Below are 144,179 nucleotides of genomic sequence, written 5' to 3'. Positions count from 1 at the left end.
AAAAAAAAAAATAATAAAGAGAAAGACCAAGCCTAGAAGACCAAGCCTAGAAGACCAAGCCTAGAAGACCAAGCCTAGAAGACCAAGCCTAGAAGACCAAGCCTAGAAGACCAAGCCTAGAAGACCAAGCCTAGAAGACCAAGCCTAGAAGACCAAGCCTAGAAGCCCAAGCCTAGAAGCCCTCTGTATCCACACCTTTCCATACACCAAGGCTAAGTGCAGTAAATACTTCAATCTATGGGGAGAGGGATCATTGCATATATCCCAGATGTAGATTCCCCACCCCAGTATGTCATTTGCTTTTACCTGGCTGGCCCCCTTGTTTGTCCCCATCTGTAAGCTTATAGTTGTCTGATCGAATGGTTTGTCAGTCTGCATCTTTGGGTCATACAGATGTCTCCTGGTCCCGTAGGCGGTCATACCCGCTTGACTTGCGCATTTGTTGGTTCCCATCTGCAATGAAAGTTATTACAAAAAGGCTACAAATCAGTAGCGGTTCCTAATACAGTTACTAGAAACACGGACAGAATGAAAATCTGATTACTATCGCAACCGGAGCAGTGGCGGGGAGCCAGAACTGGAGAAATGGGAGGCAAGTGCCTGCTGAGTTGTTTTATGTGTGTTAGTTTGGGGTCCACGATACTGAAAGTAGACAAGTCCTTTAAAACAGAAATCTGTCAGCAGGTTTTTGCTATGTAAGCTGAAGCCAGCATGCTGCAAGGGTTAACACAAAATTCAGGGATGCCTGTCTTGTCAAGTTCTAATTTATTTGCTATGTTTAAGCAGCAGGACCCTTATCATTGCTGGACTACAACGTCAGGTGCACGGCAGTCCGACACGCCCCCTCCTCAGACACCTGTCAATACACAGTCTCTAAAGAGACCCTGTTGTGGGTGGGGGCAGCTCTCAGCTCTGCTACATGAGTAAACTTCATTCTGATTATGTCAGAACGGCTGCACCCAGTAATGTAAGTGACACATTGTTGGATTCAGGATCTCTCTACGTACATGATGCTGCTCTCAGATGAGGTAGCAAAAACCTGCTGACAAATTCCCTTAAAGGACTCTGCAGTTATGAAGAAAATATCCGCTTTACACAGTCTTAATATTTAAAATTACACAACTTACTAAATTATTTTGCTGCTGTGGTATGTAGAAGTCAATTATCTATCCGAGTGATCTGCAAAGCTGATACAAATCTAGCAGGGCTTCTGTTTTGACAGATCTCTGCTCACCCTCTCCCTTCTCTCAGGGTTAGAGATCATAAGCTTGGGAAGACAGCTGGGAGTAGACAGATCTCCAGTGAGGGCAGGGAACATGACACATGTACGGTGCCATGGGCAACATTTTTTTTTTTTTTGAGAGTGCAAAGCCAGCATAAGGAGACTTCTAGGCCATACAATGCAACAATACTGTTGCTTCCTAGTATCAGCTATGTTGGATGATGCCCTGCCCCTTCTGGTCACATGGGTATGACATCAGCACAGGTCCTTCTAGGCACTTAGTAAAATGATTCTATAAGAGCATTAGCATAAATAACAGGGAGGACGTTCAGGCAGGGGGCAGGAATCAGTATCAAAAGCCACCCAAGCTATCAGCAGATCGGCAGCTGCTGTCATTCAAAAAGCTGCTCATTTTACAAACTTTACTTGCTTGTGTTTCAAAACCTATACATCTGAGCTGACAACTAAAGGTATGTATAGAATCAGCCTGATAGTGTCAGTATAGCACTGGCTTTATAGGAAAATCCTGGTGATTGATCAGCTTTAAGATAAATTCAAGCTAGTGTTTGACCCTCATCACTGCTAAGGAAGAGGTCTTATTTGGCTAAGAGAGGCCTCTGAAAAGGGATCCAAGGAAGAATTTCTCCTTGTGGAGAATGCCAGAAAAAAAAAAAAAGAAGCCTATAGAAATAGTGCAGGATAGAAGCTGTGCTGGTATACAAATGAAGACAGCAGCACCTAGATACACACAGATCAGCCTGTATTACTAAGACATTCCCACATGAGAAAAATCAAAAACATTGGTCCGGCTACCCACTGTATAACAGGAGGCCTGAAAATGAATGAAGATTACTGACAAACCTAATGCAATGTTATCAACTGCAAGGTAACCACTACCATTAAAGAAAAAAAAAAATTCCTCTGTTTCAAAAGGGATCCATAGCCTCTAAAGACCTGGAATATGGAAGCTTCACTAAGGCATTTCCAAGGACTCACTTCAGCCGCTCGCTGGTTTTGGGGGTTCAGACTGTGCAGAGAATGGGGTGGAAGGTCAAAGACGGCCCCTTCTCCAAAATCTTTAAATATACGCTAAACCATAGCCTACGTTTGGGGGGAGGTGGGGGGGGGGGGAAGCTACAGAAGACATTTCCCAATAAAACTGGGAAGTTTCCTTTTACGCTCAGGATATGCCATCAATAATGAGGAATATGAAGTGAAAAAAAAATAAAAAAAAGGTGTGTGGTTTCTTTTAGATGATCATTAACTATTTACTGTAAAATAACTAAACGGCTCCATGTATCTTGGCCCGATCTGCAGCTGCACATACGTGACTTGTATCAGCGGCAGAGAATGAGGTTAAGGGAAGTTCATAAGGAAACACTTTCAGCCGTCAGGGAAGAGAGGCCATTAGCCAACAATATCTAGAGCGATAAGAGGAGCATGCAGCCGTGTGAGGCAAGAAACCGCCGCACTCCACACACCGCCGCACTCCACACACCGCCATCTTACCTGTAACCCAATAACGCTCTGTCCAGCCTTCAGCTTATCGTCATCAAACTGTCTCCTCTGCTTCTCTGCATACTTGACTCCAATGTCTATGGTGGTGTGGAAGCCTTTTGTTTTGGCCTAAAAAAAAAAAAAAAAAAAAAAAAATTACATTTTTGGGGGGGCCTAATAAAAGAACACGCACCAAATTTGTGACAGTCCCCAGATTTTACCATTTAAACTGCATACATTAATGGATCTCCAAAACCTGGCACGACTGTTGTAGCGAGTAGGAAATTCCATGCAAGAATGGCTTTATAATCCTTTATTTTGTTTGCCCACCTAGCCGGAGTGACAGCTCCTCTGTGTCCTTTCTGCTGCTGCTGAAATCTCACACTGCCCAGTACAAGCTGCAGCTGTCAATCAGGCTGGGTGGACGGAGGCTGAATAAAATGCTCATCTTAATATCAAGATTATTCAGCCAATCTGACATAGAATGTAAAATAAGTACACCAGTCCCATCAGTGCAAGATCTATATAATAGTTTATAATCTGGTGACAGATCCTCTTTAAAGAGATCCTGGAATCATGATTTAGCTTGTTAAAAAATAAAGGAATGGCCATAATGGCACGGATATACTGATTCAGTAGATACCTTAAGTGAAGAAATCTGTATCCTGGGTTGTTCTTTAATTCACACTTGAACTTTTGGTGTAATAAGATTTTGGTGCATTTAGGCAGGACTGCGAGTAGGGTCTTTGGCGCTTCCCCCGACCCCTCCACCTGCCTCTGGGTGTCTGTATGTGCCGTCCTTACTGCAGGGGACACTTCTGCAGATTCTTCTTCTGCCAGTCCTTAGTAACATGGTTTAAATAATGGCGCATGTGCAGAGTCATTTCCCGGCAGTCTTCAGTACAATGGTGTCAGTGGTGGCGCATGCACAGAGTCATCTCCAGTCTTCAGGACCGTGATGGCGCATGCGCAGATTGAGACGAAATCTGAATCTATGCATATAGAGAGAGACACACCATAGAGAGGTGGAGGGGCCGGAGCCAAACTCATTACACCCAAAATTCAAATGTGGATTAAAGAACAACCAGAAAGCGGATTTTTTTTTCACTAAAGTTACCTACTGAATAGTTGAACGCCGATATACCTTTACTTTAACATACTAAATCATAATGTAAAACAAAACAGCACGAACAATCCCTTCATTATTTTTCTTAAAGCTATACGAATTTTACAGTAATTATTCTGTGATTTTGCCAAAAGCATAAAAGTTTCTGAGGCTGGAACATGCCACAACAATAACAGCTTTATGTAGTTGCCATTTAAGCAGTTCACTGGTTTATTTTTTTATGGTAAGTTGCCCTGTACTGAATGTACTGGGGGATTTCCACTAGATTTGTGAGTGGAAAATCCACAGCATAACTTCCCAACCAAATGTTGCATAAAAAAAGCCATAGCGTAAACCGAGAACACACGGATTTCAAGCTACCAGCTGCTTTTCTCATTCCGGGGACTGTATATCCCTGCACCTCATACCAGCAGAGTAATACAGATAAGTAATGCCGAGTCTTGGGTTGGAGATCTGGATTGTGCACCGTCTGCAGGACACACAAGGAAGTCATGAGCGTGACAGCAATAAATGGGGCTAAGGGGACCAAGCTGTGCGAGGCCTGTGTGCACACCGGGAGCAGGTCCAAGCAGGAAACCTTCCCATCCGTTATATAATAGTGACAAGATGAGCAAAACACTAGAAGACTAAAGCGACAGCCTCAGCTGATCACAGATTGCAAAATAGGTGTCCCCGCACATTATATAGAGGTCATCTGACACATCCAAGATGCTGCAGAATTTCTTTAATTCCAAAAGAGACACTTTGCAAGGGTCTGTATTATCCCTTGTGCATTCCATATTATATACTGTATTTTTCGTTTTATAGGACGCACCCACCCCAAATTTAGGAGGGGAAAATATAGTATAAAAAATAGTTTTTAATATTAAAATAGGATCAGTCTTACAATCCTAGTGTGTCTTATAATATCACCAGGGGGGAGCGGTGGCGGTGGTGGAGCGGCTCAGGAGGGCCATAGGAGGTAGGGTCGGCGTTGCTGCGGGCTCGGAGGATGGAGTGTCATGGCTCAAGAGGGTCAGTGGACGGAGGGTTGTCGATACTGCGGGCTCGGGAGTGTGGCGGCAGCAGGCGCCATTGATCTGCCAGCGGACTGTGGGTTCCATTGAAAATCGCCCGCAGTTGATGAAATTGACTTCAAGATAATAGGATGCAGCACATGTGCAAATAGGACTCTGCGGCCATTTCCTTGAAGTCCATTGCATCAACCACTGGCTATTCAATGGAGCCCGCAGCCAGAACAATGGCGCCAGCTGCACTGCCGACCCGCCATCCTGTGACCCTGCTAAGCCACTCCACTGCAGTGACATCCTCTCCTCCGAACCCTCAGTATCACCGACCCTGCCTCCAGTAACCCCACTCCACTACCCCCTCCTCCGGTAAGCCATATTTGGATTATAAGACGCACCCCCATTTTACCCCCAGTTTTGGGAGGGATAAAGTGCGTCTTATAAGCGGGAAAATACGCTATATATTTCATTAGCTCACGATTTTATCCCTTACAGCAGTCACTATGAGTCTATATACATTGCAGGACTTACCAGACCAGCGAGGGCTACCAGGGAGATCTGAACTTGGGTCATGTTTCCGTTCTCAAACAGATCATTGGCCTCAAAAATGTCGTGCGGCTTCATCCCATAATCCTGTATGGCTTTGATGAAGTTCCCGATATTCTCCAGCTGCAGAAAACCAGAAGATACCATAAGCTTCCACTATCAGATATACAATGCCATATAGTAATATGCGGATCGTCTGGAGACTGCTGGCTCCACGCTTACCTTGTGCCAGTTTATTTTGGCTTCATTAATTTTCTTCACTGCTCCTGGGTGCAGCTTATTAATGAGACTAGAGGAGGGAGAAAAGGGAATAAAATAAAAAATTTACAGAGGGGCCACACTGCGCACACACCTACATTACCGGGGTTGTCCAGTCCTATGAGGATATAGTGCAACGTTCATAATGAGGAGTTAACTTTCTAAAGACTGTTTCACTACTTTAACCCCCTCTAGTAGATCTCGGCTTGTTGTCAGTAACTGGAAACTGTTTATGTACCCCAAAATTGTACAACCCCCAAGACAGCACTTTGGGGACTGACTGCTTCTATTAGCGAGATAGTAAGGTTTCTCACCATTGTCAGTTCTGAAGGCCTTGGCCAACTGAAGCTTTTCTACCAAGCACCTGCTGATGACCACCACTGGTCCAGGCTCCTAGTGTACTTACTGGCACAGAATGACACCATCCCTCAGTCCGACCTGGAAATTTTCACCAATTCTCATACCAGTGACCTCTTCTATCCATAGCCGCAGCTCCTCTTCTACTTGGGGGTCATATTTCTGGGCAATCTGGAAAAAAAAACAAAAGCCTACATTTAGAAGTGATCATGGATGGTCCTCCAAACTATGTACCAAACACAATGCTGCTACTACAGGGGGTTTTAGACACATATGGTGACTGGCATATTGAGACCCCCTTTATTCTATACACTTCAGACAAGTGACATAGGTTTGGTCCCCGTAATGTTCCCCAATTGACAATTCCAAATACAGCTACACGAAAAATGCAGAACACGGACTGCAAAGAATGAGTCCGCAGACATTAGGTAGAGGTCATGAGTTATCCCTCCTGACTTCCCGATACGGCCGAGTGTTAATGTGTTTTCAATAGGGAGAGTGAAGTAAGGCAATGCCGACAAAATTTGGTGGCAACTTAACACCTTTGGGAACGAGAGGCCCCCAATACACACCAAACAGGCCCCACTAAAATTAGCGGGTTCAGATATTAAACTATATGAAGGCCACTAGTGCCGCTGCACTTCACAACTTTCAGCCAGTGTAATACAGGCCAAGAATATAAAAGAGGACATCGCACAGGTTTTAGGTAAAGGGAAAATATTTGTAATAAGTTCTAAAACCAAGCCCCAAATTTACACAGCATGGGCAATACAAGTAGCAGGAATGATCAGACCAACCGCACGACTGAGCTTGTACATTATGAATATTGCGAATTCAGCATTAATAAACCAATCTGCCCCATACATCGTTCACTGTCAGATGCCATTAATTATGCAGAACACTCAACACAACAGGTTAATGGCAGCTTGATGACTCTTTCCATGTGGCAATATAATATATATATATATATATATATATATATATATATATATATATATATATATATATATATATATATATATATATATATATATATATATATATATATATATATATATATATATATATATATATATATAATCACCAGTCTCAGACACACCGAGACCTGATCGTCCCAGTGCACACAGTATATAGAGGTTGGGGGAAGGGGGGGGGGGTGTTACCTATAGTTCACAATTTCAACCATACATGTTCACTTTATTATTTATAACCCACAATGCCATTTTAATAAGAAAATAATTCAGCTTTTTTTTTTTAAAATATACTGTTTTATTATCTGCTATTACTACCTTTTGAAGTTGGACGTTCCACAGTCCGCTTTCACTGTAAAGAACCCTTTCCCATGTAGATGTCAGAATCGCCTTTACTCCACATGTAATGAGCGTCTCCTGGTCATTTGGAAGGAATAAGTCATGTGCCAGTTCTTTGTATTGACTACATGAATTTATAAATATTACAGTGCTGGCCAAAAGTATTGGCACCCCTGCAATTCTGTCAGATAATACTAAGTTTCTTCTTGAAAATGATTGCAATCACAAATTCTTCGCTATTATCTTCATTTTTTTTGCTTGCAATGAAAAAAGAAAACAAAAAAAAAACAAAAAGAGAATGAAACAAAAATCAAATCATTGATCATTTCACACAAAACTCCAAAAATGGGCCAGACAAAAGTATTGGCACCCTTAGCCTAATACTTGGTTGCACAACCTTTAACCAAAATAGCTGAACAACCGCTTCCGGTAACCATCAATGAGTTTCTTACAATGCTCTGCAGGAATTTTAGACCATTCATCTTTGGCAAACTGCTCCAGGTCCCTGAGATTTGAAGGGGGCCTTCTCCAAACTGCCATTGTGAGATCTCTCCACAGGTGTTCTATGGGATTCAGGTCTGGACTCATTGCTGGCCACTTTAGTAGTCTCCAGTGCTTTCTCTCAAACCATTTTCTAGTGTTTTTTGAAGTGTGTTTTGGGTCATTGTCCTGCTGGAAGACCCATGACCTCTGAGGGAGACCCAGCTTTCTCACACTGGGCCCTACATTATGCTGCAAAATTTGTTGGTAGTCTTCAGACTTCATAATGCCATGCACATGGTCAAGCAGTCCAGTGCCAGAGGCAGCAAAGCAACCCCAAAACATCAGGGAACCTCCGCCATGTTTGACTCTAGGGACCGTGTTCTTTTCTTTGAATGCCTCTTTTTTCCTGTAAACTCTATGTTGATGCCTTTTCCCAAAAAGCTCTACTTTTGTCTCATCTGACCAGAGAACATTCTTCCAAAACGTTTTAGGCTCTCAGGTAACTTTTGGCAAACTCCAGCCTGGCTTTTTTTATATCTCGGGGTAAGAAGTGGGGTCTTCCTGGGTATCCTACCATACAGTCCCTTTTCATTCAGACGCCAACGGATAGTACGGGTTGACACTGTTGTACCCTCGGACTGCAGGGCAGCTTGAACTTGTTTGGATGTTAGTCGAGGTTCTTTATCCATCCGCACAATCTTGCGTTGAAATCTCTCGTCAATTTTTCTTTTCCTTCCACATCTAGGGAGGTTAGCCACAGTGCCATGAGCTTTAAACTTCTTGATGACACTGCGCACCGTAGACACTGAAACTTTCAGGTCTTTGTCGATGGACTTGTAGCCTTGAGATTGCTCAGGCTTCCTCACAATTTGGATTCTCAAGTCCTGAGACAGTTCTTTGGTCTTCTTTCTTTTCTCCATGCTCAATGTGGTACACACAAGGACACAGGGCAGAGGTTGAGTCAACTTTAATCCATGTCAACTGGCTGCAAGTGTGATTTAGTTATTGCCAACACCTGTTAGGTGCCACAGGTAAGTTACTGGTGCTGTTAATTACACAAATTAGAGAAGCATCACAGGATTTTTCAAACAGTGACAATACTTTTGTCCACCCCCTTTTTGTTTGGTGTGGAATTATATCCAATTTGGCTTTATGACAATTTTTGTTTGTTTTTTTTCGTTGAAGACAAATTAAATGAAGATAATACCAAAGAATTTGTGATTGTAATCATTTTCAAGAATAAACTGAGTATCATCTGACAGAATTGCAGAGGTGCCAATACTTTTGGCCAGCACTGTAGATGAGATCTCCTCTGAAGCATCCTTCTCTAAGCTTTTCTAATTTCTCACACGTCCCTTTGTTGCTGTCCAAGTATGGACCCCAATGCACAGACTGGCCTCAGACACCCCCCCCCCCCCCCTCGACCCGAACTTGACCGCCTCATATATGCCTGAGGTTGTGGAGAGACCTATGACCGGTTCATGAATCGTGGACAGATGTGTGAACCTTCCATCCCATGTAATTAGTTGCCGCTTTTGAACTTTCCAATATTTTCTTTAGATATTCAACATGTGGCCTTACAAGTGATTTATAGTTGGGGGGGGGGGGGGGGGGGGGAGTGTAATACATTGGGCTTTTGGCATTTTATACACCCTAAAGTCTTGTTTGCTTTTGCAGCTGCTGCCTGACATTGAGTGCTGCTGCTCAGGTTACTTCTAACCGGAATGGCCAAGTCCTTCTGTTCTGTAGTCCTGAATTTACTTCCATTTAATGTATACGCAGCTATAGGATTACTCCGTCCTAGGTGCATTACCCTACATTTATCAACATTAAATTTTATCATCCATGCAGGCATCTTATCCAGATCATACTATCTAGCACAGTTTTTACTATCCCAGCACGTTGTGTGCCATCAGTGAAGACTGACACGTTTCAAAGTCTGAAAGCTGTTCGTACAATCTTCTAAAAGCCACAAATCATTTTGCAGCATCATCAATGTAGTGTTCTGCTCCGCTCACAAAAAAGAGTAAAGCAAGTGGCAGGGCGTTTTTGTTTAAAGAGTCAATACTAACTAACCCCAACAGGTGGCACTATAATTCTTGTCCTCTATTACTCTCTGAAAAGGCCATTTGCATGTTTAAAATACCAAGAGCAGCATTGCATGCCCTACAAGTCTCCTTACACCAGCTTGGCATTCTCCACAAGGAGAAAAGTTCCCCCTCGACCTCTTATCATAGGTCGCCAACCCAGCCATATCAGATCTAACAATTATTCTGAGAAGGAAACACAGGGCACTGCTCAGCAACAGATAGATCCATTGAAACAGCCGTTCATATTGAAATGTAGTTGCAGCTTTTCATCCATTCAAATGATCAGGCAGGATCTTGCTACTGCATACCACCGCCATATCAGATCTTCTGCTTTGCACTGATGAGGGGCAAACACCTCAAAACATGTCTCTGTAAATGGAAAGTCTGGCTTGGATTTTTATGCCAAGTCATATGGCAAGGCTCATAAATTTTGACTTTTAGGATAGTTAATCCCAATAGGTGGCACTAGAGTTCTTGTCTTCTTGCTCTCTAAAAAGAGGCCATTTGCAAATGGAGGGCAAAATGCCAAAACAACCACCAAGTGTGTATTGTTGAGAGTCTGATACTCCCAAATACACAAGACCAAGCTTTAAGTAGACAAATCTCAGGAGAAGACTACACTTTACTTGGTAGACAAGCAAGACCATCCATAGACAAAGAAAATTAGGAAATAAAGGCCTCACATCTGTAAATGACACCTACAATGAATGTTCTTATGATGTTGTTCTCAGTGTAAGGATTCGTTAATAATATAAAATACTTCCCGTGACCTGGTCATTTACTAAGAAAGCGTTAATAAGCTATAAAAGGCTCACGCTGAGTCTTCAACACAATCAAGAACAAGGACATGGAAAAAATCGGTGGCCCATTGAAAAGACCATTTTCACTTTAACTTTTGTATGAAGGAACCAAAACGAAAAGTTTCACATGAGCTAAGTGAAGAAAAATCTGCTTCAAATTTCACCGCCAGCGCTGGCCACGCGCCAAACCTTATAAAATTTTCCTGCCCGGTTCTACGGCTGGGAAGTTCAGAAGCTCGCCATAAAAGGATGTGTCCCCATATGTAAGCAGCATCCACGTACAGAGCCCCTCTGCCCCGATCCCGCACAGGTCACAAGAATTACACATTTCATCTACGTCAATATTCCATGAGCTTTGCCAGCAGCTGCCTGAACCATTACCAAAAATCACAAGTGCTTTCTTCAATGCCTGTCAAGAAGATTTGGCTTCATGAAGCTAAAAAGTAAAAAGAACTTAAAGGGAATTTGTCATCAGAATGTCAACCTTCCCCCTACCTTCACACGACCAGTCTGTTCCTTTATTACTGAGAAATCAGTGTTTGAACTGATATGTAAATGAGGCTTGAAGAACTGTTTGTAGATCTGAAGCCTCCGTCACCCCAGCTCTATTCCCTGCCCAGCACGGCCTCCTCCTGCTCGACTTCACAGCCTCTATGTTGTGTGACCAGGCAAAGGAGCTGTCAAACAAGGAGGAGGTGGCAGGGCTGGGTGTGGAGTAGAGCTGGAGTGACAGAGGCTTGTACTTCTACAATTCGTTCTCAGCATCATTTCAATATTAATTCAAATGCGGATTTCTCAATAATTGAGGGATGTACTGTCCATGTAAAGGTGTTGCTGGACTTATTTTTGAAAGATCTATATGCTATATGTCAGGGCCGGCTCCAGGTTTTTGTGGGCCCTGGGCGAAAGTTTCAGTGGGTCCCACCCACACAGACATGCACAGATATATACACACACACAGGCATACGTATACATACATATTTAAAGGGAAATTCACAAAAACACAGACAAATCTATACACTGTCATATACACTGACATACATAGATACACATCATACATGCACACACAGACAGAGATATTTCTAATATTGGGAAGCCAGCAACAGCCTCATTCACCTCCCCGCTTGTCTCCATCCAGCTCCTCCTGGGCATGGGTTGATGCCACGCTGATTGGTGGCAGTCACTAACAGACATGGTCGCACATAGAGAACACTAACACTGCTATATATATATATATATATATATATATATATATATATATATATATATATATATATATATATATATATATATATATATATATATATATATATATATATATATATATATATATATATATATATATATATATATATATATATATATATATATATATATATATATATATATATATATATATATATACACACACACACACACACACACACACACACACACACACACATCACAAGAGAGGCTGGGGACATACACATTACTTGGGGGCATACATATTAAGAAAGGGATATACAGCAACGGGGCCCATACAGCTCTAGAGGGGGGCAGTGACTCTGGGGTGTGGGGACAAACAGTTCTGAGGTGGGGAGGTGGCATGCAGCTCTGGGAGTATACACAGCTCTGAGGAAGTATACAGCACTGGGGTGGAGGTGACATACAACTCTGGGGGTATAGCAGTATGCAGCCTCCATATATAGTGTTATGAAGCCCCCATAGTTCTCTATGCAGCCCCCATATGGCACTATGAAACCCCCATATAACATTAAGCAGCCCCATATAGCATTAGTCATCCTCATGTGGTATACAGCTGCCATATAGCACAATGCAGACCCACATAGCATTGTGCACCTTCATGTAGTATACAGCCGCCATATAGCACAGTGCAGACCCAGATAGCATTAGGCACCCTCATGTAGTATACAGCCAACATATAGCACAAAGCAGAGCCAGATAGCACTAGGCACCTGCATGTAGTATACAGCCGCCATATAGAACAGTGCAGACCCACATAGCATTTGGCACCTTCATGTAGTACACAGCACCTATATCATTTAATGCACCTCCATGGTCGTCTGGCCACCACAATTTCATTAAGACTCACTTCTCCTCGTTCCCCCCGCTGCTCCAGTCTCCTCGGCCGTCCACCGCTGTCGCTCTGACCTCTGCGCTCCGCTGCTGAGCTGTCAGAGCTTAGAGGCTCAGAATGCCGACAGTGTCAGACACAGTGGGGAGAATGATGACAGAGGGAGCGCGGTGCTCAGTCTCTCATCAGCGCTTTCAATTGTATCGGCAACTGCGATGCCAATACAATTGAAACTACAATCCTCGGTGACCGCGCGGGCACCGGGCCTTCCTACCACCGCGAGTGGGTTCCCCCGGCAGCCCAGGGCCCCCGGCATTTGACCGGGTTTGCCGGGTGCTAATGTGACGCTCTGGACAAGCTAGGGGTCACAGGTAATGACATCACCACACCCTACACCCCGGTTAGGCACAGCAAAGCTAAACCAGAAATCCTTGTTGCCTTCCCCAGGGGCTGATGTCCACACCAGGGGGTGGAGCCAGGCGGTTGGTCTCCACCCACCAAGGAGTACACAGTCCTGGAGGAGGGAAAACACAGGCAGTTAGAGGGAGAGTTTAGCTCAGGCAGAGCTTGAGTGCAGAGGAGTTAGTTGAAGTTGAGTTTGAGAGGTGGAAGTGAAAGGAGGAAAGTGACAGCTTAAGAGCCTGAGAACGTCCGGGTGTGTGCCCCGGACGGAGACAGCAAGGTTAGCAGACGGCGGTGACCGTCTGCAGGAGTGGCCTATCGGAGGTGCCATGAGGACCGTGGACGGGTGGTGACCCGCGCGGTACCGGACCGGTACACAAGGAGAAGCCAGCACCATTGGCAGGGGCCTTTCGGATCCCGGCAAGGCTAGGAGTCGCCGTAAATTTGCCAAATCCGTCAGTGAAGGGGACCTCCGGGTTTCCAAACAACTAAGTCCCGATTGAAGGCAACAGTCCAACCGTATGAGAGAGACACCGCCAAGGCACCAGTCTCTCACGGCCAGCGCCTACGGGCAAAGAGGGGCTCCTCCGGCCCATATCAAAGTCAGGGAGCGGGTTACCGGTGGGAACCCATCGCTACCAACATTACACAAGGTGCAGGGAAAGAGACAGTCACCGTTAACTACCGGGGAAAAGCAACAGCAGCCGTCCGTGGGAACTGTCTTTCCAGCCGTGTGTTTTAGAGAGAACTGTGTCACCGTCTCAGGCTGAGTGAGTACCACTGTGCCGTGAGGCACAGCGCTGCCCCCCCCCCCCCCCCGCGACCCTGCACCTCACCAGGCCCCACACCTGGCCTGCCATCCCTCATCCTCCACCCCATCACTGGGCCCCGGGACAACCAACCCCTACCCACGGAGGGGAGAACTAACAACTCTGCTGCTCCCTGTCACCGCTCCCGGGATCCCCATACAGAGCAGCGGTGGGGTTACCAAAAATCACCACAACCGTGGGTGGCATCATGGACAATAAATCCCCAAAACCAAACACCTTTTCACTCACGGGCGAGGAGCGCCGCTCGAGTCCACGGGATCAGGCCCATCGCTCGAGCCACCGAGCAGCAGCTGCCGCAGCAGCAGCAGCAGCCGGACCCGAGCAGTGGGAGAGCGCGGCGTCCCCTGCTCCGCCCGAGACACTGACGCCGGGCCTGCTATGTACATATTTTTTAGAATTAAATCCTGTTGACAAATTCCCTTTATGGGTCCCAATCAAACATCTGAATAAAACATGTAAATGGAAAAATGTTACTGGGGTCATCAGTGTTTTGGATCATCCGTGTGTTCGTTTTTACCATCAGTGTTATCAGTATTTTCCCAGCATGGATGAAAAAAGAATGCAAAAGTATAGGCGAAGCTTTGTAATTTCAATGTTAAACACGTACAAGCAGACAGATGCCATCCATAACTTGTACATCTTTTCCACTGAACCATAGACTTGTATTTGCTGTTCTCATTCGTGCTGCTTTAAAAGAAAACAGACATGTGAGCAACACCATTAGGTTATAATGGGTACATGTGATATCCGTGAAAAACAAACATGCCACACATACCGGAAACATGGACATGTGAAGGAGGCTTAAAGGAGTTGTCCACTACTAGGACAACCCCTTCTGATTCCCCTTTTCCCCCAGATAAAATAAAAAAGCCTATATTTCCTCTACGGCAGGCTTCCAGTGGTGTCTGTGCTTGCAGTGCATGTGGGGTTGTGACGTCATGAGAGCACAGAGTCCAATAAGTGCCAGCTTCTTTCTTCCCGCCTTCGGACTAAACAGGTTAATCAACAGGAAGTTGAGCGCTGCAGCTGAGCTCACTTCCTCTTGATTGCTGCTTGGTCCGAAGGTGGGAAGAAGGAAGCTGGTGCGGATTGGACACGCGTGATGTCACATGAGCCTTGGAACGGTGAGCCTGGACATCACTGGAAAGGCACTGGTATGGGAGAGGAGTAAAGGCATTATTGTTTTACCTTGGGGAAACATCTGGAATCAGAAGGGCTTGTCCTAGTAGTGGACAACCCCTTGTGCTTGTCCTAGTAGTGGACAACCCCTTCAATAGATCTCACTTTGAAGACCAGAAAATACCTCATAAGTCACAAAGGCAAATGCTTTATTTATGTGCTGCTTCTTAAAGGGAAAGTCCATAAGGAAGGGGAAAAAAAACTAAACACATTTCGAAGGAAATTCTCACTCAATACTTGATCTACATTCTTTCAAATGTTTTCTGTCACTGAGTTACAGAATACAATGAAGACATCTGTAGATTATTATTGGGTTTTATCCACTGCTAAAAGGGGCAGGTCTTATATTACCACATTAGGGAATTTCATGTAAGCGGGAATATTATAAAATGAGTAGTGATCCAGAATGTCCAGTAGCATCCAGTCTTTTCTCATCCATTTACACCTTGTCCAACCAAGAAAAACCAAACCAAGAAAATGATTACAACGCTGATTTGAGATCATGGCTTGGGGGATTTTCCGAGGCAATGGCTGATCTTGTGAATGTACGACAATCTCCTCTGGGCAGTGACATCAGCTCCGGTTTTGCATAGATAGACTTTGTATTCCACAGAATTTGATCATTGTTGAAACATTAACTTTCTTTTTATGAACCTGGCGCTGGAGTGTATGCTTCACAATGGGGATTTACAAGCCAAGATCCAACAGTGACTAAAGCGGACAACACTGCACCATAGGTTTGGTGCTGAACAGTGGTGTAACTTTAAGCCCATGGGCCCCACATGTTTACAATTCAACTATCATGGGTCTTTGATAGCAGTGGTCTTCTCACATGGGCTACAGAGACCTATCGGGACACCAAGTGTCCATGGGACTTCAACACATGCACCCGCAATAGTTACACCCACGGTACTGGACTAGTGCTCCTAAGAAACCAAGATTATTGGTATTTTTTCTACTTATTTTTAAGACAGAATAGCTAAAAACTTTTCCAAGGATACTCCAGATGTATAAAACATCCAGAAAAAAAAAAAAAAATTAGAGAGAATTTGCACAACATGGAGTAACACAAACCAAAGAAGTGATGCGCACCACAAGAAACGCGTTGCGACATGTCTGATGGGTCACGAATACCAAGCTGAAGCGAGTACTGGTATGTCTGGGCTGTCACCGACCCACAGAAACAAGACGCAAAGTTGAACTGGTGGTCACATTCTTCAATACAGAAGAAGTCCATGCTCGTACCCTTTACGGTTAAAATCGTGATTGCTCCTGGATTATAATCGTGTTGGAGAGCCAGGTGACAAACTGGGCCAGTTTTATAAAGTAAGTAAATTATAAAGTGACTAATTAGGTAGGATACAGAGTTCGAATCCTGAAAACCTTGCTAAAAATGAGACATCACCGACTTCAGCCACAAATCATAATACCATCGATTCAAGCCGCAAACCAACTCCTCCGGCCTTCACTGCTCCTTCTCTTCTGTATAAGGAGACATTACCGCCCTATCCTCTTGCAGCCAACGCGGTGTACCAAGCCAGAAACAAATGTGTTCCTGAGGTTTGGGGAATCTGGAATTTATGGTTCCCCACCCAAACAAATGATATTCTCAAATATCTCCCTCAGCATTCCCGCCATATGTCCGTCTTATGTTAGGATCTCAAATATACATTTCATGCCGGAAAGTAAAACCACAAACAAATGTAACGTTACTCGTTTCTAATAACTTGCCCAACCTCTGTCTGGAGCATTCGTCTGCTGATTTCACACAGTATATGGTACATTCTGGTAACATTTTACTCTCCCCCTTCATAAGTTACATCTAAAAATTCTGTAAACTTCAATCCTCAAGAGTTCTCTAAGGCTATATGCCCGCTTAGCAGATGTGTGCAGATTTTCTGAACACAAAACTGCATGTTTTGGCAGGAAAAACAGCAGAAAAAACATTTTTTTTAAATCCTTTTTGCATTTCTTTTTTCATGTGTTTTTCATGTTTTTGAGACCCGACTCTCACTGTCCAGAGCGGTGCCTGCGCTGCTCCCCGGCAGTTTAACCCCCTTTAATAGGGAGACAAATCACTTACCTCTCCCTGGCGATCGGATCCCTGTAGTTTGATTAAAAGGGACCAGATAGCTGCCATGGCAACCCTGGGTCTCACCATGACGACCCCGGGTTACTGAGCTATGGATCATCTCTCACACCATGCCGGTTGCATGGTTTTGAGGTGAAGTGTCAGTGCTGCGAGTGCAGCACTGACAGATCTAATCCACTGCTGTGGATTATATCAGATGCAGGAAAAAAAAAGAAAAAAAAAAAAAAAAGCGGAGAAAGAATTGAAATGCTGCAGATTTTTTCAGCACCAAAATCTGCAAGGAAGAAATCTGCAACATGTGCACAGCAATTCAGGATTCTCAGACTTCCTGGGATGCGATTTTCCTTGCAGTATTTATTAAAATTCGCAAAAAAAATAAAAATGAAACCATGCCGCAAAAAGCACAGCATAGGCCTTATCCCCTCGTCAGCGAGTGATTTTCCACTGATGGGGGGAATATTAAAATAAAGAAACATATACATACACATATATATATAATTATACTCTGTGTGTGTGTGTGTGTGTGTGTGTGTGTGTGTATGTATATGTATATGTATATGTATATGTATATGTATATGTATATGTGTATGTATATGTGTATGTATATGTGTATGTATATGTGTATGTATGTGTGTATATATGTGTGTATATATGTGTGTATATATGTATGTATATATGTATGTATATATGTATGTATATATGTATGTATATATGTATGTATATGTATATATATATATATATATATATATATATATATATATATATATATATATATATATATATATATATATATATATATATATATATATATATATATATATATATATATATATATATATATATATATATATATATATATATATATATATATATACACATATACATACATATACGTATATGTTTCTTTATTTTAATATTCCCCCCATATATATATTATATTATATATGTGTGTAGTATATGTATGTGTACATATATGTATGTAAACATATTCACACAACACACATCCTGTATACATGCATACATCTCCCAACAGTCCATGTAAGACTGACAGCACATGGATGACATCCGAAAGCGGCCCAATTTTTATTTTTTCATGCTCCCATAGACTTATTGCAGAGTTTGATCAGACTCTCGACTCAATATCAGACACGTCTCTGCAATTATCCATGGGCTACTTAGTCCACAGATAATAAAGGCCATGTGAACGGCATCACACACCATCATAGGTGGAAGTGCTATCCAAGAAGATATCCGTCATTAGGACGTCTTTGAGCTCTCAGAGAGGGGAATGGGGGAATATATATTACAAAAATATATAAGATAGAATATCGTGCATTTTTGTATTTCCTGATGTTATAGAGCAGAGGACATTGATAGCCATTTTTGTCCAGTGATTGTATGCGGAGCATGCATTGATAGCTGTCAATCACTGAGCAGGACCACCCACATTCAGTCACCAGGGATTTCAATGAATCTTTGCCAATAACCCATATATCATTCTGCTCAGCTTCTCTATAACATGCTGTTCAGACTGAACTACATGTACAATGTGAGGTTCCCTTTAAAAAGGAGTCTGCCATATCCGTAGACAGGAGCACCTCTTGTTGGTGCTACCTGCGTCTAGCTAGAGAACAGGCCCCATCCTGCACAAAAGGCTCTCTGCTTATTTATACAAGATTTATGAAAAGTAATTATCAATCTTTCTTGGCAATATTAGGCATTCCACATATTTATAGACAGTGGTATGTCACCGAGTCCAGTGATGAGACAGGCATCCATCAGACATTTATGGGTTAAATGTTTCCGATGGGAATAGCCCTTTAAAAAGGGAATCTATCACCAGGTTTTTGCTTCCCCATCTGAGAGCAGCATAATTAGAGATAGAGACCCTGATTCCAGCAGTGTGTCACTTACTGAGAGGTTTGCTGTCTTTGATACAATCACCGTTTTCTCTGCTTCAGATCTAGGAGTTATACAGAGCTCATGAATATGCTGGACTACCTGCAGCACGCCAAGTAGTCCTGTAATGATAACCTACTGCTGATTAATCAGTGATGTTATCTAAACTACACTAAGCAGCCCAGTAAGTGATACATCTCTGGAATCAGGATCTCTGCCCTTACGTTATGCTGCTCTCAAATTAGATGGCAAAAACCTGGTGACAAATTCCCTTTAATAATCCTGTGAAAAGGAACCATAAACACGAGAATAAATCTGGATAACTAGAAATGAAAACTTTCAAGATGGAGAGAGTAGCAGGAAAGTTGTAAGTCTTGCTATGGGAAATATCCGGGCACCTAGTCGTATGAGAACAATATGACTTCTAGTCATGAGGAGAACAAATACTAAATGAAAGCATCTGCCCCATTTCGGCTGAGCCTGCCAGGCGGTGCAGCACATCACAGGCTGCAATCTGATCCGCTCTCCATGTACAGGGGAGGGCTCGCTCTTTGTGCCGCTTCACGTACAATCTTCTTAATTCAGTTCACAGCCAATTATACCGCTATAAATCTCCTTAATACAAAAGATAAGTCCAAAACGTTTAGCTAAATGTCCCGAAATCTCTCTGCTTAACAGGCGCTGCCATGAGAAAGAGGCCGGGCCTGGGATTAGGCCTCGCACAATAACACTACACGTAGCAGCTGCGGAGAAGGTTCTGGGAGAGAGAACACTAGGACCCAGACTGCTTCATCCCAAGGGGCAACAATGGGGGGGGCACAGATTTTACCCAGGCAGGGTAATTGATTACCCATTATATGATTTCTTTTATTTTTAGCCTTTAATGGCGTGTGTTGTAGCCACCAGTGAGGGCTAGATGTTATTTACAGAGCCAGTACCAGGTTATAGTCAATGTAATCCAGTGCAATATATAATGTATGTGGTAACTAGACCACAAGGGCGGCCATTTTTTCAATGCAATGACGTGGATTTAGCAACAACAATCTTTCTTGCCCTTAGCAACCAATCACAGCGAAACTTTCAATTTACCAAAGCAGTTTATAAAACGAAAGCAAAGCTCTCATTGGTTGCTATGCGCAACAGTGTTGATAAATGATACTAAAATGGCTGACTTACAGCTCGTTGGGTAATATAATGGAGGGCGACCGCAGGAAACTCCTTGTTGAGATCAGTGGGGACAATACTAGAATGACTACTCTGACCAGATATTGGATATAACATACAGCGGGTAAAATAAATATTGAACACGTCATCAATTTTCTAAGAAAATGTATTTCTAGGTGCTATTAATTAACATGAATTTCTTACCAGATGCCAGTACTGAGCCGGATGAAGACTTGAGTAGGCTCGAAAGCTTGCTATTTATTACCATCTTTTCAGTTAGCCATTAAAAACGTACCACTGAGGACTCAGTTCTTTTAAACAATTTTTTCAGATGCCAGTAACAACCCATCCAATCCACACAGGCAAAGAAATCAAACCATAGATATCCATAAATTTAGTGGTGTGTAATGGGGAAAAGTATTGAACACAGTTATTGAAGATTAATACTTCGTACAAAAGCCTTTGTAGTGACAGCTTCAAGACATCTCCTGTATGGAAAGACTAGTTGCATGCATTGCTCAGGTGGGATTGTGGGCCAATCTTCCACACAAACACTGAATCCTGAGAGTCCCATGTGCTCCTATGAAGTCTGAGCTTGATCCATAATTTGCCTATTAGTTTCAGGTCAGGTGATCGGCTCGGCGATTCTAGTAGCTTTATTTTTTCTGAAACCAATTGAGAGTCTCCTTGTCTATGTGTTTTGGGATCATTGTCTTGCTGAAATGTCCACCCTCATTTTATCTTAAAGGGAACCTGTCAGCAGAAATTTCCCCTAAAACCTAACAGATTCCCCCTCTGCAGCTCCTGGGCTGCATTCTAGAAAGGTCCCTGTTATTATTGTGCCCCCTTTCTGACCAAAAAAAAGAGTTTATAAAGAGGTACCTTTTTGGCTTCGGATTCTATAAATCTGACACGGGGGCGGGCAGCCTGATGGCCGTTATTCTGCCCCCTGGTCCTGTATGCCGCCCCCATCGCTGATTTCCATACTTTTGGACGCCGCCCACTGCTCCAGCCATCCCCGCGCATGCCCAGTGCCAGTCTCACGGGACTGAGCACTGTGACTGCTGGTGACGTGTGCGCAGGCAAGTGATTATGGGCGGGACTGTGACTGTTATCAGCAAGTACCCGCCCATAATCTCGTGAGCGCGCAAACCTCTCCAGCGTCACACTGTGCTCAGTGTAGATGCTAGACTGTATGGGCTGCTTCCAGGGATGACGTCCCTTTGTCACGTGATAGTATTTTGAACACGCCCCTATCACGTGACAAAGGGACGTCATCCCTGGAAGCAGCCCATACAGTCTAGCATCTACACTGAGCACAGTGTGACCCTGGAGAGGTTTGCGCGCTCACGAGATTATGGGCGGGTACTTGCTGATAACAGTCACAGTCCCGCCCATAATCACTTGCCTGCGCACACGTCACCAGCAGTCACAGTGCTCAGTCCCGTGAGACTGGCACTGGGCATGCGCGGGGATGGCTGGAGCAGTGGGCGGCGTCCAAAAGTATGGAAATCAGCGATGGGGGCGGCATACAGGACCAGGGGGCAGAATAACGGCCATCAGGCTGCCCGCCCCCGTGTCAGATTTATAGAATCCGAAGCCAAAAAGGTACCTCTTTATAAACTCTTTTTTTTGGTCAGAAAGGGGGCACAATAATAACAGGGACCTTTCTAGAATGCAGCCCACGAGCTGCAGAGGGGGAATCTGTTAGGTTTTAGGGGAAATTTCTGCTGACAGGTTCCCTTTAATCATCCTGGTAGATAGCAACAGGTTTTTATCAAGAATGTGTCAGTACATTTAGACATTCATTCTTTCTTTAATTATAAGACGTTTGCCAGGGCCGTATGCGGAACAACAGCCCCATAGCATGATGTTCCCAACTCCAAACTTCACTGTTGGTATGGTGTTTAGGGGGTGATAATGTAGTCTTTTGGATTCCAAATAATAAAATAGTGGTCTCGTCTGACCAGACTATAGTCTCCTAGTATTTCACAGGCTTATCTAAAGGTTATGGAGCAAACCTTAAAATGTATTTGAACATGACTTTTGCTCAGCAATGGAGTCTTGCGTGGTGAGCGTGCTACAGGCCATGGACGTTGAGTGCATTACATATTGTTTTCTTTCATTCCAGGTCTTTCTGTAGCTCTCCACAGGTTGTTGTTGGACAACTGATAATTCCCTTCAACTCCTCTGAAATCTTGCGGGCAGCACCTGGCCATGGCCGGTTACTGGTGAAATTATGTTCTTTCCACTTCCGGATTATGGCCCTAGCAGTGCTCACTGCGACCTTGAGCAGTTTAGAATTTCCTCTGTAACGAATGCCATCCATATGTTCTGCAACAATAAGGTTGCAAAAGGTCTTGAGGCAGCTCACTGGTTTTACCCATAATAAGATGTTTTTTGTGTGGCACCTTGGTAAATGAGATACTTTTTATAGGACATCAGTTGAACCAGCTGATATTTTTCACCAAGTGTCAGTATTGCTTTCTAATTACTGATGGATTTCAGCTGAATATTATTTCACAACTTAATGTACGAACATCTATGGTTTGATTTGCCTGTGTGGATTGGATGGGTTGTTACCAACATCTGGTGAAAAAAATCATGTTATTAGCACCTTTAGGAATATATTTACTTAGAAAATTGGTGACGTATTTCATACGCATTTCACCCACTATAAATGTCACTTCGGCATCCGATTTAACACCCTGGAAATAACTCACTTACAGGGGTCCCCAAGTTGCCCATACAGGAGAGATTGGATATTTTTCCTGAATCCTCATCACACGAGCACTGAGCTGTGCATTCATGCACTTTCAACAAAGGGGAGAAAGCTGTTGACAGACCCTCCTGCCAGCGACTTTCCTTCCCTGGGAACAAAAGGATCAGGTGGGGAAATTCTGACTGCCCCATCCTTCTCAGAGGATGTCGGGAAGGAGCTGGGAGACCCCAATACACATCGCTGGTCACACCTTAATGTATTAAGCAGACTTCCAGCTTATGTGTCTGTCATTTAGGCTCACCAGTTACCAACAAAGAATAAAGAAATACTAACATACATACATATATATACATATATATATACATACATACATACATACATATATATATATATATATATATATACACACATATATACATACACACATACATATACATACATACGCACACACACATATAAGGTTAGTATTTCTTTATTCTTTGTAGGTATAATATATATAATTGCAGTGACTCATCAATAAATTTCATGTCAAAATAGCACTGTTTCTGGAGTTACAAGAACTACGTGGGTGGTTATGTTCTGGAAATGCAAATATACAACATGGAAAAGCGCAGGTTATCTATTTTTGGTCAATTATTAACATTAAAGTAAAAAAAAAATTAAAATAATTTCATTTATAATGTATAAATACACATGTGGTAAGTATGAAAGACTGACATGACTTATAACTTCCATAGACAATACTAAGGACCAAGGCACACTCATAATGGGTGGAAGAAAGGTGATTGTCAGCTAAATAGGAAAGACTTCTTTACAGTTAGAGCAGGGTAAAGGGTAGAGTAAAGGACTGGCACATTACTTATTCCTTCCTAAGGCAATACTAAGGACCAGTGGGCATACACTGCGAGTGGAAGAAAGGCAATTCCGGCAGTTAAATAGGAAAGGCTTCTTTACAGTTAGAGCAGTCAGACTGTAGAATGCCCTACCCCAAGAGGTAGTAATGGCAGATACTTTCCAAATGAGATTTCAATTTTATCAACCATAATAGGTGGTAATAAAGGGGTATATTTGCCACCAGCTATTAAGGTGAACCTCCAGAACACAGGTTGTACAAACATAAAACAGGATGATCAGGTCATCTCCCTTTACTGCAAGTCAGATTTTCCACTAGAGCAGCCAATGGAAAGCTAAAGTTATGGGATCAGCCGGAACACAGCTGTGTGATGTATGAAGTTTAGATCACCCACCTTATTTATGACAAGCAGACAACTTTTCTGAAGTTAATTGACAAATGACCCAAGTGGAAAAACAATTACCTCCATCCTCCAGACACCCCCATTATATATTAATAAAGAGGCAGGTATAAAAAAGCATTGTCATCATTTTCCAAAGGAACAGGGAAGATTTCCTCGCCTGTCTCATGAACGTTCATTGGATAAAATGAACCCTGGAGTAACAGGATTTTCGTTTCTGAGATGTTTAGAAAACATAATGTGGCACAAAGATCAGAACCAGAAATTCCAGTTCATATAGCACGAGGCTCGGCCATGTCACCTAGAAGAACGCAATGGGAAGCCTGTGGGAAAAGTTACTGCAAAGGCACCTGCCATATACGAGTACAGAAATAAACCTGCACTAAGAGTCAAAAATAGGTCCACAAATCAGAAGATTAAATGGTGAGGTCCACATGGAACAGATCTGTGCAAATTTCATTATGGAAATACTTCAAAGGGTGAAATTTTGAAGTAAGAGGCGGCAGAATCTGTGATAATCCACAGCACAGTCTGAAATGTGCCAGGTAAAGTGAATGTGTCATCAGAATATTACTGTTTATGGGGAACCTGTCACCAGATTTGGGGCCTATAAGCTGCGGGCACCACCAGTGGGCTCTTATATACAGCGTTCTAACATGCTGTATATAAGACCCAGGCCGCTGTGTAGAAGGTAAAAATCACTTTAGAATACTCACCTAAACGGTCGCTGCAGTGGAGTTGGGTCATATGGGTGTCTTCGTTCTCCGGTGCCGGCGCCTTACTTTCGGCCATCTTTGTCGTCCTTCTGAAGCCTGGGTGCATGACGCATCCTATGTCATCCACACTTAATGGCATTGAGGTCCTGCACAGGCGCATTTTGATCTGCCCTGAGCAGGGCAGATCAAAGTATTGTAGTGCGCCTGCGCCGGATCGGCGATTGTGTATGACGTAGACGCATCATGCACACAGGCTTCAGAAGGAGGATGACAAAGATGGCTGAAAGAGGAGGCGCCGGCACAGACAACGGAGACGCCCATATGGCCCAACTCCACTGCAGCAACCGTTTAGGTGAGTATTATAAAGTGATTTTTTTACATTCTACACAGCGGCCTGGGCTCTTATATATAACATTCTAACATGCTGTATATAAGAGCCCACTGGTGGTGGCCACAGCTTATAGGCCCCAAATCTGCTGACAGGTCCCCTTTAAAATCAGACTTCTGTGCTATATGGATTTTAATAAAATATTGTTTTTTTTTCTCCATATCACACCACCTGAATAAAACATTCGTAATCTTTCAATTTTCATATTGACCTCTATGGCTATTTGAGGCTCCTACTGACTGCCCTTTCAGGAAGGGTTTACAGTAGGCACATCATCATCAGAGGCAGGTTTATAACGTGAACAGATGAAAACACGTGATCCACTAATCACAATAGGTGATGTCACAGCTGACCTGCTCTCCCTCTTTTCACAATGACCTTTGCACACGCTCATTAGACACATCGGCAAAAAAAGATGGGGCTGGAGTTATTTTATTGCTGCCAATTTAAATATATTTTTAAAAAAAGGTACTATTAACATTAATTTCTTACCAAATACCAGTAACAACCCATCCAATCTACACAGTCGAATAAATTAAGCCATAGATGTCCATAAATTTAGGGATATGTAATAGTGAGAAATGACAGGGAAAAAAGTATTGAAAACAGTTATTGAAGTTTCTCAAGAAACGGGAAGTTCGAGCCTAAAATATCTCCAATGTCAAAACTGCAAGATCTCATGTTTACTTATACAAATTGTGATATAAAAAAATAAAAAAAAAAACAAAAAAAAACATTGAAAATTGTGGGTTTTTTTTAAAATATTTTAACACAAAACGCGATTTAAACAATACATCATTTTATGATGACACATTCCCTTTTATTTCCGCTGGAAAAATTTCTCCAGTGTATAGATAAGATTTCTAAAATTGTCATTCACAATGCTGGGCCTGTTACACACAGTATTTTCCACACGCAGCGTATCTGATCCACATGAACATACTCTTACAGTTCAGATATCCAGCTGTGAAAATACAACTCCCACCATGACTTGTGGTGTCGATGCATCTAAAGTATTCCAGGATGAGGAGCACTGGTCTTCTTTCACTTTAAAGGCTATGGACACCACTTATGGAGATTTTTTTTCTTTTTTTACATAGTGCAATGTTATTAACAAGAGGTAACCTAGGTTTCAAACTGCATGCTTATTCTTTTACAGACTCCTGGGATATGCAAGTTGTAGCCAGAATCAGATTTGATATTTTTCTCTTGGAGTGTCTCTCGCAGTAATACAGGCTGGATGTGACAATATGAGCATCTCTCCCAGTAATACGGGCTGGATGTGACGATCTGAGTGTCTCTCCCAGTAATAAAGGGCTGGATGTGGGGTCTGTGTGTCTCTCCCAGTAATATAGGCTGGATGTGACGATCCGAGAGTCTGTCCCATTAATATGGGCTGGATGTGGGGTCTGTGTGTCTCTCCCAGTAATAAGGGCTGGATGTGATGATCCGAGAGTCTCTCCCATTAATATGGGCTGGATGTGGGGTCTGTGTGTCTCTCCCAGTAATAAGGGCTGGATGTGATGATCCAAGAGTCTTTCCCAGTAATAAGGGCTGGATGTGGGGGTCTGTGTGTCTCTCCCAGTAATACGGGCTGGATGTGACGATCTGAGAGTCTCTCCTAGTAATATAAGCTGGATGTGAGGTCTGTGTGTCTCTCCCAGTAATACGGGCTGGATGTGACGATCTGAGTGTCTCTACTAGAAATATAGGCGGGATGTGATCATTGTCTGTATCCAGGGTGCCAGTCTCATTTGCTTTCAGCCATCAGCTCCTCAGCTCCAGGACTATAGTTTGCTCCTTGTCTATAGCCCATTTTCAGTGCCCCCTGAGATACTCTTTCCCTTCCATTGCATTTATGTGTAGAATCCCCTCCTGCTATCACTAACACTAAAAGAAGAGGAGAAAAGGGAGGAAACGGGAGAAGGAGCTCTGAGGGATTTGTTAAACACACAAAGAACACAGCTAGTTACAGTTACAGAGACTGCAGCAGCAAAAATACTTGAATTTAACAAAACTTGGCTTATTTTTGCATATGAAAAATAAAAGTAATTCTGTCCAAAGCTGCACAATACATAGGCTTTAATGGCATTTATCAGATAGGGCTGGGCTTTAGTGTCCTTCAGTGGGATAACTGAAAATGTCATCGCTACCATGTCATAGATCCCCTGTTTTGAGAAAATTAGAAAACACCGATCTGTATCAGCTTTTGGTCTAGGGGAGCTTAAAATATATACCAGAGATCACATTCCATACAATCTGGACAGAAGAGGCTCCCGTATGTTACACAGATCTATAGGGAGCAGGGTCTGGACAGCCGGTTGCCACCAGTGATGCTGGACTTGCCTCCTGGAATTTTTCCGGCACAGCTGAAGGTTTTGACTTATTTTTTTCCATTGCTGAACCGGTTCCTTTGCCTTCATTATTGGACATGCGATCTAACTTTAAATGGAAAGTTCATTGTCTTCTCAACCACCCCAGGGAATACACGTTTCTAAGCAAACCAACTGTGGTCTCACCAGAAACGGACAGATGGAGAGAATGCAAAAACTATTTAGGTATGGATTTGCCCTAAAGCTGCAGCGGTGCCTTTGGTGAACCCCACAAATCAGTTTACGGGTGCTGGTACCCCAGAGAGGTCTCCTTCCTGATGAGCAAGCACACCATGGTCAGACATGGCTCATTTTCAGTACAATTGATGTGGATAAGTCTTCAAAACCAAATCCGCACCAAAAATGTGGCGAGTGTCAGGACTTTTTTTTTTAATAAAAATAAAACTTTTCCCAACACTCCGAATGCATTGAAAGATTTTATCGCATTATTCAGGGCGAAAGACAGTCTCACAGCTACAGGACACCGCTTTGTTTAGGCCTTGCTAAGCAACAGGTTTAGAAGGAGCAAGATGCCAATCTTGGATTTGCTAGGACTTTGATCGACAGTCCTCACAGTAGAGGTTAGGACTGTCTGCAGGACTCAGGGGTACTTCACACACAGCGAGATCGCTGCTGAGTCACGTTTTTTGTGATGCAGCAGTGACCTCATTAGCGATCTCGCTGTGTGTGACACTGAGCAGCGATCTGGCCCCTGCTGTGAAATCGCTGCTCGTTACACACAGTGCTGGTTCATATTTTGGACGTTGCTCTCCCGCTGTGGAACACACATCGCTGTGTTTGACAGCGAGAAAGCAACAATCTGAATGTGCAGGGAGCCGGCGTCTGGCAGCCTGCGGTAAGCTGTAACCAAGGTAAACATTGGGTAACCAAGCGAAGCGCTTTGCTTGGTTACCCGTTATTTACCTTGGTTACTAGCATCCGCCGCTCTCAGGCTGCCAGTGCCGGCTCCCTGCACACGTAGCTGGAGTACACATTGGGTAAATAAGTAAAGCGGTTTGCTTATTAACCCGATGTGTACTGTGGCTAGGAGTGCAGGGAGCCAGCGCTAAGCGGTGTGCGCTGGTAACCAAAGTAAATATCGGATAACCAAGCGCTTGGTTACCCGATATTTACCTTAGTTACCAAGCACAGCATCGCTTCCACGCGTCGCTGCTGGCTGGGGGCTGGTCACTGGTGAGATCTGCCTGATTGACAGCTCACCAGCGACCATGTAGCGACACACCAGTGATCCTGACCAGGTCAGATCTCTGGTGGGATCGCTGGAGCGTCGCTAAAGTGTGACGGTACCCTTAGGTTACAGAGGTTTAGAAGACAACTGGTCACCACTCCTTTGTGTCTTAGTAACTACTTATATTCTTCATATAACAACGCCCTCATTATCTTCTCCCTGGGCTACTGTAACCTCCTGCTCTGGCCTCCCTTCTAACACTTTTACTCCCCCCCCCCCCCCCCAAGTCTATCCTAAATTCTGCTGCCTGACTTATCCATGTCCCCCCTCGCTATTCCCAGACCTCTCCTCTCTACCAATCTCTTTACTGGCTTCCCATTGCCCAAAAACTCTGTTTCAAAACACTCACCATCGCATACAAAGCAACCTGTCTCCTCCATACATCTGTGTCTTAGTCGCTTGGCACTTACCTACATGCAAACTTCGATCCTCTCAAGATCTCATTCTCTACTTCCCTCTTCCCATAATCGCATACAAGATTTCTCCTGTGCTTCCTCCATACTTTGGAACTCTCTACCTCAGCACACACTCTCGCCCATCGTGGAAACCTTCAAAAAGGAACCTGAAGACCCACCTCTTTTGACAAGCCTACAACCTTCAGTAACCCTGAGTCTACCACTGCGTTGCACAACCCGCTCTGCCCTCACCTACTGTATGCTCAACCCTTTCCATGTAGACTGTGAGCCCTCAGGGGCAGGGACCTCTCTCCTCCTGTATCAGTCTGTGCCTTGAAATGTTCACGATTATTGGAATTGTCTATAGAGGACCCTTTTTGACATGTAAAGTGCCATGGAATAAATGGCGCTATAAAAATAAATAATCTTTTCTCAAAATTCTGCGTTGTGCTGATCCCTTGTTATTCCTCCTAGAAAATGATGAATAAATTAAAAACTGGGTGTTACCATTTGGTTGTCAAAGGGGTGTTCTCAAATTATTAAATTGCTTTAGTCAAAGAGTGAAAATAAGCAAGTTTACAGTTGACATGCTTTGCTATCTGCTGTCATTCTCCTGCAGTGAGAGCTTTTATTCTACATAGTGTAAAGCAGATTTCCATGGCGTTAGGCCACAGATAACTGCTCAGAATCTGAGCACACCATAGTTATAGTCCAGGAGAGAAGGTAACACCGAATATCCCAGTTGGCTCTCTTCATCCCATCTGCTCCACTCACTCATCTCCTGACTAGCTACTGTTCTAAATCTCCAGCCAGCAGCTTCTCCTACAGCATTTCTCCTAATCAGGGCTCTCACTTTCCTGAGCTGGGTACTTGTTATCTCTTTTGTAGACACAGTTATAGAAGTGTACACTCTGGAACAAACCACTGATAGCTGAATATTTAACAGCAGAACATGTGTTGATCTTTATAGCAGTTTCACTAATACAGCTCTGCTGCTCAGCACAGCTGTCACTCAAGCAGGAGAGCCAGCCCTGCTGGAAACCAGGAAGTGAGGAGGCCAAGGAGCCTGCATAGCTCTGAGCTGCTAAAGAGACATCTTAAGATTAAACACAAGATCTATTTTTGGTAACGAAAAATTATTATTTATCAGTAGGCTAGGTGAAAAGATGATTTTTGCTTGTTTTTTACTCATCCAAGAAAAATTAGATCAATTATGGTAGTCAGATTTTTTGGGATGTGGAGTAGATGTATCTTTCTTCTATCTTCTCCATTGTGTCAGTCCATGAAATGGACCGGACGTCATTCGAAAGGATAGGATAACTGAAGTGAGCACTAATATATATATATGAGTGCAAGCCAAAAAATGCATACTATATAAGAATAAGGCTGCACATCAAACTTAGATAATAGTATAATGCCTCAAGCATATGGAAAAATATTGGAATATACAATGAAAAATGCTACTTGCTAATTTGAACATGTGAATAATGAATTGCATACCTGCCATGAATATTAGGAAAAAGGAGATATTTAGCAATCGCATTGATCAATGTAACTGAGCCCCAAGGCCTCGTCAAGGCATATCTCTATATTGGGGTCCCTAGCTCTGTGACCCTAACTGTGTGTCATCTCATTGCAATTAAAAACTGCTATGGGTGGAGAGGGGTAACTAAGGACTTTCTTATATAGGAGATGGAAAAAACATATATATATATATATATATATATATATATATATATATGTTTTTTCCATCTCCTATATAAGAAAGTCCTTAGTTACCCCTCTCCACCCATAGCAGTTTTTAATTGCAATGAGATGACACACAGTTAGGGTCACAGAGCTAGGGACCCCAATATAGAGATATGCCTTGACGAGGTCTTGGGGCTCAGTTACATTGATCAATGCGATTGCTAAATATCTCCTTTTTCCTAATATTCATGGCAGGTATGCAATTCATTATTCACATGTTCAAATTAGCAAGTAGCATTTTTCATTGTATATTCCAATATTTTTCCATATGCTTGAGGCATTATACCATTATCTAAGTTTGATGTGCAGCCTTATTCTTATATAGTATGTCATTCGAAAGGAGTCCGATTTTTCCCACTGACGTGCATGGCTGAGTGCAATTGGATTTATGGAAGCAACTTGGGCTTGTAGCAATTTTTTCCTTGGCTGGACCTGATTCGAGGGGGTGGGGAATGGCACTTGTGCATGGCCCCATAGAACAACATTGATGTGAGCGTGATCCTGTTTTGTCGGATCGCACTCAGACCACAAAAACCTTCCTCGAAGGCTAGGTGCAGACGACTGTAAGGCTATGTGCGCACGTTGCATACTGTCACTGCAGAAATTTCTGCAGCGATTTGAACAGCACACGTGCGCTTCAAATCGCTGCAGAAAAACAGTCCGTAATGAAAAAAAAAAAAAGCCGATTCCATGCGATCAGACTGCAGCCCCTGCCATAGACAGAGCGGGGGCTGCATGCAGAGCGCAGGAAAGAAGTGACATGTCACTTCTTAGATTGCGCACTTCGGGCAGCAGCTGAAGCGCTGCGCTCTAATACGCCACGTGTGCACGGCTCCTGCACAATCTCCATAGATTGAGCTGGGGACGCAGGACGCATGCAATTACGCAACGTGCGCACATAGCCTAAGACATCATTAGGGCATACAATCTCTGTCTCACAGGGAGATCATTAGTTTCTCTGTCCATTTAAAACGATACTTTGAAACCTGATCGATGACACTAACAGCAGGAATACCAGAAAGTATTACATTCCCAAAATCTGATACAAAGCCGATTCCTTCTACCATTACAATGTCCTTCACAAATAGCCTACTTGACATCTCACAGAAATAAAAAAAAAAAAAAAAAAAGTTAAAAAATATTCAGGAATGTACCAAAATAAAATATGCTGCTGATCCAGTACAGGATTCATTCATTTTAATGGGGATGGAAATGTCCGCAAAGGTCTTTCGCTTGACTGGAATCCAGATGCAATCCATTACTCCGCTGGGTCAAAAAACAAAAGTTTGCATAAAGTATTTTTTGGTCGGCAAAAAAGAAAAGATGGAACAGATCATAACGAAGGTGATCATAACTGATGGTCATCTGTCACGTCATCCATTGATGGATCCATTATTTCAGCAGTGCCATGTCCAGAGCTCGAGAGGGGTTTAAAGACAAATACTAAACGAGCAGAACAAAAACTGATGCAAAACGGAAGACAAAAGCGTACATCCGATTTACTCCATTTATAAACAGATCGTGTTTGTTTTTTAGGCTAAGTTCACACTTCAGTTGTTTTGCATCAGTCACATGTGTCGCTTGATGCATGTGACTGATGCGCTGTACAACGGATGAGAAAGGACAGAATTCTTTGTCGGATTCCGTTGTGTGCGGGGGGCGGAGTTCGGGGTGGGTGGAGCCGAGCGGGGCCGTGGCATTGAGTACATCAGTGCCGCGGGGACTGCAGGACAGGTGAGTGAGTGTGTGTGCGCGCGTGCGCTGAGTGGGGGAGGGGGCGGAGCCGAGCGGTGAAGTGTCTGGCTCCATGCACAGCCAGGGTAAATATCGGGTAAAAGGAAAGTACTTTTGCTTGGTTACCCGATATTTATCTTTGTTACCAGCATACACCGCTTAGCGCGGGCTCCCTGCACACGTAACGTGTAAATAATGGGGAACTAACCAAAGAGCGCGTTGCTTAGTAACCCGATGTTTATCCTGGTTACCTGTGCGGGGAGCCAGAGAGCGCATGCGCAGTGAAATCCAATGGATTCCACTGCACAAAAAACGTTACATGCTGCGTTGCTCCCGCCCGGCGGTCAGTCAAAAAACAACTGACCGCGACGCAGCGGATGCAACGCAGCATCATCAGTCACAATCTGTCGCCAATAGAAGTCTATGGGGAAACACTGGAATCCTGCAAAATATTTTGCATAATACCGTAATTCCTCAAGGCGACGGATTGTGACTGATACAAAACAACGGAAGTGTGAACCTAGCCTTACACTGTTGGATCTGTTACAAACTGATAACTGCGCATGTGAACAGGGACTAACCGAAGAGTCGCGAAAAATGTGTTTAGTTCCTAAAAACTATAACATTGTTCACTCTAAAGAGATGAGGAGATCTCATTTATATGTATAAATACAAGTGTGGTCAATACAAAGGACTAGCACATGACGTATTCCTTCCAAAGACAATGCTAAGAACCAGTGGGCACTCACTGCGAGTGGAAGAAAAGCGATTCCGACAACTAAATAGGAAAGGGTTCTTTACAGTTAGAGCAGTCAGACTGTTGAATGCCGACCACAAGAGGTAGTAATGGCAGATACTATAACAGCTTTTAAAAAAGGGCTGGATGATTTCCTCAGTACACAACATTGTGGGATATAAGTGACTTCGGGACAAAATGTAGAATTGGTGGAGGAAGGGTGAACTAGATGGACCGAGGGCTTTTTTCAACCTAAGTAACTATATGAAATAAAATAAAAATGAAGATTAGTCCGCTTTTCTCAGGAGCAGAGGTCTATAACGAGCTCCAGCGGGAACAGTCACACAATGGACTGCGGCTGAGACATTTGCTTTCAGTTGCAACTGCTCCCCCCATCCCCAAAACACGAGCCCACAGCCGAAATCCCAGAGAAGGATTTAATTGTGTTCAATACATGAAGAAGCAGCCTACATACAGGCAAAGGCGCAGGAGCCCCACCCCCACTCCTTAATGACCCCTTTCTGTCAAGCTGCTACTAGGTCTATTCAGCCATTGATTATGGTTATCAGATTCTGGGCAAACTATGTGCCTGACAACCAGCATAGCTACAATCCTGCATCCATAGTGGTTGTCAGCTGCTTTTTATACTGGCCAAGGGTACAGTCTTTACGTCTCCAGATCTGTAATATGGGAACGTAGTATTTCTAAAACAAAAGACTGAAAGCCGAGAGACAACCTCCGTGATCTCCGCACTAACAGAAGAGATTACCCAGAACAATCTGATACAAGGTTTACCGAGTTTGTGCCACATTGTAACTTTACAGCCGAGAGTCCAAGAAGGGGTTTCCTTCACTTGCAAATCCACGTCCAAGTGACTGGGATTTTCCATCCAGTTCAGAAGGTTTATCTTGCTGATTTTTGGTGCCAATGGGGTTAATCCGGATACAGATCCACAGCCAAAAACTGTTTCTCTGCTGCCGAAAATAAAGATCAAATCTTATCCCTAAAGAGATTGACCTAGAGTGCTTGTCCAAGAATGATCTCAGGCGGCACATGACCGCTGCAGACAATCCAACAATTAGGGTTATGGTGAAACTGGATACATTGGAGGTGAATGTATGAAACCTGGGGCAAAAGTGGGATCATTGTGCAAAGCGGCTGATTGGCTGCCAGGAGTAACTACTTTTTAATATATGTATATTATTGTAGAAATATGGAAACTGTACAACACAGATCCAGATTTCTGCATCGTAAAAACTGGGAACACAGTTTTTTCTGTCCGATTTTTGCCCATCTGTAGAGATAACGGACAGACCCTGGAGAAAGTGGCCAGAATCTTGAAGAGCTGAAGGGGTTATTGAAATGTGAAAGCCAGCAGCGGAGTCTTTGTGCTTCTGCTGCTTGGCTGGAGATGCTGGAAACAGACAATGAGCATTCTGTGCGGAGTCCACAGCGCTGGATGCGTCCCCTGCCCAGAAGCCATGAGGTAATGCCCCAGGAATGTGATGGGGGAAGGGGCGGCTGAGGGAAGGAGAAGAGCTTTTATTTTTCCCCCTGAATTTTCCCAGACTATGGAGGCAAAGCTAATTATCATCCAGCAGCCGGCAACAAGGTCACCCTCTACAGGGAGGAAAAAGAAGAAGGTGCGCCCAACAGTGATGGACCGCGGCTGCCCCAACCTACCCCAAGGGTAAACCCACATAAAACCCCTCAATCCTGCCCCACGGTCCAGGCGGGCTAGACCTGACCCTACAGATTAGTTTCTGTTCTTGCTTTAAGAGCACAGGTAATAGCGGAAAGTTCAGATCAAAGGGCTGCGAGCGAGAAACATTAACCAACTGCCCAGGAATGATCTCTGCACTTCCTCTACGACACACATTTTATTCTAAATAAAAAAATATTTTCTTTTTTTTTTCTTTTTTTAGGGGGGTGGAATGGGGGGGGGGGGGACAGGGCCGAGGACAGTCAACATTAAAATGTTGCCCAAAAAAAAAATTTCAAATGTCAAAAACATATATAATTTGTTTAACAAAATTTAGTTGAGCTTCCCCCCCCCCAAAAAAAAAAGGGAACCATGAAACCCCCCCCCCCCCAAAAAAAAAAAAAATATATATATATATATATATATAATTTTTTGGGGGTTTAATATTTTCCCCTCCCTGTGTCTACTCCCCACCCCCCAAAAAGATTGAAAGAAAAAAAAGTACATATTTTTTATTTACAACATTTTCTCCAACTCCCCAAAACAAAAAAAAAAATGAAAAAAAATTTAAATATATTTTTTCCCCCTCACCCCAAAAAAATAAAATTAAATTATATTCTGTGTAATATATGTATATATTACACAAAATATAATTTAATTTGGGGGGGGGGTGGGGAGAGACACAGGAAGGGGAAAATATTAAACCCACAAAAATTTTATACACACACACACACACACACACACAACTATACACATTTTTCCATTCTTCTCAGCTTGTGTAGAACTTCCTCCATAGCCTTGGATAATTCCTGAGTTGATCATGGTTTCCCCTACATCGCAGGCAAATCACAGAATTAATTTCATCTTACAAAAAGAAAAAAAAAAAAATTTACAATGTAATGTGCTCCAATTCATTCTACTGGGAAAGACACCCCCCCCCCCATTGGAAAAAAAAAGAACAAAAAAAACCCCAAAAAACTTCTTCTGAACTGTCCCATTATGGAAAACTACAAATCCCCCGATACATTGTTGCACTGGAAGCACAGACATACAATACATAAACAATGGATGATTGATTGTTGGATCCGGCTGTTTTGCTACAAAGGAGCCATCCTAGCGCTCCCGGGTCTGCTCCGGGGGGAGGTGGGATCCCCGGGAGGATGCGGGGGTGACTGCTCCGGCAGAACTACAGCCCCCATCATGCTCCCCCGGTCACAGGCAGCCCAGCAGAGGATGAGCCCGCTCAGGATAACGGTCCGCTCCGGACTCACCTTATTCTTCACCTCCGCGGACAGTCCGTACGCCGGGCCCCGGTTGAAGTTCGCCATGTCGTCCGCCCTCTTGCTGTCACGCACGGTGTCCGGGTCACTGGTCTCCGGCAGCGGCTCCGACACTGAACTCCCGGAGCGAACAGAACCTTCTAGCGTCTGCGCCAACAAGGGACCGCGAGGGGCGTGGCCTTCACCACAGGGGCGTGACCCTCACCAGAGGTAGGCGTGCCCATTCGGCGGAGGTGGGCGTATCCGTTCGCGTTACAGGGATGACGCTTCTCAGCCAATTAGAACCCAGCGCTTTGTGAGAAGGGCGTGGGTAAAGTGAAAGCGCTCTGTGATTGGTTATCGCCTTGAAGAGATTGCTGGATTGTTTGTCGGATCGAAACTTTCCCATCGTTAACCCTTCCTTCCCCGCTCGGGATAGAATGTGGATTTCAGCTCTGAAGCTAAAGAGGAATCTGCAAGTTGGACGAGTGAATCCATTTAGTGTTCCATATATCATGCAAGTGCTATGCGACTGTGCGATGTTTTTCTACCTAGCAACTGTATGCCATCCGTATGCCAAGCGTCATCTGCTGCGAGCGTGAGCCGAGCGTCATGTGCTGCGAGCGTGAGCCGAGCGTGTTCTCCTACGAGCGTGAGCCGAGCGTCATCTGCTGCGAGCGTGAGCCGAGCGTCATCTGCTGCGAGCGTGAGCCGAGCGTCATCTGCTGCGAGCGTGAGCCGAGCGTCATCTGCTGCGAGCGTGAGCCGAGCGTCATCTGCTGCGAGCGTGAGCCGAGCGTCATCTGCTGCGAGCGTGAGCCGAGCGTCATCTGCTGCGAGCGTGAGCCGAGCGTGTTCTCCTACGAGCGTGAGCCGAGCGTCATCTGCTGCGAGCGTGAGCCGAGCGTCATCTGCTGCGAGCGTGAGCCGAGCGTCATCTGCTGCGAGCGTGAGCCGAGCGTCATCTGCTGCGAGCGTGAGCCGAGCGTCATGTGCTGCGAGCGTGAGCCGAGCGTGTTCTCCTACGAGCGTGAGCCGAGCGTCATCTGCTGCGAGAGCGAGCCGAGCGTGTTCTCCTACGAGCGTGAGCCGAGCGTCATCTGCTGCGAGAGCGAGCCGAGCGTGTTCTCCTACGAGCGTGAGCCGAGCGTCATCTGCTGCCAGCGTGAGCCGAGCGTGTTCTCCTACGAGCGTGAGCCGAGCGTCATCTCCTACGAGCGTGAGCCGAGCGTCATCTGCTGCGAGCGTGAGCCGAGCGTGTTCTCCTACGAGCGTGAGCCGAGTGTCATCTCCTACGAGCGTGAGCCGAGCGTCATCTGCTGCGACCGTGAGCCGAGCGTCATCTCCTACGAGCGTGAGCCGAGCATCATCTGCTGAGAGCGGGAGCCGAGCGTGTTCTCCTACGAGCGTGAGCCGAGCGTCATCTGCTGCGGGCGTGAGCCGAGTGTGTTCTCCTACGAGCGTGAGCCAAGTGTCATCTACTGAGAGCGTGAGCCGAGCGTGTTCTCCTACGAGCGTGAGCCGAGTGTCATCTCCTACGAGCGTGAGCCGAGCGTCATCTGCTGCGAGCGTGAGCCGAGTGTCATCTGCTGCGAGCGTGAGCTGAGCGTGTTCTCCTACGAGCGTGAGCCGAGTGTCATCTCCTACGAGCGTGAGCCGAGCGTCATCTGCTGCGAGCGTGAGCCGAGCGTCATCTCCTACGAGCGTGAGCCGAGCATCATCTGCTGAGAGCGTGAGCCGAGCGTGTTCTCCTACGAGCGTGAGCCGAGCGTCATCTGCTGCGGGCGTGAGCCAAGCGTGTTCTCCTACGAGCGTGAGCCAAGTGTCATCTGCTGAGAGCGTGAGCCGAGCGTGTTCTCCTACAAGCGTGAGCCGAGCGTCATCTGCTGAGAACGTGAGCCGAGCGTCATCTGCTGAGAACGTGAGCCGAGCGTCATCTGCTGAGAGCGTGAGCCGAGCGTGTTCTCCTACGAGCGTGAGCCGAGCGTCATCTGCTGAGAGCGTGAGCCGAGCGTGTTCTCCTACGAGCGTGAGCCGAGCGTCATCTGCTGCGGGCGTGAGCCGAGCGTGTTCTACGAGCGTGAGCCAAGTGTCATCTGCTGAGAGCGTGAGCCAAGCGTGTTCTCCTACGAGCGTGAGCCGAGCATCATCTGATGAGAGCGTGAGCCGAGCGTGTTCTCCTACGAGCGTGAGCCGAGCGTCACCTGCTGCGGGCGTGAGCCAAGCGTGTTCTCCTACGAGCGTGAGCCAAGTGTCATCTGCTGAGAGCGTGAGCCGAGCGTGTTCTCCTACAAGCGTGAGCCGAGCGTCATCTGCTGAGAACGTGAGCCGAGCGTCATCTGCTGAGAGCGTGAGCCGAGCGTGTTCTCCTACGAGCGTGAGCCGAGCGTCATCTGCTGAGAGCGTGAGCCGAGCGTGTTCTCCTACGAGCGTGAGCCGAGCGTCATCTGCTGAGAGCGTGAGCCCAGCGTGTTCTCCTACGAGCGTGAGCCGAGCGTCATCTACTGCGGGCGTGAGCCGAGCGTGTTCTCCTACGAGCGTGAGCCAAGCATCATCTGCTGAGAGCGTGAGCCGAGCGTGTTCTCCTACGAGCGGGAGCCGAGCGTCATCTGCTGAGAGCGTGAGCCGAGCGTGTTCTTCTACGAGCGTGAGCCGAGCGTCATCTGATGAGAGCGTGAGCCGAGCGTGTTCTCCTACGAGCGTGAGCCGAGCGTCATCTGCTGCGGGCGTGAGCCAAGCGTGTTCTCCTACGAGCGTGAGCCAAGTGTCATCTGCTGAGAGCGTGAGCCGAGCGTGTTCTCCTACAAGCGTGAGCCGAGCGTCATCTGCTGAGAACGTGAGCCGAGCGTCATCTGCTGAGAGCGTGAGCCGAGCGTGTTCTCCTACGAGCGTGAGCCGAGCGTCATCTGCTGAGAGCGTGAGCCGAGCGTGTTCTCCTACGAGCGTGAGCCGAGCGTCATCTGCTGAGAGCGTGAGCCCAGCGTGTTCTCCTACGAGCGTGAGCCGAGCGTCATCTACTGCGGGCGTGAGCCGAGCGTGTTCTCCTACGAGCGTGAGCCAAGCATCATCTGCTGAGAGCGTGAGCCCAGCGTGTTCTCCTACGAGCGTGAGCCGAGCGTCATCTGCTGAGAGCGTGAGCCGAGCGTGTTCTTCTACGAGCGTGAGCCGAGCGTCATCTGCTGAGAGCGTGAGCCGAGCGTCATCTGCTGCGGGCGTGAGCCGAGCGTGTTCTCCTACGAGCGTGAGCCGAGCGTGTTCTCCCACGAGCGTCAGCCGAGCATCATCTGCTGAGAGCGTGAGCCGAGCGTGTTCTCCTACGAGCGTGAGCCGAGCGTGTTCTCCCACGAGCGTCAGCCGAGCATCATCTGCTGAGAGCGTGAGCCGAGCGTGTTCTCCTACGAGCGTGAGCCGAGCATCATCTGCTGAGAGCGTGAGCCGAGCGTGTTCTCCTACGAGCGTGAGCCGAGTGTCATCTGCTGAGAGCGTGAGCCGAGCGTGTTCTCCTACGAGCGTGAGCTGAGCGTCATCTGCTGAGAGCGTGAGCCGAGCGTCATCTGCTGCGGGCGTGAGCCGAGCGTGTTCTCCTACGAGCGTGAGCCGAGCGTGTTCTCCCACGAGCGTCAGCCGAGCATCATCTGCTGAGAGCGTGAGCCGAGCGTGTTCTCCTACGAGCGTGAACCGAGCATCATCTGCTGAGAGCGTGAGCCGAGCGTGTTCTCCTACGAGCGTGAGCCGAGTGTCATCTGCTGAGAGCGTGAGCCGAGCGTGTTCTCCTACGAGCGTGAGCCAAGCGTCATCTGCTGAGAGCGTGAGCCGAGCGTGTTCTCCTACGAGCGTGAGCCGAGCGTCATCTGCTGCGGGCGTGAGCCGAGCGTGTTCTCCTACGAGCGTGAGCCGAGCGTCATCTGCTGCGGGCGTGAGCTGAGCGTGTTCTCCTACGAGCGTGAGCCGAGCGTGTTCTCCTACGAGCATGAGCCGAGCATCATCTGCTGAGAGCGTGAGCCGAGCGTGTTCTCCTACGAGCGTGAGCCGAGCGTCATCTGCTGAGAGCGTGAGCCGAGCGTGTTCTCCTACGAGCGTGAGCCGAGCGTCATCTGCTGCGGGCGTGAGCCGAGCGTGTTCTCCTACGAACGTGAGCCAAGTGTCATCTGCTGAGAGCGCGAGCCGAGCGTGTTCTCCTACGAGCGTGAGCCGAGCGTCATCTGCTGAGAGCGTGAGCCGAGCGTGTTCTCCTACGAGCGTGAGCCGAGTGTCATCTGCTGCGAGCGTGAGCTGAGCGTCATCTGCTGCGGGCGTGAGCCGAGCGTGTTCTCCTACGAGCGTGAGCCAAGCGTGTTCTCCTACGAGCGTGAGCCGAGTGTCATCTGCTGCGAGCGTGAGCCGAGCGTCATCTGCTGCGAGAGCGAGCCGAGTGTCATCTCCTGCAAGCGTGAGCCGAACGTCCTCTGCTGCGAGCAGGAGCCGAGTGTCATCTGCTGCGAGCGTAAGCCGAGTGTCATCTCCTGCGAGCAGGAGCCGAGTGTCATCTCCTGCGAGCGTGAGCCGAGTGACATCTGCTGCGAGCAGGAGCAGAGTGTCATCTGCTGCGGACGTGAGCCGAGTGACATCTGCTGCGAGCAGGAGCCGAGTGTCATCTGCTGCGAGCGTGAGCCGAGTGTCATCTGCTGCGAGCAGGAGCCGAGTGTCATCTGCTGCGAGCAGGAGCCGAGTGTCATCTGCTGCGAGCGTGAGCCGAGTGACATCTGCTGCGAGCAGGAGCCGAGTGTCATCTGCTGCGAGCGTGAGCCGAGTGTCATCTCTTGGTTTTAACCATGATAGATTGGTCAGCGTTTGATCAGCTTTTTTTCATCTGAAAATAAATAAAAACCTGATGAAGGTTTCTCCAGCTTCAAACAGTCCATGCAAATCAGACAGCAGATCTATGGCAGCCACGTGCTGTGCAGTTTTCTCCATTAACCCATAGACTTGCATTGGTGAGCTCCGATCAAACTCAGTCAGATCTCTGTGATTTTGTGCCGATCACTCGGCTGCAAAACTACAATGACATTGTTTTCTTTTGTTCCTGCGCCTCTTCATTCCTGAGATATGGTCACCTCTTGTATGTAAATTAAGTCTTGTTAGTCAAGTGGGCCTGGCCACCAGCTCTTCTCCACGCCCACTTGACTCCACATACACAGAGAAGAGGGGGCTATATCTCGGGAACGCAGAGGAGCATGGATCAAAGAAAAGCCACACCTAATTCAGGAGAACGGCAGCATCTACACCAGATCCAAAAATTATATTTTTATAGCACGTGACAGATTCTTTTTAAGGCTGAGTTCTCATGTCCTGTAATCATCCGTTAGAGTGGATCCTGCGGAGATCCGTTGGGGAAAAAAAATGTGTAAACACAACTTTTTTTTTGTCCATTGTTAAATAACTGATTTCTGCCAGATCCGTTTTTTTGGGGGTTTTTTTAAACATTGGAGTCTATGGAGAACGGATCCATTAACTATTTAGTCATCTATTTTTCTTGCATTTGTAACAGATCTGTTTTTTTCTTAAATAAATAGTGATCTGTTAACAGATCAATTTTCCATTGATTATAATGTTAAAAAAATGGCTCTTGCAGAAATGATTGTACCAGTGGATCTCTGCAGGATCTGTTCTAATGGATGATTACAGGACATGAGTACGTATCTGTGACAGAGGTGCCCCTTATTTTTGGGGGTGGCAGATTCTATTCTCCGTCCTCCATGCAAAATATATTTGGTGCTATTCACCCAGTGAAAAGTAAAAGTGGATCGCTGTCAGGGAGAGTAAGTGACAATAATCCCTAGTCAGAATCCACATTTTGGGAGGGGTACTCAGCAATTTGTGAAGCCGGGGGATGAAAAGGACTCATCAAAAGGAATTTCCCTTTAAACAGCAGCGAGGATGAAGTTGGCTGTGATCTGCCCAAACAATCCAACTCCACTTTCACATCCCCGCTGTGCCTCTGACAATGCTGCATCCAATATGGGGCCCACCCATGTCCTGTTGTGTCACTGAGGAGAATGGAAGGTGGATCCCACTAGGGTCTGTCAGCGCCTCACCTGCATTGTGTGTGATGGGGAATCATCAGGAGTCATCCACAGTCATCCAGCTCGCTCCATTGTCACACCATTGTGATGAAGTGTTTGGCCGATTATCCTACAAGACAGAGCACAAGACGTATACAGTAGCCACAATCCGCAGATCAAAGCCGCTCCAAGTTTTTAGATTGACAGAAATTCTACATTTTTGTTTGCAAATTCCATCAATTCCATTGGCTTTATTGACAATCTGGTGTGGTTGGGGTCAGCGGATCATCCACATGTCCAGTAATCATCCGTTAGGTCGGATCCTGCAGAGATCCAGTGTTAAAAAGTTCTGCAAACACAACTTTTTTGTCCTTTGTTAAGTGATTTTTGATCAATTTTTTAACATTGGAGTCTATGGAGAACAGATCAGGTAACTGATTGCTATTTATTCATCAATTATTCTTGCATTTGTAACGGATCCATTATTTTCTTACAGGATCCTTTTAAAATAGAAGATAAATAGCGATCTGTTAATGGATCCGTTCTCCAGACTCCCACGTTAAAAACGGATCCAGCAGACCTCATTTTGCCAACAGATCTCTGCAGGATCCATTCTAAGGGATGATCACAGATTCACAGGACATGTGAACTCAGCCTGAACCTGACAAAATCTTCACTCTATTCCAATTCTTGACATGTATGGCAAATTTACAAAATATTATAGTGGTGGGCGTCCCAGTGAGGTCTCAGCTTATTAGGAAATTCTTTCAATTACTCCCATAGAGTATGATGGAGGAAGCTGCGCATATCTGTGACCGGCTCCCTACTTCCAGCACCAGGTGAATTGGATGGCTTTATGGGGATCAGGAGACTCCTGTGTTTCCAGTACGTGGGGGTCCCAGAGGTTGTCCCGGAACTAGGAGACTCCTGTGTTTTCAGTATGTGGGAGGTCCCAGAGGTGGTCCCGGGACCAGGAAACTCCTGTGTTTTCAGTACGTGGAAGGTCCCAGAGGTGGTCCCGGGACCAGGAGACTCCTGTGTTTTCAGTATGTGGGAGGTCCCAGAGGTGGTCCCGGGACCAGGAAACCCCTGTGCTTTCAGTACGTGGAAGGTCCCAGAGGTGGTCCCGGGACCAGGAGACTCCTGTGTTTTCAGTATGTGGGAGGTCCCAGAGGTGGTCCCGGGACCAGGAAACTCCTGTGCTTTCAGTACGTGGGAGGTCCCAAAGGTGGTCCCGGGACCAGGAGACTCCTGTGTTTTCAGTATGTGGGAGGTCCCAGAGGTGGTCCCGGGACCAGGAAACTCCTGTGCTTTCAGTACGTGGAAGGTCCCAGAGGTGGTCCCGGGACCAGGAGACTCCTGTGTTTTCAGTATGTGGGAGGTCCCAGAGGTGGTCCCGGGACCAGGAAACTCCTGTGCTTTCAGTACGTGGGAGGTCCCAAAGGTGGTCCCGGGACCAGGAGACTCCTGTGTTTTCAGTATGTGGGAGGTCCCAGAGGTGGTCCCGGGACCAGGAGACTCCTGTGCTTTCAGTACGTGGGAGGTCCCAGAGGTGGTACTGGGAAAAGGAGACTCCTGTGCTTCCAGTATGTGGGCGGTCCCTTAGGTGGTTGCGGTGGTGATCCTGGGACCCCTCCTATTATTCATAAATGTCTGTACTTACAGGGGCAACTTGGTAGTTGGTAAAGAGCAGCTGTGGTGAAAAGATCATTATAATGCTAGTGATTGACAAGTTAGAATTAGCCGTCCTTGGATACTCACTACTGAGCACTTTCTACATCTGCTGTTTTCCTACAGAAAGTTGGTGATAAACCCTAAAGAAAGCTCATTGGAATTATATAAAACCTCTGTTCACTGTTCACACAGTTTTCAGATTTTTGTAAGTGAATTTGCTCCCAAATCTTTGCTAAAAAACTTAAAAACTACTTGAAAAATGCATGGAAAGCTCTGCCTAATTCTATAAGTAATCTATCATGCTGTTTATATGAAGATTTTTTTGAGTGTTTTTTTTTCTGAAGAGGTATAGAAAAACTGGTAAAGTAAAAAATTGCATGTCACTTTTTTTAACTGGATCCTAGTGGAATCCGCCCCAAGCTAAGCACTTCCAAAACTCTTTAAAGGGAATCTATCAGGTCCAATATGCACTTAGAACCACGAGCAATTTTGGGTGCGTACTTCTAATCCCTGCCTAACTGTCCCTGTATCTAGTAGCATACGTAAAGAGATCTTTACAAAAAGTATTTCTAAAGATCCCTTATGATATGCTAATGAGGCCAGGGACTAGTTGCAAGGGTGTTACTTTCCTTGGCTAGTCGGCCCCCTTAGCATGTAAGCACACCCACAAGGGCGTGCTAACATGCCAATGAATGCGCAGCATCAGAGGTATGGTTGATCTCACCACTCTCTGCGGACGCTGGATTTCGGCTCCGTGCGCATGATCAGAAGTCCCAGACTTCCAGTCATGCACACTATGAAGCAGGGTGTTCGTGTCTCAGCTTCAAAGTGGTGTAGTGCGCATGACTGGAAGTCCGGGAACATTCTGATCGTGCACACTGAGACGAAAACCAGCAGTGGCAGCAGAGGTGAGTCCGATCAGGCCTCTGATGCTGCGCATTCATTATCATGCTCGCACACCCACAAGGGCATGCTAACCTGCTAAGGGGGTCAACTAGCTAAGGGAAGTAACGCTCTTGTGATTAGTCCCTGCGCTCATTAGCATATCATAAAGGATCTTTAGAAATCCTAAACATTTCCTCAAGTTTTCCTTTGTCTGATTATACACTGTGTTCCAAATTATTATGCAAAAAGAGTTTAGGAGTGATAAGGTTAGAAATTTTTTGTTTGTCATTTAAACTCATTGCTGGTGATGTGTGCCCGGGCTCTTTATATCACTGAAAGCAATTGCAGATACCTGTGCACATTAGTTTGGCGTTAGGTGTGTCCAAATAAAGGTAAGACTACGTAAGAAGGCTGTTCCACATTATTAAGCAGCCTACATTTTTTGCCAAAATAGGAAAGAAAAAGGATGTGTCGGCTGCTGAGAAGCAACAAATTGTGGAGTATTTAGGTCAAGCCATGACTACAATCAACATTGCCAAGACACTTGATCGTGATCATCGCACAATCAAGAAGTATGTCGCTGATTCCCAGCAGTGCGTGCTGATAAGGAGAAATTGAGGACTCTTTCCAACAAGCAATTGCATCAGGTTAAAAGAGCAGCTGCTAAAATGCCTTGTTATAGCAGCAGACAAGTTTTTGAAGCTGCTGGTGCCTCCAACGTCCCCCGAACAACAAGATGCAGGGTCCTTCAGAGGTCATAAGAGCATAAGCCATCCTGTCGACCACCTCTATCCACTGCACACAAGCAGAATCGGCTCCAGTGGGCCAAACGATACATGAAGACTGACTTCCAAACTGTTTTGTTCACCGATGAGTGCCGTGCAACGCTCAATAGTCCAGATTGATGGAGTGGAGGATGGCTGGTTGATGGTCACCCCATGAAAACACGGCAAAGGCGCCAAGAAGGAGGTGGAGTAATGTTTTAGGCTGGAATCATGGGGAGAGAGATTTTTGGCCCCTTTAGGATCCCAGAAGGGGTAAAGATGAACTCCATAATCTATGTGGAGTTTCTAAAACAGAACTTCCTGCCATGGTTCAGGAGGAAGAACCGTGCATTCCGCAGCAAGATCATTTTCATGCATGATAATGCACCGTCTCATGCTGAAAATAACACATCTGCATCTCTGGCTGCTATGGACATAAAAGAGGACAAACTTATGGTGTGGTCACCATCTTCCCCTGACCTCAACCCCATTGAGAACCTCTGGAGCATCATAAAAAGGAGTGTCACATCTAAGCAACAGCTCTGGGAGGGTATTCTGTCCACATGCAAAACAATTGAAGTACAAAACATCCAAAAACTGACAAATTCAATGGACGAGAGAGTTCAGAAGCTTCTTTCAAACAAGGGGTCCTATGTGCAAATGTAACATCACCTAGAATTAAGTTTTGACTTGAAAACTGTTTGATTTCATTTTGCAATAAGCTGATAATGCTTATAATTTCACAATTGACCTTTTTATTTTTCAAAATAAAAATAAAAAAGGTTGAAAACTCTGCTGTGCATAATAATTTGGAACATGCATTTTAAGTGTTTATTATTTTTAAAAATATACTGTTTTCATAGGCAGTTTGATCAAAAACATTTCAATTATACTCGAATAGTAGATGACTGGAAAATAACAATGACTGCAATTCAGAAAGTTAATTTAGGAAAATATGAAAAAATATTTTTTGCATAATAATTTGGAACACAGTGTATATATATTTGTACTTATAAAATTATAAAGAAAATCATTCCCGGGAATGCTCAACAAGAATAACAATTATTTAAGGTGTAAAGTAACAGTGATTCAGCAAAGTGTCACCTCTATGTAATCATATACAGACATGAGATGTCTACTACAGTCCTGAGCAGAGAAGTTATACATCTCCTTATATGACAGTCTGGAATGTTTCTTCACCTGATTAATGATTTTACCGATCGGCCTTTTTACCATCTTGATATCCTTACTCAGGGATTTTTCTTCCCTTTTAAGGCTATGTGCGCAGTAGAAAGTGCCTTTTTCTTAAGAAAAAAATGGACCCTCTTCAAGAATCCCGCACCCGCGGTAAAAAAAAAACGCAACAAAATCCGCATGCGGTTTGCCACGGATTTTGTGCGGATTTACCGTGGATTTTCCGCAAGTTGGTCCCTACAGATTTTTACCATTATTTATGGCAAAAACCGCAGGTACCTCCGGAAAAGAAGTGACATGCTCATTAATTCCACAGCGGAAAATCCGCGGGTAAATCGGCGGGTATACAAAAAATGCAGTGTGCGCACAGCATTTTTTAAAACCCATAGGATTTGCCGGGGAATGACTGCAGCAATGTTAGACACATTTTCTGCAGCAAATCCGCGACAAAATCCACGGTAAATCTGCAGCGTGCGCACAGGGCCTCACAGAGTCTTTTTGCTGAGTTTTCGAAGCAGAAACTCAAAGGCTTTGAGGAGTTTTGGGATTCGGAGAGTTTCCAATCAGTGGCACACAATGTCTTTAAACTCAGGCAAAGCCGACGAGTCAATCAAGCAGAAGATATTTCAGGAAATTCTGGAGCTTTTTCTTTCCTGAGGCGTCTTTTGTGTCGAGGTCTCTAACATCCACCAGCTCCATGATGTCCTCATGGAGGAAGGAAGAGGATTCAGCGGCTGCAGTGAAGCTCTGGTGGAGTTGTTCTTTTGTGAAGAGGGTTTTGAAGCGTTTTCTGAAACATATTTGCTGCTATGTGATAGGGCACTGTCTAGTTTGGAGCGGATTCCATCAGGATCTCGTTCAAAGAAGCTCAATTCACTTCTTTTTTCTATGAATGTTTTTTCAAAATCTTTTCAAGTAAGAAAAAACATGGAAAAAACCTCCTTATTTGAACAGCAAAATAAATGTCTCATTGAAAGGAATAAGACGATTTTTCAAGCATTTTTTGAAGCGGTTTTTAAAGATGACTTTGGAGCAGAATTGTTCCAAAAATGTCCTAGAATTACTTCATTTGAATGTAGCCAAAAAGGTTAATTTTGTCTCATTCTCTGCAGACATTCTGTGTTGTCCTTAAAGAGGTTGTCCACTACTTTTACATTGATGGCCTATCATTAGGATAGGTCATCAATATCTGATCAGCCGAGGTCTGACACCCGGCACCCCCACAGATCAGCTGCCCTCAGTCCCGGCTGCGGCAGTAGGAAATGCTCATTTCCGGAGCTGCTCCATCTTCTGATAGAAGCTGCAGCCGGGAACTACATATCTGCCTCCCATTCTAATCAACAGGAGATTGATATGCAGTACTTGGCCGCAGCCACTATCATAGAGTGGGGTAGCTCCGGAACTGAGCATTACCGGCTGTTTGCTGCCGTCGGGACTAAAAACAGTTGATCTGTTGGGGATGTGGAATGTTGAAACTGTTGAACCCCAGCCGATCAGACATTAATAACCTATCCTAAGGGGGCTTTGCACGTTGCGACATTGCAAGCCGAGGCTTGCGATGCCGAGCGCGATAGTCCCCGCCCCCGTCGCAGATGCGATATCTTGTGATAGCTGCCGTAGCAAACATTATCGCTACGGCAGCTTCACACGCACTTACCTGCTCTGCGACGTCGCTCTGGCCGGCGACCCGCCTCCTTCCTAAGGGGGCGGGTCGTGCGGCGTCACAGCGACATCACACGGCAGGCGGCCAATAGAAGCGGAGGGGCGGAGATGAGCGGGACGTAAACATTTTGCCCACCTCCTTCCTTCCTCATTGCAGGCAGGACGCAGGTAGGAGATGTTCCTCGCTCCTGTGGCTTCATACACAGCGATGTGTGCTGCCGCAGGAACGAAGAACAACATCGTACCTGTCGCTGCAGCGAAACTATGGAAATGACCAACACTACACAGATCACCGATTTTGGACGCTTTTGCGATCGTTTATCGGTGCTTCTAGGCTTCACACGTTGCGACGTCATTACTGGCGCCGGATGTGCGTCACTTTCGATTTGACCCCGACGAGATCGCAGTAGCGATGTCGCAATGTGCAAAGCCCCCCTAAGCATAGGCCATCAGTGTAAAAGTAGGGGACAACCCCTTTAAAAGGGGCACCCAACATGTATGTATATGTGTGATGTGTAGTTGGACAATAGATGACTATTATTTGGGCATTGTATAGCAAGGAGTCATGGGCCAGTGCCAAATGTTCTGCTCAGGGTTCTCTATAGACCTTTCTCCATCCCTGCGGGTCCTCATGATCATTTATTGCAGTTTCTCAGCCATAAATCTGAAGATGTTAGTTTCTTTATATCCTTGAAACAAAACAACCTCTTAACTCAAGCATTAATTCCACCTTGAACCTGCAGGGATTTATTAGATTTTCAGTAAGGCTACGTGCGCACAGTGAGTATTTGGTTGCAGCAATTTCTGCACCAAATCTGCATCTCTTGGCAGAAAAAAACTCGGGTTTTTCGAGTGTTTTTGGTGCATTTTTTATGCGTTTCGGTGTGTTTTTGATGCTTTTTCAGTGTATTTTTTATGCATTTTCAGTGCGTTTTTTGTGTTATTTTCCATGTATTCTGGGGAAAGAAAAATGCTGCAAAACCACTTAAAGAATTGACATGCTGCAGACCTATTTCTGCACCAAATCTGCAAAAAGAAAAAAAGCAGCATGCAGAAAACTTCAGGATTCTCATTGATTTTCTTGGCATAAGGATTTGCACGCAAAACTGCACTCAAAAACACATGCAAAAATTTGATAAAAACGCACTGTGTGCACAGGGCTTAACCCAGAAGTCTTCATTGCAGACACATCTTTTGACCACACCGAATCTGTTTGTTTTCCATCGTTGTCCACGCCTTACTAGTAGGCAGCATGTCTTGGACCGGATTCTGACGACTACATACAAACATAATGGGGCATATGGCAGCGTAGCCCATTGACAAAAATACCAACAGCAAATTAAGTGTCTGATTGCTTAAATGGATTTTCCACTTTATAACACCGATGGCCTCAGATACCCTACTAATTTGTGAGTGGGAGCTGTGTAGATTCTGTGATCATAGCTGCGGCTCTATAGGTGAGAAGTAAAAAGTCACAGATAAACAGTACCCATCTATTCTCCTGATAACCTGAATCTCCATGATCACTCACCTAATCTGCTGGTAGTGGTTATCTATGTGGCATAAGGTGGCCACAAATGTGCCGCTCTGCAGGGAAAAAAGCATTGAGTAAGTATAAGCCTTTTTTTGTTGTAAGGGATGGCACAAAGGTGGCTATATAACTTTTAGGCCTCTTTCACTCATCCGTGTTTCCGGTACGTGTGACGACTGTTTTCATACGTACCGAAGGCACGGACATACGCAGACCCATTAAAATCAATGGATTTGCGCACACGCATACACAAGGACCATGTGTCTGTGTGGAGCACATGCGTGTCCATGTGCTTCACATGGTGACATATCCGTTTTTCTCCTACACCATGGATGTCATGCGGACCGCACACTGATGTGATCTGTGTGTCATCAGTGTGACACGTACCGGAGAAAACACGTGTCACATAAAAATAAAGAATTTATATACTCACCTGTCTCCGGTGCTGCTGTCTCTGCCTTTGCTGTTACTTCCAGGTCCCGCTCATTATGTTCATGAATATTTACTGCACTGACCACGGACCTGGAAGTAACAGCAGCACTGGAGACAGCAGCGCTGTGGACAGGTAAGAATACCAGCTCATGCTGTCCGTGTGCTATCTGGATGTCGTACAGATAGCACAGGGACAGCACACGTAGAACACACACGGACACAAGAACACACAAACGCACCTACACCATTGACCGTGAAACACTTGTGTGTTTTATGCAGAAGTGTGAAAGAGGCCTTAGAAAGGCTTACTTCATGGGGGCATCGTTACTTTTGTATCTAACATTAATACATTCTATAGGAGGCACTTGAGCATTGATTTTATTGGGCACTTTGGGGACATTATTAAGTTTGGGGGTATAATACACGCCTTGTTCCTGGCTCTGACATCCCATGCATGATACCAAGTCAATATCTGAAAGGTTGAGGAGGAACAAAATCAACATTTTGGATTAACTTAGTCAAAGTCGTGACATGAAAAAGATGAAGATTTCTAATTATTTATATCCTGGGTTCTCTTTGCTCAATTACTGTAAAACAAATTGAAACAGAGGATGATAGGAAAACGTAAATGATCTTGTGCCCACGTGAGGTTTATTTTTACCAAAACCAGAAGTGGGTAATAAATCCAGAAGTGATGCCCGTGTTTCTATTATACTTTTCCTCTGATTGTTCCACTCCTGGTTTTGGCTACAAATATTGAGGTAAAACCTCACCGAATACTCAAGTGTGCACGTGGCCTTACACCCTCTACGGACAAAATGGTGGTGAATGTCTAAGAAGTTTCAATTGATCATTCTCCAAGACATCTGTGCACTATAAGGACGTAAAACTAGTCTACAATTACCGATGGTTTTAACCATAGCCAATGAACCACCACCTTTGACCCCCTCAGTGACTGACAAGGCTGGACATTGTATATTCTTGCCAGACAATGTAGGACATGGGACTGATTAGACTTTGGAGGGATCTTGTGTCTTCTCCAGATGTAATAGCTTCATAGAACCTTGAAGCTAAAACGTAGGACGTTTGTGAGAAAGTCTCAGACCAAGTGTGTAGGAAGTTTAATGAAATGTAATTAGCTTAAGCTATAAGTGCCCAAGTCCATGATACCAATAAGTCGCCCATCAGACCTGACTCACTGCAATTTGTCAGACACCTATTACACACTGCACCTATGACTCAGATCTGCCACTTTTCTGTCCTCTGACAAATCCCATGATCAGGTTTAGCGTCTGGGGTTATACTGGTTTCTCAAACATTCGGTCAAACTCCTGAGTCTAAAAAAATGCAAAGGAATTTTCTACAAAAGCAGCCGTAACCCCTGAGGCCGGTAACATCAGTACATGTCAGACGTATTCTCAGACTTTGTCTGCCAAGTTCATGGTGTCAGGATATTTTTTTGGTTGATTTTGTAAATAAATCGAGGCTAGACATAGTTAATATGCTGGCTAATCTGAGCCAAATGGTTTAAGAAACTTAAAGGGGTTGTCTAGTCTTGTGATAAACGTCTGCAGTTACTGTGAATGCAGGCCTATGAGTCCTGATGTAACTCTCACAGCCATGTAGGGGCAGCAAGAGGAATTAGTGGACCCACTGGACCACAAGGGGGAACCAGGCTTACCATTTAGTAGGAGGGGCTTAAGTAAGCGCTCACCGCAAGGTGGACGTCAGGCACCACTCCCAGGGCAGTGACCAAGACTGTGGCAGCTGACCCCCAGGACAGGCGAAGGAATCAGATATAGACAAGTACAGGCGGGGTGACTGAGGCAGAACAGTACAGATAGGAATGGTGGGTATGGCAGAGACAGACAGGTATGGGAAGGCAGGTACAGGGTGATGGACACAGGGATAACGGGACCTGACAACTAGTTAGGCTAGCAGACTAAGACACTGACTAACTAGGTGCATTGCACAGGCACCTTCCCTAATGGGAAGATGCCTTAAATACACAGTGGCTCTCAGCGACAGGCTGAGAGGCATTTCTGGGAAATGGTGTGCCGGACCCTTAAAGAGGAGGGCCGTCGTGCGTACATCTTAGGTGCACTCCTGGGAACCCTGTGTGGCATGTACAGGGCCCTGGAGGGGAGGAAGGCAGGAGAGCATGTGGAAGGCCACATGGCAGCAGGGGAGAACGGGATCCGGCCGGGCCGGTGACAGTGCTACACCTGATAGTGTGTGGTGCACACACTGGCCACATGACCACAAGTATGCAATTTGAATATGTCCGGCCACCTTTTGACTAGATATGTTGAACTTCTTTCAATATAAGTGATTTGAGAGAAGCTAAGAACGTCTGGTGTCATGTGTCTGGATTCGAGCCCTTGAGTCTGTGGTCTGTGGTCGGCTTCTCTGTCCCCCTGAACACAGTAGATTAACCTCTTATTCAGGTATCTAGTTTATATTATCCTTGCTTTGTTTCTATTAGAGTTACAGGTGTATTCATTTACTCGTTTTCCTGCCCAATCACCTTTTAGGTGAAGCTTTAAATACCTTCCTACTATCGGTATTTCCTGGTGGTGATATTCTCATGTTGAAGCCCAACCATATTGCTGTTAGTTTCTGCCAGTCAGTGGAAGATCAGCTAGGATATTTCTCTCTACTGTTTATGTTCTCCACTTTGCACCTATCTTATGTTTGTTGTCAGTATGTAGGTGGCATATTCTTTAGCAACATTCACCCTCTTTGGTATTTTGTATGTTGTTCGTCTTACTCACTCTGGATCACTTTCTACTTCAGCACACCTTCAGCACACCTTCCCTTCTGTAGGTAATTTGCACTCTGCCCTGCCCTCTGGTTCCTTGTGAAGAGCTCGATGGCCAATCAGGTAGCATAGGCCTGAGTTGCCATTGTTTAATCTGTTGCCAGTGCTATTGCAACTCCAGTAGGAACTATGGTACTAGGGACTCTAGAGTTGGAATCTCTACTCTGTACCAGAACCTGCGGGGTCAGTTGCAGGTTTTAGTGTGTTACCTTTACCCTATTGTGAGTTGTTGTAGGAACATAACATCTAGTCAGCACATTACCTCGTGTATACAAATTGCATACTTGCAGCCATGTACCCAGTGAACTAGGTGCAACAGGGAGATCAGCTGGAATAATAGAATCAGTGCTGGCAAAACAACAACAGATCTGTGGGATCAGAGGAAGCAGAGTTGAAATAACAGCAACAGGTGTAACACAGCGGAGGAAGGAAGCTGAGAAGACTCAGCCATGAGGAAGTGGTGGAGCAATGATGTGACAAAGATGAGTTAGGACCGAGCAGGAGCTTGCCTTCCACCCAGCTGCTGATCATCAGTATTCCCTTGGTGCTTAAATGGTTCCTTCTTCCCCGGACTGGTGCTTGTGATATTATTGAGTTCATTCTAGCTCTGGTTGCAAGCAGGTGGTTTGTACTCCTCTGTGGGGTTGACGAAGACCTCATCTCGCCTGTTCCCTATTTTGGCACTAGCACTAGGGATACTTAGGGTCAGGTATCCGGCTCGGCACATAGGTGGGGAGCCTATAGTGGTGAGGGACCCCTGGGACCAATAGTAGATTTGGTCAGGGGTCACTATCTCCCCTTCCCTTACACCGCTCACTTGGAAATTCCCCGTACCTAGCGTGACATGTGTATCCAAAGCCCAATGACCCTTTTACATGAGCCAATAAGCAACAAACGACCAATTATAGGATCACTTGCTCCTGATTACTTGCTGCTGTAAACATGCCGGTAACCAACTGATGAACAAGCAAAATGCAGGTAATTTCAGTTCGTCCTGTGTAATCAGGCGACGTTCCGTCAATAACAAGTACAGAACAATCAGCGATAATTCTGTCCCCATCACTACTCACCTGCCAGTAATTGAGCGACAAACGAATTCTGCCAAAGAGACCAATTTGGTTTGATCATAAGATCTGATGACTATGTAAAAAAGCGGAGAACTAATTCCACCTTCTGAAACGTGCAAGTGAAATCTCAAAAGCATACTTTGCGGACAGCAAGAAGAACGAGTGGTGCTGTATTGTTTACAGAGGCAGCTGCGTGTTGGCACCATGTTTTCTATGATCATCCTTTAATGTGGTTTTGTCATTCTTCAGAACAGCTTGTTCAATGTGTTTGCAGCTTATCATAAAGAACAAAGGCACACAACCAATAAAATACTAAGAAAAACATACAGTAATCCCATAACAACACCGAATCCACGCCGTGCATTACATTTTGCACCTAAAACACTTCTTTGAAGTGGTGAGAAATGTATTTCTGGCTTGCAGGAATTTCAACTACAAAATTTAGGTAAATGCACACAATTTTCTATACAAAAAGAAGGTGCAGGTGACTTTAGGAAACGGACTTATAGCCAGCTATGGCAGGGTTGTTTTACAATTGCCTTTATCAGTGATATTCAACCTACCACATTATGACGGGATCCAGACTAAACCTTTGACTCCAGTGATGTCACACTGGACAGACAGCCCCATGGTTTCTGGCTGTAGAAGATCGCAGCGTTAAAAAATCTTGAATTTAGTTGTTTTTGAAGAACTGCTCCTTAATATTCTCTTCTTCTCTGCTTGGGGTTAATCTCTTTCCCTTTACGACCCTGTGAATTTCGTGACCTTTCAGCTGTTAATCATCAGCACTTCCCTTTGTGCCTTTAAATACTGTCATTACCCCTTTGTCTTTGCTGGTGATAGAGTTAAAAACCTATACAGGCCTTACATGCAAGCAATCAGCTTGTATCCATCTGAAGAAACATTGGTGTTCGTTGCTGTACCTCTCCCTGAGTCATCCTGGAGGTAATTTGTTCATGTGCTTTCCCCTGTGTGTACTCCGTGTCTTCTTTAGAGCTTAGTGGGGTTGACTAAGCGCTCATCCCATCCGTTCCATACCTAGGGCCATGTTCTATGGTCCGTAAGGGTCAGGTATCCTGCTCGAAGCATAGGTGCGGAATCTATCTAGGGTAGTCAGGGGAGCAAGGGGCCAGTGGAAGGCTTGATCAGGGGCACCATCTCCTCCTTCCCTAGACATAGGGTTTTCCTTTGTTGTAAGCATGGTACTTCTCCATACCTAGCGTGACAAGTAGTGACCTGGTTGCACATGATTAGCTGTCCTTTATTATTTACACAGGGCTCCTACATCTGGGCCCCCTTCTGTGACAGCAGCATTTCCAGAAATTTTCATATCCAGAGATGAGATCTGAAAGTGTTTGTTATGGTACATAACTCAGCTGTGCTCTGTCTCTACACCGCAGCTGTAGACATCAGTGAGGAGAGGAGGGCGTGTTCTTTTCTCCGCTGTGTATTGCTGGTTGCATATGATTGGTCAAACTTATGCAGGGGAAGAAGTACACACCCCTATAGGCAATTCTCTGGTAATGCCCAGTTGAACTATAACAAATTACAAGTTAATATTGCTGCAATGGAGGAGAAAAATTAAAAAAATAGAAACTCTGTTTTACTCAGCTACAATATGGACAATTTAACTTGCTGAAACTGGTGAAAAATCCTCTTTAAAGGGTAAAAAAACAAAACATGTTATGGAGAATGATTTATAATTTTGACATTCAGTAGACTGGCTATCAAATAAGGTTATTAAAATGAGTAAAGGCCGCTTTACACGCTGCGACATCGCTAGCGATGTCGAGCGTGATAGCACCCGCCCCCGTCGTTGTAACGATGTGGTGATCGCTACCGTAGCGAACATTATCGCTACGGCAGCGTCACACGCACATACATGTGCAGAGACGTCGCTGTGACCGGCGAACCGCCTCCTTTCTAAGGGGGCGGTTCGTTCAGCGTCACAGCGACGTCACAGCAGCGTCACTGAACCGCCGCCCAATAGAAAAGGAGGGGAGGAGATGAGCGGCCGGAACATGCCGCCCACCTCCTTCCTTCCTCCTTTTCCGGTGGACGCAGGTAAGGAGATGTTTGTCATTCCAGCGTCGTCACACATAGCGATATGTGCTGCCGCAGGAACGACAAACAATATCGTTACTGCAGCAGCAACAATAATTGGGAAGGGACCCCCATGTCACCGATGAGCGATTTTGAACATTTTTGTGGCGATTCAAAATCGCTCATAGGTGTTACACGCAACGACATCGCTAATGCGACCGGATGTGCGTCACAAATTCCTTGACCCCAACGAGATCGCTTTAGCGATCTCGTAGCGTGTAAAGCGGCCTTTATTTAAATGAATGATTGGCGATCTGACCTTTATCCTGCAGATGTGGCGCACAAGCTGATACCCCATATACAAACATATAAAGTCAGAGCCATATATAGGTATGGTTAAAACAGTTCTTAATGGGTATTTTAAAGAATATGTTTTAAGGAACAGTATATTAACCAAGCATACTGCTGAAATGGGGTGGTCTTTCCAAGTTCTCAGGGGGGAGATTAAAGTTATTGGGAGACATGCAGACAGACATATTGTATTTTCTTTAGTGTTGGGTATATGTCATCAGTGTGTCGCGTCCGCAGGTTACATCTTGTATTAAAATGGATTTACTTTCTTTTGATGCTGAAAGGTTTAAGAATTTTTTCCCTGCTGGCTGAGATTACTCTTAGCCTTAATCACAGCTGTAGCATTTTGTCATCAAACCCTTCCGTTATATATATCCACTCCTGGCTTTACTCCATGTCGGTGATAGATTCTCTGTTCTGACCACATTGAAGGAGCTTGTCTCTGTATAGCTGTGGTATCCTTTCAGTTGCAGCTGTTAAGTTTCCTGCTGAAGAAACCGAGGGGTGCATTTTGTTGTATCGTTCCCCACCTGTTAGTCCTACCTTCCTTGTGTTGTTTTATTGTAGTAGTCGGACTAGTGTTCCGCTTGCCAACACCCTAGTGAGGGTATTGGCAGGTTCAGGGTCACCGAGGACCTAGGCATGTGACGGCGCATCCGTCAAGGGATGTTAGGGAATGGAGGGATCAGCTACAAGTAAGTGTGAGGTGCTGACCCCTCTCTCCTCTCCCCAGGGCCTTAATTTACATCATCCCTGCTTTTCTCTTTGTGTTGCGCCACACACTGGGCGTTCTGTCGCCCCGACATGACATGATACTGGTGTCAGCAGCACCTTTTACTTTTGCCCTTCGCAGGAGGAGGATAGCATTTCCCTATCATTCACGGATTCCTTATCATTGACACATACATTTTTGGGTAGGCGCTATACGTTTTGTCTCTGCAGGACTTACTATATCTTAACGTTTTTTATAAAATTTTCACCATTGCATGTGTAAAGACAAGAACTCTAAGTGAACTCTAAATATTTCATGGATCAAGCACAGTTTACATCCCGATTATGTGAACATTGCTAGCATAGTTTAAAAATGCCAGATTAAACATTAGGTTGTTTCCATATAGATTACATATGGAATTTTAGCACCAGGGGGAGAAATCTGCAGACTGGATAGACGACATCTGGCAGGAGCTGCACCAATCCTGCTACATTGATTCTTGCTAGTATAATATATTCACAAGTGTGTTTAGATATTAAGGTGTTGTGCAAATGATAATCCATCACATGTAGAGATCCAAAATAAATTTACACATAATGATCCATGTTAATACGTCTATAAATCTTAACTGAGAACTAGCCTACAATTCGCTACATAGGTGTGATGCTAGACACGACAAGCAGTTTGAATAAAAGGGTAGTCAGACAAGCCGGGATCATAAGCCAGAAGGTAACGTATAGGGTTCAGGGAGCAGACAGAGACGTGGTCAGGAAGGGGTCCAAGCTCAAAAGCCTGGAGATAACGTATAAAGTTCAGGGAGCAGACAGAGACGTGGTCAGGAAGAGGTACGAGGTCAGAATCCGAGAGGTTACGTATAAGGTTCAGGGAGCAGACAGAGACGTAGTCATTAAGAGATCAGAGGTCAGAAGCCAAGATCAGAACACTTATGCCGGCGTCACACGGTACGATATATCGGGCGATATGTCGTCGGGGTCACGTCGTTAGTGACGCACATCCGGCATCGTCAGACATATCGTAGTGTGACACCTCGGAACGACTGTTAACGAGCAAAAATACTCACCTTATCGTTGACACGTCGTTCATTTTCAAAAAGTCGGTCCTCCTTCTGTGGTCTGGTTGTTCATCGTTTCCGTGGCAGCACACGTCGCTCCGTGTGACACCCTGGGAACGACGAAGTGCAGCTTACCTGCGTCCCGCTGGCAGTGCGGAAGGAAGGAGGTGTGCGGGATGTTATGTCCCGCTCATCTCCGCCCCTCCGCTTCTATTGGCCGGCCGCAGTGTGATATCGCTGTGACGCCGAACGTCCCTCCCCCTTCAGGAAGAGGATGTTCGCCGCCCACGCGACGTCGTTTGGATGGTATGTATGACGGGGGTAAACGAGTTTGTGTGACACAGGCAACAAATTGCCCGTGTCGCACAAACGATGGGGGCGGGTACGATCACTCGTGCATTCGCACGAAAGATCGTCCCGTGTGATGCTGGCATTACACCTGACAGGAGCCAAGAGCACACTGAGCAAAAAGGAAGTACAACTGGCGAAGTTCAGACAGAACAAGCCCAGTAAAGAAACAGAGCATTCACCAGAAACGAGGTGCATCTGTAAAGGGACCTTCCAAAACCATCGTGGACCCAAGTGCTGAAACATAATACTAGTCTGGGACAATTGTCTTGTAGTTTGGACTGGGTTCCTTTACTCTACTGAAAAGAAATCTTAAACATCAGATAATCACTTATGGTTTATCCTGAAAATGTCTAAAGAATGTTCTATAACGTTAATCAAAGAACGCAAGATAGAAAACATGGGATACATTGGATCCCATCTTGTGATCGGATCACAGCTGCAGAGAAGATGGAGCGATTACTTTCTCCCCATCTCCTCCACTGCCTGTCTCGCCGTGTATCGCTCTACACTCTGATGCCATCAGAATGCAGATGCACCCATAGACTTGTACGGGTGCGTGTGAGCCGAGACTCACTGCCAATATGGCATGAGAAATCAAATGCAGATGAACACTGCTTCATAGTTTTGCACTGGTGTGAGTGCAATCTGATGTTTTATCGCAGAGGTCCCCAACTCCAGTCCTCAAGGCCCACCAACAGTGCAGGTTTTTGGGATTTCCTTAGTATTGCACAGGTGTTAATGTAATTACCTGCCCAGGTGCTGGTTCCAACAGCAGTGCAATGCTAAGGAAATCCTGAAAACATGCACTGTTGGTGGGCCTTGAGGACTGGAGTTGGGGAACCCTGTTTTATCGGATTGCACCGGTCTGTGCAAAACTCAAGTGGAACCGAGGCCTTAAAGTGCAACTACTGTGGTACAATAATAAAAAAAAAACACTGGAAGAGTGCTTTAAAAATGCCACCATTGTATGTATAAAGATAGAAATGCTAAATGAACCCTCAATATTTTATGGATCAACCAAAATTTACATCCCCATGATGTGAACATTTTTCCCACACTGGCTCCCATTGACAAATTCCGGCCTGCTCATGGATTAGGAGGGTAATTCTAGTAGACTTTATTTATTGTTGGCTTTCTAAAGTGAAAACATTTATTATTAGGCTATGAGCCCACATTGCTTTTTTATGTTCTTCTTTTCTGCACATAAAAAGCATGTTTTGGCAGGAAAAACGCAGCAGAAAAAAATGCGCATTTTTAAAGGGAACCTGTCACCACTTTTTTCGCCTATAAGCTGCGGCCACCACCACCGGGCTCTTATATACAGTATTCTAACATGCTGTATATAAGAGCCCAGGCCAGGGGTATAACATAAAAAACACTTTATAATGCTTACCTAACGGTCGCGCAGTGGGCTTTATGGGCGTCTCCGTTGTCCGGTGCCGGCGCGGCCTCTTTTGGCCATCTTTGTGCTCCTTCTCTAGCCGCGGTGCATGACGCGTCCGACGTTATACAAACTCGCCAGCATTCAGGTCCTGAGCAGGGCAGATCAAAATATTGTACTGCGCCTGCGCAGGACCGGCAAGTGTGTATGACGTAGCCACGTCATGCACACGGACTTCAGAAAGAGAACGAAGATGGCCGAAAGAGGAGGCGCCAGCACCGGACAATGGAGACGCCCATAAGGTCCACTGCGCGACCGTCAGGTAAGTATTATAAAGTGTTTTTTATGTTATAGCATGCTAGAATGCTGTATATAAGATCCCGGTAATGGTGGCCTCAGGTTATAGGCCAAAACAGTGGTGGCAGGTTCCCTTTAATTGCATTTGCATGTTTTTTTCCTGCTTCTTTTTGTGCTTTTTAAAGTCACGGTGATTGCCGGGATTGAGGCGCTTTACCTCCGCGATCGCTGCCGGGTTTCTGGCTGATGTTACAGCTGGGACCCGGCTGTCATTGCCCGGAGTGGTGCTTGCGCCGCACCCGGCAGTTTAACCCTCTGTTATGCTCCGATCAGTGCAACCTCAGCATTCAGAAGGCAGGGAGAGGGATCTCTAACCTCTCCCTGACGATCGAGTCCCTGAAATGTGATCACAAAGACCCGATCAATGCTGTAGTAACCCTGGGTCATCATTAGGACGACCCCGGGTTAGGGGTGCTTCACACATAGCGAGATCGCTACCGAAATCGCTGCTACGGCACGGTTTTGGTGACGCAGCAGTGACCTCATTAGCGATCTCGCTGTGTGTGACAATGAGAAGCGATCTGGCCCCTGCTGCGAGATCGCTGCTCGTTACACACAGCCCTGGTTCGTTTTCTTCAAAGGCGCTCTCCCGCTGTGACACACAGATCGCTGTGTGTGACAGCGAGAGAGCGACGATATGAAGCGAGCAGGGAGCAGGAGCCGGCATCTGGCAGCCTGCGGTAAGCTGTAACCAGGGTAAACATCGGGTAACCAAGGTGGTTACCCGATATTTACCTTAGTTACCAGCCTCCGCAGCTCTCACGCTGCCTGTGCTGCCGGCTCTGGCTCTCTGCACATGTAGCTGCAGTACACATCGGGTTAATTAACCCGATGTGTACTGTAGCTAGGAGAGCAAGGAGCCAGCGCTAAGCAGTGTGCGCGGCTCCCTGCTCTCGCGGTTATGATCGCTGCTTCGGCTGCTGTGTTTGACAGCTAAGCAGCGATCACAACAGCGACTTACAAGGTCGCTGTTACGTCACAGAAAATGGTGACGTAACAGCGACCTCGTTGTCGCTGTCGCTTAGTGTGAACCAGCCCTTACTGAGCTACGGATCGCCTCACAGACCATGCTGTATGTACGGTGTGCGAGATAAAGTGCTGTGATACAATCCCCTGTAGTGATAAAGCATTGCAGGGGATTATAGAAACACAGGAAATAAACAACACAATCTGCAAGAAAAAAGAAGCAGAATGTGCACAGCAAGTCACGATTCTCAGACTTTGCTGGGATGATTATTCCTTTTATTGATTAAAAAAAAAAAAAAAAAAGGAAAAACAAATTAAAAAATGCAAAAAAGCCACATGGGCACAAGACCTTACTGTTATACCTGTACAAACTTTGTACTATTAATTACCATGTAGAGCAGGAGTTGTGACACAATTCTAACTATACTAGTAATTGGCAAAAATTTAAAGTGACCTGCGACTGCAGGGAGACCTCAGTAAGGGCACATTATCTATGAGCGTATATAGGGAACACTTTCCTCTAGAGCACACAAATTATGAATCCTTTATCGTGAGCCTTGTAAATGCAATTCTAGGTTTACTATCAATCACCTAGTTTAATGACCCGAGTGTCCATAAAAAGGAATACATATATTATTGATTAAGAAGAGAGGAACATTATTAGTAAAATCATGCAATTAGGAAGCCATTGGCACCCAGTGTTCATGCACTAGCTTTGATGGTCTTACAATGGGCGGTCTATAAAACCTACTGTGTTACAATCCGGGTCATATCCAGTTCCAGCCATTAAGACCCTCATACACATACCCCAAATTCATGGGTTCGATTGATTCGTCTGACTGTCTAATGTATATGGGTGCGCGAGCTGATGGTCGGGGAAGATGCTGATTGCATTGTTCTCACAGGGATAGGTCATCGGCCAATATGTCAGCCGACAGCTATCTCAAAGAGCACACAGGAGCATTTGGATGAACGAGCGCTCCTGTGTATGGAAGAGTCGTCTGGGATCGCTGTCGGACAAAACACCTGCCGATGCATTGTTCCCAACAGTCATATAATGTGTATGGCCAGCTTCAGTGCTGGATGTCACCTGTATAATACAGCTGGCGCTCACAAATAACGCCGCAAACTGATCTCTCACTGCAAAATATTCTTATAGCAATATAGAAATCTAGTTAGTTAAAGGAGTTGTCCACTACTTGGACCACACCTTCTCATTCCCCTTGTTTGCCCCCATAAAAAAAAATAAACCTATGCCCAACTCCGGTGCGGCTGCGGTTCTAGCGATGTCTGAAGCCACATTTCCAGGATGATAAAACTTTACATTTATTCCACATACTTTCCACTGATGTCAACACAATTCTTACATCGGTATTCCAACCTCTGTAAGGATTTTGGTTGTGCCTCAAACCAGGCATCCATAGGTAGCCATGGCACCACAAATGGTGTGAAATTTGGTATCCTTGAGGTGTTTCTTCAGGTTTGGAAACAGGCGATAGTCGGAGGGAGCTAGATTTGGTGAATAAGGTGGGTGATCAAGCAGCTGAATGCCCAACTCTGCCAGTTTTGCCATGGTCACTTGTGCAGTGTGAGCGGAGACGTTGTCTTGCAGGAACAAGATTCCTTTTGGCCTTCAATTGGTCCAAAAGTTCAATGTAATACCTTGCATTGATGGTGGAACCCTTTTGAAGGTAGTCCACTAGCAGCAGGCTCAGAACACAGATGCTGTCACCTTAGTTGCTGATTTTTGCACTCTGAACTTCTTTGGACGAGGGAAACCACTGTGCCTCCAGTCTTTTGACTGCTCTTTGTTTTCAAGGTCATACAAATAAATCCAGGTCTTATCCATGGTGACCAGTCGATCCAGGAAGTTCTTATCAGTCCGGAAACGCTGACAAATGGACCGGGAAGTTTTCACTCGCATGCCTCTGTGATCTGTCGTCAAACATTTGGGGTCCCACTTTGCAGATAGTTTCCTCATGTCAAAATGTTCATGGATAATGACACAAACACGTTCACGGGAAATCCCCATGATGTCTGCTATTGCTTTAGCTGAAATTCGTCGATTCTCCAGTATGAGGTTGTGCGCAGCATCGACGATCTCCGGAACAACAACCACTCTCGGTCGTCCAGGACATTCCTCATCATTGGTTCAGAAGTGGCCCGTTTTAAATTTGGCAACCCAGTTCTTAACTGGAATATGAAGAGCATTGATCCCCCAATGTCTGCGACATATGACCATGAATATCCTTCACGGACTTTCCTTGCATAAACAAGAATTTTATCACTCCTTTTCTCCCAGATGCTGTGAATATCGCATTAGACTCTGCCATTTTGTTTTCCCACGTGCGTAGAACACTATTGCCATAAGTAAAGGCCTCGTCACACTAAGCAACATCGCTAGCAACATCGCTGCTAAGGAACAAATTTTGTGACGTAGCAGCGATGTTGCTAGCAATGTTGCTGTGTGTGACATCCAGCAACAACCTGGCCCCTGTTGTGAGGTTGTTGATTGTTGCTGAATGTCCTGGACCATTTTTTATTTGTTGCTCTCCCGCTGTAAAGCACACATCGCTGTGTGTGACAGCGAGAGAGCAACAACTGAATGTGCAGGGAGCAGGAGCCGGCTTCTGCGGACGCTGGTAACCACAGTAAACATCGGGTAACCAAGAAGCCCTTACCTTGGTTACCCGATATTTACCTTCGTTACCAGCGTCCGTCGCTCTCACACTGTCAGTGCCGGCTCCCTGCTCCCTGCACACGTAGCCACAGTACACATCGGGTAATTAACCCGATGTGTACTGTGGCTATGTGTGCAGGGAGCCGGCACTGACAGTAAATATCGGGTAACCAAGGTAAGGGCTTCTTGGTTACCCGATATTTACCTTAGTTACCAAGCGCAGCATCGCTTCCACGCGGCGCTGCTGGCTGGGGGCTGGTCACTGGTTGCTGGTGAGATCTGCCTGTGTGACAGCTCACCAGCAACCCGTGTAGCGACGCTCCAGCGATCCCTGCCAGGTCAGGTTGCTGGTGGGATCGCTGGAGCGTCGCTTAGTGTGACATCTCACCAGCGACCTCCTAGCAACTTACCAGCGATCCCTATCAGGTTGTATCGTTGTTGGGATCGCTGGTAAGTTGTTTAGTGTGACTGGGCCTTAACACACACAAAATTTTGAAAATATATTAGACACATAACGCTTTGATGTGATGTAACATTTGTTACCATAGAAACAAAAAAAAAAAAGATCACAAAGCTAAAGACTTATCAGCAGCCCCTCGTATAGACAGATGACTACTCTATTTTTTGTTTTTGGGAGGCCATTCTGAAAGAGCCATTGTTTTCAACACTGGGATCCTTTTTACTCTTCGGAAACATTACTTGCATTATTTCCAGTTCTTGTCACGTTGTTGAATTATTGCTACAGCAGAAGTGTTGACTGCCGACTAAGGAACACTTGAAAGCATGGCTGGTTAATGTTCTAGCTAATGGAAAAGATTCTATTGGAAGGAACCATTTGTATTGCTTTGAAATATTTAAAGAAAATGTTTAATGATCGTTGCAATTAATTGTTTCCTTAAGAAAGGCGTTAGTTGTTTGGCCGGCCAGCTGAGGACCATATTGTGTCATTGCCTCACCGACTGGTTTTAGAACAAGAAGGGTTGTGTTGACTCACATCAAATGAAAACATCAGATGATCCACAGATGTTTTGGCCGAAAAAAAGTCCTGTTCATAGCTGGGGGGTGGGAGGGTGGTTCTGGATCTCATATGAAGTCAGAAAACTGGGTACTCAGGACTTTTCTACAATTCATAACCCAACAGGTCAATATGGGAGCAAAAGATTTTGTGTCAGGGTTCAGTAGTTTCGACCATGTACTCCCCAGGATGCTTGACCTCTGCTCGGCCTGAAAACATTCCATTACCTTACCCTTGAAGGGGATGAACAGTCAGGAAAAATACTTTTTTAAGACTTCATCTGCTTAAAGTGACAGGTGACATAACATCAGCAACTTCGCTTCCAGCTTCATTTTTACATGTGTGGGGACGGCTGACTGTCTCACTTCACCATGCAAAGCAGCTACTTCTATGTCACGGCTGATGCAAAAATAGAGAAAGGGCTGATTTAACCTTTGATGGAGTCAGTATGACCCTTCCTTCACCATCACAGGGAAGAAGTGGAGTGTCGGGAACCCAGGGCCAAGATATCTCAACATTGGGATGCAACATTCAAGTGTTAAGGGGAAACGTAAATGTATTGGAGTGGCCTAGTCAAAGCTGTAACACTTACGGCCGGTGTAGAGGCAGTGAGCAGGGTTAGTGGACCCACTGGATCACGGGATGACCCAGGGCTTACCCTTTAGTGGGAAGCACTTGACTAAGCACCCACCATGAGGCAGACACCAGGTACCACACCCAGGGCAGTGACTGGGACTGTGGCAGCTGACTCCCCAGGACAGGTGACAGGCTCAAGTATAGACACTGGTACAGGCGGGGTGACTGAGGCAGGTTGGACAGGCGGGTACGGATAGGTATGGTGGGCATGGCAGGGACAGACAAGCATGGGAAGACAGGTACTGGAGATGGGGATAACAGGACGGTAGCTCAGGACCTGACAACTAACTAAATCGCAGACTGGAACACTAGCTAACTAGAAAAGCTGCGCAGTCACCTCCCCTAATGCGTTAAATACAGATGCCTTAAATATAAAGTACCTCTCAGCCATAGGATGAGAGGCATTTCCTGGAAATAGCACACTGGCCCTTTAAAAGGAGGGCAGGTGTATGTGTGCACGCGTGTTAGGTGCACTCCTGGGAACCCTGTGCGGCATGACAGGGCCCGGGAGGGAAAAAAAAGGCAGCAGCACACGTGGATAGCTGGGGAAGTGCGGGGGAGGACGCGACTCGGCCGGGGCGGTGAGTAAGTCGGCGCGCTACAAAAGCCCAGACCTGACTCCAATTGAGAATCTGTGGTCAGACGTGAAGATTCCTCTTCACAAGAGGAAACCATCTAACCTATAGGTGCTGGAGCAGTTTTGACTTCATAAATGGTGAAAATCCCCAGTGGCAAGATGTGGAAAACTCAAACTTATCCAAAGCGACTTGTAGTTATAATTGGCAAAAAAGGAGGCTCTACAAAGTACTGACTATAGGGAGATGAATACTTATGCACACTGAAGTTTTCAGTCATTTTGTCCTATTTGTTGTTTGATTCACAATAAAATGAAAGCCAAATATTCACAGTTGTAGACATGTTCTTTACATGAACTGATGCAAAGCCTTAAAAAAAAAAAAAAAAAAAAAAAAAAAAAGTGACATTTCAGGTTGTGATGTAGCAAAACAAGAAAAATTTCAAGAGGGGGGAATACTTTTTCAAGGAATTGTATGTTTCCTATTCTGGTATATATGTCCCTCATCATGGTACATATGTGTCACATCCTGGTATGTCTCCCATCATGGTCCCTCTTCCTGGTATATACGTTCCCCATCCTGTTATATACCGTATTTTTCGTTTTATAAGATGCACTGGATTATAAGACACACCCCAAATTTAGAGATAAAAAAGGTTTTAAAAAAAAAAAAAAATGGGGTCTGTCTTATACTCCGATGTTGTGTTACTGGATGGAGGCAGCAGGGGTGGTGGAGCGGGGTCACAGGAGGCTGTGCTGGCAGTGCCGGTGGCTCAGTGCTGGCAGCGGAAGCTGCCGTGGTTGTGTGGTGGAGCAGGCCGGTGTGGCGAGTGTCCAACATGCTCTGTCGGCTGTCTGGTCTTGAAAGAAATAGCGCCCGGAGCGGCATGTGTGCAAATAGAGCTCTCATCCAAGAGCTCCATCTGCACACATGCTGACTCCGGGCGTCATAATTTGAAGCCCGAACCGCGGACACTGACCATCTGGGACACCCGCCACACAGCCACTGCAGCTTCCACTGCCAGCACAGCCACCGCAGTTCGCACAGCCAGCCAGCCTCTGGCACAGAGTGGCAGCCAGCAGGTTGCCCGCCCGCCCACGCGCCCAGAGAGGCAGCCGCCCGCACGCACCGACAGGCACCTGGCTGCCCGTGCAGACAGGCACTTGGCCGCCGGCGCAGAGAGCCGCACAGACAGCCCCCTGTAAATTCTCCACCTTCCTGTAAGCTATATTCAGTTTTTAAGACACACCCCTCATTTTCCTCCCAAATTTTTGGGAGAAGAGTGCATCTTATAATCTGAAAAATACGGTATGTCCCCTATCTTGGGTACCTATATATCTCCCATCCAAGGCCCACCCTAATATACATGTCCCCCATTCTGTTGTATGGCTCCTATTCTGTCACTGTTTTTAATGTATAGAAAAATAAGAAACTATTCTACTCATCTTCCTTCCACTCTCATAGCGTGCGGTGTCCTCTTCTGAAGCAGACAATTGACTTCAGCGTGCACGCGACGGACAGCACATGACATCACTGCCATGCGCCCCCAGTCACAGGCTAACGTCAGCTGTTGGCCTTATTTTGGCTGGCAGCTTGTATTGCTGTGCAGGGACCCGCCGAGTCTATGTACAGCAATACACCTCAACTGAATGTATGTCTGAGGACACACATCCAGCTGAAATATGTGCTGGCAGGCCCCCGTGACTCCTGCTACCTCTGTGACTGCGATTGTTACGCCCCTGCCTACTACTCAGATGTCATTATGCTCTTTACTAAAGTAAGATATACCTGCAACCATAGGGTCTGTAGAGGGTGCAATTGTATCTGGTGTCAGGAGTCTGACAAAGCCCAAAATATCATTTTTCCTAGCTTTCCTATATTATAACATCAAGGTTCAGGCTGGGTGGACATATCATTGGTGTAACCTGTGCAGTTGCACAGAAGCCCAGGAGGTAATTGGGCCTACTCCTATCTCCAAAGAAGGTGGAATTGTGCATTATGATGAGCTATTGAACTGCAAAGGACCAATTAATTGTTCTTGCACATGGGATCCTCTTTTGTCTTTTTCCATCACTGGTTTATATTGTGTACTACAATTCACATACAGATCCATTATATAATCCATTATGGAGTCCTCATGGACCATCACGTCATAAATAAATAATTTCCATGTGAACAGCTATAAACTAGGCAATTAGCCTGTCTCCCATCAATTTCTATTTATTTGTGAGGACTTCATGAGTTGCCATATTGTTAAATAGAGATTCCTATACTCTGCAGGTTGAAATATGCAGACACAGATTTTAGCAGACTAATATGATGGAAGACCACCTGCACAAGCCCTTGCACCCAAACCTTTGCATCAGAAGATGCTTTAGATCCTGTGAGTTTTATGTGGCCTTCATGGATCGGACAAGTTTTTGCAGCACGTCCCACAGATGTTCGATTAGATTGAGATCAGGTCATCACTGTAAACCCTTCGTCTTATTCCTCAAATACTTCCTCCTGAGAGTTCTGAACCATTTTTTCATGCTGAAAGAGACCACTGTCATTTCGGACAAATCATTGCCATGGAAGGGGTGTACTTGGTCTGCAGCAGTGATAAGGTAGGTGGCCCATCAAAGTAAAATTTACATGAATGCAAAGAACTAAAGTTTCTGAGCAAAACATTGCCCCGAGCATCATCCTGGCACAGACTGCTAGCTTTCTTCCTGAAGTTCATCCAGGTCCACAAATGCCTGGCCGTCCACATGAAGGGAATAGGATTCATTAGACCAGGACTCCTTCCATTGCTCCATGGTTGATCCTTATGCCCATTGATGGTGTTTTCAGCAGACCACGGTGGACCGGAGTCAGTGTGGGTTCTCTGACCAGTCTGTGGCTACACAGCAATCTGCGATGTACTGTGTTCTGACATCTTTCAATCACAGCCAACATAAAAAAATAGCATTTTTTTCTACAGTAGCTCTTACAGTGCCTACAAGTAGTATTCAACCCCCTGCAGATTTAGCAGGGTTACACATTCGGAATTAACTTGGCATTGTGACATTTGGACTGTAGATCAGCCTGGAAGTGTGAAATGCACTGCAGCAAAAAAGAATGTTATTTCTTTTTTTATTTTTTTTTTAAATTGTGAAAAGTTTATTCAGAGGGTCATTTATTATTCAACCCCTCAATCCACCAGAATTCTGTTTGGTTCCCCTAAAGTATTAAGAAGTATTTCAGGCACAAAGAACAATGAGCTTCACATGTTTGAATTATCTCTTTTTCTAGCCTTTTCTGACTAAGACCCTCCCCAAACTTGTGAACAGCACTCATACTTGGTCAACATGGGAAAGACAAAGGAGCATTCCAAGACCATCAGAGACAAGATATGGAGAGTCAAAAGGCTGGCAAGGGGTACAAAACCCTTTCCAAGGAGTTGGACCTACCTGTCTCCACTGTTGGGAGCATCATCCGGAAGTGGAAGGCTTATGGAACTACTGTTAGCCTTCCACGGCCTGGACAGCCTTTGAAAGTTTCCACCCATGCCGAGGCCTGGCTTGTCCGAAGAGTCAAGGCTAACCCAAGGACAACAAGGAAGGAGCTCCGGGAAGATCTCATGGCAGTGGGGACATTGGTTTCAGTCAATACCATAAGTAACGTACTCCACCGCAATGGTCTCCGTTCCAGACGAGCCCGTAAGGTACCTTTACTTTCAAAGCGTCATGTCAAGGCTCGTCTACAGTTTGCTCATGATCACTTGGAGGACTCTGAGACAGACTGGTTCAAGGTTCTCTGGTCTGATGAGACCAAGATCGAGATCTTTGGTGCCAACCACACACGTGACGTTTGGAGACTGGATGGCACTGCATACGACCCCAAGAATACCATCCCTACAGTCAAGCATGGTGGCGGCAGCATCATGCTGTGGGGCTGTTTCTCAGCCAAGGGGCCTGGCCATCTGGTCCGCATCCATGGGAAGATGGATAGCACGGCCTACCTGGAGATTTTGGCCAAGAACCTCCGCTCCTCCATCAAGGATCTTAAGATGGGTCGTCATTTCATCTTCCAACAAGACAACGACCCAAAGCACACAGCCAAGAAAACCAAGGCCTGGTTCAAGAGGGAAAAAATCAAGGTGTTGCAGTGGCCTAGTCAGTCTCCTGACCTTAACCCAATTGAAAACTTGTTGAAGGAGCTCAAGATTAAAGTCCACATGAGACACCCAAAGAACCTAGATAACGTGGAGAAGATCTGCATGGAGGAGTGGGCCAAGATAACTCCAGAGACCTGTGCCGACCTGATCAGGTCTTATAAAAGACGATTATTAGCTGTAATTGCAAACAAGGGTTATTCCACAAAATATTAAACCTAGGGGTTGAATAATAATTGACCCACACTTTTATGTTGAAAATGTATTAAAATTTAACTGAGCAACATAACTTGTTGGTTTGTAAGATTTATGCATCTGTTAATAAATCCTGCTCTTGTTTGAAGTTTGCAGGCTCTAACTTATTTGCATCTTATCAAACCTGCTAAATCTGCAGGGGGTTGAAGACTACTTGTAGGCACTGTATGTGGGATTGGACAGAACAGGCTAGACTTCGCTCCATATGAACATCAATTTAAGGGGCTATACGACTTCTGATGAACCTATCCATAGGATCGGTAGAGATGATTCCAGGCTAGAGATGAGTGAACCCATGGAAGTTCGGCTTTGTGGGTTCAGCCAGACTTTAGATAAAATTCGATTTGTTACCCGGACTTCACCTGAACCGCAATGGAAGTCATTAATTGGGCAATCCGGGACTTCCACATGCAGCCAGCCATAAACAGATCACTTCCGGAGGATGGTGGGCAGGATTTTTCCATTCTCTTTTTTTTTTATGCACACTGCATCTGATCACATTGTTGTTACCCCCAGGGTGAGCCAGTCAAGCACTGCAAGCAGCTCACAATGGGTTGATCACCGAGCTTATCCGAGCAAAGCAATGCTCAAGCGGGTGGTTTGCAAACATAAAGCACCAGAGCTAATGTTTTTCTTTTTGTGAAATCTGTGTTTGGTACGAACACAGAACCTTGGGTTGGCTCATCTCTACTCCGGCACCTTCATAGATCAGCAGTTAAAAGCTCCGATGGCGGCTGGATGTAAATTGTATAAAATGGAAACAGCACCACTCCATACATTAGTAGCTGCTGTTGGGTACTGCAGCTTAGCTCTTATTTCCAATACCACATAGCAGCTGACCACAGGGTTGTCAGGAATCAGATGTCCACCGATCCAAAGGATAGGTCTTCAATATCAAAGTAGTGGACAACACCTAATCAAGTCACAGAGAGAAGTGACTTAATTAATTTTTGGTTACTCCGATCTATAAATTATCGGTGATTTGTCTAGTGCACAACACCTTTAATATCAGGAGCCCATTACCAGTTATCCCTTTTTAAACTTTGGTAGGAACAAAAGACTGCCTGTCAGTAACACCCGAGAAGATCTGACATTTTTGAGCTGCTCTGACTACTTGGAAGGTGCCATTGTTACGAGCTAATCATTTCCCTCGTCAGTGGTTATTATGTTAAGATTGATCAGCGTATTGTTGCTTGAATATAAAATCTGCTGATGATTTGCCGGGTGAAAGTGAAGAGCATGAAATTCCCTGGAGCCATTTTTTTTGTGTATATTGGAAACAGTCCAGATGTTCCAGAGAATTATTCCAAATAGTTATATCTCTATTTTAGCCATTGCTGTTTCCACTACTCCCTAGTATATTCTGTCCGGTTCCCCAAAAGTTCATATAATCAGGGGCTGACGGGAAAAAAATAAACTTTTATATTAAATTATATATTCTAAACATATAGCTGCCAGTTATCCTGGTGCTTTTTCTTTTAGGTCTCTCCACTCCTAGCAATAATGTGAAAACCTCTTTAAAGTAGAAGGCACAACATTTGCGGATTTCCTATAGTTGGGGGAAAAAACTAAACAGCGGGTCCTATTTGTGCCGTTTGTATACATCTGTTTTATTTGTACCTTTCATCCCTTAAGTATTTATGAATAGGAAAATAGATGACACCAAAGCTCAGGAAGGAAGATAGCAGATTAAAATAAGAGCCTGTATTCCCGTAGGACGAAGGAGGAGGAGGCCTTCCCGGTCTCTGCTACGTTCCTGTGTCTCTAGGATTATGGATGAGTCAAGGTCAGAGTTTTCACACTTGTCAGACACATTGTAGAAAACACTCAGCTAAATTTTACAAGTTTGGATTATTTCATTACTAATGTATAATCTTGTAGAACAAGGGTAAATGTTCCCTTGATCTTTTCCATTTTTGTCCGCCAGACCTGGAGAGGGGAGAGCTCCTTCTGGAGCCAGGAGCCTTACCGTCAGGCAGAAGATTGTGACAACGTCTGAGGTTGTCTTACAGATAGAGACAGCTGGATTATGAAGACTGTGGAAATAATTATTTCTAAGCAAAGATAATAATCTTTATATCTTTCCCAAAATTTTGTTTGATCCTGCGTCAGTATAAAGTACAACCAAGAAAAAGAATTGGAGAACATTTTTGTGTATATTCTCTCATTTAGTGTTTCTTCAATACTTACTTAAAATTCTTCAAGTGAGCATTTAGTTACTCCAGGATACTGCTTTCCAGATCTACGTCACATATTAACAAAACACACACCGCCCGCAATAATAAACATCATTGTCCTATCTCAGCGGTGTTTATAATGACCCGCGGCGATTATTTACCTTCATTTTCTTGCTTGGCCGGTTCCAGCAAAACAAATATGTCAGGTCTTCTCATGCAGAACACAGACCCACATTACCATCTTTTTATTTTTAATAAGCATATACTGTACATAAACCTCTTTTCGATAAATATTCTATATGGATATGAGATGTGGACACCTCCACATTTCCCGTACATGAGCTAGGACGTTCCATTCTAAAAGAATAGTCGTTCATTTGAAGTTGGTTCCTCAGTTGCATCTATAACATCTCTCACTTTCCTGGGAAGGATTTCTTCAACATTTTGTAGGGGAATCTTTGGGAATTTTTGCCCCTTCATCCAGAAAATTTGTGAGGTTACACACGGATGTTGAAGGAGAAGGTCGGGCTCACAATCCCCAATCTAGTTCATCCAGGAGAGCATTTGTGAGGTTGGACACTGATGTTGGTGGAGAACGCGGGGCTCACAATCTCCGTTCTTGTTCATCCCAGAAGAATTGGAAGGGGTTGAGGTCAGGGCTCTGTGCGTATGGTCAAGTTCCTGCACACCAAACTTCCACCTCCATGTCCTTGTGTGTGTACTGGACACCGTAATGGGGAACAGGAAAAGGCCTTCACCAAACTGCTCCCTCAAAGCTGAAAGCTACAATTGTCCAATCTGTCTTGGCATTCTGAAGGATTAAGAATTCCCTTCACTGAAACCAAGATGCCGACCCCTGAAAAACATTGACATAGTATTTTCCCTTCTCCAACAATCTTCACAGTTGGCACAATGCAGACAGGTAACGTTGTCCTTGCCTTCACCAAACCGAATTTCATCCATCCGATGCCAGATAACAATTTTCTGTGACTCCACAGTACGTTTCCACTGCTCCAGAGTCCAGTGTCGGCGGCTTCAAACCACTCCATCCAATGGTTGGCTCTGCGGCTCAGCCCTCGGTGACCCCACTCTGTAACTTTACGTGGTCTCCACTTCGTGGCTAAGTTGCTGTTGATTCTAAACTCTTCCACTTGTTAATAATACAAATCACTAGAAATAAGGGAATATTTAGGAGGGAAATTTGATTAACTGATCCCAACGGTGGCCTCCTGCATAGATTCATCATGGAATAATACTTAAAAAAAACAAAACACTTGTGGTATTTGTAAGTGATACTTCTTTATATTATGCAAAAAAAGTAACTATTGCTACACATTAATTTATTGCTTATTGTGATGTTCTAACACAGGACTGCACTGGTATCAGGGAGCTCTTTACAATGATCAATTCTTTCAGACATTTTAGGAAAGCTACGGCATGGGGAGAGTCAGATGTTACACACTGGGTTCAATGAAAAACCTGAATTCAATGAGCAAGATGATATATAGTAAATCTAATGCCGGCGTTACATGGTACGATATTCGGGCGATATACCGTCGGGGTCACGTCGTTAGTGACGCACATCCGGCATCGTTTGATATATCGTACGGTGTGACACCTACGAACGACGGTAAACGAGCAAAAATACTCACCTTATCGTTGCTCGTTGACACGTCGTTCATTTTCATAACGTCGTTCCTCCTTCTGTGCTCCCCTCCGGTTGTTCATCATTCCCGAGGTAACACACATCGCTCCGTGTGACACCCTGGTAACGACGAACACAGCTTACCTGCGTCCCGCCGGCACTGAGGAAGGAAGGAGGTGGGCGGAATGTTTACGTCCCGCTCATCTCCGACCCTCCACTTCTATTGGGCGGCCACTGTGTGACGTTGCTGTGACGACGAACGTCCCTCCCCCTTCAGGAAGAGGATGTTCGCCGCCCACAGCTACGTCGTCTGGGATGCAAGTGCATGTGACAGGGTTTAACGACTTTGTGCGCCACGGGCAACTAATTGCCCGTAACGCACAAACGACGGGGGCGGGTGCGATCGCTCGTGCGATCGCTTGATAGATCGTCCCGTGTGACGCCGGTATTAGGGGTTTGCAGAGAACAATAGTAAAGCTTTCCTAGTAGAATGGCACTTCACGGTGCGATTCTGCAGTTGTAACTTGTTTACAAAAAGTGATTAAAACATGTAAGGGGAGATGGGAGTGCAGGCACGCCGGGAGTACAGGCACGCCGGACATCGGCCATTTTGCACGAAGGCAAAGTGCTTCCACGGGTCTTGTGGAAGCACTTTGCCTTAGTGCGAAACAGCCGTTGTCCGGTGTGCCTGCACTTCCCTCACATGTTGTAACTTGTTTACAGAAAGTCATTACAACTGCAGAATCCCACCATGAAGTGCCGCCCTCTTTTCTTCTTTGGATTCAACAGATGATCTACTACAACACTGGCTGAGCATCACCTGGGACTGCTGGAAGTCCATTACTGAGCATGATTGCGGTCTGTGTGTAAATGTTTGGCGCTGCAGTGCCCGTCTGTTTCTCCTCTTTTTCTGCTTTCATAGTAGAACGGTCATTGAAAATAGTTTTTGTGGAAGTGAGAAGATTCTGATCATACTGATCATGTGCTGCTGGTATCGGATCCATCAGCAGAATACTGGTTGTTATGTTAGACTGGTTTCAGACCGTTAGTCCATATTCTGCAGGAAAAATTAGTAGGAATGTTTTTTTTCTTAGTCTACTTTCACACATCAGTTTTTTGGCATCAGGCACAAGCCAGCGTGTGCCTGATGCAACGGATCCGGCGCAGAAAATGCACAAACTGATGTGCCTGATCCTTTTTTTTGACGGTTCTGGTATACCTGATCCATCAAAAAACTGATCTGGCGCATCCGTTTTTGCATCCGTTTTTTTGCTGGATCCGTTTTTTTCAATACATTGGAGCATGCTCAGTTTACAAAAACTGATCCGTCGGCTGCATCCGTTTTTTGCCGCATTACGCCAGATCCGGCATCCATAGGCTTTCATTGTAAATTACGCCGGATCCGGCACAATGCGTTTTTTTGTCAGAGACAAAAAAACGTTACAAGAGACGTTCCATCCGGCTGACGCATTAGCCAATTACGCCGGATCCGGCAAAAGCCGGATGCAACGCAAGGCCATCAGGCACAATCTGACGCTAATACAAATCAATGAGGATAAAACTGATCCGGCGCCAGATCCATTTTATACGTTTTTTTCCGGATTGTGCCTGATGGGAAAAAACTGATATGTGAAACTAGCCTTAGCTGCCTTATAACGTAATTCCCTTGAACTCGCTTTGACAAACCGCATTGCCTGTGTGAACACTACCTACGGCCTACCTGATAGCACAAATCCCTACAATATATATTTTGGCATTTTAGATTTGATCTTTCTCCTCTAAATAGTGCAGGCTATGATGCGTTATTATGCACAGCTTGAATAGAAAGGCAGATGATCACTGGGAATACCATTGGCGGCTTATAAAAGAAGCGCAGCATATAATCTGTCCACATTACTAGGCTTAGATACAAGGAGACGTACAATTACTTTAATAATACTTTCCCACTGTAACAGAGGTTCTCTTATATACGACACAGCATCCCCATTGTGTCCCACCGCAGAGCACAGAAATGTCTATCAGGCCGCAGATCCACCACGGAGACACTTTAATCATGATCTTCATGAACGTTATTACCAGCGGTTCCCCTCTAAACAGCCCAAATCTCTGCATTTACCAGTGGAGGTGATTCAGGTCACAGAAGGGGGGCAGCTGTAAAAATAGCAGATGCCGCGATCTAAAATATTAAAGGGAACCTGTCACCAGAAGTGGCGGCTGCGGCCACCACCAGTGGGCTCTTATATACAGCACTCTAACATACTGTATAGAAGAATGTAAAAATCACTTTATAATACTCACCTAAGGGGCGGTGCGGTGCAGACTGGTCGGATGGGTGTCTCTGTTCTCCGGTGCTGGCGCCTCCTCTTTCGGCCATCTTTGTCCTCCTTCTTCTGAAGCCGGGGTGCATGACGCATCATACGTCATGCACACTAGCCATCATTGAGGGCCTACGCAGGCGCACTACAATACTTTGATCTGCCCTGCTCAGGACCGCAATGCCAGCCTGTGTCCATGACGTAGTACGCATCATACACCCAGACTTCAGAAGAAGGAGGACAAAGTTGTCCTAAAGAGGAGGCATCAGTACCGGAGAACGGAGACACCCATCAGACCAGTTTGCACGACACCGCCCCTCAGGTGAGTATTATAAAGTTATTTTTACATTCAACACAGCGGCCTGGGCTCTTATATACAGCATGTTAGAATACTGTAAATAAGAGCCCACTGGTGGTAGCCACAGCTTATAGTCACCAAATCTGGTGACAGGTTCCCTTTAAGAGATCAGACCGATTGCAGTTTCTTACAGATTTTGGATGTTTTCTTCTGCATACAGGGCTTGTAATATATATAATTCATACTCTCTCTGATGGGGGCAAGGATACTGCTCACCTTATCATTAGTGATGAGCGAGCACTACCATGCTTGGTAGTCGAAAACAAGCACTTTGACACTTAGATGGGCTAATACCATATTAGATATTTACAGCATACCCACCTTGTCAGATCTGCTCCAATTTCTAGAATGGAAGTCTGCGACATTGTCACAAGAGCCAGTTGTGAGGTGGTCGGGTTATGGTAACAGGCAAGTTTTGTGCTACACTATCGTCTGGCAGGTGTGCAAGAATCCTATGTATCATCATAGGACACATACACGATACTTGCTTTTCATGCATGCAGCCTCACCAGCGCCACTGTCACGCTAGGTACGGGGAAGGACCAAGCGCACGGCAAGAAGGAAGGGAAGGGAAATCCCGTGTCTAGGGAAAGGGAGGATTGTGACTCCTGACCGAACATACTACTGGTCCCTGAGGTCCTTCACCACCCTAGAGAGGTTTCGCACCAATGCGCCGAGCTGGATACAGGACCTTAGGTATCCCCAGTGCTGGACCCTAAATAGGGAATGGATAGAATGAACTCTTTGTCAACCCAATAAAACACTAAAAGACACAAGTGGGACACACACGGGGGAAAATGCAAGAACTACATATCTATAGATGACACAGGTAGAAGTTCAGCAAAGCTTTCTGCAACGATACCAAACGAAGAATACAAGCCACCTGCTTGGACCAGGGCTTGAATAAACAAGAATATCACCATCACCTGTCCAAAAGGAAGGAAAGGGTATATAACCACCAAGAGAATACTGATGATCAGCAGCTGGGTCCAAAAGGGAGATAGATTAATCCAGCAGGAAAGCTACATATACCAATGATTACTGACAACAGGAACAATGGAAAGTCAGGAAGCATTCTGCGCAGCCAAAAGCTGTGACCTTCTATGGCCCGAAACCACATAACTGTCACCCGTTACACACTCATGACAGCCACCCACCTCTCGATAGGGATCTTTTATGAGTAACTCCTACAGAATTGAATGGGAGTGACAAAGACTATGTAGCCCAGCGAGCTCTGCTAGAGAAAAGGAAACATCTCAACAAACCCAAGTAGCCAACACAGAGGCCATTTATTACAAATTATTATTACAAAGTGGACAGTCCATAACCAGAGAAGATAATATCTATGGATCCTTGTAAAAAAAACAAAGGAGAAAAACTCCCAAATCCAGCTCACCGCATGCCTGTGGAAGTCCTTATGATGGTGCACGGAGATTCTTGAGCCAAGAGAGGTAACCGTAAAGATTCAAAGGTCCAGCAGCACATCCATAAAAAATGATGAATTTATTTATTCCATATATTAAATATTTAAAAAGGACAAAAAGACGCGTTTCGGGAACAACCCTTGTTCACAGTCCATGTACCGTGAACAAGGGTTGTTCCCGAAACGTGTCTTTTTGTCCTTTTAAACATTTTATATATGGAATAAATAAATTCATCATTTTTTATGGATGTGTTGCTGGACCCTTGATTTCTATGGATCCTTGTACAGGACACAGACAGTATATAAGCCGGAGGGATCAGACTATTCTTCCCAAGTACGTGGACTTCGGATACTTGTCCTTGAGAAGAGGCCATTGAACGATGAAATGGTCTGCGACATAGTAGAGGATTCTTCCAGACAGCGACAGAGATTCTACACGACATAAGCTTTCCACATAGATAATGAGGATCTTCTTTATGCCCAAAATGCCGAGGAGAAGTGCAGAGAAGCACACAGGGATACACGTTCCTGGTCCGTTGCATAAGATCTAGGAGAAAAATATAAAAGTCACACAAAATATAATGAGTGACAAGTGACAAGTCATTTCTCCATCAGTCACACCAATTATTGCATTTAGACGATTGACATTCCTTGGCGTGATACCGCTGATATAATTAGTGATGTGCCACCCATTGGCGCACACAAGTCAAGAGTCCATACCAGTTTATCGTGCTTATACTAAGTGGCCCTATGATTAGTTTAAGAGCAGAAAACAAAGCTGGTATCTATGTGATTATTGCCGCGACTGTGTCCAATGTCACTTCGGAGGCGTTATCTCATATTGAAGGCTCCATGCCTGAAGATACACTATTGTTCCAGGACCCATTAGGCACCTATTAGGACTCCGGATCAGGACGTCCCTTTTACACAGTCCCATGAAGTAAAATCCTTCTCAGCTTATGTACTTTCAAAAGGCCAGTATCCAAGAAGAATGAAAGGATCGAGCAGTTCATACATGTCAGATGGTCAGACTAGCACGCTGAAATGTGAGGTTTTAGCCGATTTAAAAGGGAACCTGTCACCGGTTTTTCGGCATAAAAGCTGCGGCCACCACCAGTGGGCTCTTATATTTAGTATTCTAACATGCTGTATATAAGATCCCAGACCGCGGGGTAGAACATAAAAACCACTTTATAATACTCACCTAACGTTCGCGCTGCAGTGGAGTTGGGCTATATGGGAGTCTTTGTTGTCCGGTGTCGGCGCTGCCTCTTTGGGCCATCTTCGTCCTCCTTCTGTAGCCGGGGTGCATGACGTGTCCTACTTCATCCTGACTCGCCGGCATTGAGGTCCTACGCAGACGCACTTTGATCTGCCCTGAGCAGGGCAGATCAAAAGTATTGTAGTGCGCCTGCAAAGAACCGGTGAGTGTGTATGACGTAGGATGCGTCATCCACACAGGCTTCAGAAGGAGGACAAAGATGGCCAAAACAGGAGGCACCGACACCGGAGACGCCCATATGGCCCAACTCAACTGCAGAGCGACCGTTAGGTGAGTATTATAAAGTGATTTTTACGTTCTACACAGCGGCCTGGGCTCTTATATACAGCATGTTAGAATACTGTAGATAAGAGCCAAGTGGTGGGGGCCACAGCTTATAGGCCGAAAAACCGGTGACAGGTTCCCTTTAAATCAGCATTTTCAGGCATTGCACTGTGCAGAAATGGACCATCAGATGGAATTTACATGTTGTGGATTTTATATCTGCTGATTTTTAGCACGGATTGTACCATTTGCAAAGCACAAGCAACAAATCCATAAGAAATTCTGCAGATTTCCCTAAGAAGACAAAAAGACAATGACCAATATGAGGATGTTTTTGTCGGGGGCTAGGGTAGTGTATGTATCCAATAATTATGGTTGTGTTTATTTTTTTATTTACCCCCTGCCTGGAGTTCTTGCTGAGCCCTCAGTACACCTCAGATCCAGCATTATTTATGCCATACAGTGAGGCCATACCTTGACCTATAAGTCTAAACTGACAACACTTCTGAAAAGTCCCACATGAGAGTCTGCCGTGAATTATCATGCACCAACCTCATCCACAAGCAGAGAGTATGGAGCTTCTCCTAAAGATACAATTAACATAAAAATAATTGGCCCCATTCTTTCTCTGCTTGATTGACTGGTGAACATTGATCTCATGACAACATAATTACATGCAAGGAAATTCCCAGAAAAATAAATTTACTTACATTAACATAGAAACAAAGCTCCACCAACAATTGACGATAAATGGCAGCATAAATGGATAAACAATAGTGATGAGCGAGCACTACCATGCTTGGGTGCTTGGTACTTGTGTTGAGCAGTTGGAGGCTTGGGCGGGCGCGACTCGAGTACATAAAGGAAGTCAATGGGGAACTTGAGCATTTTTCTGAAAGATTTCCCAGAAAAAAGTTCAAGCCCCCCTTTGACTTCCATTGTACTCGGTGCTCGAGTCGCGTCCATCCAACTGTTCGTTACGAGTATATATTTTTTTATAATAAATATATATATATATATATATATATATATATATATATATATATATATATATATATATATATATATATATATATATATATATATATATATATATATATATATATATATATATATATATATATATATATACACACAATTTTCGCTAGCCAAAAGACTTGTCTGTGATTCACAGTTCATGGAAAACAGTAACCCTACTTCTAGAAGAAAACTGATTTTTGTTCATATCACTTTTTAAAGGAGTTGTCCAACCTTAGATTGTATCCTAAAAGTAAAAAAAATTCAACACCTTCCTCCTGAAATCTGTGCAATCATCTCACGTCACACTCCATCTTCCGGTGCCAGACTCTTCACATGAGATGAGAGAACCCATGGAAGTTGGGTTCTGCATGTGCAGCCGATCCGCATCTCCACGGGTTCGGAGTTGGCCCAAACCACAATGGAAGTCACTGATTGGCAGTGCGGGTCTCTGCACACATGCAGCCAGCCATAAACAGTACTGGGGGCGAGTGGGCATGGTGTTTCCCATTTTCTTTTTTGGGGTTGCACACTACATCCAATCACGCTGTTACCCCCAGTGCAAGCAGAACAAACACTGCAAGTGGCTCGCACTGGGCTGGGCACTGAGCACACCTGAGTACAGCAATGCTCACGCAAGTGAAATTCATACATAAAGTGCTCAAATTCGGTTTAAAAAAAAAAAAAAAAGGCGATGTTTGGCAAAAAAGCAAACACCGAACCTTGGGTTTGTTCATCTCTACTCTTCCCTTCCACTTTAATTCCAACTTAGAGAGCATGAGCTTGTTTCCTCCACACCAGTGATGTGTATGACGGGGCTGACCAACCAGCTTAGTTTAATAGCCAAGTCAACCTCCTCTCTTCTACGGAGTCATGATAAAGAGAACGGTCTGGCATAGCTAATCCCCCTATATCATGTGCCGACACACCGGGAAGGGGGGAATCTTTATGCCTGTACTGAAATTGAGAGTCTAGCACTAAAAGAGGAGATCTAAAATAGGAAGATTTGCAAAGAAAAACAAAAGAAGAGCATTCAAAAATAATGAATTTTATATAAAAACTAGCTGTGGACTACGGATCCTAAGGACATTAATAAACTGTTGGGAGATTACTATAGAAAACTATATGGGTCAGGGAATAACGACATGACTGATGAGGCAGAGTGGCTAAGACAAGCCCAAATGCCTAGCTTGACGGAGGAAGATTTGAGTGCCTTAAACGCAGATATCACAGTAGAGGAGGTGACGAGAACAATTGGGGAGCTTAACACCAACAAGGCACCGGGACCTGACGGTTTCAATAGTGAATTCTATAAGGCTCTGAAGGATCTGATCTCGCCGGATCTAACCTCAGTCTTTAATGCTTTCCTGGGAGGGGCGGAAATACCCAAAAATTCCAACATAGCATATATTAAATTACTCCCCAAGGGAACCAAGGACCTGGATGATCCCTCTAGTTATAGACCTATATCGCTCATAAATCAGGATTTAAAAATTATGTCCAAGATCATGGCTAATAGACTGGCCGAGATCTTACCTAGGATCATTACGAATCACCAGGTGGGGTTTATTAAGGGGAGAAATGCCGTTACCAATATCCGAAAGACAATTCTAGTGGTAGACGCGGTTAGACTGGGTCTCACTGAGGGAGGGGCTAGACCTGCCCTAGTTACACTTGACGCAGAAAAAGCGTTTGATAATGTAAATTGGGGGTGGTTAGACAGGGTAATGGAGGCCATAGGGATTGTAGGCAAGATGAGACTTTACATTAGAAACCTTTATGCCAACTCGGGAGCTAGGGTACACACTCCGGGCTTTCTATCAGACGTGTTCCCTTTGATGAAGGGAACAAGACAGGGCTGCCCATTATCTCCTCTTTTATTCAACCTGGCAATCGAGCCGTTGTCAAGAATACTACAGGGACAAAATAGCTTTAAAGGAATCAAGATAAGGGGTTCAGAAGTAAAGACAGCGCTTTTTGCTGATGACATCATACTTTATATGGGGGACCCCGGTGCGGATTTGCCACAGACTCTTGCCTTGATTGAAAAATTTGGTTCATTCTCCGGTTTCAAACTGAACAAAAAAAAATGCGAGATCATGTTCCTAAAGGGGCATCATGGGACAATGGGGGGACAAATAAGGGATGGCTGTCTGTGGAATTCCTATAGCACAATCTTCAATTAAATACCTGGGAGTGCATATAGGAAGATCGGTGGAAACAATCTATAACTTGAATTATGGACCGCTAATCAGGAAAATTACAGTTCAATTAAAGGGATGGAAAGGTCTGCCACTTCCATTACTGGCAAGATGCCACCTGATAAAAATGATGAGCTTTCCTAGGCTGCTGTATCCCTTCCAGACAATCCCGCTATTGCTAAAACTAAAGGATGTGAATAAGCTCAACTCCGCGTATACAGAATTTCTGTGGAGGGGAAGGAAACCCAGAATAAAGCTGCGTACGCTGATGAAGTCAGCAGAGGAGGGAGGTCTAAACTTTCCAGATGTCCAAGGGTATAATCTTGTATGTATCATGAGGCATGTAATTGATTGGGTGAGAGGAACGAGTAGGCACTCAGATCATGCAATGGAAACTAAATATGCGTCACCGTGGGATCTGACGTCCATTCTGCACTCCCCACTATCCAGGGTTGAAGGGCACATAAGGAACTCAATTATATTCCGAGACACCATGCTAACATGGAAGTCGGTAAGGAAAAAACTGGGGCTCTCATGGAAAGTGTCCAAGTACTTGAACCCCTGGGCATTCCCAAATTTTCCCCTGGGACGAGAAAACAAGCTATTTACTAGATGGAAAGAGAGGGGAGTCAGGAGAATGATAGATGTTATGAATGTGGAGGACAGGAGGTGGATGACAGGTCGGGAAGTGTTGGATAAGTACAACCTTAATAGCTCACATGTCATCCAGTATGAACAATTGAAACATGGAATAATAGGAGACCTGGGTGTGGTTGGAAGAGAGCTGAACATAAGTTCGATTGATGAGTTACTGGAATGTGATGTAACGAGTATAAATGTCTCTAAAATTTATCGATCGCTAAGGGGGGTGCTTATCTCACGGGAGGATAGTCGGACTTTAAAAGCGTGGGGGAAACAATTGGGAAGGGAAGAAGTGGTGGATGATATACTGAGAGGATGGGTACAAGTGCGGAAACATATTACCAATGAGAGATGGAGAGACACTCAATTCAGAATTCTACATAGGGCCATTATAGGTTTCAACATACCAGGTAGGGATAGGTGGTGTCCTAAGTGTCAAAAAGAAAAAACGGATATGCTGCATGGGCTATGGGAATGTGAGACAATCGCTAGGTTCTGGAACCAAGTCAGACTATTTGCCCAGTCAACATGGGGAATTTTCAGCAAACTAGACTTAATGGTGTGGATTTTCCACTCCTTTGAGGGAGGAGTAGGAGGAGGACCGAGCACGCAGGAAAAGAGGAAATACGCAATAACGCATGACATAGCCATGATAGCTAAGCGTTGCATCTTAAAACACTGGATTCAAAGGGAGGGCCCATCCATAAAGGAGGTTGTGGGCGAACTACACAACCTTCTGAAGTGGGAAAAACTAGAAGCGGAGAGGGATAAAGATGGGTTGACAGCCAAGTTTTTTGTGAGATGGAGACATTTTATTGAAAGCCAATTCACACAGGGAGAAATAATTAACCTGATGGCACCTTTTGTTCACTCGGAGTGGTATATCCTGAGCGATATCCAGGACAGCCTGGGTAAACTGAGAATCACCTAGGAGGGGGCTCTGGCGGGAGGGGGAGACGAGACGGTTGGGAATACCAAGACACGCTAGCAAAATTGAAATCATTCAGGGACGACACAGAGATTTAACGAATTGTATTGCATATGTTATATTATATTTCATTACCTATGTTTTGGTTTAATGTTACTGTATACTATCTTAAATCGAACAGCAACATGGAACTCCAAATTGGGGTATCACCCACCTCTATGTCACATTTTGTCAGACGAATGTTCTTCTTTTGCAATGATACTTGTCATGTTTTTACAAATTTGAAAAATCAATAAAAAACGTTTTGGAAAAAAAAAAAAAAACTAGCTGTAGTACCCAGGCGTTGCCCGGGATAGTAACTGTCTCTTTGTATCTCTCCCAGTCTGTCTGTGTCTGTCTGTCTCTTTCTATCTGTGTGTCTGTCTGTGTGTCTGTCTTTCCCTGTGTCTGTCTATACCTCTGTCTGTCTGTCTCTGTATCAGTCTCTGTCTGTCTCTCCATCTCTGTGTCTGTCTCTTTTCCCCCTCTGTCTATCTTTCCATGTCTATCTCTTTGACTGTCTCTCTCTCTTTCCTCGTGTCTCTGTCTGTGTGTCTGTCTGTCTGTCTCTGTCTCTCTCTATCCATCTCCCCACCGACATCTTATTACCTCACACATAAGCTTCTTATACTAACAAATTATTTTGTTCCAATAGCAACCACTCACTTAATAAGCTGTAGCTCCTATCTCCATTGTCTTTAATGGAGACAGGATTTTTGGAGAGTAACTGTAAAGCGCGGGGTTAAAGTTTCCTGTCAAATCATAGTCTATGACATTCCCTGAGTCACATGGGGTGTCTGTGCAAAATTTTGTGATTGTAAATGCGACGGTGCAGATTCCTTTAGCGGACACACAAACACACACACACACACACACACACACACCCCTTTATATATTAGATTTTTATGATGATACAAATAAATATATATATATTACTTGTATGTAAATTGTAGAGTGAATCGGCTTTCTTGGGGTTTTTTATTTTGCTGTTTTAGAACTGAGTAATTCACCATTTGTTGTTACCAATGGTTTTAATTATGTTGAATTAATGATGTAATGTTAAACCTATAAAAAGATCCTTGCGAAGAGGACTGATGTCCTGGAAACGCATGGTGCCCAATAAATTTTGATATTTCTATACATCTTGGGTCCCTTACCTGCAGCGCCCGCTATACCTCTAAAATATTTCTCCATGGATAAAATAGGAAGGTTGCCACAGATGTCATAAGAATATCAGAGTTTTCTTCAACATCTGAAATAAACAGTTTAAAAAAAAACAAACAGGAAAGGGGAAATTTTTATTTTGTTTTTTTTTTGGAGAGGCAAGGGCAAGGAGGGTGGCAGCAGCTTAAAATTTAAAAGGGAACCAGTCACCAGGTTCTTCCCTTACGAGCTGTGGCCACCACCACTGGGCTCTTATATATGGCATTCTAGAATAGCCCAGGCTGGTCTGTAGAATGTAAAAAAAGAGAATTTTGTTTACTTACCGTAAATTCTTTTTCTTATAGTTCCGTATTGGGAGACCCAGACCATGGGTGTTTAGCTTCTGCCTCCGGAGGACACACAAAGTACTACACTTAAAAGTGTAGCTCCTCCCTCTGAGCTTATACACCCCCTGGTGAGCCAGTCCCAGCCAGTTAAGTGCAAAAGCTGAAGGAGAATAGCCACCCACAAGTAGAACAGAGCAAGAGCCGGAACAACCGGAGACTCTGTCCACAACAACAGCCGGTGATAACACGCGGAACAAGAAATTGCCAACAGGCAACAGGGAGGGAGCTGGGTCTCCCAATACGGAACTATAAGAAAAAGAATTTACGGTAAGTAAACAAAATTCTCTTTTTCTTTATCGTTCCTTTGGGAGACCCAGACCATGGGACGTTCCAAAGCAGTCCCTGGGTGGGAAATAAACAGAAAAACTAAGAAGTAGGCAGAACCTAACTTCACAAGTGGGCGACAGCCGCCTGAAGGATGCGTCTGCCCAAGCTCGCATCTGCCGAAGCATGAGCATGCACTTGGTAGTGCTTCGAGAAGGTATGCAGGCTAGTCCAAGTGGCAGCATGACAGACTTGTTGAGCCGTAGCCTGGTGCCTAAAAGCCCAAGAGGCACCGACAGCTCTGGTCAAGTGTGCTTTGATCCCCGGCAGGGGAAGCACCTGAGTACTCTGGTAGGCATCCGAAATGGTCGATCTAATCTAACGGGCCAAGGTCGGCTTAGAAGCAGGGAGACCCTTGCGCCGCCCTGTGGTTAGCACAAAAAGAGAGGTGCACCACCTAAGCGCAGCGGTGCGAGACACATAGATCCGGAGAGCACGCACCAGATCTAGAGTATGTAGAGCTTTTTCAAAGCGATGAACAGGGGCCGGACAGAAGGAAGGCAAGGAAATGTCCTGGTTAAGGTGGAAAGGAGAGACCACCTTAGGAAGAAAGTCCGGAGTCGGACGGAGAACCACCTTGTCTTGATGAAAGACTAAAAAAGGTGACTCCGAGGAGAGCGCAGCCAAATCAGAGACTCTCCTGAGGGAAGTTATGGCCACTAGAAAGGCCACTTTCTGAGAAAGACGATACAAAGAAACCTCCCTAAGAGGCTCAAAAGGGGGTTTCTGCAATACCGTGAGGACCAAGTTAAGGTCCCAGGGATCCAAGGGCCTCCGATAAGGCGGAATGATGTGAGACGCGCCTTGCATGAAGGTGCGGACCTGAGCCAGCCGGGCGAGACGCCGCTGGAACAGTACTGACAGAGCTGAGATTTGTCACTTGAGAGAGTTGAGGGACAGTCCTAGCTGCAGACCGGACTGTAGAAAAGACAGAAGGGTCGGCAAAGAGAATGGCCAAGGAGGATGGCCGGAAGAGCGACACCAGGACAGGAAAATGTTCCAAGTCCTGTGATAGATCTTGGCGGAGGAAGACTTACGGGCCCGAGTCATAGTGGAGATGACCTCAGGAAGAATACCAGAAGTCGTCAAAATCCAGGACTCAAGAGCCACGCCGTCAATTTGAGGGCCGCAGAATTCGGGCGGAAAAACTGACCTTGCGAGAGTAGGTCTGGACAGTCCGGAAGATGCCACGGCATCTCTACAGACAGTTGGAGCAGGTCCGGATACCAAGCTCGCCTGGGCCAGTCCGGTGCAATGAGGATGACTCGACGGCCCTCCATTCTGATCTTGCGCAGGACTCTGGGCAAGAGAGCTAGAGGGGGAAACACGTAGGACAGACGAAACTGGGACCAGTCTTGAACCAGAGCGTCCGCGGCGAAGGCCTGAGGATCGTGGGAGCGAGCCACGTAAACAGGAACCTTGTTGTTGTGACGGGATGCCATTAGGTCCACGTCCGGAGTGCCCCATTTGCGGCAGATTGACTGAAACACTGCCGGGTGCAGGGACCACTCGCCACCGTCCATGCATTGACGGCTGAGATAATCTGCCTCCCAGTTTTCCACGCCTGGGATGTGGACTGCGGATATGGTGGACTTTGAGTCCTCCGCCCAATGAAGGATGCGTTGTAACTCCATCATTGCCAGGCGGCTGCGTGTCCCGCCTTGGTGATTGATGTAGGTAACCGCTGTTGCGTTGTCTGACTGGACTCGAATGTGCCTGCCCGCCAACAAGTGGTGAAAAGCTAGGAGAGCTAGAAACACGGCTCTGGTTTCCAGCACATTGATTGAAAGGGCTGACTCGGACGGAGTCCAAGTGCCCTGTGCTCTGTGGTGGAGATATACCGCTCCCCAGCCGGATAGACTGGCATCCGTGGTGAGAATCACCCAGGACGGGGCCAGGAAGGAGCGCCCTTGGGACAGGGAGAGGGGCCGAAGCCACCACTGAAGAGAGCTCCTGGTCCGTGGCGACAGAGCCACTAACCTCTGTAAGGAGGAAGGCCGCTTGTCCCAACAGCGGAGAATGTCCAGCTGCAGAGGGCGCAGATGGAACTGAGCAAAGGGAACAGCCTCCATGGACGCCACCATTTGACCCAGCACCTGCATCAGGCGCCTGAGGGTATAACGGCGGGGCCGCAGCAGAGAGCGCACCGCTAGCTGGAGAGACTGCTGTTTGATTAAGGGCAACTTCACAAGTGCCGGCAAAGTCTCGAACTGCATCCCTAGGTACGTGAGACTCTGGGTCGGAGTCAGAGTGGATTTGGGAAGATTGACAAGCCACCCGAATTGGGCTAGAGTGGCGAGAGTGAGCGAGACACTCCGCTGACAGTCTGCGCTGGATGGAGCCTTGACTAGAAGGTCGTCCAGGCAAGGAAGCACTGCCAACCCCTGGAGGTGCAGGACCGCAATCACTGCCGCCATGACCTTGGTGAATACCCGAGGGACCGTGGCTAACCCGAAGGGGAGAGCCACGAATTGGAAATGATCCTCTCCTATGGCAAAACGTAACCAACGCTGGTGTGAAACTGCGATTGGCACATGTAGATAGGCATCTCTGATGTCGATGGACGCCAGGAAATCCCCTTGGGTCATTGAGGCAATGACTGATCGCAGAGACTCCATGCGAAAATGCCGCACCCGAACATGCTTGTTGAGAAGCTTGAGATCCAGGATGGGCCGGAAGGTACCGTCCTTTTTGGGAACTAGGAAGAGGTTTGAGTAAAAACCTCTGAACCGTTCCTGAGTGGGAACTGGTACAATCACTCAGTTTGCCTGCAGGGATGCCACGGCCTGTGAGAAGGCGGCGGCCTTGGAGCAGGGGGAGTTGAGAGAAAAAATCTGTTTGGCGGGCTGGAAGAGAATTCTATCCTGTAGCCGTGAGATATGATATCTCTCACCCACTGATCGGAGACTTGTTTTAACCAAGCGTCGCCAAAGTGGGAGAGCCTGCCACCGACTAAGGACGTGGCTGGAGCGGGAGGAGAGTCATGAGGAGGCTGCCTTAATGGCAGGACCTCCTGCGGTCTTCTGCAGACGCGCTTTTGGGCGCCAGTTTGATTTCTGATCCTTAGCTGAGTTAGCGGACGAGGCAGAGGGCTTAGAGGACGACCAGTTGGAGGAACGAAAGGAACGAAACCTCGATTGATTCCTACCCTGGGCGGGTTTCCTGGTCTTGGTTTGTGGCATGGAAGTACTCTTCCCGCCAGTAGCTTCCTTAATAATTTCATCCAGCTGTTCACCGAACAGCCGGGAACCAGCAAAAGGGAGCCCAGCAAGAAACTTCTTGGAAGAAGCATTTGCCTTCCACTCTCGAAGCCACAAAATCCTGCGGATAACAAGGGAATTAGCTGAAGCCACCGCAGTGCGGTGAGAAGCCTCTAGCATGGCAGACATGGCATAAGATGAAAAAGCTGAAGCCTGAGAAGTTAAGGTAACCATCTCAGGCATAGATTCCTTGGTGAGGGAATGCATCTCCTCTAGGGAAGCAGAGATGGCTTTGAGAGCCCACACTGCTGCAAAAGTCGGGGAAAAAGCGGCCCCCGCAGCTTCATACACAGATTTGGCAAGAAGGTCAATCTGACGGTCAGTGGAATCCTTAAGTGAGGTGCCGTCAGCCACCGACACAACGGTCCGGGCTAAGAGCCTAGACACCGGGGGGTCTACCTTTGGGGAGTGCGACCACTCCTTGACCACCTCAGGTGGAAAGGGAAAACGGTCATCAGAACCACGCTTTGGAAAGCGTTTGTCAGGACAGGCCCTGGGTTTGGTCACAGCGGTCTGAAAACTGGAGTGGTTAAAGAACACACTCTTCACTCTCTTAGGCGAGGTAAACTGATGCTTTTCTGCCAGAGAGGGTTGCTCCTCTGAGACTGGCGGATTGAGATCCAGTACAGAATTAATAGAAGCAATCAAGTCACTAAAATCTGAGTCACCCTCGGAGAGATCGATGGGGTACATAGCCTCCGAGCCCCCTGTGAGGGCATCCTCCTCATCTTGAGAGTCAGCTCTTGAGTCAGAGCCGCGGGATGAGGAGGGGGAGGAAACCCTGCGCCTTCTCTTACAAGGACGGGGTCTGGGACCTGATGATGAATCCTCTGTGAGCTCTGATGGACGGAGGTCAGAGGATAGGGATCCTCTGCCAAGAGTATTAGAGGCACCCTGTGAGGAGGGCTGATGTATATTCATCAAAGTCCTGGACAAAAGTCCCATGGACTCAGCAAAAGACTGGGATATAGACCTAGAAAAAGGACTCTACCCAGGCCGGGGGTTCAGCCACAGGTGCAGAAGCAGCCTGAGAGACCACTGGGGGTGAGACTCCAGGCTGTGGCACCGCAAAGTTAGAGCAAACATCACAATGTGGACAGGTGCTCGGCTCAGGCAGCAGAAGCTTACATGCAGTGCATACAGAATAAAGCTTTGGAGCCTTGCTCCTTGTGTGAGACATGCTGCTGGAGTGGGGGCTTTGCAAGAGAATGAACCCCAGGGAGAATATACAGAGGTGCACAACCGGAGACCGGCTGTGGCTTACCAGACCGCTGGAAGCGGTGTTGTGTGCCCTCCAGATGCCGAAGTCCGGACCCCAATGTACAGCACCTCAGCAGGGATGCAGAGTGCAGACAGGCCCAGCGCAGAGTGAACTCTGCTTGAGAAATGGCCGCCGGAGCGAAGAGAGGGGGCGGGACTATGGGGCGTTCCTGTAGAGGAGCAGGAACTGGAGGGCCATAGACCTGCAGGAGAGGAGACACGCCCCAGCAGTGGGGAGTGTCCCTCCCCTGTGCAGAACGGCCGCCGGGAGGAGCCGTGCCTGTCCCTCTTGCATGAGTGACATGCGAGGGAAGTTAACAGCAACTAGGCCTCCGGCAAAGCCGGGGCCTAAATTTAAGCGGCGAGGCCGACGCGCAGGCACCATCGGCGCGGTTCTCGGGCGAAAGCTAGAGAACCCGCCGGAAATGTCAAAATAAACATATACAGCATACTCTCCCCATACAATAAAGAACAGGGACCCCCCACATAAACGTCTCAGGTACTTAGCTGCTGAGACGCAGGGCCAGGTCCCTGGGGATGAGTGCTCCGGTCCAACAGAATCCTCAAAGGGCTGTGGATGGAGACCGGTGTCCTGCCAGGCATGGAGACCGTGCTGGCTCCCACTTCAAGCCAGAGCCCAGGAGGGATGGTGAAGGAGCATGGCATGTAAGGCTCCAGCCTTGGAAATCAACCTTAACAACACCGCCGACACAGTGGGGTGAGAAGGGACATGCCGGGAGTCCAGACGTGGACCCGCATTTCTTCAATCTCTTTCCAAAAAACAAAAAATTATATGAGAATGCATGTGTGGATGTATGCCTCCTGAACACAAAGCGATAAACTGGGACTGGCTCACCAGGGGGTGTATAAGCTCAGAGGGAGGAGCTACACTTTTAAGTGTAGTACTTTGTGTGTCCTCCGGAGGCAGAAGCTAAACAGCCATGATCTGGGTCTCCCAAAGGAACGATAAAGAAAAACACCTTTATAATACTTACCTAAGGGGTGGTAGAGTCTGGCGCCGCCTCCATCTTGTGCGATCGTTGTCCTCCTGCACAGCTTTGTCTGCATGATGTGTCCTACATCATCCACACAAGAGCCGCCATTGCGCTCCTGGGCACTTTCATCGGCCTGGCTGAAGGCAGATTAAAGTACTGTAGTGCGCGGGCGGTTTTTGACCTTTCCTCGCGCCTGCGCATTACAGTACGCTCAGCAGGGCAGATCAAAGTGCGCAGTAGCGCAATGGTGGCCTCAATGGTGGCCTCAATGGTGGCCTCTGTGTGGATGATGCAGGATGCTTCGTGCACACAGGGTTTGGCAAAAGGACGGCAATCGCACAAGATGTAGGAGGCCCAGGACCGAGAGCAGTGATACCCATCAGACCCAACTGCCATCTAGGTGAGTATAACAAAGGTGTTTTTTTATGTTCTACAAAGCGGCCTGGGCTCTTATATACAGTATTCTGGAATTCTGTATATAACAGCACACTGGTGTTGGCCGCAGCTTATAGGGGCCAAATCTGGTGACAGGTTCCCTTTAATTAAACCGGGGCAATATCTACCATGGAGGAATATGTTGGAATCAGAAACCATGTAACGGGCAAGAAAATATGTACTGTATAGTAAGGAGTAGCTACAAGAGAAGGGCCACAGTTTGGCATCGTCAGCCCAAGTAATGATTGTAACAATAAGTTAATGAATAATCTTCTATAAACCTTGATATGCCGTTATCAGGAACCAAATATTAACCAATAGGACGACAACCTCTATTCAGAGAGGTCAGGCACCTACTTAAAGAAAGCTTCTCTCTACAGGTAAGAGGCACTGGTTGGCAAAATAAAAGGGATGTATGAGTACTTAAATACCCACCCCTCCCCCCACATCCATTAGACCAACATCGGCCCAACCAACCTATAAACCGATAGGTTCGGCAGACCGTCTAAGGCGAAGTTCACATTTCCGTTGTTTTGCATCAGTCACATGCGTCGCTTGACGCATGTGACTGATGCGCTGTACAACGGATGAGAAAGGACAGAATTCTTTGTCGGATTCCGTTGTGTGCAGGGGGCGAAGCACGAGGGGGCGGAGTTCGGGGTGGGTGGAGCCGAGCGAGGCCGTGGCACTGAGGACGTCAGTGCTGTGGGGACTGCAGGGCTGGGGACAGGTGAGTGTGTGTGTGTGTGCGTGCGTGCGTGCGTGTGTGTGTATGCTGAGTGTGGGAGGGGGCGGTGCCGAGCGGGGAAGTGTCGGCCTCCCTGCACACGTATCCAGGGTAAATATCGGGTATAAGTACTTTTTGCTTGGTTACCCGATATTTATCTTGGTTACCAGCATACACCGCTTAGCGTTGGCTCCCTGCACACGTAACCACTGTAAATATCGGGTAACTAACCAAAGCGCATTGCTTGGTTACCCGATGTGTATCCTGGTTACGTGTGCAGGGAGCCAGAGAGCGCATGTGCAGCGAAATCATACGGATTGCGCTGCTCAAAAACGTTACAGGCTGCGTTGCTCCCGCCCGGCAGTTAGTTAAAAAACGACTGACCGCGACGCAGCGGATGCAACACAGCATCATCAGTCAAATCCGTCACTAATAGAAGTCTATGGGGAAAAACTGGATTCCTGCAAAATATTTTGCAGGATACCGTAATTCCTCAAGGCGACGGATTGTGACTGATGCAAAACAACGGAAGTGTGAACCTAGCTAATGCATAAGGAGGCCTACCTACTATCTCCTGCCAAATGATGGAGGAGACAGAAGGACCCAATATGTCCGATTTAGGACTGATGATCCTTTTTGTTCTCTAAGTCACTGCCAGAAATGTTTGGCAGTGGCTTTCTCATGGAGAACACCGGAGCCCTCGGCAGAGTTAGTGTTCCTGTGTATGGAGAAGTCAGGGGAGGTAGTTGTCAAGTGAACGATCGTCCAAACCATCATGTGGCTGACAGTGCATGGGACGCTCAGGGGTGCATTTACATTTAACGACTGCCGATCAGTAAATATTTACCCACTGGTGGTGGTTAAAAAGCCCATTTACCCTGCATCAGATGCGCACTGAACGATCAGTAATAGATCAATCAGTGCACGTAGGATACCATTGTTCTCGGCAGCGCAGGTCTGTCAACACAGGACGATGCGCTGCCGAGCACGATGATTCTTTGAGCAAATCAAACGATCACTTCATCTGACAAAAGACGACTGTTTGCACGTTCATCAGCTGATGGCAGCCTGTTTAGACTGCACGATTATCGTGTGCAGAGGAAAGCTCGCTCAGGATAATCATGGAGTTTAAATACACCTTAAATAACGCTTGTTTCATGATAATCGTGTAGCGTGAACAGTCCACCTGTTGAGGAGAGCCATTGGAACAAATACTTAATTAACCTCTAGACATAGGACTGTGGGAAATTTGTGTAAATGAAATTGATTCTCTATACATAAGCCAGTCTTCAGAGATATTCAAGATGGCCCGAATGACATCATAGACCTTGTCCATTAGCATCACCATGGATCCGCCTGATGACATCATAGACCCACCCATCAGCATCACCGCAGATCCACCCCGATGACGTCATAGACTCACCTACGATGACACCCACCAATCAGCCAATGGACTTAACGGGGCTTTACACGCTACGATATCGTTAATGTTTGGTCGTCGGGGTCAAGTTGTTAGTGACGCACATCCGGCGTCATTAACGATATCGCAGCTTGTGACACTGACCAGCGACCTTAAGCGACCTCAAAAATGGTGAAAATCGTTCACCATGGAGAGGTCGTCCCAAACTCAAAAATCGGTAAGGGTTGTTTATCCAGGTGGTTCATCGCTCATGCGGCAGCACACATCGCTATGTGTGACACCGCAGGAGCGAGGAACGTCTCCTTACCTGCCACAATGAGGAAGGAAGGAGGTGGGCGGGATGTTATGTCCTGCTCATCTCCGCCCTTCCACTTTGATTGGCCGGCCGCTTAGTGACGTTGCTGTGATGCCGAACGTCCCGCCCCCTTGAAGGAGGGATTGTTCGGCAGTCACAGCGACGACGACGACCAGGTAAGTACGTGTGACGCTTCCGTAGCGATAAAGTTCGCTACGGCAGCGATCACAAACAATCGCATGCACGACGGGGGCGGGTACTTACACGCTCGCTATCGCTACAAATTGCTAGCGATATCGCTACCGTGTAAAGCCCCCTTAACACACTGTTCAACCCACTGAACAATGAACACATCCGGGCATACCCACTGTAGAGCCGACCATTCCCCTTTTCCTAGTTTTCATAAGTCCATGTACTTGTAAAAAATCTGTCTGTTTTGGGCCAACCTCTGATCGAGGAAAGATGAGCATCCGACTGTGTATATCTGATGTCATTTTTCAAGCATGCACTTGATCCTCATTAATTAGGTCAGGCAGCAGGCAACACATGAACCTTTGTAAAGGGCATTTTACACACAACGATATCGCTAACAATATAGATCGTCGGGGTCACGGTGTTCATGACGCACATCCGGCGCCGTTAGCGATATCGTTGTGTGTGACTAAAAGGAGCGACGATCAACGGTTGCAAAAACGTCAAAAATCGTCGCTCCTTTTCATAATATCGTTGGTGGTGCATGCCGCTGGTTGTTCGTCGTTCCAGCGGCAGCACACATCGCTATGTGTGACACCGCAGGAACGACGAACATCTCCTTACCTGCATCCACCGGCAATGAGGAAGGAAGAAGGTGGGCGGCATGTTCCGGCCGCTCAGCTCCGCCCCTCCTCTGCTATTGGTCGGCCGCTTAGTGACGCCGCTGTGACGCCGAACGAACCGCCCCCTTAAAGGAGAGATTGTTCGGTGTCTCCAGCGACGTCGCTAAGCAGGTATGTGAGTGTGACGCTGCCGTAGCGATATTGTTCGCTACGGCAGCGATCACCCCCATGACAAAACAGCGACGTGGGCGGGTGCTATCGCTAGCGATGTCGAAGCATGTAAAGCACCCTTACGAGTTCACCCTGACACACCGATTAACCGACAAATGAGCAAAACACTCGTTAGTGGGGTGAAGGTATCTTTTGGTTTGCCCAAATTATGCTCAGCAGCACATCCTCGTATGTAAACAGGACTCGTGCTGTCGAGACCAATGGCAGCCTGAGGGGACTGAATGATTTATGCACAACTGAAGCTGAGTACACCTCCGTAAACAAGTTTTTACATGTCCGCCGATTGGCACATATTTACTGATCAGCGGTCGTTTAATGCTGCAAACTCAGCGTAAAGTAATCATGTTTTCATTCATGAGAATGCGGTCAGAAAAATAAAATATAACTATGTATTTACACATATAAGCATAAGCACACACAGACACACACACACACACTCTGTCTGTCTGTCTCTTTCTGTCTGTGTGTGGCTCTTTCCCTGTCTGCCTGTGTGTCAGTCTCTATATCTCTGTCTGTCTGTCTCTCTATCTCTATGTATGTCTGTCTTTTTTCCCCCTCTGTCTTTTTCCCCGTCTGTCTCTGTGTCTTTGACTGTCTCTCTCTCTTTCCTCGTCTGTCTCTGTCTGTCTGTCTCTCTCTATCCGTCTCCCCACCGACATCTTATTACCTCACACATAAGCTTCTTATACTAACAAATTATTTTGTTCCTATAGCAACCATTCACAGCTGCTATTAATAAGAAGTAGCTCCTATCTCCATTGACTTTAATTGAGACAGGATTTTTGGAGCGTAACTGTAAAGCGCGGGGTTAAATTTTCCTGTACACAGTCTATGATGTTCCCTGAGTCACATGGGGTGTCTGTGCAAAATTTTGTGATGGTAAATGCAACGGTGCGGATTCCTTTAGCGGGGACAGACACACACACACACACACACACACACACACACACACACACACACACACACACACACTAGCTCTCCTCTAGAAGGAAGAAAGCGCCTTCATATTCGGCAAACCAGATCTACCAAAATATTCTTTTTCTTCTGGAGGAGGACCAACTTGCACCTTTGATAGCCACAATCTGACTGCTTGCCATGTAGCAAATCTTCATATATGGGATGAAAAACGTCTCACATGCTCCTGATTTTTCCAATCACAGCAATGTAAAAGTTTCATAGACGCGGCCAGATTTACGAAACCAGATTGTACTGATAAGATGCCTGACGTCAGGTCACAGAGAGCGAGTTATCGCATCTAGTGGTTTCAGGAATGCAGAAAACACAGGACAGAGAGCAGCATTTCTCCAAGGTCTGACGAAACTTCATTCTCAGAATGGCCCAAAGTCACTATTATTAGACGTAAGGAAAACAACACAGCACGGCCCCTAATGAAGGTCATCTGGAAAGCAAGGAAAATCTGAGAAATTCTAGACATGTTTATTAATGTCCTATTCTAGCAGCCCAAATGATTTACACAAAAAAAGTGATCAAAACTTACCCAGCACTAAAAATCAACTGTATTTAAAAGGAAATCTGTCAGTATGTTTTTTCTATGTAGCTTGATGTAGGGGCATAGACCCTGATTCCAGCGATGTGTCATTTACAGCATTCCAATAAAATCAGTGTTTTCTCAGCTGAATATTATCACTAGAGGACTAGTTTTCTTGTGCCATGTAGTCCTCCTGTTCTGTATAACTCACCCTAATCACTGATTAGCAGCATTGTGTCGATATACAGTGTACACAGAAAGCTGACAGTCAGTGGTCTGGATAGGGGTCAGCATTCTGAGCTCTGCTAGATCTGCAGTAGAGAAAACAGTGATTTTAATCAAAACGGCACCAAACAGTCCAGTAAGTGACACATCACTGGTGGTGTGTGTGGGTGGGGTTTTAAAGAGCTCAGCATTCTGAGCTCTGCTAGATCTGCAGTAGACAAAACAGTGATTTTAATCAAAACTGCAGCAAGCAGCACAGTAAGTGACACATCATTCGAATCAGGATTTCGACCCCTACATCATCGTGTTCTCAGATAACAAAAACTTGGTGACAGACTACCTTTAAGAAGAAAATACTCCCCCCGCCTTTCCCTTCTGCCACTTGCAGCACCCCAACAGTCACCGTGAGAAGGGCAGGGGGGGCGCCTCCTTCATGAATAAAGCAGGCTTATTATCTACAGGTCCTGGATTATTTGATCGTTCCTATTACCCAAACATTACAACATGTTTTGCACCATTTGACCCGCTAGGAGAGCACATTTGTCACTGGAAGATGTTGGCTTACGAACAGCTTCATTCTAGGTCATTACCTACAAATGCTGGATATGACTGTAGAAGGAAAAGCTAATAAATAAAAAATAAAAGAAAATTAAAAGAGGTAGAGTGTCATGTATAGCAGCCGCTATATCATACCGGATTGATCGCTGGTAAATATAACTTGAGATCATTGACCAGAAATCTGCAAAACCTTATGTTTCTATTCATTTTTTTTTACCAGAAACTTGGTTGGGGAATATAGCGACCTCCGAACCTGAATATATGAGGATGTTTATCCTACAGTCAGTGACACCCATGGGTCACACAAAGGATAAAACATCTGCTTAGGCCATAAAGACGGCACTATGTCATCCAGCTCTATGGCAGTTGTGTGTGCAGAAGATGGTGGGGATCACATATGGACCCCATCGGCTGGTCTTTGTGGAGGGGTTTTATCTATCATTTCCCCCAAATTCTGAGTTTTATTACTAGCATTCATAAATGTCCCGCTTTCCATCTCTAAAGCACCAGGGAAACTCAGTTGATGTGGGTGGGGAGGTGAAGGGGGGTTGGGTTGAGCGTGTCCCTGGTACCTAAATATTAATGCAAATAAGTATGTGCATATACAGTCATATGAAAAAGTTTGGGCACCCCTGTTAATGTTAACCTTTTTTCTTTATAACAATTTGGGTTTTTGCAACAGCTATTTCAGTTTCACATATCTAATAACTGATGGACTGAGTAATATTTCTGGATTGAAATGAGGTTTATTGTACTAACAGAAAATGTGCAATCCGCATTTAAACAAAATTTGACCGGTGCAAAAGTATGGGCACCCTTATCAATTTCTTGATTTGAACACTCCTAACTACTTTTTACTGACTTACTAAAGCACTAAATTGGTTCTGTAACCTCATTGAGCTTTGAACGTCATAGGCAGGTGTATCCAATCATGAGAAAAGGTATTTAAGGTGGCCACTTGCAAGTTGTTCTCCTATTTGAATCTCCTATGAAGAGTGGCATCATGGGCTCCTCAAAACAACTCTCAAATGATCTGAAAACAAAGATTATTCAATATAGTTGTTCAGGGAAAGGATAGAAAAAGTTGTCTCAGAGATTTAAACTGTCAGTTTCCACTGTGAGGAACATAGTAAGGAAATGGTAGAACACAGGTACAGTTCTTGTTAAGCCCAGAAGTGGCAGGCCAAGAAAAATATCAGAACGGCAGAGAAGAAGAATGGTGAGAACAGTCAAGGACAATCCACAGACCACCTCCAAAGACCTGCAGCTTCATCTTGCTGCAGATGGTGTCAATGTGCATCGGTCAACAATACAGCGCACGTTGCACAAGGAGAAGCTGTATGGGAGAGTGATGCGAAAGAAGCTGTTTCTGCAAGCACGCCACAAACAGAGTCGCCTGAGGTATGCAAAAGCACATTTGGACAAGCCAGTTACATTTTGGAAGAAGGTCCTGTGGACTGAGGAAACAAAGATTGAGTTGTTTGGTCATACAAAAAGGCGTTATGCATGGAGGCAAAAAAACACGGCATTCCTAGAAAAGCACTTGCTACCCACAGTAAAATTTGGTGGAGGTTCCATCATGCTTTGGGGCTGTGTGGCCAATGCCGGCACCGGGAATCTTGTTAAAGTTGAGGGTCGCATGGATTCAACTCAGTATCAGCAGATTCTTGACAATAATGTGCAAGGATCAGTGACGAAGTTGAAGTTACGCAGGGGATGGATATTTCAGCAAGACAATGATCTAAAACACCGCTCCAAATCTACTCAGGCATTCATGCAGAGGAACAATTACAATGTTCTGGAATGGCCATCCCAGTCCCCAGACCTGAATATCATTGAACATCTGTGGGATGATTTGAAGCGTGCGGTCCATGCTCGGCGACCATCAAACTTAACTGAACTGGAATTGTTTTGTAAACAGGAATGGTCAAATATACCTTCATCCAGGATCCAGGAACTCATTAAAAGCTACAAGAAGCGACTAGAGGCTGTGATTTTTGCAAAAGGAGATCTACAAAATATTAATGTCACTTTTATGTTGAAGTGTCCATACTTTTGCACCGGTCAAATTTTGTTTCAATGCAGATTGCACATTTTCTGTTAGTACAATAAACCTCATTTCAATCCAGAAATATTACTCAGTCCATCAGTTATTAGATATATGAAACTGAAATGGCTAATGCAAAAACCCAAATTGTTCTAAAAAAAAAAAGGTTAACATTAATAGGGGGTGCCCAAACTTTTTCATATGACTGTACCTGCCGCAATATCAAATAGAATTTTTTTTATATTGATGTGGATTATGGTTGGATTCACACTGTCCCTGTGATAGAGCTGACCACACACTACGTAAATTCCAATTTGTCAGAAACTATCAACTCTAGCAGTGTCCAATCCCTTCTCCGACAGCAGCTGTGGGGCAAAAAAAGGGGTGGACAAGATTTTTAGTGAGGAGAGGGCACTACCATGCTCAGGTGCTCGGTACTCGTAACTATTGATGAGCGGGCACTACCATGCTCAGGTGCTCAGTACTCGTAACTAGTGATGAGTGGGCACTACCATGCTCAGGTGCTCGGGACTCATAACTAGTGATGAGTGAGCACTACCATGCTCAGGTGCTCAGTACTCGTAACTAGTGATGAGTGAGCACTACCATGCTCAGGTGCTCGGTACTCGTAACTAGTGATGAGTGAGCACTACCATGCTCAGGTGCTCGGTACTCGTAACTAGTGATGAGCGGGTACTACCATGCTCAGGTGCTCAGTACTCGTAACTAGTGATGAGTGGGCACTACCATGCTCAGGTGCTCGGGACTCATAACTAGTGATGAGTGAGCACTACCATGCTCAGGTGCTCGGTACTCGTAACTAGTGATGAGTGAGCACTACCATGCTCAGGTGCTCAGTACTCGTAACTAGTGATGAGTGAGCACTACCATGCTCAGGTGCTCGGTACTCGTAACTAGTGATGAGTGAGCACTACCATGCTCAGGTGCTCGGTACTCGTAACTAGTGATGAGCGGGTACTACCATGCTCAGGTACTCGGGACTCGTAACTAGTGATGAGCGAGCACTACCATGCTCAGGTGCTCGGTACTCGTAACTAGTGATGAGTGAGCACTATCATGCTCAGGTGCTCGGTACTCGTAACTAGTGATGAGCGAGCACTACCATGCTCAGGTGCTCGGTACTCGTAACTAGTGAGGAGTGAGCACTACCATGCTCAGGTGCTCGGTACTCGTAACTAGTGATGAGCGAGCACTACCATGCTCAGGTGCTCGGTACTCGTAACTAGTGATGAGTGAGCACTACCATGCTCAGGTGCTCGGTACTCTTAACAAGCAGTTGGATGCTCGGATGGGTGTGAATCGAATATCCGAATATAATGGGGGACTTTATCATTCATTAATGAGTATAATGGGGTACAAAGGGGGACTTAATCATTTTTCCTGGAAATCTTCAGGAAAAATGCTGAGTCCCCCATTGACTTCCATTATACTGGGATACTTGAGTCACACCCATCCGAGCATCCACCTGCTTGTTACGACTCGAGTACTGAGCACCCAAGCATGGTACTGACCACTCATCACTAGTTACGAGTACCGAGCACCTGAGCATGGTAGTGCTCATTCCTCACTAATTACGAGTACCAAGCATGGTAGTGCCCGCTCATCATTAGTTATGAGTACTGAGCACCCGAGCATGGTAGTGCCCGCTCATCACTAATGTTCATCTTAATCTTTTTTGTGTGTGCGCTCGATATTGAGAACATTCAGGCCAAACATGTATTTGGGGGTTAAGGGGAGGTGATGGACAAATGAGCAACAGTCTACGAGTAGCTCCGAGGACTTGTCCAGCCACTTCAAAAATAGTTAAACAATTTGTAATACTCACCTTCCCGATCCCTCATGACTCCTGTTCCAATGCTGCCAGGTCACCCCGGTCTCCATATTTCCTATTGGGTCTGGACAGGTGTGTGACAGCTGCAGCCAAGCAATGACAGCGCTGCAGTCAGTGACTGGATGCAGCGGTCACATTTATAAGTATAATTTTACAATTTCTTTGTGGCAGATAATCATTTTAAGGATGGAAAAAGTCAAGACAAAAGTAAGATGTCTTGTCATGAGCAAGTATGATAAGAGGAGCAGCGGATTTCAGATCTGTAACCACAGGTAACTGGACTATGAAAAAGATTGCAAAAAGAACTTGTCACATTTTATATGTATAAAGGCCCTTCTGGAAGGTTTCCTAGAATATGCCACTGATGACATATACTACTGTAACTGAGAAGCTCGTGCATATATTTTTTTTAAGGAGATTTGACATTTACGCTTTGGTTGCAAAAAGGTGAATAAAAATAGCATGTAAGAATTGTTACATTTTTAGCATTTCTCAGTAATCGGGACCATATGTCTGTTCTATATATACAGTCTGCCAAGACAGAAGACGTCCGCGTCTGATGACCGGTATCCTCTCTGCCGTCTATGTAAGGCAGTATACTGGTGAGCGCATGAATATGTGACAAATACAAGGGTTAAGAGCTGATGACAGTATCAAATATCCGATGAGGGGAACATCACGTGCCAACTGAGTGGTGTTTCTTTTTGTATTTTTTTTTTTTTTTTTTAAATAACCTAGTAAATTTTAACAGTTGGATAATCTATTAAATAAGATGTGCTCAGAAGAAGATGGACAGAAAGTACTCATGATGCTATTTAATATGAGTTTTCTGATTTCTGTCTTCAGCTTTGCACTGATGAAGGGCAAAAACCTTGAAACACGTGTCCACAAATATCGCCTCTGGTTTGGTCTCCATTCCTAAGGGGTACTTCACACACAGCGAGATCACTACTGAGATCGCTGCGGAGTCACGTTTTTTGTGACCTCATTAGCGATCTCGCTGTGTGTGACACTGAGCAGCGATCTGGCCCCTGCTGTGAGATCGCTGCTTGTTACACACAGCCCTGGTTCGTTTTTTTATTGTTGCTCCCCCGCTGATAAGCACACATCGCTGTGTGTGACAGCGAGAGAGCAACAATCCTGAATGTGCAGGGAGCAGGAGCCGGCGTCTGACAGCCTGCGGTAAGCTGTAACCAAGGTAAACATCGGGTAACCAAGGTGGTTACCCGATATTTACCTTCGTTACCAGCCTCCGCAGCTCTCACGCTGCCAGCGTCGGCTCCTGCTCCCTGCACACGCTAAGCTAAGCGGTGTGCGCTGGTAACTAAGGTAAACATCGGGTATCATACCCGATGTTTATCTTAGTTACCAGTGTCTGCAGCTTCCAGACACCGGCTCTGTGCAAGCTCAGCGTCGCTTGCACGTCGCTGCTGGCTGGGGGCTGGTCACTGGTCGCTGGTGAGACCTGCCTGTTTGACAGCTCACCAGCGACCATGTAGCGACGCAGCAGCGATCCTGACCAGGTCAGATCGCTGGTGGGATCGCTGCTGCGTCGCTAAAGTGTGACGGTACCCTAAGTCATAGGACAAGGCCCTTTAGAAGGGTCAATATTGATTTTTAGGATTGCACTGGCGTTTCTGTCTTCTTCCTCTCTGCTGTTTGCAGTTTCCACAATGTAATACCACAAATTGTTGACACATTTAAAATGAACAAAATTCTCATAACGTAGGTCTTCCTTAAGAAAAGCGCATCGAAAAAAGAAATATCATAGTCATCTGACTGCTGCTACCAATCAAAAGGTTTAAGCGGACATGATATCATCTGGATAGTGCAGATATTGCTTCTGCAACTGGCACATACTCCTATAGAGGCCTGCACTGGATCCATTGAGGTGACCTTGACTTTGTGTTATTTTGAAAAGACCAATGCCTGAAAAAAAAAAAAAAAAAAAAAAAAAAATGGATAAAAACACCCCATGCAGCTTTCATCTCAGGGCACTGTCATTTCTGGTGCCCTCCCACCCATACTGACTGCTGTGAAAGTAGAGCTGCACAGGTGTTTGTAGTGACACACAGCTCTGTTTTACAGTACAAAGTAGATGCCACCACTGAGGAGAACAGGACTGTGTGACATTACATGTCTCACAGAGAAAGTCAGGTCTGATCTTCTCTGGAGACATGTTCTTTTATTTTTTTTTCTCCCTGCATGACACTTCCTGCTTACGATTGGTCAATGTCATGCAGGGTAAAAAAAATTATAACAAAATAAAAAAGGGGGGGGGGAACCCCCCCCAGAGATGACATTCCCTTGTTGTTATCATAAATTAGAACTTAAAACTTAATAAACCAATATCTCCGCAACAAACAGTTGTTTTTTTTCAGGTCTGCAGGAGAGTTGTGATCTACTCCAACTCATGTAAAAGCAAATACTCCCATTGCTGGATGTAAAGATCTCAACAATATTAAGAAACAGTTATAAGAAAGACGATCTAGGGAGACAATGACGAAATCTTGAGGATGAAAGTTGTAAAGCTGGTCAAAGATTCATCGAGAGAATTCAGCCAATTTCAATAAAGTCTCCTAGAAATTGAACTTTTACCAGGTACCAAATTTCTCCAATATCGTAAAAAAAATTGTTTAAAAGAACAGAGAGTCCTCAGTGGTTGATACCTTTTAATGGCTAACTGAAAAGATGGTAATAATTGCAAGCTTTCGAGACTACTCAGGTCTCTTCATCAGGAATGGAAGGATACCAGAATGTACCGCATCTTTATGGAAAATGGAGGATACCAGAATGTACCGCATCTTTATGGATATTACCATCTTTTCAGTTAGCCATTAAAAGGTATCAACCACTGAGGACTCTCTGTTCTTTTAAACAATTTTTTTTATCTCTACTGGCTAACACGGTACAAAGATATATTTTACTTGTATCCAATATCGTAATCAGGATAACATGTGTGTCTTCCAGGCTGAATAAATACCGTAAGTTGACATAAGTCGGTACCTAATGATACCAGATATATCTTCACCTCAGAAAAGGTTGATCTGTTAGTATTGAATGTATAGAGACAGTATGAGGAGTCAAGACCAGCCTCTTCTACTACTGTCTTGATGACGAATGTGCTGGAATAAGGTGCGACAAATTCAATAAAAGGCGCTCACCTCGTTCAAATGCTGGGCTCCACCACAAGAAACGTTCACTAGTCAAAGACCGGAATATGTAGAGTGGTACGCGGCGGTACTCGTGGGCGAGGGATTGACTCCAGACGCCCCAGTACGCTACATGAAAGACATGGCCCTGGCTGGGTGTGTGGACTTGTGTCGTGTGGGCTGTATGCCCGTGTAGGCCACGTTAAGTACTAGCATTGGCTGGCCAGGTCCAGATGATGACTCACTTCCGCAAGGAGACCACCAGTTCAATTTCAAAAACATCTCTTTACTTAACGGTTCTTCCATAACGTTTGTACACGAGAAAGCGGACGTTCCAGTTTTACAACATATCTTTTGATACACTCTCAGCTTCCTCTTGGTTGTTCCCGATCCTACTGGTGCTGTGAATCCCACCACAACCCAGCCCAGAATATCAGTCCAATCCATGACAGTCACTCTCCGTTTCCATGGCTCCATATCTATTTTCCTTTTAGAGGAGGGAGTGTACGGGGGTTTTATCACAATGGACAGTGTAGAGCCTTATGCTCCCAGACGGTTCTGCATCCACATCTCTTCTTGTAGACTTAGGCTATGTGTGCACAGTACGTTTTTCGCGGCGTTTTTGCGCGTTTTTCGGGTGCGTTTTTGGCCTCAAAACTGCAGGACTTTGCTTCCCCAGCAAAGTCTATGAGTTTTCAATTTTGCTGTCCGCACACATCTGGTTTTTTTACCTGCGGTTTTGAGTTAAAAAAAAAAAAAAAAATGGACAGGTCAGTTCTTTCCTGCGTTTTTCTGCGTTTTCCCCCCATGCAATGCATTGGAAAAATGCAGCAAAACGCAGAGATCAAAAACGCAGCAAAATACAGCCAAAAACGCACCAAATCGCATGCGTTTTTTTATGCGTTTTTTCGACGCAGGTGCGTTTTTGTGCGTTTTTAGCGGCCAAAAACGCACAAAAACGCAGCGTCAAAAAGACGCAGTGTGCGAACCTAGCCTAAATGGTGGGATTTCCAGTAGTGTCAGAGTAGAGTCTTGTGCTCCCAGATGCATGGGGAGACTCCACCCAGAAAAGGCAACTCTCTTCACATACCAGTCCATCTTGACCTGATACCTTTTAGGCTTGGAGCCTTGTCACTAAAGTCCTGTACTCTGGACCCTTCTGCTTGGGGACACTTTGTTAGAAGGTCGGTCTGTAGCCTTCAGGGTTGTCTCACGTTCTGTTTGTCGGTCAACATTTCAGAATTACGCTATCTCAATTTGGTCTTCTTCTGATGCCCCAAGTCATCCACTGCATATAGCCGTGATGACCTACAGACTACACGTCAGTTTCTGTCACACTCTGGGTGTTCACTAATTTTCTAACAGGAAACTGTCTTTTTCCCTGTGAACTAACCCATTGTGGCCATTGGCACTAGCCCATTCTGGGCTAGACCCAACACTTAACTACTTCTTGCCCTACAGTACAATAACCATTTATACCGGTAATACTGCCATACATTGCACATTCCGATTCATATAACACATTATTTACAAAAGAATGAGGACACAATTCACATGACAATACAGTACGCTATTGGGGTCTTCAGGGAAACGAAGGTGCCAACCTTTCAAATACATAGATGTCATAATAAATGATTCATTTTTTGCCTGCGTTTGCCTATCCCATTTCTATGTTGTACCCGCTCACTTTCCAAAACGTTAGTGGAGTTGCCCAGAACCGACATAAAAACAGCAGATGTATTTTTCTTTTTTTGCTCAACTGCAAGTTGTGCAATTGTTTTGTAACATGGCAAACAGTTTTATGCCAAAATCCTGGCAAAACCTTTTGGTGAATCACTTCTGTCTAAACTTAAACTTTTTTAAAGTTTCTTCTAAACTTCCAGGCTGTTATGGTGAAAATCAATGACTGAAAATAACAGTCCCATACAGAAATGTGCTCCGGTATCACTGGACAAAGCTAAACAGTGCTAAGAGAAAACTTGCTGATGTTGAGGAACCTAAAAGCGATTAATAAAATATGTGCATTATGCTTCACCAGACAGAGAAGGGGTTAATGTTGGAAGGATATCAGAGAGAGACAATAGAAGTCTAAAGGGGGCTTTACACGCGATGTCACTAGCATTCGCACCCGCCCCCGTCGTTTCTGCGTCACGAGCAAATCGTTGCCCGTGGCGGACAAACTAGCTGCTACCCATCACACGGACTTACCTTCCTAGCAACGTCGCTGTGACCGGCGAACCGCCTCCTTTCAAAGGGGGGCAGTTCGTGCGGCGTCACAGCGACGTCACATGGCAGGCGTCCAATTGAAGAGGAGGGGCGGAGAGCAGCCGCAGGAAAGTCACGCCCACCTCGTTGCCGGAGGACGCAGGTACAGTGTTGTTCGTCATTCCTGGGGTGTCACACGTAGCGATGTGTGCTGCCTCAGGAACGACCAACAACTGCGTGCAGAACAAGGAACAATATTTGGGAAACGGACGTCGTGTCAACGATCAACGATTTGGTGAGTATTTTACATCGTTAGCGGTCGCTCGTATGTGTTACACGCAACCACATCACTAACGAGGCCGGATGTGCATCACGAATTCCGTGACCCCCAACGACATCTTGTTAGCGATGTCGTTGTGTGTAAAGCCCCCATAAGACTTATTGTATGGGAGAAAAAACCTAAACCAGCAGGTACCATATAATACCAAAAATATTAAAAGGAAAAAATAGAACAGTCTAATAGGCACAGCAGCAATGACTCAAGTCTATCAGGCACACATTACATAAGCACCAGTTTGGTCAGACATGATCGATGTGGTTGTGACAACCCGCACCCCGCTTTGTGCTGGTGGCCTGAACTACTCAGTTGTGCAGCTGTACAGCACAGCTCCATCAACTGTATAGTCTCCCGTGGCTGGTACTACATATCTGCCACCTATTTGAATCAATAGGGAGCGGATATGCATTTCCATCTGCAGCTATTATTCCATCGACGGAGCTGTGCTGTGTAGTTCTTGCCTCACCGGGAACAGCTGATTTGTGGGCGTGCCAGATGTCGCACTCCCACCTTCCAGACTTTGCTATCCTAAGTATAGGTCATCAAAGTGAAAAAAAGGGAATATAGGTGGCACTTACCATCAGGGCTGTGGAGTCGGAGTCGCAGGTTTGGCTTACCAACTCCACAGCCCTGGTCACCACCCGATTAAACAAATATACTTTTTATTCACAATCCTATAAAAACATGGATGCAACTGCAAGAACCGTTGTGGACAACGGACGTTTCGCCCACAGGTTGCTTCAACAGGTCTTTCAATGCTGTGCATGTTGGAGCACCTGAATATCCCCCAACAATTCGATTTTAGTTTCTGCACCCAGATTTGAATTGTGCCACGCTAAAGGTGCTGGACTCAACTTTTCATATATTTGACTATCCTGAGGATAGGCCATCAATGATAAAGTCTCAGACAACCCCCTTAAAAATACTTTTTCCATGATTATTTTGCCTTCTAAACAATGCTGCCGATCATGCAAAACACACGATTACTGGGTGAAAAGAACTAATTGTACAATACAAAAAAAAAATAATCGTTCTCAATTTGCAATTTTAACCATTTATGATTATGAGAATAACCCTCAGCGGCAAAGCAATTGCTTAAAATGTCCTCTTACCGTAAGGAACTATTGAAGAGGTTGTCTACTACTTTAACATTGATAGCTTATTCTAAGGATAGGTCATCAATGTCTGATTGGCTGGGGTCTGACTCCTCACAGCCATCATTTTGTGCCTACAGCGGTAGCAGACAGCCGGAAATGCTCCGTTCCGGAGCTGCCCCGTCAACTGATTTGACTAGTAGGCAGATGTGCAGTGACGGGCTGCGATCAGAAGATGAGGCGGTTCCATAACTTAGCATTTCTGGCCAACTGCTGCCACCACCAGCACCGACAACAGGTGCTGTCGGGTGTCCAATCAGACACTGATGACCTATCCTAAGAATAAGCCATCCATGTAAAAGTAGTGGACAATCTCTTTAAGTTCCCTTCTATTTCCAGGAACAGGAAACAAAAGAAAGAAACTCTCCGGGCTGCAGTTTTACCACCTAATACTATATAATAAAACATTATTGGGCAGCCTTGACTTACAAGCATAACCATCATTTTAAATTGTATTAGATAAATCAATTGTACACATGAAAATAAGCCACTTTGTAATATATCTTATTAGAGAAATTTGCTTCTTTCTCTGCCAGAATTGATCAGTCGTTATCAAAATTCACAATTCTGACGTCAAATCTGTATTCAGTGAAGACTTTCCCATTACTGAGATAGGAGATGGCAGCTGGTGCTGATGAGATTCTATGATGGCGGGAGGAGGGAGGCGCTAGAGCAGTGTTTCTCAACTCCAATCCTCAAGACCCACCAACAGATCATGTTTTCAGGTTTTCCTCAATAGTAGACAGGAAATAATTCTATCACCTGTGCAACATTAAGGAAATCCTGAAAACCTGACTGAGGAAAACCTGAAAACATGATCTGTTGGTGGGTCTTGAGGACTGGAGTTGAGAAACACTGAGCTAGAGGGAGGAGCTATAGACAAAGCACCGCCCCCTCTATCTACATGGCAGTTGGTGGTGATGAGATTCTATGTAGATAGAAGAGGGTGGTGCTCTGTATCTAGCTCCTCCCTCTTCTCGCCATCATAGAATCTCAGTAGATGGCGGCTGTTAGGCCCGTTTCACACGTCAGTGAAAAACGGTGACGTTTTTCACTGGCGTGTAAAACACGCACATGTCCCTGCGTGTGCCGTAATTCACGGCACACGTGGGTTGTCTACAGTTAGGTCCAGAAATATTTGGACAGTGACACAATTTTGGCGAGTTGGGCTCTGCATGCCACCACATTGGATTTGAAATGAAACCTCTACAACAGAATTCAAGTGCAGATTGTAACGTTTAATTTGAAGGTTTGAACAAAAATATCTGATAGAAATTGTAGGAATTGTACACATTTCTTTACAAACACTCCACATTTTAGCAGGTCAAAAGTAATTGGACAAATAAACCAAACCCAAACAAAATATTTGTATTTTCAATATTTTGTTGCGAATCCTTTGGAGGCAATCACTGCCTTAAGTCTGGAACCCATGGACATCACCAAACGCTGGGTTTCCTCCTTCTTAATGCTTTGCCAGGCATTTACAGCCACAGCCTTCAGGTCTTGCTTGTTTGTGGGTCTTTCCGTCTTAAGTCTGGATTTGAGCAAGTGAAATGCATGCTCAATTGGGTTAAGATCTGGTGATTGACTTGGCCATTGCAGAATGTTCCACTTTTTTGCACTCATGAACTCCTGGGTAGCTTTGGCTGTATGCTTTGGGTCATTGTCCATCTGTACTATGAAGCGCCGTCCGATCAACTTTGTGGCATTTGGCTGAATCTGGGCTGAAAGTATATCCCGGTACACTTCAGAATTCATCCGGCTACTCTTGTCTGCTGTTATGTCATCAATAAACACAAGTGACCCAGTGCCATTGAAAGCCATGCATGCCCATGCCATCACGTTGCCTCCACCATGTTTTACAGAGGATGTGGTGTGCCTTGGATCATGTGCCGTTCCCTCTCTTCTCCAAACTTTTTTCTTCCCATCATTCTGGTACAGGTTGATCTTTGTCTCATCTGTCCATAGAATACTTTTCCAGAACTGAGCTGGCTTCATGAGGTGTTTTTCAGCAAATTTAACTCTGGCCTGTCTATTTTTGGAATTGATGAATGGTTTGCATCTAGATGTGAACCCTTTGTATTTACTTTCATGGAGTCTTCTCTTTACTGTTGACTTAGAGACAGATACACCTACTTCACTGAGAGTGTTCTGGACTTCAGTTGATGTTGTGAACGGGTTCTTCTTCACCAAAGAAAGTATGCGGCGATCATCCACCACTGTTGTCATCCGTGGATGCCCAGGCCTTTTTGAGTTCCCAAGCTCACCAGTCAATTCCTTTTTTCTCAGAATGTACCCGACTGTTGATTTTGCTACTCCAAGCATGTCTGCTATATCTCTGATGGATTTTTTTCTTTTTTTTCAGCCTCAGGATGTTCTGCTTCACCTCAATTGAGAGTTCCTTAGACCGCATGTTGTCTGGTCACAGCAACAGCTTCCAAATGCAAAACCACACACCTGTAATCAACCCCAGACCTTTTAACTACTTCATTGATTACAGGTTAACGAGGGAGACGCCTTCAGAGTTAATTGCAGCCCTTAGAGTCCCTTGTCCAATTAATTTTGGTCCCTTGAAAAAGAGGAGGCTATGCATTACAGAGCTATGATTCCTAAACCCTTTCTCCGATTTGGATGTGAAAACTCTCATATTGCAGCTGGGAGTGTGCACTTTCAGCCCATATTATATATATAATTGTATTTCTGAACATGTTTTTGTAAACAGCTAAAATAACAAAACTTGTGTCACTGTCCAAATATTTCTGGACCTAACTAAGTGCAATCCGGGCTCCGTTCTTCGTGGCCCGTGATTGCACTTAGAAAACTACTCATCTGTGCGCGCTCCCGCTGTCCTTGGTGCTGATCGCTCCCGCGGTGCAGCATCCGGCTGGCAGTGACCCCCGCAGCAGCTGCTTCCGGGTCGGCTGTGTCGCGCATAATGAATATGCGCGACAATAATGAGCCGGCTCAGAAGCACCAGGCTGCACGGGCTGCAGAGGACATCGCTGGACGCCGGGTGAGTAAAAATGATTTTTATTTTAAAAGCACGTTTTTTTCTGGCACGTGTTTCACAGACCACACCACTGCGTGGTCCGTGGAACATCAGTGATGCCAGAAAAAAATGGACATGTCTCCGTGCGGCAATCACGCACACGCGGGTACGCCGCACGGAGACACGTGCAGTGAAAAATCACTGACGTGTGAGCAGACCCATTGATTATAATGGGTCTGCGTATGTCAGTGATTCTGGTACGTTTAAAAAAAAGCACAAACGTACCAGAATCACTGACGTGTGAAAGGGGCCTTACTGATGAGATTCTATGATGGCGAGAAAAGGGAGGAGCTAGAGGCAAAGGGAGGAGCTAGATACAGGGCACTGCCCCCTCTTCTATCTACATAGAATCTCATCACCACCAACTGCTATGTAGATAAAAGAGGGGGTGGTGGTTTTCCTCTAGTTCCCCCCTTTGCCTCTAACTCCTCCCTCTTCCCGCCATCATAGAATTTCATCAGCACCAGCTGCCTTCTCCTATCTCAGAAATGGGAAAGTCTTCACTGAATACAGATTTGACCTCGGAATTGAGACTGTTGATAACAACTGATCAATTCTGGCAGAGAAATAAGAATTATTCTTACCGATAATTCGGTTTCTAGGACCTTCCACGACAGCATAGGAGGTTGTCTCTCCACGCCCTAATTGGGACAGGAAGTTCAAGAGGTTTAAAAGGACCCTCCCACCTCCCACAGCCAGTGTCTTACAAAGAATCCATAGCATATGAGAAGTACCACACATTCAGGAATATATGAATACAAGGGGAGGGAATTACCTGCTGTCGTGGAAGGTCCTAGAAACCGAATTATCGGTAAGAATAATTCTTATTTCTCTAGTCCCTTCCACGACAGCATAGGAGGAATACCAAAGAATTGATACCTAGGGGGGGGACCACAGCCTGCAGGACCCTCCTGCCAAAGGCCAAATCCCTGTTGGAATCCAGATCCAACCGATAATGCTTCGTGAAAGTATGTAGCGAAGACCACGTAGCCGCCTTGCAGATCTGCTCAGGGGAGGCCCCTGCCCGTTCAGCCCAGGAGACAGAGGTAGCCCTGGTGGAGTGCGCCGTGAATCCAGTAGGCGGAGAGAGATGCTGAGCGAGGTAGGCATCTCTAATTGCCCGTACAATCCAGTTGGCGACGGTACTCTTAGCCACCTTCTTGCCCTTATTGTGGCCAAAGGGCTGGATGAACAGGTTAGAATCAAGGCGCCAAGAAGCAGTAACCTCCAGGTAGTGCAACACTATCCGACGGACATCCAAAGAATGAAACACTTCCTCACCCGGAGTCCGAGGATTCTGACAGAAGGAAGGCAGGACGATGGACTGAGAACGGTGAAAATCCGAAACCACCTTGGGAAGGAAGGAAGGGTCCAGCTGAAAAACAATGCTGTCATCTCTGATGGTCAGGTAAGGTTCCCTAATAGACAAAGCCTGAAGTTCTCCGACTCTGCGAGCAGACGTAATAGCCACAAGAAAAGCAGTCTTGTGAGAAAGAGAACGAATGTTACAAGAGCACAGAGGTTCAAATGGTGACTGAGATAGTCCGGTAAGGACCACATTGAGATCCCAGCGAGGCGTCAGGACCCTCTGCCGTGGACAGAGTCTACTAGCGGACACAAAGAACCGACGGATCCAACGATGATCTGCCAGAGCCGTGTCAAAGACTGCACTGAGGGCGGACACCTGAACCTTCAGGGTGCTAGGCCGAAGGCCTAAGTCCAATCCACTCTGGAGGAAGTCCAGAATCTGCGCAATATTAGGCCGAAGTGGGTCCGGAGGCCGAGAACCACACCAGGAGGAAAATCTCTTCCAGATTTTGTTGTAAATACTATTAGTCACAGGTTTACGGTTCTTCTGTAGGGTAGCCACAACTTTGTCAGAAAGCCCTTGGGCCTTCAGTGCCCGGGCCTCAGAAGCCAGGCAGCCAAGTTGAGTTTCTGGGGAGCCGGATGGAAAAATCGGACTCTGTGACAGTAAGCTGGGGTCCGAACCTAAGAGGACTGGGCCGTCGATTCCTAGCGTCATGACCAGGCTGTACCAACTCCTCCGGGGCCACAGTGGGGCTACCAGTATAGTTGGGACCCCCTCGTCTCTGATCTTCCTCAGGTCCCTTGCGAGAAGAGGAAGAGGGGGGAACGCGTAAGCGAGCCGAAAGGACCACCTGTGGCAGAAAGCGTCTACCCCTAACGCCTCGTCCCGTGGGTTCAGGGAGAAAGATGTTGCGACCTTGCGATTCCCTGCCGAAGCAAAGAGTTCCACCTCCGGAGCACCCCACCGTGCCACCAGAGAGCAGAACACCGCCTGATCCAGACTCCATTCCCCCGGATGAACATCCCGACGACTCAGGAAATCCGCCTGAAGATTTAGGGAGCCCTTCAGATGGACCGCAGAGAGGGAGAGCAGAGATTGTTCCGCCCATTGAAAGATTCGGGAGGACACTGACTTCAGGGCGCCTGAGCGTGTACTGCCCTGATGGCGGAGATGTGCCACTGTTGTGACATTGTCTGAATACACCAGGACGTGAGAGTCCCGGACGAGGTCCTGAGCCGCAAGGAGGGCTTCCCTGACTGCCCTGAGCTCCCGGTAGTTGGAGGATTGGGAGCTGACGTAAGGACTCCAGACCCCTTGAAATGGGGAGTTTGCCACCATTGCCCCCCATCCACGTAGGCTGGCATCTGTGGTCAGTGTAACCAGGGGTGTCTGAGTCCAGGCAACCCCCACCTGCAGGTTGGCGGGACGCAGCCACCAGAGAAGGGATGAGGAGACGGACCCCGAGAGGCGAAACCGTCTGTTTAGGGATGACGGGAGTCTGTCCCAATGTGCCAGGATATGATCCTGGAGACACCGAGAATGGGCCTGAGCCCACCTGACTGAGGGAATGCAGGACGTCATGGAACCCAGAGCTGACATAGCCGCTGGAAGCGTCGGGCGAGCCTGCCTGCGAAGCTTTGATATTTTGGCTAACAGAGCTACCCTGTGGCCCTCTGGGAGAAAAGATGCCTGTCTGTCGGAGTCCAGCAGCACTCCGAGAAACTGCCGAGTGGGGGAGGGGGTTAACTGTGATTTTTTGAGATTGGGAATCCATCCCAGGGACCGAAGGATTCCCAAAGACCTTTCCACATGGCTCCGGAGGGTTGGAGCAGATGGAGCCATGAGAAGAAAGTCGTCCAAATATGGAACCAGACAGATACCCTGCAATCTTATGAAGGCGACCACCTCTGCCATGATCTTTGAAAAGATCCTTGGAGCCGAGGAGATCCCGAAGGGAAGTACATTGAATTGGAAATGAAGCACTTCCTCCCCGTGTAGCACCGCAAACCTGAGGTATTGCCTGTGCCCCGGATGGACGGGTACATGGAAGTAGGCGTCTTTCAGCTCTATAGAGGCCATCTGGTGGTGTAGACCTATCAGGGGAATAGCTGATTTTACTGACTCCATCTTGAACCGCCGGTACCTGACCTGACGGTTTAGACGTTTTAAATTGATAATTATTCGGACGTCGCCAGACGGCTTCTTGACAAGGAAGAGGCGGGAGTAGTGTCCTACCCCTTCTTCCTGACTCGGGACTGGGGAAACGACCCCTGAGTGCATTAGCTCTATAATCTTTGTGTACAACAGAGCCTGTGAAACCTGCGACGCCAGAGCAGTGACTCGGAGACCCGGACGAGGGGGGGAGAGGAATTCTATGAGGAGACCTTCCGAGACGATCTTCAGAACCCATTGGCAAGTGGTTATGGACGGCCACTGGGGAAGAAACGCCAAGAGAGTCGTCCCCCCACCCGGGCCGAGTCACTGTTTGTCCTGCTGAGGACGTTGCTGATGGGAAGGGATAAGGATGTTTCTCCCTCTACCCTTGGGATAGCTCCACCTGCCTGCCTTCCCTTTCCCTCTGGGCTGGGAGGCCTGAGGCATCGAGGGACGAAAGGACCGCTTCCTGTTGGGTCTAGGATTGGGCAAGGCCTTACGATCGGTCGCCTTGTCCAGAATATCATCCAGGGCAGGCCCAAACACCAAATCCCCTTTAAACGGAAGGGAGCAAAGCCTCATTTTGGAGGTGGAGTCTCCGCTCCAGGCCTTAAGCCAGAGGGCACGTCTGGCAGAGTTAGAAAGAACCGAGGTCCTGGCCGCCAGGCGGACAGATTCCACCGAGGTATCTGCCAAAAAACTGGTAGCCTTCCTAAGCAAGGGAAGGGATTCCAGTAATTCCTCCCTAGGGGTCCCCTGGGAAATATGAGCCTCCAACTGGTCTAACCACCTAATTAGGGACCTGGATACACAGGTGGAGGCAATGTTAGCCTGAATAGAAGAAGACGATGCTTCCCAGGACCTCTTCATCAGGCCTTCTACCTTCCTATCCATCTGATCCTTCACTTGGGAAGTATCTTCAAAGGGAAGAGCCGTTTGCTTAGCTACCCTAGCCACCTGAACGTCTACTCTTGGGACCTCCCAATGTAATCCAGAAGGTTCCAGAGGAAACCGGCGTCTAGGGTCACTCCGTACCCGCCTCTCAGGAAATTCCCATTCTTGAGAGACAATATCCAAAATATTGGTATGAACTGGGAATCCTAACTGTTTGACTGACTTCAGGCCAGCAAACATTTCGTCTTGGATTGAGGGAAGCGACTGCACTTCCTCTAATCCCATAGTGCTCCGAACTGCCCCAATAAGATCCTCCAAATCTTCAGAGGGAAACAGAAAGGACTGGTCAGACCCCCCCAGAGGGAAATCCTTCATCAGGACCCTCAGAGGTGGAATCAGCGTCCTCCTGATCAGACAGGGTCGACTGGAGTCTCCTCTTTTTTGGAGGAGAGGGTCCAGGAGCAGGGCCAGGAGCAGGGCCAGGAGCAGGAAGGGAGGCCAGTGAGGCCCTAATCTCCTGCTTCATCATGGACCGCAACTTGTCTATCAGGGACGGTTGTTCGGCCCTAATAATCTGGTCCGTACATTGCTGGCAAAGCTTTTTATCCCATACTGCAGGGAGCTTTTTTATACAGATAGGACATTTTTTAATTTTTTCCATTCTGTCAGGTCTATCAGGCTTATCGGACTTGTCAGCCTTTTCTGACTTCTCAGGCTTCTCTGACTTTTCATTTCTGTCAGTTTTCTTGGTGGCCTTGTCCTCCTAGAAAACACAGACCAGAGAGCCATAAATCATCTGACTGATACCTAAGTCCGAGGGACCATCTCCCTCCATACTTACAGTAGCAGGGGGCACACTGGGTTCTGCAGAGGCAGCTGCAGCGGAAGACATGACAGGGAGCACGGTTGCTTACCATGATCTGACATCTTCGCGGCAGCCCTTATGCAAAAGGCCCTGCCCCCCAGTGACGGTAATCGTTCCCCGCCTCCCGCATCCGGTCCTGGACAGGCCGTGTCACCGTCGGCGTGTCCTCCACGCTGCCTCCGCAAACCGGAAGCGCTCGACCGGAAGTCCGCAAGACCGGAAGTCCCGCCCCCGGGAGCACTTCCGGATCGCTCCGGCAGCGTGCATGCAGGAAGCGGCCGGCGGCTCAGGGAGGACGCCGGCCGGGGAGCTCAACAGCCTGCATCACCCCTAAGGAGGCTCCGGAAGGCTGGAGCAGCGGTCCCCCACAGCGTGAGGGAACAGCAAGGGAGGAGCGGTGAAGGCCCGACCGATGCTGTCCGGCTTAAGGTAACAGGGGAAGGAAAGAAAAAAAAAAAAAATTTATACTGTAGTTCGCCGGCCACCACAGCATAGGAGAAAAATAAAAACCTCTCCATGCCCCATGGGGACAGGAAAGACACTGGCTGTGGGAGGTGGGAGGGTCCTTTTAAACCTCTTGAACTTCCTGTCCCAATTAGGGCGTGGAGAGACAACCTCCTATGCTGTCGTGGAAGGGACTAGAGAAAGAAGCAAATTTCTCTAATAAGATATTTTACAAAGTGGCTTATTTTCATGTGTGGTATTGATTTATAAAATAAAAATAAAAATGACGTTAACACTTTAACATTCCCTTGTATTTTTTTAAATTGGTGTCAAGCAGCTGCTATAAAGCCTACAGTAACGCATTTATGGCACTAGCTCATTTCATAAAACTCCTCAGACTATTAGTAAACTCCTTAACATTTATAGCTTTCAGAAAACAGCTGTTAACAGAGAGATTTGAAGACACTCTGGTCGAATGTCAAGATCAAGATGTCTCCGGGAGCTGAGTAACCGGCTCCATACATAGCAGCTGGTCGGTGAAAATAAAAAAAACCTTCTAAAAATGCCGAAACTCATGAGTCATTTTCTCAGGTTTTCCAGACTAATTACTACTGTAAGTGATTGAACGTTGAGATCATCAGAGTCTATGTTGGACTTGGGCTTTTACTTGAAACAAGACTTGGTTGAGTGAAGTTCCTTGAAGATCACAGTCCAGCTGGGCTGAAGGTATATCTCTTGAACCAAACTAACTGTCCCATTGAAAATGATCAGCAATATTATTTATCTGAGTGTAGTATTTTAGAACTATAAGACAAGACTAATCAAGATTTTACAAACCAAGAGATTATTGTGTTGTTGGCTTGTATCACCGGGTCTTTAGACATTACCGATTTATGTCTGTTAATTGAGGTCAACTCATGTCCCATTTCCCACATTTATCATATGATTGATCTAAGCAATAAAAGAGATCAGGCGTAAGATCAGGGAACAGTCACCACCCAATAACCCAGTTTGTCCATTTTGAAGGCCACCACAATTGGCGATTTGTGGTGCAACTTGGTAAAGATCCATTTACACGGACCGATGAGGAACAAGTATTCGTAAGAGCATTCATTCCTAATCATTCCTGATCATCTGATGCATGAGCAAAACGCTTGTTTGGCGGCCAAGTTGGATTATTTATGCCGTCATAAAAATGGTTGTGGTCAACAGCCCGGTAATGTGCTGCAGACAATGACCATGCTGTACGGGCACTGATTGATCGTATTAACACTAGAAGTCCCAGAGAGGGGTCATTTAACATTTCTACCTTTGGGACCCAGAGACGGGTCGAATGACCTGAAGGATTTTAGCTAACATCCTATAATCACCGTCTTTTGTTCTGTAATTAAGGCCATTACTGTCGCACCATAGGAGGTTGTTGTTTTCCATTGAGTTTAGCCATTTAGTTTCTAGTTAGTTCTATTTATTGTATGTCATTTGACCCTCTTTCGGGACTTCAGGGGGGAGCTCGAAATTTCTGGGACTTCTAGTGTTAATGGCAGTTCTCTGCCCATGCAGCTTGTGTCAGCCCAAGTGAATGGGTCAAGAAAGGAGCAACAATCGTCTTGTATATAGTCAATCGGTGCTCGTTTTAGGGCTGAAAATCGGTCCATCTTCAGGAAATAGGATTATAGCAATTTGAAAAAGTATGAGAAAAGCATAAGCCGAAATGTAAAATCCTTTTCTTCTTCTTTATAAGAAAATGTTATGCTTCTCTACAGCTCTCCAAGTACAGATGTGAGAAGATGAGCACCAGGTACGTAAAATGTCCAGCAAAGGCAATGGATAATACACAAGTCCCAAGATTTTGTTATCTAGATATCATTGGTATAGCATTAAGGGTGGCAGAGGTTACAGCTGTAATTGGGCTCTATGACTGAGGGCCCCACGCTTTCAATTACATAAAAAAGACATGGAGGCATCCAGTTATCATCCAATGGTATTCTACAGAGGTTGGCCCATAGACGCTATTTACCACCTATCTGTAGGACAGCAACTGAATTTAGGTCTATGGTGGTCTGGCTGCCGAGACACCTGCATAGTTCTGGAATAGGGGGCGTAAAGTTCCCTGTGTGAATGGAGCTGTAGTGAGCATGTGCAAATGGAACAGTGGTTGGTTGCACATGCTCACTACCACTCTATTCACACAGGCCAACTTGTGACCCCCGTTTTAGTGATCAGAGGAGGTCTAGTAGTAGGACCCAAGCAATTTCAGGTTATATGTTGCAGGGCTGTGGAGTCGGTAAGCCAAACCTTCGACTCCGACTCCGACTCCGACTCCTCAAATTCTCTTGCACCGACTCCGACTCCGGCTCCGACTCCGACTCCTACATATATTGCTTATAGTTAGGTGAAAAATTTATTGTAGTACATGAATATGTGTATGTGAACATCAGACATTTAATAATTTTTATGATACAATAATCAAGATATTTGGATAGAACATAAAATATATTTATTGGAATACAACTTTAGAACACAAAAAACTGTAATAAATTGTAAATATGTAATACACTATGTAATATACAGTAGATTACATATATATCTTGTGTGTGTGTATATACACTGTATATATATATATATATATATATATATATATATATATATATTATATATATTACATATTTACAATTTATTAGTTTTTTTGTGTTCTAAAGTTGTATTCCAATAAATATTTTATGTTCTATCCAAATATCTTGATTATTGTATCATAAAAACAATTAAATGTCTGATGTTCACATTGTACTACAATAAATTTTTCACTTAAATATAAGCATTATACTAAATGTTGTTATTTAGTAAAATATTCAGCACATTCTGCATTGCACTCCTGTCCCCAATTTATTATATATTTTAGGAGTCGGAGTCGGTGCATTTTATACCGACTCCGACTCCACCAAAATGAGCTCCGACTCCGACTCCACGACTCCGACTCCACAGCCCTGATATGTTGTCTATAGAACAACCCCTTTAATACTCGACTCACTACTCAAAGGAAGACGTTATTGTATATATTGATCCTACACAGTCAATGTAGAATAATCTAGATAGGTTTTCTAACTTTAGTAAGGACATTTTGCTAGGACAAGTGTAAAGCCCCCATATACTTTAGATAACTGTCGGCCGAACAATTAATCAACATCACCCCCCCCCCCTCATTACAACAGGCCGAGCACATATGTGCTCTCTATGAGAGGGCCACTGCCAGACATCTCCGGTGTGTTCATATCACAAAGAACAATAGGACTGGCAGTCTGAAATCAGATATCTCTGATGCTTTAGCCCTAATATTATGTATAAGGGACAGTTGGGGGGGGGCACCCATACACATTACACCATTGTCCGAACCGGTCGAAATCAGCAAGTACGGCTTATATTAGTCTAAGGTGTATGTGGTCAATTCTTATGAGATGGTTCAGTAAGTATTTAGAAATTAGAGAGGTTGGCGACTACTTTATTTTTTCTTAATGTCCCATCTTTGGTACAGGCCAGCAATATCTGATTGGTGGGGCACAACACCCAGCCCCCCACCGATCAGCTTTATTGGCACCGGTCAAAAATTCTTGGGTGCAGCCGAAACACAACAGCTTCGTCATTTCTCGAGTGGCCATGACGGGCAACTGCAGATCCATTCCCTATTCAAAAGAATGGAGGTGGATCTGCGGTACCCGGCTGAGGCAACTACAGTTTTAACGGAACTGCTGTGTTCCGGCACCACCCGAGAACACACACACACACACACACACACACAATACCCCCTCACATCACTTCAATTCTGGGAAGAACAGAGCGCAAACTTATCATCCACAACACCGGAGTAGAAGAGTTTCCAAATGTCAGCATACAGAACAAGATGTCATTATCAGTTCAGCTGCAGAAGTTTTTCCAGCGGGCTTTGTACAAGGACAAGTATCTCTAACACTGGACAATGACCACAAACTGCATATACTGGACCCCGAATCCCCTCACAGAGAGTTACATCATCATCATCCAAAACAAAGGTCGCTAAACATATGCGAATATTGCTTCTCTGGAATTAAATGTTTAGCGCTCTGGAGAGGATGAATTTGATCATTTTAATAGTAGAAGTAGCAATTCTGTGTCAACTTTACTAAAAATTTACATAGTTTTATTAATTTGATCAATATCAACTCTCCTTTTTAGAGATGGAATAGGAGATTGATTTACAGATCCTCTCACAAACCCATCTCACCAGTTTCTCCTTGGCGAGATGACATCTGTTTGGTCATGGTCACTAAACGTCTTCTGCTGTATATTATCATGGTACTGCTATAAATTTAGGCTCCTCCGCTGTAGGTTACCATTGTTGTTGGACAGCTGATGTAACCAGATAAGTGGATAGTCATAATATTACATTCATAGAGATCTGGTTGGAAACTTTGCAGGGCCCGCACCATCCTTCTCTATTGTGGTGTAGACCACCTTGCCAGACATTTTCTGCTCAAATAAATGCCAGTGAGGAAGAACATCCAGTCATGTATCTTAATGAGATCTGCGCCCCAAGCCGTAAGCACTCGCATCTGTCTTTTCCAGAAATCTACTAATGAAATTCAGGGCTTGACGCAAAAGAAAATTTTAGGTGCAAAAAAAAAAAAAAAAAAAAAAAAAAAAAGAAGAGCACTCGCAGCCATCTGACCATTTAACTAATTGATGTAGTTTTTTTTGGTTAAGCTAGTCAAGGGGGTCCAATCTTCTTATAGTACTGAGCAATACTCAAAAATGACATAACCTGGTTTTTTTTTGTTTTTTTTTTGTGGGGGAGGAAGGGTCCAGCCCGTGATGGCTTCTACCTTCAGAGTTCCCCCATCCACTTGATGTCCTAGGTATTGAACCACCATCATGCCTATCCAACACTTTCCAGGCTTTGTCAGGCTGGCAGTCTGGATCCGCTTCAGCACCTGACACAAGTGGAACTAACCCCGCTAAGTCATCCGGGTCTGTTACTGCCAAACCCTTCTACTCCCTCAAGAAGTTGGTTAAAGGGAACCTTGTCAGCAGATTTGGGGCCTATAAGCTGCGGCCACCACCAGTGAGCTTTTATATACAGTATTCTAACATGCTGTATATAAGAGCCCAGCCCGCTGTGTAGAATGTAATCCCTTCATAACACTCACCTAAACGGTCGGTACGGTGCAGACTGGTCGAATGGGTGTCTCCATTCTCCGGGTCCGGAGCCTCCTCTTTCGGCCATCTTTGTCCTCCTTCTTCTGAATCCTAGGTGCATGACGCATCCTAAGTCATCCACACTAGCCGGCATTGAGGTTCCGTACATGCGCACTACAATACTTTGATCTGCTCTACACAGCGGCCTGGGCTCTTATATACATGTTAGCATGCTGTATATAAGGGCTCACTGGTGGTGGCCGCAGCTTATAGTCACCAAATCTGGTGACAGGTTCCCTTTAATAAACCTTCTTAAAGGGAACCAGTCATGAATCAGAGCCCGGTGACAAGATTGAAGCCAGGTACATGATTCAGAGAAAATATAGTTTGAAGACATGACCGGGGTCAGAAGGAATAGCTGAGGAGACTTTTCCCAGCGCCACTCCAATTGATTGAAAGGTATCTTCCTCTATACATACATGGGAGAGACCCCTCAATCAATTAGAGCAGTGCGGAGATAATTTGGATGGGCACGGCACTGGATTAGTCTTTGCCTATGGTCCCTGGCCTGGTCTACAAACTAAGTTTTGTATAAATTTTATATAATCTCATTACTGTACGCCGATTGTAATTAGTTCTACAAGTCTCTGTTGCCAACAGAGCTTACAATCTAATTTCCTCAATACAGTTTACTTTATATGAACCTAGTTCACTGACCGGTTCGCCTTGGAGATATTCTTTATAGTAGAGGCTTCTGCACATACGGCTAAACATTAGGAAGAACCACGGGGAAAAAAAAAAAGATGAATAGACCAGTGTTTTACAGAAAGAGCATTGAAATGCCAGCAGCAGGTCATGCTTTACAATTTCCCACCACAGAGGCGGCCTTCATATAGGAGCGGGTAGTAATGTCAGCACACTGATAAATGCGGAGGACCCCAGACCTAAACACAGATTTCACAGACGATTAATGTCAGATGTTGGAAAGTATTTACTTCTGTGTAATGCAGGGTGGGGAAAAACAATCGCTCCATGCCGAAGACTTTAATACAAGTGTTTTGGGTGATATCAGGGATTTTCTGATATCATCTCCATATAGCGGGTGTATACTGCTCAAATCAGGCGGTATCACAAGGACTGCCATTCATTTGCTACCTGTGCTGTAAACGTATGAGTGCATGATGCTTCCTCCACAGCAATATCATGGTGATCAGATAACAACCTATAAGTTAAGATGTGAACAAAAGACACAGTCCTGCAGCGGATATCTCCCTTCTCCCCGCTTACCATTACTGGCCGTCCCCGTCCTTCCCCCCCCTCCTATCTGGGGGGTTTGGATGCTCAGGCCTTAAACCTTGGCTTAACTTGATTGGGATCTTTTAGACAATAGGGGGTGTTGGTGATACTGTGGGACCTACTACTTTACCATCATGGTATCATGGTATATACATGCTTTGTATACTAAATCTGCAATATACAAGTGTGACTTTCTTATTTGGTATGTATGATATAGTTGCACACTATTTTCTCTATTGTCTGCAGCTCATTCGTATGGCTGTATGTTAGTATCATTTTTGTTTGGTTGCGCCATACTGTCATCTCATTTGCTATTATGCATTCTTAACCTTTTTTTCTCCATGTTGCATCATGTCACTTTGTATAATTGATCTGTGCATTTGTTCCTTATGCTTTGCAGTTGACTTTTGGGCATATTTTTCTGGCTATTGAGTATTGTAGGCGGTCCCACATGTTTTAAATGCTTTTGCGTGTTTGGTCCAGTTGATATTTGTGCAATAAAAAATATAATTGTATATACACACACCCATATATGTATGTGTAAATAAATATATGTATCGTATTTTTCGGACCATAAGACGCACTATTGTTCCCCCAATTGTTGGGGGAAAGTGGGGGGTGCGTCTTATGGTCTGAATGTGGCTGCGGGGAATGAGGGTGCTGCGGTGGAGCAAGTCATCGGGGGCACGAGCAGGCTGAAGCAGCGCCTGCCGTGACCACATGGGCCCGCTCATTTCATATGTGCGCCCATCATCCCGCCCGTCATCTCTCAGCGCTGAGGCCGGCACTGACAGGTGGGCGGGATGATGGGCAGGGGGGTTGAGCGGGGAGTGCGTGTATAATTGACAGCCGGCCCGCATGATCACCCATGGCAACTACAGCCTGGAGTGATCATGTGCGGCTGTATTCATTGCCCTCCGTGCATCATTATCAGTGCGGGGTGCAGTGAATCAGTACACTCACCCGTCACCGTGTGTGGAGCCGTCCCCCTGCAGCATCGCGATGTCTTTCTGTCTGTGCCGGTCGGCTGATCTGTGTAGAGAGCGGTGAGCACAGCGATGACGTCATCGCTGTGCGCACCAATAGTGTCCACACAGATCAGCTGACCGGCACAGACAGGAAGACATCGCGATGCTGCAGACAACCGTGACGGCTCCACACAGCGACGCTGCAGCTGAGACAGAGAGGAAGATGATCAATGCTGAATGGGAGTGAGGAAAGGTGAGTATAAACGTTTATTTTTTTTTCTGTGCCATAGGATACAGGCCATATACCATGATGGGGGTATATTATGAGCAAAATGGATGGGGGTATATTATGAGCAGGATGGATAGGGGTATATGAGCAGGATGGGGGTATATGAGCAGGATCATATACAAGGCAGCAGGATCCTTACCAGAATGGGGTACCTTAGTAGAGAATTTGGGGACATTACCCCCATAACCGTGTCAGCAGCAGATCCTCGCCCCATAACAGTGTGTCATGACCAGATTTTTTGGTTAAAATTTTATTTTCCTCCTCTAAAACCAGGGTGCGCCTTATGGTCCAGTGCGTCTTATAGCCTGAAAAACACGGTATTAAATATATATATTATATATATATATATATATATATATATATATATATATATATATATATATATATATATATATATATATATATATATATATATATATATATATATATATATATATATAAAAAATGTGTGTAGAATATATACATACACACATACATACATACATACACACACACACACACACAGTATATACATACATACATATTATACATACATACGCACACACACACACACAAACACACAGTGGTCCAAAAGTAGGTGGACAGTATGCGTGATAGGGTTATCAAACAATTTTTAAAGTGAAACTGACTCAGTTGCCCTTCGCGACCAATCAGATTCCAGCTTTCATTTTCCAATGTGAAGAATGAAAAGTGGAATCTGACTGGTTGCCAAGGGCAACTGAGTCAGTTTCACTTTACACCATGTTTGATAACCTTATTACACATACTGTCCACCTACTTTTGAACCACTAAAATATAAATATATATATATACAGTTAGGTCCAGAAATATTTGGACAGTGACACAATTTTCGCGAGTTGGGCTCTGCATGCCACCACATTGGATTTGAAATGAAACCTCTACAACAGAATTCAAGTGCAGATTGTAACGTTTAATTTGAAGGTTTGAACAAAAAATATCTGATAGAAATTGTAGGAATTGTCACATTTCTTTACAAACACTCCACATTTTAGGAGGTCAAAAGTAATTGGACAAATAAACCAAACCCAAAAAAAATATTTATATTTTCAATATTTTGTTGCGAATCCTTTGGAGGCAATCACTGCCTTAAGTCTGGAACCCATGGACATCACCAAACGCTGGGTTTACTCCTGCTTAATGCTTTGCCAGGCCTTTACAGCCGCAGCCTTCAGGTCTTGCTTGTTTGTGGGTCTTTCCGTCTTAAGTCTGGATTTGAGCAAGTGAAATGCATGCTCAATTGGGTTAAGATCTGGTGATTGACTTGGCCATTGCAGAATGTTCCACTTTTTTGCACTCATGAACTCCTGGGTAGCTTTGGCTGTATGCTTGGGGTCATTGTCCATCTGTACTATGAAGCGCCGTCCGATCAACTTTGCGGCATTTGGCTGAATCTGGGCTGAAAGTATATCCCGGTACACTTCAGAATTCATCCGGCTACTCTTGTCTGCTGTTATGTCATCAATAAACACAAGTGACCCAGTGCCATTGAAAGCCATGCATGCCCATGCCATCACGTTGCCTCCACCATGTTTTACAGAGGATGTGGTGTGCCTTGGATCATGTGCCGTTCCCTTTCTTCTCCAAACTTTTTTCTTCCCATCATTCTGGTACAGGTTGATCTTTGTCTCATCTGTCCATAGAATACTTTTCCAGAACTGAGCTGGCTTCATGAGGTGTTTTTCAGCAAATTTAACTCTGGCCTGTCTATTTTTGGAATTGATGAATGGTTTGCATCTAGATGTGAACCCTTTGTATTTACTTTCATGGAGTCTTCTCTTTACTGTTGACTTAGAGACAGATACACCTACTTCACTGAGAGTGTTCTGGACCTCAGTTGATGTTGTGAACGGGTTCTTCTTCACCAAAGAAAGTATGCGGCGATCATCCACCACTGTTGTCATCCGTGGACGCCCAGGCCTTTTTGAGTTCCCAAGCTCACCAGTCAATTCCTTTTTCTCAGAATGTACCCGACTGTTGATTTTGCTACTCCAAGCATGTCTGCTATCTCTCTGATGGATTTTTTTCTTTTTTTCAGCCTCAGGATGTTCTGCTTCACCTCAATTGAGAGTTCCTTAGACCGCATGTTGTCTGGTCACAGCAACAACTTCCAAATGCAAAACCACACACCTGTAATCAACCCCAGATCTTTTAACTACTTAATTGATTACAGGTTAACGAGGGAGACGCCTTCAGAGTGAATTGCAGCCCTTAGAGTCCCTTGTCCAATTACTTTTGGTCCCTTGAAAAAGAGGAGGCTATGCATTACAGAGCTATGATTCCTAAACCCTTTCTCCGATTTGGATGTGAAAACTCTCATATTGCAGCTGGGAGTGTGCACTTTCAGCCCATATTATATATATAATTGTATTTCTGAACATGTTTTTGTAAACAGCTAAAATAACAAAACTTGTGTCACTGTCCAAATATTTCTGGACCTAACTGTATGTATGTATGTATGTATGTATGTATGTATGTATGTATGTATGTATATATATTATATATATATATATATATATATATATATATATATATATATATATATATATATATATATATATATATATATATATATATATATATATAGTTTTTTTTTTATTTTTTTTTTATTTTATTTATTTATTTATATATTTATTTTTTTAATGGTGATCCCCGTTTTTGCCACTTTCTTTGTTTCTTTCTAGTTCCATTACCTTATAGTGTGATCCCTATTTGGGAATTGGTGCCCTCTGCCCTCATTCTTTATGGATACCCCCAATACACGCCATAGTACCCCCCCGTGGTCCTGATGGCTATTAAAAGGGTTAATAAAATCCATAACCTAAGAGGAAGCCAAATTTATCCAAATCTATTTTTATATTGTATTATACAGAACAGGATCCGCTGCATTTCAGGGCTCCAGCCGACATTGTATTATTCTGATTCTTTACAAAGGCTTAGAATAACAGGCAGGAAGAAAATACCGAAGGGTCACACTGCGCCGGCGGAGTATACAGGAACAGGCAATTATATAATGCAAACTAGCAAACAAAGCTGGAGAATAAAGGCAGGGAGGGAGCATAGAACATTGGACACCGAACAGAAAAGGTTAGGGTTACACGGTGAGGTTGCATTGTATCAGCACATCTAATGGAAGGCAACGGGACCGGTCACGGGTCACGGCTCAATCACAACCGCAATAGTCGAGAAAAACAACTTGATTTTTGGTTACAAATTCCCCACAGATTTGCACCTTTAGACTTCAATACAAATCTATATCAGCATATATAATCTATATCTTTCTTGAGCCCAGTGATTGACTGCAGCGGTCACATATACCTACATTACCACTGCAGCTGGTCAACAAATGTGTGTGGGGTGGGAAAGAGCAGCTGGCAACAATTGGCAAAAGTATGGCATAAAAAAAAAAGTGCACCACCCTCTGGATCTGTGGCCGGACTCCGTATGAGATCAGTTACATGAAATAAGGGGACTCTATGGATGGAAAAGTCAACACTCCTCCCCCCTCCATCATACAGCAAAATAGGAGCAAATGAAAGGACTTGCATTCTACGTATTTTTTTTTCTACTTAAAGGGAATCTGTCACCAGGTTTTTGCCTACTAATCTCAAAGCAGCATAATGTAGGGACAGAGATCCTGATTCCAGCGATGTGTCACTTACTGGGCTGCTTTGTGTAGTTTTGATAAAAATCACTGTTTAATCAGAAGTAGATTATCATTACAGGACTACTTGGCGTGCTGCAGGTAGTCCAGCATATTCAGGAGTTCTGTGTAACTGCTAGATCTGTAGCAGAGAAACCACTGATTTTATCAAAATGACAACAAACAGCTCAGTAAGTGACACATCGCTGGAATCAGGGTCTCTGTCTCTACATTATGCTGCTCCCAGATGGGGGAGCAAAAACCTGGTGACAGATTCCCTTTAAATGCATGCATTTCGGGATAGAATTCCTTATTGCAGACTAGTTCCATTAAAAATGTTTAACCGTTTGGCATTTATAGACTGTTTCCCGGCCCTAACTGTCCCTTATGCCAGACGTATTTCTGATGGTGAAGAGGTCTGGGCCGCCAATCTAGCCCTGCTCCTGGACAGCCGTGTTATAATACTTCCCCCACCTCAGGGGAGGACCAGGACAGAAGTGGTTAAACCCACACAAATTGACAAATGGTGAAATCAAAACTCTAAGTCATAGCAATCACTCACAGAGGTATTAGACAATATGTGATCAGGAGGAAATAAAGAGCGGGAACAGACTAAACAGAAGACAAGAGAATTCCCACAACACACCAAACAGCACTCAGTAGATCACCAGCAACTGGATCACACAGCACATGGAGCGGTATCACTTAAAGCTATAATTGGCACAGGAAGTCAGTTTCCACCATCTTAAAAAGGCAGGGAGAAGCTGTGATAGGTTTCTCATAACATGTGATCCTAGAGGAAACCAGCAGGCTGGGAGAGATTAACCACTGCCAGCCCGACCACTAATGAGCACACAGCTGGTCAATGCTCGAGCCTGCCTGTGCAACTCAGAAGCCCCAGAGAAACCACAGTGTGGAGTGTCAGAGTGTGTGGTGTGAATAGTGCCAGATACCGCCATGACACTTTTTTCAAGTTTTGAGCCAAATACTTTGTGACACATAGAAACTTGTACAGAAATAAATATATCACAAAGAAATCTGCAGTACATACCACATCAGGCTTCAATTGAAAAGTTAACGGAAGAGAGTAAACCAATGACTGCAGCGTGGTCAGGAAGGAAGAGCTCCAGGACTGTCGGACTTCTCTGCTTCTGGGGATGCGATGAATGGTATACTGGAAAAAAAAAAGATAAAGTATTCATAAAGTGGTGCAAGTACATGGTAATACGCTCCAAAAGTGCAAATACCAGTCTAGATGAAAAATAGAGCACAGTAAATGTTTGCACCCTAGAGCACAGGTGCAGCACAGGAGGAAACTTGGAAGGTTGACAGACTCCAAAGACGAACTAATAGGGACTTTAGATTGTGAACCCCAATGGGGACAGTGTTGTTGATGTATGTAAAGCGCTGTGGAATTAATGGCGCTATATAAATGAATAATTATTATATTATTATTGGAGGATAATAGGTATAAGCAGTGTACAGTGCAGGGATGAGACCATGGGAAGCGACGTCAGAGGGACAGAACCATGGAAGGATGAAACTAAAGAGTATGGAGACTGAATAGCCAAGGCAGCTCCGCACTGCACACACTAGAATGTGGCGCCACCTGGTGGCATGAAAAAGGAAGACATCACAACACATAAGCTACATGGAAATCTACACCTATAGAAAGAAGAAAATATTTAAGTATCGTGAACAGAGGGATTCCTGGAGGGATAGAGCTCCACTTACAATTATTTGTAACCGTGGGAGTCCTGTCTCTGTCCAACTACTTAGGATGCCTCAGTTGCTATTAACTGCAGCATCTAAGGGGTTAAAGGCCGGAGCCATCTCTGTATCGGGCTATTACAGCAGGACGGTCTATTACAGCAGGATATCATGTGGGATCAGAATGGGGTCAAGAACTAAGCAAGAGAGGATTATGCACCCAATCCTTTAATCAGGCAATTACAAGCTAAATGAAAAGCATGGCAGCTGGAGAAAATACATTCAGTTATTCACCATCAAAAAGTTTGGGCACCCCTATTAATGTTAACCTTTTTTCTTTATAACAATTTGGGTTTTTGCAACAGCTATTTCAGTTTCATATATCTAATAACTGATGGACTGAGTAATATTTCTGGATTGAAATGAGGTTTATTGTAGTAACAGAAAATGTGCAATCCGCATTTAAACAAAATGTGACCGGTGCAAAAGTATGGGCACCCTTATCAATTTCTTGATTTGAACACTCCTAACTACTTTTTACTGACTTACACTAAATTGGTATTTCTAACCTCATTGAGCTTTGAACGTCATAGGCAGGTGTATCCAATCATGAGAAAAGGTATTTAAGGTGGCCACTTGCAAGTTGTTCTCCTATTTGAATCTCCTATGAAGAGTGGCATCATGGGCTCCTCAAAACAACTCTCAAATGATCTGAAAACAAAGATTATTCAACATAGTTGTTCAGGGGAAGGTACAAAAAGTTGTCTCAGAGATTTAAACTGTCAGTTTCCACTGTGAGGAACATAGTAAGGAAATGGAAGAACACAGGTACAGTTCTTGTTAAGCCCAGAAGTGGCAGGCCAAGAAAAATATCAGAAAGGCAGAGAAGAAGAATGGTGAGAACAGTCAAGGACAATCCACATACCACCTCCAAAGACCTGCAGCATCATCTTGCTGCAGATGGTGTCAATGTGCATCGGTCAACAATACAGCGCACGTTGCATAAGGAGAAGCTGTATGGGAGAGTGATGCGAAAGAAGCCGTTTCTGCAAGCACGGCACAAACATAGTCGCCTGAGGTATGCAAAAGCACATTTGGACAAGCCAGTTACATTTTGGAAGAAGGTCCTGTGGACTGATGAAACAAAGATTGAGTTGTTTGGTCATACAAAAAGGCGTTATGCATGGAGTCAAAAAAACACGGCATTCCAAGAAAAGCACTTGCTACCCACAGTAAAATTTGGTGGAGGTTCCATCATGCTTTGGGGCTGTGTGGCCAATGCTGGCACCGGGAATCATGTTAAAGTTGAGGGTCGCAAGGATTCAACTCAGTATCAGCAGATTCTTGACAATAATGTGCAAGAATCAGTGACGAAGTTGAAGTTACGCAGGGGATGGATATTTCAGCAAGACAATGATCCAAAACACCGCTCCAGATCTACTCAGGCATTCATGCAGAGGAACAATTACAATGTTCTGGAATGGCCATCCCAGTCCCCAGACCTGAATATCATTGAAAATCTGTGGGATGATTTGAAGCGTGCTGTCCATGCTCGGCGGCCATCAAACTTAACTGAACTGGAATTGTTTTGTAAACAGGAATGGTCTAATATACCTTCATCCAGGATCCAGGAACTCATTAAAAGCTACAGGAAGCCACTAGAGGCTGTGATTTTTGCAAAAGGAGGATCTACAAAATATTAATGTCACTTTTATGTTGAGGTGCCCATACTTTTGCACCGGTCAAATTTTGTTTAAATGCGGATTGCACATTTTCTGTTAGTACAATAAACCTCATTTCAATCCAGAAATATTGCTCAGTCCATCAGTTACTAGATATATGAAACTGAAATAGCTGTTGCAAAAACCCAAATTGTTATAAAGAAAAAAGGTTAACATTAATAGGGGTGCCCAAACTTTTTCATATGACTGTATGTATTTTTTTTAATCAAAGAAAGAAGGATCTTTTACTGCTCCACAATTGTAACCCCCGAGGCAGAAGCCGTGAGAATGAATCACGCCGGAAGCCGCTCATTTACTTCTTCCATAAGTGTAAAAATATCAACCTTTTCTATACACTTGTCACCAGCTAATAGACATGTTCACACTGCACCTTTTTCCAATGGTTACAAACATTTACTTTTCAGGCAGAAGATGTTTCAAGAATTTAATTTTCACTGCGCCTTATAATCCTGAGCCTTTTTTTTTTAATGTTCTTTTTCAGTATTTTATTTTTGTTTGTTTGGAAATATTATTAATTAAAAAAAAAAAAAGGAGAGGCCTCTTTTTAATGCTATTTTTCCAGATTTTTTTTTATCAAGTCCGTTAATCAAATAAAAGAAATAAAGGCTTGAAAATGATTATTTATTTATTTATGGAAGCAAACACAATGAAAAAAAAAAATTCTCAAGATGATGCCCTGGCGTGTTTTTAGCCATACCATAGACTTCTATGGTATTGAACATTTTCCTAGTGGGACAACGCTGGAAGAGTCTACATGTTACTTCTTTACAACACTTGGCGTAGTTGCTCAAAAATAATACACAATGTGACCATTCTCTTAAGCGGGCTTTACATGCTGCGACATCGCTAATGCGAAGTCGTTGGTGTCACGGAATTTGTGACGCACATCCGGCCGCATTAGCGATGTTGCTGCGTGTGACACCTATGAGCGATTTTGCATCTCGTCGGAAAAACGTGGAAAATCGCTCATTGCTGACATGGGGGTCCATTCTCGAATATCGTTTAAACTGCAGGTACGAAGTAGTTCGTCGCTCCTGCGGCAGCACACATCGCTCTGTGTGACACCGCAGGAACGAGGAACCTCTCCTTACCTGCCTCCGGCCCCAATGCGGAAGGAAGGAGGTGGGCGGGATGTTACGGCCGCTCATCTTCGCCCCTCCGCTTCTATTAGGGCGGCCGCTCAGTGACGTCGCTGTGACGCCGCACGGACCGCCCCCTTAGAAAGGAGGCAGTTCGCTGGTCACAGCGACGTCACTAGGCAGGTGTGTAGTGTGACGGGTCCGGGCAATGTTGTGCGACACGGGCAGCGATTTGCCCGTGTCGCACAACCAATGAGGGCAGGAACGCACGCTAGCGATATCGTTACCGATATTAAAGGGAATCTGTCACCAGGTTTTTGCTCCCCCACCTGAGAGCAGCACACTGTAAAGACAGAGATCCTGATTCCAGCGATGTGTCACTTACTGAGCTGTTTGCTGTCATTTTGACTAAATCGATGTTTTCTCTGCTGCAAATCTAGCAGTTATACAGAGCTCATGGATATGCTGGACTACCTGGTAGCAGGCCAAGTAGTCCTCTAATAATAATCTCCTGCTGATTAATCAGTGATTTTATCAAAACTACACTAAGCAGCCCAGGAAGTGACACATCGCTGGAATCAGGATCTCTGCTCCTACGTTCTGCTGCTCTAAGATTAGGTGGCAAAAACCTGGTGGCAGATTCTATTTAATCAATTTTGCCATTACTTGTTGGTTGCGTGCATTCACCCTGATGTAATAATCTTTCCAGGTAGGTGCAAGGCTCAGTACGCGGTCCCCCCGAACTCTTGTTCTGCCAAAAATATAATATGTGATAGATAAAACAAGCTTTGCTTCATCTCAAACTATTTGGATCTGTATAAGATTGGCACCACTACATGTGCCTGGAAGTCACTTAGATGCCAACATCTGTTGGTTAAGCTTCGTTTCGGCTATTACTTTTCATGTACTTTTTTTTTTTTTTTTTTTTTTTTTAAATGTCTCCCATAACTTTAAACCATTGATAAAAGAAAATCCACTAGAGGAATCTTATGATAATCATTAAGAAATAAAAAAAATGGTCAATCAGCATTATAACAGCTTCTTCCAAACGTCCCAGAAGAAGCTGGGCGAAACGCACGTCGGGAGGAGGGCACAATGCCGAGTGTACTGTATGCAGATGTTTAGATGCCAACATCTGTTGGTCGAGCGACGTTTTGGCTATTAGTTTAAAAAAAAAAAAAATACAAAAAGAATACGTATAAAGTGTCTCTCATAACGTTAAACCATTGATAAAAGAAAATCCACTAAAAGAATCTTAAGATAATCATTAAGAAATAAAAAAAAATTGGTCAATCAGCATTATAACAGCTTCTTCCAAATGCCCCATGAGAAGCTGGGTGAAACACACGTCGGGAGGAGGGCACAGTGCTGAGTATACTGTATGCAGAGGTTTATTGATCTTGAAAAGGTATTTTCATTTCACTGGTGAGTCCAGTTTCCAGCTTCCACACGTCTTGAATAAAAATCTGACTTTTAATGAAAAAATTTAAAATCCATAGTTCATCACAATATACAATACACTATATAAGTGAAATAGCAGGTCCTTAGCTAATTGCACGGTCAACACCAGACGCATTTTGAGCGCTATGCTCTTAAACTTGGCGAGTACGTGTCTGGTGTTGACCAAGCAATTCGCTAAGGACCTGCTATTTCACTTTTATAGTGTATTGTTATGAACTATGGATTTTAAATTTTTTCATTAAAAGTCAAGTTTTTATTCAAGACGTGTGGAAGCTGGATTATTCATCTCCTTCACCAGTGAAATGAAAATATTTTTTCAAGATCAATAAACCTCTACATACAGTACACTCGGCATTGTGCCCTTCTCCCGAAGTGCGTTTCGCCCAGCTTCTTCTTCGAAAAGTTGGATTTCTGTTCAAGAAGTATGGAAGCTGGATCACTCATCTTCTTCACCTGTGTACAGCACTGAGCAGAAGCGAGATCCTGTCCTTCTGAAGGTTTCCGGGGTGAGCTGGACTTACTATTATTACTACTATATTTTCATTTCCCCAACCTATGTATCACCGAATTACATATAAGTACCCTGGATCTAATGTGGAGAAGGATCATTTGCATGGTGGGAACACATGCATACCATTTTAAGGACACATGCTTATGTCCCTGCTTTTAAGACCATTCCCATTTGTTCGCATATTATCGACCCTGTGGCTATATCTGTGTCCCTCATATGAGGCATCTTTTTAATGTTTTTAATGTGTTATTTTGTCATAATCAAATACTTCTTGCTTTGTATCCATTAGCTTACTTCATCTTTCCATGGAACTGATGTCACTTCCAGGCTTCTTTTGTGTTGTTTCAGCAGAGCTATTAGACTGACAGAAGTAACTCATTTGTGCTATTTTTCCACCAGAATTTATAATCTGTGCAGAAATCCACAGGTAACACATGCAGATTTTGCAAGGGATTCACTGAGGATAAATACATGGTGGAAAAATGCTCCAGTTTACAACCTGATCCAGGTTCCAGATTCTCTTGTGGGAGTGTCTCTCCCAGGAATACATGCTGGATGTCAGCTCTTTGTGTCTCTCTCAAGACTATAGAATTCAACAAGGTTTCAAAGAGTGTGGGGAAAAAGGCGCATAGGGTCTTACCAGATAAAAAAAACATAATGATAATCAAAGTGTACTCACCTATAGGGGTTGTGAAAAAGTCACAACACCTAAAATCGCATAATCACAGATGGTGATAGCTGCAGCCCCGCAGGAATATTAGACGAATTTTCAAAGGAAAAACGGGGGTCACCGCCGCGCTTATCACCAATGCAGGACAGAATTATTAATCCAAGTCTTTTATTACAGGCACATATACAGGTCACCTGTGTGATGTGACCTGTATATGTGCCTGCAATAAAAGGCTTGGATAAATAATTCCGGCCTGCATTGGTGATAAGCGCGGTGGTGACCCCCGTTTTTCCTTTGAAAATTCGGCTAAGACTATAGCATGCCAGATCAGAGTTTCTAAGAAGCTGTTATCTTCACTAGTTCTGATGTATCAGCACAGCTTCATTCCTGGACTGATTTCCCTTCCAACAGCCCCACCTTTGTGTTATCACATTTCTCCTGTAAATATACAGACATGATGCTGCCTGTATGTGTGATCTCTTCTTCACTCCCTCTGCATATTCTGCATTGGCTGCTCCCCTCCCCATCTACAATATGATGCCGTAAAACCTGTCTGATTTCCCCATCCACCTGCAATATCTGCCAGCCGTGCCCAAATGAATACAGCCTGCTCTGCGGTGTATAACCCCCTTGTTGTCATTGCTGACAATGCTAACACTGCGCTACACAGAGTAAGGTGATGAAGAGTAGATGAGCTATGCCCTGTGCTTACACAACCAGAAGCAGCAGGACAGCCAGCTATGTGAAGGAGTTGTGTTATGCAAAACGTTGCTTCATTTTGCAATAGGGAAGAAAATAGTAACAAATAGAGAAAATATGGCAATAGCATTAATTGTATATTAGTCCCTAGATTTCATAATACTAACTACATTCATCACTAAATAGATCTCATTGACCTGATGAGACTTGTGTATTTACTTTGAAAAAGTTATAATATCTTCATAATCCTGATATTAAAACGCTACAGAACGAAACAGCTCATTGGTCCCAGTGTATTGAGTTCCTAACTTACACAAAATATTATACAGGCATTCTGATAGACCGTCAAAGCAAATTCATCAATTAAGAAATAACGTCTGGAACACCATGCTAAGTCTGAACTGTGTGCAAAAACCCTAAAAAGACTTCACTATATAAAGAGAAGGTATACACACCAGTGACAGTGCAAGGTGAATAAATGTAAAGCAGAAACTGCTGTGTGAATACTGTATGAATATATAAAAAATACAATAGCTATATGTGAGAATGAAAATATGACAATGGAATCTGCATTACTGCCATGAACTAGAGAATAAAGAGAAATTTAGCTATTGAATTGATCAATACAACAAAGCCCCAACACCTCGTCACAGTATTCTCTTACATTGCCAGTCCACATTATACATAGATAGCCTGGGTCTCAGCTTCCCACACACGGTAGGTTTTTAACTGCAAGAGAGGACACACATTAGCTAGGGACCCCAAAGTAAGAGAATACCCAATGTAAGAGAAGAGCCCCAACACCTCGTCACGGTATTCTCTTACATTGGGGTCCCTAGCTTGTGTGTGTTCTCTCATGCAGTTAAAAAACTTACCGTGTATGGGAAGCTGAGACCCAGGCTATATATGTATAATGTGGACAGGTAATGTAAGAGAATACCGTGACGAGGTGTTGGGGCTCTGTTGTATTGATCAATTCAATAGTTAAGTTTCTCTTTATTCTTAAGTTCATGGCAGTAATGCAGATTCCATTGTCATATTTTCATTCTCACATACAGCTATTGTATTTTTCATGCCAGTATTCACACAGCAGTTTCTGCTTTAGGCTGGGGCCACACGGGGCACTACTGCGATGCTCGCATGAGACTCGGCTCGCGCTGGCAACACAGCAGGAGCAGAGTGTCATGCGAATGTGCCTGCATCTGAGGTCCGACCCTGCGAGCGGAGCTCAGCTGCCGGGGGGCGGGCCGGCGATGCGGAGGGGCGGGCCGGCACAGAGGAGGGGAGGGAGGGATTTCTCTCCCTCTCTCCTCCGTAGCCGGCTATCGCCATTCTCGCACTGTGCTCATGGTACACCGGTGTACCGCGAGTGCAGTGCGATTTTTCTCTCGCCCCATAGACTCGAATGGGTGCGAGAGAAAAGAGTCTCGGCTTACAATCGCAGAATGCTGCGATTGTTTTCTCGGTTCGATTAGGGCTGAGAAAATAATTGCTCATGTGTGCTGACACACAGGCTAGAATTGGTCCGAGGGGAATGCGATGTTTTATCACACTCCACTCGCACCAATTTTCTCGCCGTGTGGCTTAGGCCTTACATTTATTCCCCTTGCACGGTCACTGCTATGCAGCCCTTCTCTTTATATAGTAAAGCAAATTCATCAGCCTCATCAGGTCTTGGCAATCTATTTTTGCAGTTTGAAGATCCATGTTAATGCAGTTATTTGCAAGGATACTGTCAGTAAAACAATACATTGTCCAGCCACTGAGCAATGTCACCCGCAGGAATCATCATGGACACGATAGATACCTTTGGATCTGTAGATGTCTTTTCCTTTGAAGTTTCGAATGAATGAATCTTCTCTTCGCTCATTTTATCGGTCTCAGCCAGGACGTAGTGTGTTGGATAGTACGACGTGGACAGGCAGCTGAGCAGCCTCAGGATCTCAGTGGTATGGCCACCTAAAAGCAGATACAACAGGAGTATATATTACTGAGGAGCCGGCAGGAACCATCAATCTACAAGATCAAGGAAAGACGTAACGCAATACGGTCATCAACAGAAGAAGACAATATGGCCAAGAACACATGGTCTGGAGATTTTACCTATGGATAGGGTTAACAAATATCTTCAATAAAAAAGCAACATGTCAATTATATCATTATATTAAAGGGTTAAAATTATAAAGTGCTTGCAATTTCCAGGTTTCTGCTTTTGTGTAGCATTTTTAATTCTACTGTTTATAGGTTTGCAGTTTAGCAGTGGTGGCCAGTCGACTCAATGAGTAGAGCAGTGCTTACAAGCTTGCTTCTATAGAGCTTGTATGCGTTTCCTTGAAGCGGGAAGGATCCGCCCTACTTCAATGCTCTTGTGAAGCTACAGAGGAAAAGCCATCTCTGCTCGCAGCATCGGGGAGTGGACCGCGCAGCAGCCATGGTGCTGGGCCACACTGTCAATCAGGAGCGCAGCGCTCCTTGGGAATCAGGAAGTCAGGATATGGTGGAGCAGTGCGCTCCTGAAGATACATAATAAGACAAATCTTTTAAAGGGGCAGTTCATACTAGAATGACAAGTCTGCAGTCACTCTACATGCCTGCCTCCCGACCTGAACCCGACTAGATGGATGCGAGCTCCCTCAATACACTTGAATTAAGCCAGTCTGTGCCTATCTAGTCAGATTCTGCACATCACCTTCTCGCGGCCACATGACATTCGTTCCTAGCTCTGACATAGGAAAATCCTCAGTGTGTGCGATGTGAGGATTCACAAGTCTGCAGTCACACAGAGTGACACATAATGACTGCAGACTTGTCATGGGGGAAAGAGGGGAGGGTGGATAGGAGCGAGGGACCGAATGTTATACTCCTTTGGGGGAGTGAGGGGGAGCGAGGGGCCAGATGTTATACACCGGGGGAAGCGAGGGGAAATGGGACTGAATGATGAACGATGATCCCGGGGCTCAGGTGCTGATATACAGCGCCATCACCTGGGCAGGACTTGTCCAGCCACAGACAACACTTAATTCTATTTAGGGATGAAGATGTCTGAGGAAATACCACAGCGTCTGCGGTGAACAGCAGGGGGCTGAGTGAGACCCCCATACAGGACGGCCATGTACCCTACTATGACAGACAGGCTGTTATCATGAGCAGGGATTCTGGAGCAGCTGTGGAGTGTGATAGTGGAGGCCTCTCACAGACGGTCCTCAGAGCTGGGACACACATGGCTCGGAGAGGGGCCTAATAAACGGGCACATGGCAAGCTCCTTGTACTGCTGTGCTGTCCCTTGCAGTGCTGTCAGACCGTCTATAGGGCTGTGCTGTCCCTTGCAGTGCTGTCAGACCGTCTATAGGGCTGTGCTGTCCCTTGCAGTGCTGTCAGACCGTCTATAGGGCTGTGCTGTCCCTTGCAGTGCTGTCAGACCGTCTATAGGGCTGTGCTGTCCCTTGCAGTGCTGTCAGACCGTCTATAGGGCTGTGCTGTCCCTTGCAGTGCTGTCAGAGCGTCTATAGGGCTGTGCTGTCCCTTGCAGTGCTGTCAGAGCGTCTATAGGGCTGTGCTGTCCCTTGCAGTGCTGTCAGAGCGTCTATAGGGCTGTGCTGTCCCTTGCAGTGCTGTCAGACCGTCTATAGGGCTGTGCTGTCCCTTGCAGTGCTGTCAGACCGTCTATAGGGCTGTGCTGTCCCTTGCAGTGCTGTCAGAGCGTCTATAGGGCTGTGCTGTCCCTTGCAGTGCTGTCAGAGCGTCTATAGGGCTGTGCTGTCCCTTGCAGTGCTGTCAGACCGTCTATAGGGCTGTGCTGTCCCTTGCAGTGCTGTCAGACCGTCTATAGGGCTGTGCTGTCCCTTGCAGTGCTGTCAGACCGTCTATAAGGCTGTGCTGTCCCTTGCAGTGCTGTCAGACCGTCTATAGGGCTGTGCTGTCCCTTGCAGTGCTGTCAGACCGTCTATAGGGCTGTGCTGTCCCTTGCAGTGCTGTCAGACCGTCTATAGGGCTGTGCTGTCCCTTGCAGTGCTGTCAGACCGTCTATAGGGCTGTGCTGTCCCTTGCAGTGCTGTCAGAGCGTCTATAGGGCTGTGCTGTCCCTTGCAGTGCTGTCAGACCGGCTATAGGGCTGTGCTGTCCCTTGCAGTGCTGTCAGACCGTCTATAGGGCTGTGCTGTCCCTTGCAGTGCTGTCAGACCGTCTATAGGGCTGTGCTGTCCCTTGCAGTGCTGTCAGGCCGTCTATAGGGCTGTGCTGTCCCTTGCAGTGCTGTCAGACCGTCTATAGGGCTGTGCTGTCCCTTGCAGTGCTGTCAGAGCGTCTATAGGGCTGTGCTGTCCCTTGCAGTGCTGTCAGACCGGCTATAGGGCTGTGCTGTCCCTTGCAGTGCTGTCAGACCGTCTATAGGGCTGTGCTGTCCCTTGCAGTGCTGTCAGACCGTCTATAGGGCTGTGCTGTCCCTTGCAGTGCTGTCAGACCGGCTATAGGGCTGTGCTGTCCCTTGCAGTGCTGTCAGACCGTCTATAGGGCTGTGCTGTCCCTTGCAGTGCTGTCAGACCGTCTATAGGGCTGTGCTGTCCCTTGCAGTGCTGTCAGACCGTCTATAGGGCTGTGCTGTCCCTTGCAGTGCTGTCAGGCCGTCTATAGGGCTGTGCTGTCCCTTGCAGTGCTGTCAGGCCGTCTATAGGGCTGTGCTGTCCCTTGCAGTGCTGTCAGGCCGTCTATAGGGCTGCGCTGTCCCTTGCAGTGCTGTCAGGCCGTCTATAGGGCTGTGCTGTCCTTGCAGTGCTGTCAGACCGTCTATAGGGCTGCGCTGTCCCTTGCAGTGCTGTCAGGCCGTCTATAGGGCTGTGCTGTCCTTGCAGTGCTGTCAGACCCCTGCCTCTTGCCCTCACTCCCCTCCACCCCTCACTCACCGGAGCCCGCCACCACCAGCAGGCTGACATGGCCTTTCTTGCCGGGTTTGTGGTCTCCGGGATCCCGCAGCACCAGCGTTATCCTGAGCGCCAGGACAGTGAGCAGAAAGCCGATCCCCACCGACCACAGCCACTCCATCAGCCCGGCGACCAGCAAGCCACCCTGGAACGCAAAACACTTCCGCATTGGTGACGTCAGAGATTAGCGTCCCACCATGGAGACGTTTAGCTGTACTGATTGGTTAGCGTCATGCGCAGGTCCCGCCCCATCTTAAAGGCATACAAGCTGATAGTTTATAGTCGTGTATGTGCGCAGCCTGGTGCCTGTGTATAGCAGCCCTGCGGTGGTTGCAAATGTGGCCTCTACGTATGTCTCTATACTGCGGTGTGTACGGGTCCTGTGTAGCCTGATCATTGGAGGCGCTTCCCCAGTGGTGTGCATAGAAATCATGGAGCCACATTGCAAAAGTCCCCCCCCCCAAAAAAAAAAAAGAAAGAAATGATTATATTCAGCTGGGTCACTTAGCAACATATGTCACAACTTTTCAGGCTATACAAAGTAACTTTCCTCCTAATGAAGCCCCGAGATTCCCCTTTAATTGCGCCCATAAAGTATGATGCCCACAAAAATTCCCCCAAACATTGTATGATCCCCCACAGTGAATTCCTCCACAGTATCCTCTGCACATATAGTATGCTGACCCTACTGTACCCACCAAAAGTACCCCAGCAAAGAATGGTCCCCAACTGTGACCTCCACACATCCCTCCATGCAGTATAATGGGCCTACTTACAGTACAATGGCCCCACATCTCTTCACACTGTATAATGCCCCCCACTAGTCTTCCAAACAGTATAATGGTACCCAACACAGCCCTCCACACAGTATGATGGACTCCACACAGCCCTCCACACAGTATGATGGACTCCACACAGCCCTCCACACAGTATGATGGACCCCACACATCCCTCCACACAGTATGATGGACCCCACACAGCCCTCCACACAGTATGATGGACTCCACACAGCCCTCCACACAGTATGATGGACCCCACACATCCCTCCACACAGTATGATGGACCCCACACAGCCCTCCACACAGTATGATGGACTCCACACAGCCCTCCACACAGTATGATGGACCCCACACATCCCTCCACACAGTATGAAGGACCCCACACAGCCCTCCACACAGTATGATAGACGCCACACAGCCCTCCACACAGTATGATGGACCCCACACAGCCCTCCACACAGTATGATGGACCCCACACAGCCCTCCAGACAGTATGATGAACCCCACACAGCCCTCCACACAGTATGAAGGACCCCACACAGCCCTCCACACAGTATGATAGACGCCACACAGCCCTCCACACAGTATGATGGACCCCACACAGCCCTCCACACAGTATGATGGACCCCACACAGCCCTCCAGACAGTATGATGGACCCCACACAGCCCTCCACACA

At 45.5% G+C, this 144,179-nt stretch overlaps 2 protein-coding genes across 2 annotated transcripts in view; both read right to left on the bottom strand.

The window, feature by feature from the left end:
* Nucleotides 1-36,812, bottom strand: part of CNN3 (calponin 3) — a 39,448-nt gene extending 2,636 nt beyond the window's left edge. Inside the window, exons 1-6 of the mRNA XM_075320079.1 lie at nt 36,627-36,812; nt 6,063-6,184; nt 5,621-5,687; nt 5,384-5,521; nt 2,732-2,848; nt 307-453 (exon numbers count right to left, since the gene is read on the bottom strand). Of these exons, the coding sequence (XP_075176194.1) occupies nt 307-453; nt 2,732-2,848; nt 5,384-5,521; nt 5,621-5,687; nt 6,063-6,184; nt 36,627-36,683 (648 nt within the window). The 5' untranslated portion in view covers nt 36,684-36,812. The remainder of the gene's footprint in view (nt 1-306; nt 454-2,731; nt 2,849-5,383; nt 5,522-5,620; nt 5,688-6,062; nt 6,185-36,626) is intronic.
* A 42,521-nt stretch (nt 36,813-79,333) lies between these two features.
* On the bottom strand, nt 79,334-142,879 carry ALG14 (ALG14 UDP-N-acetylglucosaminyltransferase subunit). Its single transcript, XM_075321050.1, has 4 exons — nt 142,706-142,879; nt 139,614-139,765; nt 130,986-131,108; nt 79,334-79,679 (listed from the first exon to the last, which is right to left on the bottom strand). The coding sequence occupies exons 1-4, from the start codon at nt 142,842-142,844 to the stop codon at nt 79,449-79,451; spliced, it is 645 nt and encodes a 214-aa protein (XP_075177165.1). The 5' UTR covers nt 142,845-142,879; the 3' UTR covers nt 79,334-79,448.
* Nucleotides 142,880-144,179: the final 1,300 nt, after the last annotated feature.

This window comes from Anomaloglossus baeobatrachus, chromosome 8, assembly GCF_048569485.1.
Source record: "Anomaloglossus baeobatrachus isolate aAnoBae1 chromosome 8, aAnoBae1.hap1, whole genome shotgun sequence".
NCBI classification, from domain to species: domain Eukaryota; kingdom Metazoa; phylum Chordata; class Amphibia; order Anura; family Aromobatidae; genus Anomaloglossus; species Anomaloglossus baeobatrachus.
The sequence above is the reverse complement of the archived record's forward strand: the minus strand, read 5'-3'. Positions and strand labels throughout refer to the sequence as shown.

What these genes read in the sequence shown, in the direction of transcription:
- ALG14 (XM_075321050.1), bottom strand. Translation starts at nt 142,844, where the DNA reads ATGGAGTGGCTGTGGTCGGTGGGGATCGGCTTTCTGCTCACTGTCCTG. An exon ending in GCTGGTGGTGGCGGGCTCCG is followed by an intron (nt 139,766 to 142,705) that starts GTGAGTGAGGGG and finishes ATCTGCTTTTAG; the next exon opens with GTGGCCATACCACTGAGATC. An exon ending in TTCAATTGAAGCCTGATGTG is followed by an intron (nt 79,680 to 130,985) that starts GTATGTACTGCA and finishes TTTTTCTCCTAG; the next exon opens with ATCTTATGCAACGGACCAGG.